Source organism: Orcinus orca, chromosome 8, assembly GCF_937001465.1.
Source record: "Orcinus orca chromosome 8, mOrcOrc1.1, whole genome shotgun sequence".
NCBI classification, from domain to species: Eukaryota; Metazoa; Chordata; class Mammalia; order Artiodactyla; family Delphinidae; genus Orcinus; species Orcinus orca.
The window spans coordinates 71232407-71354302 of NC_064566.1; the positions used below are offsets into that span (position 1 = coordinate 71232407).

Below are 121896 nucleotides of genomic sequence, written 5' to 3' on the forward strand. Positions count from 1 at the left end.
ATTCCTCATCCTGTCCCTTACCAGTCATGTCAATTCCTTGAGCTACAGTTTCTTCACCAACAAAGTTTAGATAATAATATCTACCTTTCAGAGTTGGTATGAAGATTAAATGTGATTGTAAATGCAGCCAGGCACACTTAATGTCTACTTTCGGGGGCTCAGCTAAAACCTCACACCAGTCTGCTCCCTTAGTCCAGACCATGTTCTGTCCCAACTTGCTGTCTTCCCTTCTCTCACATAGATCACAAACCACAGGCTTGCTAGGATTGGTTTCCCCTTTCTCCCCAAATATGCCTCTTTCTCCTTGAGAACGCTTGTTCCTCCACACCTGACTGCCTTATCTATAAAAGCCTGCTGTGCAATGACACTATAACTCAACAGAGCTGCCCAAAATGGAAAAAATTATTTTTCTAGTTGCTTTGCTTTCACACAAGGAAACAATTTATCTTGCAGAGGGTGAAAGGAAGCTTCATCCAATTTATTTCTAGAAGTAGGGAATATGTTACAGCGAAAGAGAAAAAACTAGAAATACAATTGCACTTAAAATATAGGAGAAGTTATATCATTAATTTATATGCCACTAATTCAGAATTTTTGATAATTAAAAGAATCCATGTGTTTCTTTGAATAAAAATAAAGGCTAGCAGCTACAGTACAATATGTTTAGTAGTATATTCTATTTAAATTAATTGACTTGATAGAAACAAACCCATATTAAATTATATTAATGGTATAGGAGCACATATTTTTAGTAATTTTTTTTATGTATTAGATAATTTAGTCACAATCATTACGGATATGTGATGTTGTATTGTGTTAGTAATTCCAAGGATGCTGAAACTGAACCTCAAGAAACATACAATAGCTGTGTGTAAAATAATGCTGAAAAGGGTGTTGTTAGGGAGTGAAAGGAGAAAGCAATAGTTAGAACTTCAAATAAGAAGATAGTCTTGGGTGAACAATCATCAGAAGTCCAAATCCATTGCCTGGCTAATATTAATTTTTAATCTAACTCAGGGGATGATGTCCAGCACCTACTGAAGAAGTGGGTACATTTATATCTTCATCAGCCCTGAAGCAAACACAGGATTAAACTTTATCCCTGCCTCCCTTTTCCCCATCGTAAAATCTGACTGAGTTAGCAACTGTTTAGGTAGGTTCATTATAATACATCTAGAGAAAAGATACCACTTGTATCAAACACTAAAAAGACTACAAAAAGATTCTGAGAGAAATACATATTTTTATCTCATTCTAATGAATTCATAAATATATATTGTGTACTGCCAAAAATATTTATTCTTTCAAATACATCATCATTATTTCTCTACTAATTTTAGCTTGAATTCTATTTGAAATATTTTTCTTTTAGTACTTCCAAAAGTATTATGAAAAACATTCAAATAGGAAAAGTTTTACACATCTACAGAAAAACTGAGAAACCACTCTCAATGTCTTTTGTTTACTATTTCTATTATTAATACACTACACTTTTCCTTTTCACAACAATGTCCTTTTCATAACATCTGTCATCTGTCTGTTTTAAAGATGATGAAATAATTTCAGGGATACTAAATGCCTGAATTAAAGTCATATAGCAAATAAATGATGGACCCAAGACCAAATTACAGGTCTCCCAGCTTATAGCCAAGACTTTACAATACCTTCATAAGTTTATACAATTTTCAATACTGCTGCACTGAGAGTTTTTTATCAAAAGAACATTTTCCAATTTAACTGTTTGCAAAACATAAATATATTAATGAGGTTGAGAATGTTAAACTTTGTAATATCAGAGGAAAATGAAATTACCCAACAATCTGTTATGTTCATGGATACTGACAACAAATCACAACAGAAAAATGAGTGAAGCCCTCAACATGAATTAATCTGAGAGAGCCTCACCTTGTAGGATATAACTAGTAATGGAGAGTTTGGGGATAATTTTGGGAATTCTGAAGAACTGGAAGGATTCAGAACAGAAAAAGTAACCATGTTCAGAGACAAACAGACCACCTTCCTTCCACACTTGTTTCAGTTGAGATTCTTTTTGTTGAAAGTAAGAGACACTAACTTAATCCTGCTTAAGCAAAACATGGACATTTTTATTACAAGGACATGGTGCTGCATCAGAATCCAAGATCATATGTCTGGGGCTCATGATTCCCAAGGCTCCATTTTTAAGCGTTCTTTGCATGGAGGGAAGAGACTGGAGTATAGAAAATCAAGTCTAGAGAGGATTCAGTGGGTAGAAACATCTGAGCAGACTTGTTTCTGTGTGTACAGAGATGTTCTCAGATTCCCACACTTAAGAGACTCAGGCACAGGTGGGGACTAGTAAGTTACTGCAGTTTAATAAATGAGGGCAAAGGAGCGAACACATTCTGGACATTATGCTAATGTAGCTTTATTTCTACCCACAGAGGAGAAGCCTGAGGACATGAGTTACACACATACTAGGAATGTGACACAGAAGAGGGAGAGAGGGATTCTCCGCAGACCAGTGGAGAAAACAGCATGAGATTTCTGCACCAAAGCTCTCCCCATCAGTGGCTTTGGCACAATGAAATAGCTTCAGTACTGAAAAAAAGCGGGGGGCAGGAGGTAGGAGGGAGCCAAGGCAAGAACCCTTGGCAGTGACATCTGCTCTTTGGCCCTGGGATATTGGCAGCAGACCCTACCCTAGGCAGCAAAACTGTGGATGGATAAAAGTAAAATGATTGGGCTTGAGCCTGTCTGCTATGGAGAAACACTCTCTAAGGATGACTCAAAAGTAATCAGTAACAGTTTCAAAGGAGTCGAGTGAATGAGGCAGAGCCAAAGAAATAATATACTTGTACTGTTATTCTGATCCTCTTATTTTTACCTCTTAGTGTGGCTTGGGAAACATGGTGTATAATACATCACTAGAAATATGTGACTCTATCACTCTATATCTATAGAAATCTCTCATTATTACCTTGGAACCATACTACTTCAAGGGACTTGATGGTAGAAAAGTTGTTTTGTACATTTGTCTGCCCTTGCCTGAACACTATCTGACACACTGTAGGGACTTAATAAACCATTGCCACTTATGACAATCCTGATGCCTCACCTATATGGGCTTATTTCAGTGTCACTTCTATTCTCTGAAAAGGATTCTACCCATGATATTAGTCAAGATGTCAGGAAATAAAACATGGAATATGGCAACAAAGTTTTTTTTAAAACCCAGAACATATCTACTACATTCATTTTAAAGGGCATGTCTCATAATATGTAATACTTACATTCCTGAAAACCCTTTGCAGTGAATTGCATGTAAAAGCAAATGGTGTAGATAGCCTCATGCACCAGGGGGCAGACAGCAGAATAAATAAGAACTACAATCCTGAAGCCTGTGGAGCAAAAACCACATTCACAGAAAAATAGACAAGATGAAAAGGCAGAGTGCTAGGTACCAGATGAAGTAACAAGATAAAACCCTAGAAAAACACCTAAATGAAGTGGAGATAGGAAACCTTCCAGAAAAATAATTCAGAATAATGATAGTGAAGATGATCCAGGGCCTTGGAAAAAGAATGGAAGCAAAGATCGAGAAGGTGTAAGAAATTTTTAAGAGAGACCAAGAAGAATAAAAGAACAAACACCTAGAAGAATTAAAGAACAAACAGAGATGAACAATACAATAACTGAAATGAAAAATACACTAGAAGGATTCAAGCAGAATAACTGCGGCAGAAGAACGGATAAGTGACCTGGAAGACAGAATGGCAGAATTCACAGCCACGGAACAGAATAAAGAAAAAAGAATGAAAAGAAATGAAGACAGCCTAAGAGACTTCTGGGACAACATTAAATGCAAAAACATTCGCATACAGGGGTCCCAGAAGGAGAAGAGAGAGAGAAGGACCCGAGAAAATATTTGATGAGATTATAGTCAAAAACTTCCCTAACATGGGAAAGGAAATAGCTAATCAACCCCAAGAAGTGCAGAGAGTCTAATACAGGATAAACCCAAGGAGGAACACTCCAAGACACGTAGTAATCAAACTGGCAAAAATTAAAGACAAAGAAAAATTTTTGAAAGCAGCAAGGGAAAAATGACAAATAACATACAAGGGAACTCCCATAAGGTCAACAGCTGATTTCTCAGCAGAAACTCTACAAGCCAGAAGGGAGTGGCATGATATATTTAAAGTGATGAAAGGGAAGAACCTACAACCAATATTACTCTACCCAGCAAGGATCTCATTCAGATTCAACTGAGAAATCAAAAACTTTACAGACAAGCAAAAGCTAAGAGAATTCAGCACCACCAAACCAGCTCTACAACAAATGCTAAAGGAACTTCTCTAAGTGGGAAACACAAGAGAAGAAAAGCACCTACAAAAACAAACCCATAACAATTAAGTAAATGGTAATAGGAACATACATATCGATAATTACCTTAAACGTGAATGGATTAAATGTTCCAACCAAAACACACAGGCTTGCTGAATGGATACAAAAACAAGACCCATATATATGCTGTCTACAAGATACCCACTTCAGATCTAGGGACACATACAGACTAAAAGTAAGCGGATAGAAAAAGATATTCCATGCAAATGGAAATCAAAAGAAAGCTAGAGTAGCAATTCTCATATCAGAGAAAATAGACTTTAAAATAAAGACTATTATAAGAGACAAGGAAGGATGCTACATAATGATCAAGGGATCAACCCAAGAAGAAGATATAACAATTATAAATATATATGCATTCAACATAGGAGCACCACAATACGTAAGTCAACTGCTAACAGCTATAAAAGAGGAAATCAACAGTAACACAGTAATAGTGGGGGATTTTAACACCTCACTTACACCAATGGACAGATCATCCAAGCAGAAAATTCGTAAGGAAACTCAAGCTTTAATGACACAATAGACCAGATAGAATTAATTGATATTTATAGGACATTCCATCCAGAAACAGCAGATTACACTTTCTTCTCAAGTGCACATGGAACATTCTCCAGGATAGATCACATCTTGGGTCACAAATCAAGCCTCAGTAAATTGAAGAAAATTGAAATCATATCAAACATCTTTTTTGACCACAATGCTATGAGATTAGAAATCAATTACGGGGGAAAAAACACAAACACATGAGGCTAAACAATACATTACTAAATAACAAAGACATCACTGAAGAAATCAAAGAGGAAATGAAAAAATACCTAGAGACAAATTAAAACAAAAACACGACGATCCAAAACCTATGGGATGCAGCAAAAGAAGTTATAAGAGGGAAGTTTATAGCAATACAAGCCCACCACAAGAAACAAAAAAAACTTCAAATAAACAAACTAACCTTACACCTAAAGGAACTAGAGAAAGAAAAACAAACAAAACCCAAGGTTAGTAGAAGTAAAGAAGTCAAAAAGATCAGAGCAGAAATAAATGAAATAGAAACAAAGAAAACAATAGCAAAGATCAATAAAACTAAAATCTGGTTCTTTGAAAAGATAAACAAAATTGATAAACCATTAGCCACACTCATCAAGAAAAAGAGGGAGAAGACTCAAGTCAATAAACTTAAATATGAAAAAGGAGAAGTTACAAGAGACACCACAGAAATACAAGGCATCCTAAGAGACTACTACAAGCAACTCTGTGCCAGTAAAATGGACAACCAGGAAGAAATGGAAAAATTCTTAGAAAGGTATAGCCTTCAAAGACTGAACCAGGAAGAAATAGAAAATATGAACAGACTAATCACAAGTAATGAAATTGAAACTGTGGTTAAAAATCTTCCAACAAACAAAACTCCAGGACCAGATGGATACACAGGTGAATTCTATCAAATATTTAGAGAAGAGCAGACACCCATCCTTCTCAAAATCTTCCAAAAAACTACAGAGGAAGGAACATTCCCAAACTCATTCTATGAGACCACCATCAACCTGATACCAAAACCAGACAAAGATACTACAAAAAAAAAAAATTACAGACCAATACCACTAATGAATATAGATGCAAAAATCCTCAACAAAATACTAGCAAACAGAATTCAACAACACATTAAAACGATCACACAACATGATCAAGTGGGATTTATCCCAGGGATGCAAGAATTCTTCAATATATGCAAATCAATGAACAAGATACACCATATTAACAAACTGAAGAATAAAAAACATATGATCAACTCAATAGATGCAGAAAAAGCTTGTAACAAAATTCAACACACATTTATGACAAAAACTCTAAAGAAGGTGGGAATAGAGGGGAACCTACCTCAACATAATAAAGGTCATTTATGACAATCCCACAGCCAACATCATTCTCAATGGTAAAAACTGAAAGCATTTCCTCTAAGATCAGGAGCAAGACAAGGATGTCCACTCTCACCACTGTTAGTCAACATAGATTTGGAAGTCCTAACAACAGCAATCAGAGAAGAAAAATAAATAAAAGAAATACAAATTGGAAAGGAAGAAGTAAAACTGTCACTGTTTGCAGATGACATGATACTATACTTAGAGAATCCTAAGGATGCCACCAGAAAACTACTAGAACTAATGAATGAATTTAGTAAAGTTGCAGGATACAAAATTAATGCACAGAAATCTCTTGCATTCCTATACACTAAGGATGAAAAATCTGAAAGAGAAATTAAGGAAGCACTCCCATTTACCACTGCAACAAAAAGAATAAAATACCTAGGAATAAACATACCTAGGGAGACAAAAGACCTGTATGCAGAAAACTATAAGACACTGATAAAAGAAATTAAAGATTATATAAACAGATGGAGAGACATACCATGTTCTTGGATTGGAAGAATCAATATTGTGAAAATGACTGTACTACTCAAAGCAATCTACAGATTCACCTGCAATCCCTATCAAATTACCAACAGCATTTTCTGCAGAACTAGAACAAAAAATCTTAAAATTTGTATGGAGACACAAAAGACCCCAAATAGCCAAAGCAAACTTGAGGGGAAAAAACAGAGCTGGAGGAATCAGACTTCCTGACTTCAGACTATATTACAAAGCTACAGTAGTCAAGACAATATGGTGCTGGCACAAAAACAGAAATATAGATCAGTGGAACAGAATAGAAAGGCCAGAGATAAACCCACATACCTATGGTCAACTAATCTATGACAAAGGAGGCAAGGATATAAATGGAGAAAAGACAGTCTCTTCAATAAGTGGTGCTGGGAAAAGTGGACAGCTACATGTAAAAGAATGAAATAAGAACACTCCCTAATACCATACACAAAAATAAACTCAAAATGGATTAGAGACCTAAATGTAAGACTGGACACTATAAAACTCTTAGAGGAAAACATAGGAAGAACACTCTTTGACATAAATCACAGAAAGATCCTTTTTGATCCACCTCCTAGAGTAATGGAAATAAAAACAAAAATAAACAAATGGGACCTAATGAAACTTAAAAGCTTTTGCAAAGCAAAGGAAACCATAAACAAGATGAAAAGACAACCCTTGGAATGCGAGAAAATATTTAAAAATGAATCAACAGACAAAGGATTCATCTCCAAAATATATAAACAGTTCATGCAGCTCAATATTAAAAAAAAAAACTACTCAATCAAAAAAAAGGAACAGAAGACCTAAATAGACATTTCTCCAAAGGAGACATAAAGATGGCCAAGAAGGACATGAAAAGCTGCCCAACATTACTAATTATTAGAGAAATGCAAATCAAAACTACAATGAGGTATCACCTCACACCAGTTAGAATGGGCATCATCAGAAAATCTACAAACAACAAATGCTGGAGAGGGTATGGAGAAAAGGGAACCCTCTTGCACTGTTGGTGGGAATGTAAATTGATACAGCCACTATGGAGAAGGTATGGAGGTTCCTTAAAAAACTAAAAATAGGGCTTTCCTGGTGGCGCAGTGGCCTGCCGATGCAGGAGACACAGGTTCGTGCCCTGGTCCAGGAGGAATCCACATGCTGCAGAGCGGCTGGGCCTGTGAGCCATGGCTGCTGAGCCTGTGCATCTGGAGCCTGTGCTCCGCAACAGGAGAGGTCACAACAGTGAGAGGCCCGCATACCGCAAAAGAAAAAGAAAAAAAAACTAGAATTACCATATGACCCAGTAATCCCACTACTGGGCATATACCCCAGAAAACCATAATTCAAAAAGACACATGCACCCCGATGTTCATTGAAGCACTATTTACAATAGCCAGGTCATGGAAGTAACCTAAATGCCCATCAACAGATGAATGGATAAAGAAGATGTGGTATATATATATACAATGGAATATTACTCAGCCATAAAAAGGAACAAAACTGTGTCATTTATAGAGACGTGGATGGATCTAGAGACTATCATACAGAGTGAAGTAAGTAGGAAAGAGAAAAACAGATATCGTATATTAACGGATATATGTGGAACCTAGAAAAATGGTAGAGATGAACCAGTTTGCAGGGCAGAAATAGAGACACAGATGTAGAGAACAAACATATGGACACCAAGGGGGGAATGTGGTGGGGGGATGTTATGAATTGGGAGATTGGGATTGACATGTATACACTAATATGTATAAAATGGATAACTAATATGAACCTGCTGTATAAAAAAATAAATTAAATTAATTTTTTAAAAAAATGCAGTGGTTTGTTATCAATCATGTAAATTTTTCTGGTGATTAGGAATCAATGTTTTAAACAGTTTATATCATAATATGATAGTTTTACTGTGTAGTAGTTTTATTTAGGAAATTGCTTGAGGGTTTTTAGTAAAGTATATTGCACTATAAATTTTTCCCATTTAAAGAACTGGAAATATTGCAGTTATTTCCAATATTGCAGTTAAATATCCTTGGTTAGGTCTTTTGCACTGAATATCTGATTTTCAGATATGGATTAATGATCTTAAATAGAAGATGACTGTATCTCTTCAATGTCATACTCCTATACACATCCAAATATAACAATTTTGGGAAATTCAGTTCTTTAGTATTTATTGTCTGAATAACGTGTCAATGTAACATATTCTGATAATTGTTTCTTTTAAAATATACTTAGGATCTGGTACCCTGTGTTTCCAACCTTTTTTTTCTTTTAGTTTTGTAATTTATCCTTATAAATGAATTGCTTCTCGAAATTAAGAAAAAAATCTAGTTATAAAAAAAAAGCAAATGGTATTTTAAACACTGATCATTGAAAAAAAATCTAGAGTGAATTCATTTGTAAAGGAAATAATCACCTCACATTCATTTCTTTTGTAGATTTGTCTTGCCTCCATAGTAGGATTGCAGAAAAGGAATGGCACAGCAGAGTGAAAGGAGCATGGGATTAAAATCAAATAGGCCAAAAATCAATCTTTATCTGCCATTAACTAGCTGCATGACTGTAAACAAGTTTCTAAGATTTGTTGAGCTTCAGTTTTCTCATCTGTAAGTAAAGCTATTACTAATCTCACAACTTACTGTGAGGAACCATGTAAGGAACTTGTTCATAGTAAATGCTCATATAGTTATATGTGGCATGTTTTATATTTCTCTCTCTCTCTCTCTCTCTCTCTCTCTCTCCATATATATATATATATATATATATATATACACACACACACACATATATACATACACACATATATACATATATAAAAATCTATACATATATAATACATATCTATACATATATAATATATATAATACCCCCATTTTTGTTTCCAAAGAAAATAGCATTTCTAGAATTTTTAAAGTATATTTGCAGCAATAAAAGTTTAAAAACTATGCAAGACAGGCAAACCATCACAACTCCTCAATATTCTGCATACTTAAATTTATAATTTTTAACCATTTCTAATTTTACTGAAATTAGCATCTTAGCCTACTTTTTATTACTATTTAAATAAAGTTGAAATTTTCACCTCAGTTCCTACCAAATGAAAAAATTAATGATTGAGATGCACTTTTCCTTCATTGGATCCCTCCACCTCTATAAGAATCTCAATCAAATGATCAGTCCATACCGGCCAAGGACACAAGACTGTACTGAGCCTATCAGATCAGATATTAATTAAGCACCTTTTTTTCCACTGAAATGATACACCCTGCTTCCCCAAAATCTTATTTTTGGTAATTTTATCTATCCTCTAAATTTTAGGAAATTTTGCTCAAAATAGCAATGAATCCAAGAGTAAATTTCAGATGGCTTTTCTTCTTTTATAACATAGTCACCCAGATGCCATGTTTTATATGTTTTATAATACAGTCACTCAGATACCATGACCATTAGTTGCTGCTCAACTTTCAATATTTGTATATTTGCAGGTGCAAAATGGGCCTCAAATATGCTCAAAAACCAATGTGTTTCAGTTGCAAGGTTCTTCCCAAGAGGAAAATTAGAATAAATTTTATATGGTAAAATCGCTGATTTGCATTCTATGACCTTAGCTGATTTCTACACTAATGTGGTAGAATTACAGGAATCGTTTCTGGAACACATCCGTCATTAACTTTGCTAGAAGATAGCTGTTTGTGGGCTTAAAGAGGCCAAAACATGAGTTGGAAGAATATGTTCCTCAATGTTGGGAACACTTTGTGTCAAACAAATCTGTCAGTGTGTTTACCTCCACATGGGACATTAGTTCTTATTTTTAGATTCTCATTAAACCCAGTAAAGCAAGTGTCTGCGTAAACTGAAATTTCATTGATACGCTTGCTATGCATATGGATAGAAATTACATTGTTCCTTATTATTGGTAATGCTGGCCTTAAAAGCAGAATCTTAAGAGTATTTTAGGAACTGGATTGAAAAACTCTTTAGTTTCATTCTTACTTGAGCGGTCAAATCCTGTTATCACAAACGTAGTTTCAAAGAAAAAAAATCACTGTTAGCAAAATATTGGTTTCACACTAGTCAGTGTGCGACCACTGACCTCAGGTGCTTCAAATCAAAGGATAGAATTTGAGATTTGGAAATGACCTTGGAGATTATCATATTTTCCAACCTACTTCTGTTATAGATGAGTGAATTAAAGCCCATCACAGTCTCTCTTGTAGATCTCATAGCATCAGACACTGACATGCCCCAGTTTTGTGAGTATTCTCTCACAGGTTGTGAACATTAAAAGGTTTTTTCCCTAATAAGTGGCACTAGCTGTGTTCTCACCCTGTAACTGAGTAGGACCCTATGGGAACTTCCCATAACAGACCCCCCCACAATGTTCTCCACCTGCCTCTTGGCTGTAGAAAAACTTTACCCTCCTAGGCCTTCCCCGAGTTCCAAAGAGTAAATTTAATCAGAGAAGAGAGAAAATGTAAAAAGAAAGGAAAACAGTCAAGCAAGACAAAATAATAATAGTTTAGCCATTAAAAAAAGTCAAGGACATTTAGTTCCTCCTTGAAGGCTATAGATAATATTATGAGCCATGTCCTTCAAGCTGTTTTGCACACACTGAAAACCCCACCAGGTGAAAGAAGTTAACTGCATGCTGCCCACAAGTACGTGGACCCCAGAAGGTTGATGATGTTGATTCCCAGCTAGCTCACCACCAACCAATCAGAAGACTATCCACGAGATGATCACACACCCCACAACACCCCTCCCTCACCCTGTCTTTAAAAACCTTACCCTGAAAGCCTTCAGGGAGTTCAGGCCTTTTAAGCACTAGCTACCTGGACTACCTGCTTTGCACCCTGAAATAAACGCTGCACTTTCCTTCCCCACAAGCTGGTGTCAGCAGATTAGCTTTACTGTGTGAAGGCAAGTGGACCCAAATTTGATTTGGTCATAGCCCCACACCGTTTTCCAGCCTGGGGAGCAGGCTCCCTTCAAGTATCGCATTCTGGTTACATAACTTTGTAGCCACTTTCAGTTATTAAAACCGTCACATTTTGGATCTTTAAAATCAAGTGCTGCTCACTTGACTTTAATCTCAAATTTGATCCTAGGTCCTCTGTCTCTCTGCCCTGCACAGACTAAACTCATGACTCTAGAAACTTGGAGGAGAATGAGGAGCACATTGGTTGACTTCCCCCCTTTTCACCCCTCATCTTCCTGCTTCCTGTAGTCCTCCAATATTGAAGTAGGGAGGAGGGAAAGGGACAAGGGACCAAGCCTCCTATTCTGATCCTGCTCATCACGAGGTTTCCATCTTCTTCCTGTTGGTGGATTCTCCTTTCTTGCCTTATATGGGCAGGCCAGAAATCCATTCAGTATGGCTGACATTCAAATACCCTTGGACCTCCCCTTTTATTTATTCACACTTGCTTCACTGGTGATCTCACCCAGTCTGGTAGCTCTAATAACTTCTATAAACTAAAAACTCCCAACATCCAACTGCCTGATCCTCATCTCTACTTGGATGCTCAGTAGGCATCTCGAACTGAACATGGCCACAAAGCCTGCTCCACCTGCCATCTCCCCATCTCAGCTCACAGCAACTCCATCTTTCTAGTTGCACAAGCCAAAATTTGGAGTCAGTTTTATTCCTTTCTTCTTCTCTTACTCCACATTCAATCTTTCCACAAATTCCATCATCTCTCCTTCAAAATTATATCCAGAATCCAAACCCCTCTTACCACCTTCCATGCTGCCATCCTCATCCCAGTCATCACTGGCTCTCACCCAGATTATTGCAATTGACTTTTAATGTATCTGCCTTGCTTTCCACAGTCTTTCTCAACAGCAACCAGAGCAATCTGGTTAAAACATATATCAGATCATATCACATATGTGGAATATTAAATATGACACAGATGAACATATCTATGAAACAGAAACAGACTCACAGACATAGAGAACAGACTTGTGGTTGCCAAGGGGGGCTGGTGGAAGGATTGGGAGTTTGGGATTAGCAGATGCAAACTAGTATATATAGGATGGATAAACAACAAGGTCCTACTGTATAGCACAGGGAACTATATTCAATATCCTGTGATAAACCATAATGGAAAAGAATATGAAAAAGAATATATATATGTGTATATAAATATATATTTATATATACAGATGTATAAATCTGTGACTCAAAGTGATCTGAGTCACTTTGCAGTACAGCAGAAATTAACACAGCATTGTAAATCAACTACACTTAAATAAAAAAATTTTTTTTAAGTATATCAAATCATTTCACACCTCTGTTCAAAATCCTGCAAAGAGTCCCTATTTCATCCAGAATAAAAGCCAGAGGCCTTACGACAGCCTACCAGGCCTTCCATGAGTCACCTCTTCCCCTATTATGCCTTTGGACTCATATTCAGCCACATTCCTCCTTGCTCACTGCACACCTGCTTGTCTTCAACAAACACTCCAGGCACATATTTTTTCTTAATTGGATGGATGAATGAATAGAGAAGATGTGGTATCTGGAAAAGATGAAAACTCTAATTTGAAAAGATATGTGCACCCCAATGTTCATTGCTGCACTATTTACAATAGCCAAGACATAGAAACAACCCAAGTGCCCATCAGCCGATGAATGGATAAAGATGTGGTGTACATATACAATGGAATATTACTCAGCCATAAAAAAATAAGATATTGCCATTTGCAGCAGCATGGATGGGCTTAGAGAATAGCATACTAACTGAAGTAAGTCAGACAAAGACAAATATTATATTGTATCACTTATATGTGGAATCTAAAAAATTGTATAAATGAATCTATATACAAAACAGAAACAGACTCACAGACATAGGAAACAAACTTGTGGTTGCAAAAGGGAAAGGAAGGAAAGGAGGGATAAATTAGGAGTATGGGATTAATAGATATAAACTTCTATACATAAAATAGATAAGCAACAAGCATTTACTGTATAGCACAGGGAACTATATTCAAATATCTTGTAATAACTATAATGGAAAATAATCTGAAATATATATATACATATATATATTTATACATATATATATATATATATCACTGAATCACTTTGCTGTACCCCTTAAACTAACAGAATATTGTAAATCAACTATACTTCAGTTAAAAGAAAAAAAGATGAAGTATATATATATATATATATATATATGCAATGGAATACTACTCAACCCTATATAAGAATGCAATCTTGACATTTGTGATAACATGGATGGACCCTGAGGGTATTATGCTTACTGAAATAAGTCATACAGAGAAAGACAAATACCATATGATTTTACTCATGTGGAATCTTAAAAATGTAATAATAAAAAGTTAAAACGAATGAATAAAATAAAACAAAAACAAACTCATAGATACCAAGAACAGATACATCGTTACCAGAGGGGAAGGGGGAAGGGGGTGAGCCAGATAAGTAAAAAGGATCGATCTTATGGTGATGGATGGTAACTAGATTTTGGTGGTAGTGTACACAGATGCCAAATTATATTGTTGTACACCTGAGACTTATATAATGTTCTCTATCAATTTTACCTCCATAAAAAATAATAACATAGAAGCATGCTTCTGAATTGCAAATTGTAAATGTTGAATTTTTTAAATAACTTTTTTGTTATATTTATTGACTGTTTTCTTTTGAAGGCGGGATGGGGCAGTGCTGTCTGTTTTATTTATTAATGTATCACCACTGCCTAGAATAGTGCCTAACACTTAAGTAGACACTTATAAATAATTGTTAAATGGAAGCAAGGAAAGAAGGAAGATGTCAGAAGCAAGAGGACAATGTCTAAGGTGTCTCTCAAAATACCAAGCCACCTCTATTCTATGTGACTCCCCAGGTACCCCAAGCTGCTGACGCAGCACCCCATTGTCCCCATGGAATTTCGGTCATGGGACTCTGTCCCATCTGCCCTATTCATGGACTTCCCAATCTTTCTCTTCAGCACATACCAGGTGTTCACTTATGCAAAAAGCCTCTATATCTTGATGGAGTTGCTAAAATGTTTTACTCATCAGGCGTTAACCTGCTTGGCTTCCCCCTTGCTGTGTCTTGATGTATCTATGCATTCTCCGTCCTCGCCCCCCCACCCCCCAGCATACGCCACCTAATTGTGAGGCGAGTCTCCGAATTCCTTCCCCTCTTCCATAAGCAGCACCCAATCTCAGCCCCACCCCCTCGTCCATTTCCTCAAACCCAGAAGGCACTCATATACTCCATGCCCAGAATTCCTTCAGCTGAAGAGACTCCTGGCTTGTATTTCTCTTCAGAGCACTCATACATACAATGTAGCTATTATTTGCTACATTACCTGGTGGGAAATTCTAGAAAGCTACATTTGTTTTGCCCTCTCAGTATCAGCCCTCACAAATAGAACAACAGGACTAGGATTGCTATTCATTTATTACATCTTCTTCATTTGAGAATATAAAAAATGAAATGATGGGCATGTATGGGGGTAGGTGTTATGAGAACTCACTGTACTTTCTGCTCAATTTCACTGTGAACCTAAAACTTCTCAAAAAATTAAGCTTATTAATTAAAAATAAAAGTATAGCTCTGCCTTACAAATAACAATGGATTTATCTAAAAATCACTGCCCATTCATCTTCCTGTTAGTCCAGTAAAGTGAATGTGAACTCATTCAGACTTTAAGCAAATTCCCTCAATGTTTATTAATATTATTATTTATTAATTATTTTTATTTTCTGTTTATTATTTATTGATATTAAATAATATTAATAATATTTTATTTATTAATAAAATATTATTAATATTAATAAATACTAAAAAGTTGTTTGTCTCAGTAATCTTAAAGTGATTATCAATGCCTATTTTGGTCAGGGTGTAACCAGAAAAACACAATTCACTTAAAGTATTTACAACAGAAGATACATAATGTTGAAAGTTGGTTCCACAGATAATGAAAAAACCGAGAAGCCAAATGAAATGGTGAGAGGGAATCTAGATATTAGCAACATCAGGGAACCACTACTATCCCTAGGCTGGAAAGACAAAGGGAGGAAGCAAAGTTATCAGAACCCGGGTGCCAGGGTCACTCAGCAGAGGCTGGCTTCGTGGCAAGCCTGGAAGACAGAATCTAGTGCCACGGAAAATATATAGCCCTGCCTGAGACACCCACCAGAAAGAGATGAACAAAGAGAAATACCTTTGTTACCGAATGCAAGTTCGTGTGCCTGATGCACAATGCGGCCAAACAAACTGAAACATGAGTTTGGAGCAGAGAAAAGTTAATTGCAAGTCCATGCAAGGAGATGGCTAGCTCATGCCTGAAAGACCCCAAACTCCTTGAAGGGTTTCAGCAAAGCACTTTTAAAGGCAAGATGAGGGAGGGGCAAAGTTGGTTGCTGCAAACTTCTTGGTGTCGGAATCCTTTGTTCTTGCAGCTGTCCACGTATGTCAGGTCATGATGTTCCTGTAAACCTCCAACAAGACAAATGTTATTCCCTGTTCCGCAAATTTTATCTCTATATAAATGGACTCTTAAAGGGCAGAGCCTTGAGAATAGGTTATCTTGAATATTTCAGGCTATAGGCAACATTCTTTTACAAACGGGTACAGAGCCAGCATGACTAAGCACAGGCAACAGAGCACAAAGGTAAAAGTAAAATGAACAGATCTAATGTGGAGTTAGATTTGTTCTTCCCTATTACATCCCGACATCTCCATTTCTCTCACCCTCCCATTTCCTGCAGGGCTTCCCATCTATCACACTGAGCCAGAAACCAGGTGACACATGAACCTGGGAAACAGCCTGGAGGGATCAGCCCACTCAAGCAGGGGCAGGGCAAGGATTAGATCTGAGGGCAGCAATCAGCACTGCACCAAAGCTAGAATAAATACATATAGTAGGGCTTCCCTGGTGGCGCAGTGGTTGAGAGTCTGCCTGCCGATGCAGGGGACACGGGTTCGTGCCCCGGTCCGGGAGGATCCCACATGCCGCGGAGCGGCTGGGCCCGTGAGCCATGGCCGCTGAGCCTGCGCTTCCGGTGCCTGTGCTCCACAACGGGAGAGGCCACAACAGTGAGAGGCTCGCGTACCACACACACACAAAAAAAACACATATAGCAGAATTTGAAAAATGTTCAATAATTTCTATCGGAGTAGATGCTATTTCAGAACATTTCAAAATGCATGTTTTAACATAAGCAAGAGTAAATGGGTTATGCTCCCTTAGTTTCAAAAAAAAAAAAAAGAAAGAAAGAAAGGAAGGAAGGAAGGAAAGAAAGAAAAACTACCTAATGGTAACACATTATTAGAATAGGGACTTCCCTGGTGGTGCAGTGGTTAAGACTCCACCTGCCAATGCAGGAGACACTGGTTGGGGACACGGGTTCGAGCTCTGGTCTGGGCTCCACATGCCGTGGAGAAACTAAGCCCATGTGCCACAACTACTGTACCTGCGCTGTAGACCCTGCTCACCACAACTAGAGAAAGCCCGTGTGCAGCAACAGAGACCCAACGCAGCCAAAAATAAATAAATAAATGTTTTAAAAAGGCATTATTAGAATAGATAAATACTCAAGCAAAGCTTGAAAATGGGTTCCTGTTGGATTCCAGCACACAATAATCCTATTCTCTTGGTCTTTATGGCGTAAGAGAAGGTTAGAAGTTTCCATGTTATTTCTGGCTACTCCAGTTTCAGCATAGGAAAAAAAAAAAAAAAACAGTAATGGTTCAGATCTTATCTTGATATTAACCTCAAAGGTTTGTATTTTTAGAGAAGTGAAACTAGTAAATAATATTTGAAGATTAAGTTCCTTTTTCTTCTTCTTGACCTTGTAAATTATTTCAATGATTAAAAAAATATTTGTCTGAAGAAAGATTGTGCCATAAAGTTCAAGGGTCCATAATCTATAATTTGCCAGGCAGAATGTTATGAGAAGACTAACTATCAGGCCATTATTGCATGAAGACTAAGATAACTTAGGAACAGTAGGGACTGCCCAGGGATTTGAGTTCCAACACATGGGTCTGAGTGTCACCTGGAGTACCTTCCTAGCTGTGTATTTTTAGACAAAGAACTTGACAACTCTGAGCCTCGGGTCATTGCAAATAATAATACACTCATGGTACCATTTAGGGTCATGGTGATGATTTAAAGAAATAAAGTTGCTGACCATTATTGCACAAATGTTGGCTACTGTTGTTGTCCTTTTTATTTCAGGGACCCAAGAATGAGCCTTCCTTGTACCGCATGAAAAAACACGGAACACAAACATTATGTAGTCAGAAGCAACCTAAAATAGCCACTATATAATTAACCTAGTCTCCAGAAGAGAAAACAATTACAGGATTAGAGAAGGAAAAACACAGACAATTTTCTATGCCTTCTCCACTGCAGCAGCTAAATGAAGACCTTCAAGCTCACTGATGGCCCCCATCTATTTTACTGAATCTTTACAGCCCTAAATAGTCCAGATGTGCAGGGCTCGCCTGGGTCTGGTAAGCCATGAAACAAGTTAACCAATGGTTTCCCACAAAACGGTGGACTAAGTAATCAGAAGAAATGAAGATCACCTGGACATCTTTGCCTTAAAATAACTGACACCTAGTAGGAAACATTTTCTTTTGTAAGTCCAAGTATCTTGCAACAATTTTCTTATTTAAATACCTCCTGGGAAGCAGTTTGTCTAACCAAATCACCAAATTGGTTTCCACTTCATTGCTTTCTTTTCCTCTCTAGTTCAGACTCTGAGAATGATCTATTACAACCCACTCACTCTTCTTTTCAAACGATCTTTTTTTTTTCATAAAAGTACTTTTCCTTTTTTTTCATAAAATTACCTCCAGTTTAGTCCCTTGGAGAAATTTGGCAAAGAATTCATCATACAACAAATAGTTAAAGGCCTACAGTTGCCATGCACTCATCTAGGCTCTTGGGATACATTAAGGAATAAACAAAGGTCCATGCCCTTGTGGAGCTTATATTCTAGTGGGGTAGACAGACAATAAGAAATATAATAAGGAAGTAAGCTGTATAATGTGTTAGGTGATAACCCATTAGGTGATAAGTGTTATGAACGGTAGAGCAAAGTCAGCAGGATCAAAACTGCTGAGTTGGGTTTGGGGAGAGGGGCAGAAAGTTATCCCCTGTCCTCTCAACCGTTAGCATTTAAAGAGCGAGGATTCCGTAAAGACACACAGCCTTTCTTCTGGAACAGCATTTCATACTGGCAAGTAATAGCTTTGTTCCCTTTCAGTTCAAGCAAGCAATGGAAATTTTACATAGTTGTTTTCACTCTTTTAATTTCCACATCTGATTTTATGGGATGACATATTAGGATACCCTAGTTTCTACATCCATTGTATTTCATTAGGGCTAATTTAGCTTCTCCATCTCCAAGTCCTCAACTTTCCATCTTCCCTTCACAAACAGATTATCAGTTCACATCCTTTGAGGTCAGAATAGTCCAATCAGTCAGTGTTTTACCAATTCAATTCTAAGACTTTCCTGGGACCTCATTTGAACTTCCATGGGTACAAGCCCATCTTAATAAAAGACATACTTTTATTATGTGACAAAATTGTGGAGCAAGTGAAAACTTAAAAGGAGACCCTCCACAACTCATTTCTGAGGCTCTTCACCCATTTATTACTGTACTTTCCTTCTCCCCCTCCCTTCCAAAATATAGTGCTCTGATGGCAGTCCCACCCTGCACTACAAATCTCACCCACCACGCACCCAAGTTTACCCCCTGTGTGCCTCTTCCCTGAGGACTTTCCACTTAACCTGTACACCAGTGGTTGGTAATAAGTTAATTCAGACTTACTTAATCCAAGTAAAGTAAAAACTTTTTGAAGTGGGGAGGGGTGTTTGGCCTCATCTTATTCAGCCTTGTATTGTCAGGGCTCAATGTATATTAGTACTCAATGTATGTTTGATGAATGAATGAATGAATGATTAACACCAATACATGAAAATGTAATCCTGTCAGAGGAAAGGAACAATGTGAATTTTGTTTAAGTGGTTGAAATCAGGACCACATCTCTCCTCCAATCTTCTGCTTTATCCCCTACTCATACGTACTTTTATTTCATAATGTTTTACTTGTTTGTTTGTCTGCCTGTCTCTTCCACTTTACTCTGAGCTCCTTGAGAGATTCTACGTGTTTAGCTGTTTTATCTCCTGTCAGCAACATCCAGGATGGAAGAACACTTCTCTCCCCACTACGTTTCCAGCCAGAGAGGAGCAGGAATGTCTGTCTTCCTTCTCAGAAGAGAAAAATACAAGGGGATCTTCTAATGTCTCTCCCAGCCCTCCCTCACTCCTGTCCAGGCTGCTCACTTCATCAGGAAATGCAGGGGAAGAAACCACACGTGCTCCACTCAGCCCCATTTACCTCCCCTTTTGGGTTGACCTGCCCTCAGAACATCCATATTCTCTGTCACGGCCATGGAGCAAGCATATGGGGTAGGCTGGAGAGTGAGGGGGTGGTACTGTTCTTCCAGGCCTGGGTGAGTAAGCTGGCCTAATCCAGGAGTAAATTCTTAGGTGGCCGACTGGGGACGCCATTTCTAAACCATGGTCTCTAGTCAGCCTTACCAACAAAGCGAGTTTTGTATCTCTGTTAAATTCCCGCAGCTATGCCTGAATCCTCTGAATACCACAGCTGGCACTGGGCCTGGCTCATCATATGCACTCAAAAATCAGAGAGTTTAATGAAATAATGTTGTCAGGGTCTTTGTGCTGCTTGTCTAGAAATGTGAAGGATGAGCTAGATAAGCACAAGGCAACTCCAATGCTCAGGAAAATGGGGAGTCAGCTCTGATTCCAAAGTCCAGGACTCATTCATTTATTTGGTACTTAGAGGAATAGGAGCAGGCTAGGGTGAGGTAAAAAACGTCTAACCTTGGCTCTGTGTTTCCTTATTATTATATCATTATATCATTAATGTCTTGAGCCTGAGCTGGGGCAGGTCCCAGCAATACCTGATGTCTTTATCCTGGGAATGCCCTTCTAAAAGTGTGTTCTGTAGGATTCTGCTTGAGCAAGATACTCTCGGAAAAATAAAAAAGGAAGAAAATAGAGCATCGTGGTCAAGATTGTGGGTTCTGCTGCCAAACGCTTGGGTTCAAATCGCAACAAAGCCACTCGCTCATAATGTCCTAGGCAGTTATTGAAGCATTCCAGGCCTCAGGACCATCATTCCCAAAACTAAGGACATGTCATACAATAGTTATATGGATTAAATGAGGTAACCTATGTAAAGCATTTAATGTGGTAAACAGTACAGAGGTGCTCAGCAAATGCTGGCTTCCTTGCATACATTTGATAAATTTATTACCTCCCTCTGTTAGAGATTCACAATTGGCAGAAGTACACTCAGGGCTCTGAAATACCCTGCAATATGCCTTGACTTCCTAAGTGTATTTCACCATGAACTCTTTTTTTGTGGCTTTAAATTTTTTTCTTAACATCCATGCAAAAACTTTATGCAACACTGCCATAGGATGTGAATATAGCTAAGGGCCACAAACACCCCTAGTGGCTGTCAAGCTCTAAAAAAATTCAGACATATACCCCTATTTGGCTGGTGAGGCATCTCTGAGGTCGAACAGTGTGCAGCTTCCCTCACCATCTGCCTTTTCATGACCAGTGCTATGCACAGGCCTTAGTTAATTGAACATGCAAAGTGCCGCCCACAGGCAACAATCTCGGTGTCTATTTTGACTCATCATCCCACGAAATCAGAGATGAAAGCAACATCTAATGGCTGCGAATACATAAATAGCCATTTCCATTCACTTTCAATTACCCTGCAGAGGAATCTGGTCACAGATGAGCTCAGTAAATTCACAATATGTTAGCCTCAATAGCCATGCTGAGCAAAATCACCCAATTTGTTAGAACATTAATCCTCTAAAAGCGTGCCAACCCTAATCATTTTATGGCTTCAGATTGCTTAATGGTAAAGCTGAGACGACCCCCCAGGGATACCCAGGTGTGACCTTCAGTTAGTCAAGTGCAGACAGTCTCCTGATAATGTGGATGCAAGTCTTGCTGCCCTGATACCTGCTTTACGCTAGGGTGGCAGGTGTTCCAAACTCTCATTTCACTGTATGTCTTTCACCAACTCATCTTGGAGGAACGTCCAGTCCTTTGAAAGCAAGGATTACATATTATTTATTTCTGAATCGCCAGTGGTGGGTATAGTATCAGGCACATAGAGGTCACACAAAATACATTTGTTAAATGAAAACTCAAATAAATGACAGTCATTTACCCTTAGAAAAGAGGAGGGGAAAGAAAGAAGAAAGGGAAGGGAAGGGAAGGGAAGGAAGCGAAAGGAAAGGAAAGGAAAGGAAAGGAGAGGAGAGGAGAAGGGAGGGGAGGGGAGGGGAGGGGAGGGAAGGAGAGGAGAGGAGAGGGGAGGGGAGGGGTGGGGAGGGGAGGGGGGAGAGGGGACAAGAGGGGAGGGGAGGGGAGGGGAGGGAAGGAGAGGAGAGGAGAGGAGAGGAAAGGAAAGGAAAGGAAAGGAAAGGAAAGGAAAGGAAAGGAAAGGAAAGGAAAGGAAGGGAAAGGGAAGGGAAGGAAGGGAAAGGGAAGGGAAGGGAAGGAAGGAAGGAGTGAGGGAAGAGAGAATGGCTTTTTCTTTTTTACACTTCTCTGTCTGAAGGCAGAGGAAGGCTCTCTTTGCTTGATTCTACCTGTGAATCTGAAATTCTGTACTGATAACTTCAGAGTAAAACTGGTAGAATAATGTAACAACTCAAAGTGGGCTGCACCATACTATGTGGGTTAAAATTTTTGGATGTCTCTTAGTAGCTGTGTGACTTTGGGGGAGTTATTTAGCCTCTCTTTGTCTTAGTTTCTAAACTCTCAGATAGGGATGATAACATGAGGAGTAAATATAGTTTATATAATATCTATATCTACCTATCTGCCTATCTATATATGTAGAATGTCTGGTACGTGGTAAACACTATGTAAGCCTGAAGGACTAGGAGTAGAGCAGTAATGAGTTTATGGACCCTTGTTCCCATGTCAATTGCTCTCTCTTAACACGCTGTTCCCTTTTTCTGCATCTCTTAGAATTCACTTCTCACAAGGCAGAGGCAGCATCAGGGGCCAAGAACCTAGCAAGGAACAGCACGTATATATTTGTCTGGCCTTGTCCTTTAGTCAGATCTCTCTAGTAAAAGTGGCATCTAGTCAAGGACACTATCTACCACATGGTAGACTTGTGCCCTCTGGCCTTCCCTTTTCTCTATCCTGGGGGTCTCTCATTCACACCTTCTACCCCCAGAGACCATAATAAATTCTAGCCATGCAAAACTCGCACAGTCTCACCAGAAAAACTGCATTCACATCCTAGCTTGGATATTGAGTCAGTGTTACATAAATTCATACAACCAGTAGGATGACTGTTGCTGGCTGACCAGTGGTCATCTCAGGGACCCATGCTTCATAGTCGCCTTCCTTTTTCTCACTGAAAAGTGCTTTTTTAAAAATCAACTTAATTGAGGTATAAATTATATGTAATAAAATGTGCCCATTTTAAGTGTTCAGTTTAATGAGATTTGATAAATGTATACACCTGTGTAACTACTACCATCATCGATACATTTCCCTCCCCCTCCCCAAATTTCCCTGTACCACTTGGTAGTCAATTATCCCCACACCAATCCCCAAGCAACCACTCATTTACCACTACTGATGAGTTTTGCCTTTGCTAGAATTTCATATAAATTCACTTTCTTGTATTCTCTTTTATTCAACATGTTTTCGAGAGTTATTCACGTTGTTACATATTTCAGTAGTTTGCTTCTTTTTATTGCTAAGTAGTATTCCAGTGTATGGATATATTATAATTTGTTTTATTCACCTGTTGATGGACGTTTGAATTACGTGCAGTTTTTGGCTGTTACAAATAAAGCTTTTATGAACATTCATGTACAATTTTTGGTGTGGCATACACTTTTATTTCTCTTGTGTAGATTTCTAGGCATGATTGCATGATTGCTAGTCCTATGGTAGTTGTGTGTTTAACTTTATAAGAATCTGCCAGATTGTTTTCCAAAGTGCTTCACCATTTTATGTTCCCATAAGTAATTTACAAGTGTTACAGTTACTCCACATTCTTGTCAATTCTTGATATTATCAACCTTTAAAATTTTTAGTAATTCTAGTAGATATGCGATTATATCTTACTGTGTTTTAATTTTCATTCCCTAATGATTAGTGATGTTTGGCATCGTCCTTACTGGCCATTTGTATATCTTCTTTGGTAGAGTATCTGTTCAACTCTTTTACCCATTTTCTACTTGGGTTTCTTTTGTCTTCTTATTATTGAAATCCAAGAGTTCTTTATATGTTCAGAATATAAGTGTTTTGCCAGATATGTATTTTGAAAATACTTTATCCTATGTTTACTTTTTCATTTTCTTAATGGTGTCTTATGAAGATCAGAAAATTTTGATTATGGTAAAGTTAAATTTTTCAATTTTTTTCTTCACATTTCATGCTTTTTGTGTTCCTAAGAAATCTTTATGCCAACACAAGTTCGCAAAGATTTTCTTATATTTCTCCTTTAACAATTTAATAGTTTTGGCATTTACATTTAGGTCTATGAATCATTTCAGGGTACTACATGAGAATGATGGGAAGTAAAATACAATGTTCATTTTTTTCTAAGTGGACACCCAGTTGTTCCAGCATCATTTGTGAAAAAGATTTGCTGCAAAGTGAATTCAGTACACACACACACTCACACACACACACACACACACACACACACTATCTTCTGTTCTGTTGATCAATGTGTCTATCCTTACATCAGTACCATGTTATCTTGATTATCATCATTTTTGTTAATCTTGAAAGCAGGTAGTGTAAGTTCTCCACTCTTGTTCTTCTTCAAAATTGTTTTGACCTTCTAAGTCCTTTGTATTTCCATATAAATTGTAGAATCAACTTGATAATTTCTCCCCCCCCCCGCAAAAAATGTCATGCTATGATTGAGGTAAAATTCTATGCAAGGAGAATTGATATCTTACCGATAAGGAGTCTTCCAATTCATAAACATGCTATATCTTACCATTTATTTAGGTGTTCCTTCATTTCTCTCAACAAGGTTTTATAGTTTTCAACTCTCATAGTGTACAGTCTTAATATCTCTTGTTAAATTTATCCTTTATTATTTTATGTACTTTATTCTGTTCTAAATGGAATCACTTTTTTTTGAACGCTCCAGTGGTTCATTGCTAGTATATAAAAATGCAATTGTTTTTTGCATGCTACCTTTTATCTTATGACCTTGCTAAATCCACTTGTTAATTCTAGTAGCTTTCTTGTAGATTCTTTAGGGCTTTTATACATGTATGATCATGTCATATGTGAATAAAGGCAGCTTTACTTCTTCCATTCTAATTTGTATGCTTTTTTTTTTTTGGTCTGGCTTTATTGCACAGAGTAGGACCATGTACAAGGACAAATGCAGTGTTGAATAGAATGGATAAAAACAGACCTCCTTGTTATGCTCCCAATTTTACATTGAGTCTTTCACCATTAAGTATGATGTTAGCTGTGATTTTTTTGTTGTTGTTTTTTGTAGATGTTCTTTATCAGATTGGAAAGTTTCCTTCTATTCCTAATTTGCTGAGATATTTTACCATGAATATGTGTTGAATTTTGTCCAATGCTTTTCCTGCATCTAATGATGCTTATATTGTTTTTCTTCTTTATTCTGTTGACATGGTGATTGATATTGATTCTTTTAATATAAACCAACTTTGCATTCCTCGGATAAATCTTATTTGTTAATTTTGTATTATTTCTTTCATGTATTGCTGGATTCCATTTGCTGATAATTTGTAGAGTAACTTTTCTTCAATATTCATGAGGGACGTGGGTCAACAGTTTTCTTGTAATGTCTTGGTCTGGTTTTTTTCAGGGTAAGGCTGGCCTCATAAAACATGTTAGGATGTATTTCCTCTTCCTCTGTTTTTCAAAAAAGTTTGTGTAGGATTTGTTATTTCTTCCATAAATGTCTGACAGAATTCACCAATGAAGTCATCTAGCAAATCTGTAGGTTTTTTTTTTTTTGTAGGAAATCTTTTCATTTTGAATGCAATATCTTCTATAGATATAGGACTATATGGATATTCTATTTTTACCTATGTCGATTTTGATAATTTGTGCTTTTCAAGAAATGTTTATTTCGTCTTAGTTGTCAATTTTTTGACATAAAGTTGTTCATAATATTTCCTTATTTTCCTTTTAATGCTGCAGGATCTACAGTGATAAATCTTTTTATTCTTGATATTTGTAAGTTGTAGCTTTTTTTTTCCTGATCAGTCTGGCTAAAAGCTTATTTATTTTATTGATTATTTTTCAAAGCATCAGCTTTTGGTTTTATTTATTTTCTCAGTTAGCCCACTTTCTATTTAATTACTTTTGTTTTTGTCTTTATTATTCCCTTCCTTCTGCTTACTTTGGGTTTCATTTCCTCTATAGTGTACAATATGCATCTTCTTAAAGTGGAAGCCTAGATCATAATGCCCTTCTTTATCCTGATAATATTCCTTGCTCTGAGTCTACTTTATCTACTATTAATACAGCCATTCTTTCTTTTGATTAGTTTCTCCTTGGTATTTTTTTCCTTCTTTTACTTTTAACCTAGGTTTTGATATTTAAAAATAGGTTTCTTACAGGTATCATAGAGTTGAGTATTGCTTTTTTTAATCCAATTTGACAATCTTGGTCTTTTATTTAGGGTCTTTAGTCCATTTACAGTCCATGAATTATTGATATAGTTGAGTTTAAATCCATAATCTTGCCATTATGAGATAAATGAGAATAAATCTTTTTCTCATTTATTTCTGAAGCATATTTTTGCTTAATATAGAATTTTAGGTTAACAGGGTGTTTTTTGGGTTTTTTTTTACTTTTTTCAGTACTTTAAAACTGTTTTTCCATTATGTATTGGCTTGTACTCTTTCTGACAGGAAGTCTGACATCATTGTTATCTTTGTTCTCTTTTATATAATACGATATTCTCATATCCTCTGGGTTTTTTTTAATATTTATTTATTTGGCTGCATCAGGTCAGTTGCAGCATGTGGGATCTTTGTTGCGGCATGCGGAATTTTTCATTGTGGCACGTAGGTTCTAGAGCTCGCGGGCTCAGTAGTTGCAGCACATGGGCTTAGTTGCCTGGCAGCATGTGGGATCTTAGTTCCCCAACCAGGGATTGAACCCATGTGCCCTGCATTGGAATGTGGATTCTTAACCACTGGGCCACCAGGGAAGCCTCCCTCTGGCTGTTTTAAGATCTTCTCTTTATCAATGGTATTCAGCAATTTGATTAAGATATGCCTTGATGGGTTTTTGTTTGTTTGTTTATGTGATTGTTTGTTCATTTTGGTTGGGGTTTGTTGAATTTCTTGAGTGTAAAATTTTATGGTTTATATCAAATTTGGAATTTTTCTACTTTTTCTACCCCTTCCTTTCTTGTTGGATTCCAATTATATGTATATAGAGTACTTGAAATTCTTGCGAAGATCACTGAGGCACCATTCATTTATTTTTGTCTTTTTTCTTTCTCTGCTTCCATTTGGATAGTTTCTATTCCTACATCTTCAACTTAACTGATCTGTTCTTCTACACAGTCTAATCTGCTGTTATGTTCATCCTGTAACATGTTTATGTTAGATATTGATTTTTTTATTCCTAGAAGTTCCATTTGCTTTTTTTGAAATATAGTTCTCTCCTCACTAACTTCATGTTTCTCTTTAAATCCTTGAGCATATTTGTCATAGCAATTTTAAAGCTGTTATATGTTAATTCCATCTTCTTTGTCATTTCTAGGTTTACTGATTTACTTTTTCCTGGTTATGGGTCACATTTTCTGGCTTCTTTATACACAGCTAGTAATTTTTATTGGATCCTGGGAATTGTGATTGTTATACTTTGAATGCCAAGATTTTGTTGTTTTCCATTAAAGTGTGTTTAAGTTTGTTTTGACAGGCAATTAAATTATTTGTGATCACCTTGATCTTTTTGAGGTTTGTTTTCAAATTTTTAGGAATGTCTAGAGTAGCCTTTACTCTAGGCTTAGTCTAGATCTAGTACTAAAGTGTGAACCTTCTGGGGTCCCCATTTATCATTCATTGAGGTCTCACTACTTTGGTTAGTTGGAACTCAAATATCTTCCAGTCAAGTAAGAGCTCTGGAAATTGTTTATTTTACACCTCCCTTATTGTTCCTTGGTTGGCTTTGAGGAGTTTTCATCCTCTGCTTGCATAGCTTACAATTCATCAACAGACTCAGGTGGACCTCTGTGCAGGTTTCTGGTGCTCTTTCTCTGCATGGTTCCCTACTGTCCAATTCCCTGACCTACAAACTGCATCTTCCTCAGCCTTCTCAACCACTGGTTTCTGTGTCTTCAGTGCAATAGGACCACTGCATTCTGCTTAGGCTCTCACTCTACAAGCTGGGGTCATTGAAAGAATGACCCCACACTGCTTTTTTGTCATCTCTTAAGGGTCACAGTCCTGCACTGCCAGTTGTCCAAAGTCTGAAGACAGTTATTTAATGTATTTTTGTCTAATTTTCTAGTGTTTTTGGTGGGAGAGCAAGCTCAATCTGTTACATCATCATATCTGGAAGTGGAAGTCAAATGCTGTGTTTTGATTGCTGTTATACTTTAGGCAAAAATGGTTTTCTGATTTAAGTAAAGTTCACGTTAATCTACAAAAGACTTAACCTTCCCCTTCAAAGATCACAGTAATCCCTTTTCATCATCGACAAAATTTGAGGAAGAGAAAAGAACAAATGATCAAAGAAATCCTAAAATGGTTATGTTGTCAGGATTTCCATTTAAAAAGGGTATGTACGTACTCACTTCACTTAGCAACAAACCTCTGCCTCACCACTTTTCTTCATTTACATTCTGGGTTCTGGATTCCCCATGTAGCACACCGTGCTCCTCACTTTTTTCAAAATGTCTCTCAACAGAATTTTCTGCCTAATTATCCATCTGCTCAGAGTCCAGCTCCCCATACAGGGACCATACACGTGGGACACACTTCAGGGGTGGTGGGAGACTAACTCAGGGTTTGTTGCCTTTGACCAAGGTAATATCTGTTATTATCAAAAGACCGCTTCTGGAGAAACAGTTCTGCCTTTGTTGTTTAACCCAAAAGAGTACATTTAATCAATCCAGGAAGAACAAAGACCTCTTGGCCAGTCATTGGAAGTGAACATTTTAATTAGATCAGGTATTTAAATGTCTCCAGGTGGGCAGTTAATAAAACAAGAGAACTTTCAATGACGTTTAACCAAAATATATTTCTCTCCTTCCAGTATGCAGAAGAGCAATCGAAGGAAGCATTCAAAATGATTCCTACTTAATTGATCTCCAATGGATGATACAGTTATACCTGGCAAGTATTTACAGGCCAGGTGTTTGTTGTTGTTTTGGTTTTGCTCTTTTAAGTAATTTGTTAAATGGTATTTTTATTTATTTATTAATTCAGAAACATTTACTTCACTCTTACTATGTGTCATGCTTTGTCCTAGCCATTCCCTAGTGGTGGCTGGAGATGGTGGCTCTTCCCAAGATTCTCAGAGTCCCCTAAAGGAACAAGATGTGTAACTGGATCATTATAATATAGTGAACTCATTTTATGGAGATATGTTCAGAGAGCTGCAGGAGCACAGAAAAAGGAGTAATTCTCCATGCCTGGGAAGAGCAACCCAGAGGGAGTATCATTTCAGTAGTAGATTATGGTCAATATATCTGAACCTTTCAGAATTGGGGCAGTTTTGAACTGGGTACATTGTAAGAAATACAAGGGAAAGTAACACAAAAGGAGACAAAATTGTATAGTAACCGCCCATGTACTAGTTTCCATAATTATCAATAGATAGCCAATCTTGTTTCACCTATACCCCCTTTTCTCACTGGACTATTAAAAACAAAATGACATTACCATTTTTAACATACCAGCAATATCATTATTACACCCCCAAAATGACAGTAAATACTCAGTACCATCAGTGTACAAATTTCCCTGAGTAAGGGTCCAAAGTCCACCCTGAGCCTTTGGGTTGAGAGGGCTCCAGAAGTTTACTCCTTACTGACCTGTCCAAACCCTCCTATTTAGAGTCCTCAGTTCCCTTCCCCTGCAGCTCCTGAGCCCGAGCTGATCAGGCCAGGATTGCAGCAGCAGTGTTAACCACCAGCAGGTGGATCGGGAAATTATCTTTCTTACCATAGCATCTATCAACTATAGTTGACCCTGATTTTCCTTTGTGCTTCTGTTTTATTTCCCTGATAAGTTTCTGACCATTTGACTACTGCACTCATAACTATCTGTGGTGGTTTTAAAATCTGGCTACAAATTCTTTGACACCCTTTCTATTGAGAAATGATGTCTATGCCCCAGTTGAATTGGGATGAGTTTTAACTGTTTTGATCAACAAAGTATAGCAAAAGTGATACAATGTGACTTACAAGGCTGGGTCATAAATGGCCAGGGAGCTCCGGTCTTTTTTGCTGCACCAGTTCACCATACTGTGAGGAAGCACAACCCACATGGAGACATCACATGTGGGCCTTCCGGTTGAGAATCCCGACTGAAGCCAGTCTTTTCACCACCCCACCAGACACCATATCTGTGGTTGAAGAAGTTTCTAGCTGATTTCAGTCCATTATTATTTGAGTCATTCTAGATGTCTGAATCTTCCCAACTGAGACTTGAGGTATTATAAAGCAGAGACATGCCATCACCACTTAATTTTTATTAGAGAGTGACCCATCTGAAATCCTTACCCATAGAATAATGGATTCAGCAGAATAAAATGGCGAATGTTTTTGCCACTCAATTTCATGGTAATTTGTTACATACAACATTAATAAGCACCCTAGTTCCTGCATGCCTGTTTCCTTGGAGCACTAAATCCCCCCAGACTTCTGCCTCAGTTCAATCCACTGAATTGCCATGATTTGGGAGACCAGCTAAAGAAATGGACTAAGAGATCTTACCATTCACCCTGCAGAATTTAATGTAATCCTCATTTCTAGTAAAGTGACTCACTCTGACCTCAGGCTGTATCTGTCATCATTAAGTCCAGAGTGTCTTGGTTCCATTTTTCCGGAGAATAAATATCCAGATGCCTGGCTTTATGGTTGTGGGAGAAGGGTTTAAATAGTCTGAATTTCAATCAGTCTTCCTACATTAATCCCATTCTCACCCTGCCTCCAATCCTTCCGTCTTTCCTGGGTCTTGCAGAGTCAAGCTTCACTGTTGGCATCTTCTTTGGAGGTACTTGCATTTCCACTGTTTTCACTTGGCTAAGTTGGACTCCACCAGCATTCTCTCTTCTACAGTATTTGTTGGCATAACACGTCTGCTGTGGTTTCCCACCCTCTTTTCTCTGTCCTTGTGTATTTGTATCTTGTTTTATTCATCCTCAGGCTTCTGATCTCCTAGAAGCAGATCAGGGAAAGTTGCTGGAGGGCTGGCCATGTTTTCTGGATGTGGACTCTCACTCAGTCCCTGCTTTCTGGCCTGCCTCTCACCCTAGCCAAACACGATGCCCAATACTGCTGAGTTCTAAGCTCAAGCTTTCTTCTGTGTGTTGCAGACTCTCAAACAATCTTCTTATTCACAGTCCTGTGCCTTGTTCCCAACTTCCACAGTACCTGACACCTCCAAGTTCTGAGCCTCGTATGGTCTCTGTGGAGTGGACAAGCTCACCACTTGTAAGTTTCCCCCTTTTCAGATGCTACTATGTCAGTCATCACTTCTCTGTCCACTTTCTGTCTCTCAAAAATGTATCATTCCCCCCTAAAGTACCATTTTCTTCCTGGGTCTATAGCTTTTAAATTTCTTTAGGTCTTAGAAGGAAGAGGATATAAACCTATGTGGTCAATATACTAAGTTTAATAAATTGAAAATTGTCAATATTTACTTAGAAAGTCACCAATGAATAATGAAGGTTTGCTAAGACAAAAATCAGAAATCATATAGTAGTTGCTATTTTATATCATACTCATGGTCTAATGTACTTCTTTCTTTTTATTGGGTTGCAGAATATTGAGAGGCTCCTATTTCATAGAGAAAAATAGTTGCAAACAATAATGTTTTTACCAGATTACCCAGAAGTCTTCTGATACTCAATATAACTGACCCAAAAGCTTGAAAGAGGAGCTGCAAGATATGTTTTATCTACAAACAATAAATGCTGGAGAAGGTGTGGAGAAAAGGGAACCCTCCTACACTTATATTGGTGGGAATATAAATTGGTATAACCACTATGGAGAACAGTATGGAGGTTCCTTAAAAAACTAAAAGTAGAACTACCATATGACCCAGCAATCCCACTCCTGGGCATATATCTGGAGAAAACCATAACTTGAAAAGATACATGCACCCCAGTGTTCATTACAGCACTATTTACAATAGCCAGAACATTGAAACAACCTAAATGTCCATCGACAGAGGAATGGATAAAGAAGATGTGGTACATATATACAATGGAATATTACTCAGCCATAAAAAAGAACAAATTAATGCCATTTGCAGCAACATGGATGGACCTAGAGATTATCACACTGAATGAAGTAAGTCAGACACAGAAAGACATATATCATATGATATTGCTTATATGTGGAATCTTAAAAAAATAAAGGGAGTACAAATGAACTTATTTACAAAACAGAAGTAGAGTCACGGATGTAGAAAACAAGCTTACATTTACCAGGAGATAAGAGAAGGAGGGATAAAGTAGGAGATAGGAATTGACATATACACACTACTATATATAAAATAGATAACTAAGAAGAACCTGCTATATAGCACAGGGAACTCTACTCAATACTCTGTAATGACCTATATGGGAAAAGAATCTAAAACAAAAAAGTGTATATATGTATAGTATAACTGATTCACTTTGCTATACACCTGAAACTAACACAACATTGTAAATTAACTACACTCCAATAAATTTTGTTTAAAAGATATCTTTTTTTTAAGTTGATGCACTAACAATACCTCACATCTTGTCATCGGTAAGTATTCAGTTTGGAGTGAGTTGGTGCGACAATTTTTTGAACAGCACATAATTGGGAACATAATGAGATATCCAATAATGTCTTTAAAAATCTCAGAAAGATTTCTGTTCAAGGTTGTAAATGAAGCACACACTTCCCTCCCCTTGTTCTTGAAAACCAATTGGAGTGACAATAAGCAAAGAAGAGGAGAAATTCCTATAAGAGCTGGAATTGGGAAGGGGGGTATCAATGTAATTTACCAAAAGGCATTGGTAAATTTCCATAAGACAGAATCTAGGTGATGTGATTCCCATGGAGGAGCAAGAGTAGATGGCACTCCAGCTCTGAGCATGTCCCAATGTGGCTGAGGCAGAGGGCTGGTCAGCTTTAGTAGTGATACACACCAGGGTCAGGAGTTGATAATTATCATAGCTGAGTTTTGTCGAGCGCTTACTACAAGCCAAACAATGTTTGTTTTCTTTGTTTGTTTGGTTGGTTTTTTTGCAGTACGCGGACCTCTCACTGTTGTGGCCTCTCGCGTTGCGGAGCACAGGCTCCGGACGCGCAGGCTCAGCGGCCATGGCTCACGGGCCCAGCCGCTCCGCGGCACGTGGTATCTTCCCGGACCGGGGCACGAACCTGTGTCCCCTGCATCGGCAGGCGGACTCCCAACCACTGTGCCACCAGGGAAGCCCCAAACAATGTATTTTTAAGCACCTTACTAGGTATTGTCCCATTTAATCCTGACAACAACCTTATTAAATCTGTACTATATCCAGATGAAGAAACTGCGGCACAGAAAAGTTAATATTATGCCCAAGGTTCCTCAGCTAATAAGTGGTAAAGCTACATGTGGGACTCGGGCAGTTAACTCCAGAATCTTATAACTGCTTTACCAGACTGAGGCTGTTTCCAAACGGCTATATTCATTTTGTTTTGCATGTAGAATTCAAACTTTAAGGTTCACTTTTATTGATATTTCATCTGTATTTGCTTAAGCTAGAAAATACTGAGAGACTGCACTGTAAAATTGAGCTTATTCAATTTATTAAAAGTCAGACAGAAAGCACCAAAAACTCACAAATGCTAAAGCTGTCATATAATTGGATCACAAGTTACCCATTCACATATCTTTTAAAACCGGCTGTTTCTCCATGAAAATGCCATGCATCCAGCGGAAGCATTTGAGTGTTGCCTAAGATTTAATTGAGCACAGCATACAGTAGCTCGTTATATGTACTTGTCTATACAACTTTGTGAGGAGGCACATACAGCAAGCTGAATTCATCCTACCCCTACACTGGGGTAGGATGACAAATCTCCTATAGAATGCATTTTTTAAAGTACAAGTACAAAAGCTGTCAGAAAAATTTTATTCCAAAGTTTGCACAAAAGCTAGTTAAACTAGGTATCACAAGTCAACACCTAATTTGTGGCCCATATAGTAGACTTTGCAGAGGTGTCCTAGGGCCAGCACACACAGGAAGAGGCTCCTGGCAACCGTATTTATACTGCATGATTCTGTGCCCTTGGCCATGGTTGATTGGCTCTACAGTTGATACCTGGGTCAAGTTAGCCAGCTGGATCCTCTCTCCTAAGCATTTGGAATTGGTACTGCACATTGAGTCAGTGTCTGCAGATACACAGATGCAGAGGGTGTGTAGTGGCGATATTTTTGGCTACAAGGCTTGAGGAGCACAGGAAGCATGTCTTGAGAGAAAAGAATGAAGAAACACACAGAGATGAGAAACAGCCCTGTTGACCTCTGGTACCTGGCTTAGGTTCCTTTGTGAGACCTGGCTGCCTTCTAAACCTTGGTCTAGGACAAAGTCCTGAGTCCTTCAAATAAAATACTCCATTTTGGCTTGAGCTAGTTAGGGTTGGTTTATATTACTTTAAATCATAATCCTAACTTATAGGATTAAAATTTAGTATCATGGGGCTTCCCTGGTGGCTCAGTGGTTGAGAGTCCGCCTGCCGATGCAGGGGACACGGGTTCGTGCCCCGGTCCGGGAAGATCCCACATGCCGCGGAGTGGCTGGGCCCGTGAGCCATGGCCTCCGAGCCTGCGCGTCCGGAGCCTGTGCTCCGCAACGGGAGAGGCCACAAGAGTGAGAGGCCCGCGTACCGCAAAAAAAAAAAAAAAAAAAAAATTAGTATCATGGGTTAAAATTTAGTATCAGCCCATGGGTGTGCTTTTTACTTTTTACGAATTTTTGAAGTATTCAAAACGTCTTAAATGAATTTTTCCTATGTTTGCAACTCCTGCTACTCCTGTGGCACGCACAGCATGGAAACCTCCCATCTAAAGCTGCTGAACAATCTGCAACCAGAATGAAGAGTATGGCCAGCTGGAAGTGCAAACATCACACCATTGGCAAGATGTAAAACCTAAGCTGCCTCTCGATCAGATTAGTAAGAAGTCTAGTCTTGCTGAAGATGCGTTCTTGTTGGGTTATCTCTTGCTGCTTTGGGCCCAGTGGAAAACAAACAGGAGCCCTGGAGATTCAAAGGCCCCCCCTGCTGCCTGAGGCTGTAGCCTCTGCACTTATTGTTGCTGCTCTTCCTGCCTCTGCCGTGGGAAAGCAGTTATTTGTTTGCTCTGGTCTCTCCTTACTTGTTGTTCTTGTTGCCGGTGCAGCTCATTCTGCTCCAGGCCTCCCACTCCTCAGAGACCAGGCCCAGCTTGAAACAGAGCAGGTCTCTATGGGGCCTTCCCAGGACAGACCCCACTCCATATCCTCCACCTGCCTTTTTTCTGCAGAAAAACTTTAGCCAAAGAATAAGTTTAATCAAAGAAGCAAAGGAAAGCAATCAAACAAGACCAAATAATAACAGTTTAGCCATTAAACAAAGCCAAGGACCTTTAGTTCCTTCTCAAGGGCTATAGATAATATTCTGAGCCATATCCTGTGAGCTGTTTTGCAGATACTGAAACCCCACCAGGTGGAAGAAGTTAACCACATGACGACCAGACTGTAGCTATGACATAGGCTGCCACGATTCAGAGAACTGGCCTCAAAGAAATGGGAACAAACCGACCCTGGAACCGAAGATTAACTGTACTTAAAACAATCAAGATGATGATGATCAAACAACCGCATGACCAATTTCAAGAAAACTGTCAGAGCTGACTGTGCTGTTTCTGCATGTAGCCCGCTCCCTCTCCCTAGACACCCCTGAGACTCCCCTTTAAAAGCTCTTGCCCACTGATTGTCAGGGGGGAATCAGCCTTTGGTTGCCGGCCTCCAAAATAAAGCAAACTTTCCTTTCCACCAACCTTGCCTCTCGAGTACTGGCTTTTAAGGGACTAGCAGCTGGACCCTACTTTCGGTAACAAACTGACACAGAGCACCAGAGAGGAGTCAAAGCTCCCCCAACCCCAGACCATGGTCCTCGCTTAACTCAGGTCATGACAATGAGAATATCCATTCCCTTCAGGGGAAATCCTTTCCTCACTACAAGGTGTCATGCGGTTTGCGGCCTCAACAAAATTATATGGTACATAGTAGATCTTCCTAAATCTGAGATTTTCCAGTCATATTCACAATAAACTTTTCTCGATGCTCCATTTATTGAGTTGGATCTGTTGGCTGGCTGGTTGGGATATTAAAAGTGCAAAAAGCACTGTCTTTGGTCTTTGATGGCCAGGAAAGTCAGGCAACTCACTAGCATAGTAAAATTAAAACAAAACAAAGCAAGCAAAAATAACAAAACAGAAAATACTAGGGAGAAAGAAAAGAGGGAGAAAATCGAAAGACCGAAGAAGAGTCAGAGAGTAGCAAATGCTGGCAACCAAAGAAAACAGATATCGGGCTTCCCTGGTGGCGCAGCGGTTACGAATCTGCCTGCCAATGCAGGGGACATGGGTTCAAGCCCTGGTCTGGGAAGATTCCACATGCTTAGGAGCAACTAAGCCCGTGCACCACAACTACTGAGCCTGCACTCTAGAGCACGCGAGCCACAATTACTGAGCCCACATGCCACAACTACTGGAGCCCATGCACCTAGAGCCCATGCTCCACAACAAGAGAAACCACCGCAATGAGAAGCCCGTGCACCACAACGAAGAGTTGCCCCTCCTCCCTGCAACTAGAGAAAGCCTGCACGCAGCAGCAAAGACCAAACACAGCCAAAAATAAATAAGTAAATAAACAAAATAAATTTATTAAAGAAAGAAAGAAAACAGATATCTTTGGACCTTACTTGTGGTTTAGAGGGATGTTCAGTGAAAGGGCAGCTAACTTACTAACCTTGGCAGCTCCATAAGTAGAGCACAGCAGAACTCAGGCAGTGCCAAATGTAAGGTACCCCAGTGGGCTCAGCTCAGTTCAGCTGCCAGGGGAGCATTTGCTACTTGATCATTAATAACAACAACATTTATGGAAGTTTATGGAATTTATAGGAATTTTCATAATCATGATCTTATTTGATCCTCATGGCCCTGGGAATTGACAAGTACAGCAGTATTACTGCAACACTTTAGAAGTGAGGAAACTAAAATGAAAAATAGAAAAGGTTATTTTCTCAAGGTCTCCTGACTCCCCACCTCATGTTTCTTTCTATACATCACAACAGACTTTGATTCAATAATTAATTGAATAGAAACTCAGCTCTGGAAGTTATGCCATGGCAGAGATATCACTCCCCTTTATTTGGAAGAGACAAATAATTGAAAAGCAAGAGCCTATCAAGGACTTTTTCAAGTGAGCAAGTTCTAGTGTCTTAACCTATTCAGTCCTACATTTGCCTTTATAAGAAACAATAAGAGCCCATTTACTGAGCACTTAATGGGATCAGCATCTTAGATGCTTTATTTAAACTTGACAACAGCTATGTGATTGACCTTCATTTTAATGACAAAACTGAGTCTCAGAGAGGTTAAGTAACTCACCCAGTGTTGCACAGCCAGATAATGACAGAGTCTGAGTTTGAGCCGGTATCTAACTCTAAAGCCTTGCTTGGTTCTTAACCACCACACCTTGTGGCCTGGGTAAGCAACACTGTGCTAAGTCTCAGGTGAGGTGTCTTGTCTTTGAGTTAAGGAAAAGGTAAATCAACACCTAAGAATGCCAGAAGTGTTATATATATATATTAGCCACGGGGCAGGGGAGGAGGGTGCAGGGGAGGATCAAAATCTATTTTAGGGCTTCCCTGGTGGCGCAGTGGTTGAGAGTCCGCCTGCTGATGCAGGGGACACGGGTTCGTGCCCCGGTCCGGGAAGATCCCACATGCCGCAAAGCAGCAGGGCCCGTGAGCCATGGCCGCTGAGCCTGCGCATCCGGAGCCTGTGCTCCGCAACGCGAGAGGCCACAACAGTGAGAGGCCCGCGTACCGCAAAAGAAAAAAAAAAAATCTATTTTAAATTTTTTGACTTAAGTAAACTTTAGTGGTCAGGAGAAATTACTTTCCTGAATTACATTTTTCCTTTCAGTTCAGGACACATGAGTCGTTATTCCACTTTTACTTTGTATATCGTTGCCCAAGTTTATCTTTATTATTATTGTTTTGATTGCACTGTTATCTTTATTTACATAAAGCAGAAGGATTTTTTCTAAAAATAAAAAATCTCTTGAGCAGTAGTTCATTTTTAAAAATACGTACGCACCTAATTTTTTGTATATGAATAAATGAATAAATGTGATTCTCTTCATGCTACACTCTTACAGCACAGTCCTATTTTGTGGGGCTTCCTCTTCTTTTGAACAATTCCACATTTCTTGTCACTTCTCCCTGTAGTTATGTTTTTGATGATATTTCCTTTTTGCCTTTTCATTATTTTTACTGGTGTGACCAAGGTGCCTTCAGTCCAGTTTTTCTCCTGATATTTTGCAAGTTCTACCTCCCTTTCATTTCATTAATGGCTGCCTTCCCTTTCCTGTGCTCACAATCACGCTCTCATGTTTTCATACTTTATTTGAAGAAAAGCTGCCATCAGTTTCTCCCCTACCCCAGGAGTTCTATTATTTCATTTTCTCCCGATTCTAATAAGATTAAACTTTTAAAATATGCTCATTCCCCCTTCTCTTGCTGTTCTCTATTCCCTGCCTTGCTCACCATGAAACTTTGGGAATGGAATTATTTAGTCCTTTTTCCTATCTCCGATTGTTAGAATTTGCTGAGATAGTTAAAATCATTGGTTTCTCTTTTTGAGAGTCCTAATATTAAAACATCCCAGGCTAATATTATCTATTTAGATTTAAAGTAAATATATCTTGCAAGCTTCATTGCTCACCACTGTTTCCTCTCCTTGACATCTCCATACTGACTTTTTTTTTTTTGTCCTTTTGTTTGGTGTCTTTTCTAGAATAGTTTCCTCATATGGAGAACACAGATGATAGAGTCTCTGATTACTAGCACAACCACAATTAAATTTCTTTCATCTTGACAGGAGAATGATCCTTGGTTAACGTAGGATTGCTAGGTTGCAGGCTTTTTTTTTTTTTGTAAATAGTTTGTGGGATGTTTGTTAGTTCTCTGTTGCTTCTAGTGTTACAACAGATGAGAAGTCTGATTCCTTGTCCTTTGCAGAAAACCTGTTTTTTTTCTGTCTGGAAGTCTGTAAGATTTTCTCTTTAGCCTTAGAATTCAGAAATTTTACCAAGACATGTCTTTAAAAAAAGAATCAATACTACTAGAAACTCATTGATTCTTTCCAACATGCAGACTCAAGTCTTTCATAGTTCTGGCAAGTTTTCTACTATAACTTAATAAATGTTCTACTCTTGTCTCTTGTAAGTTTTTTCTTCTAGAAGTCCTGTAAAATTATTACTATTTAGTATGTCAGAACTCCTAAATCTATCTAACCAAAAAGTGATCTTTTCTCATCATTTCTACTGTGCATTTTGGGTATATTTCTTGTCATTATTCTTCTAGGCCACTAATCCAATCTTAGCAAATGTTTGGTTGGTAAATCATCTTTTTAGGTGGAGGAAGTCTCCTTCCCCCCACATGCTGGCTGTTCTTCAAGTGTATTTTTATTTTTTTTCTGTTCAAATATTTGTCTCTCCCCATCTGCAGCTCTAGTTCATTGTGCTGTTATTTGTTCTGGCTGATCTTCCCCATCTAAATGCTGGGCCCTGTTCACTGGGAGCAAGTCCTTTGTTAGCTCCCAGGAGCTCAGTTGGGTTACTGGGGGTTCCTAAGCAGTGGCTGGCTCACTGAATCCTCTCATAATCCACTGCTTTAAGATTCTCATCCTGGAAGGAAGGGTCTGGGAAGGAATAGTTAGGGAGTTTGGGATCAACATGTACACACTGCTACATTTAAAATGGATAACCAACAAGGACCTACTGTATAGCACAGGGAACTCTGCTCAATATTATGTAACCACCTAATTGGGAAAAAAAAGTTTGAAAAAGAATAGATACATGTATATGTATAACTGAGTCACTTTGCCAAAGCAACCTTGAGAAAGAAAAACAGAGCTGGAGGAATCAGGCTCTCTGACTTCAGACTATACTACAAAGCTACAGTAATCAAGACAGTATGGTACTGGCACAAAAACAGAAATATAGATCAATGGTACAGGGTAGAAAGCCCAGAGATAAACCCATGCATATATGGTCATCTAATTTATGACAAAGAAGGCAAGAACATACAATGGAGAAAAGACAGCCTCTTCAATAAGTGGTGCTGGGAAAACTGGACAACTACATGTAAAAGAATGAAATTAGAGTACTCCCTAACACCATATACAAAAATAAACTCAAAATGGATTAAAGACCTAAATGTAAGACTGGACACTATAAAATTCTTAGAGGAAAACACTCTTTGACATAAATCACAGCAAGATCTTTTTTGACCCACCTCCTAGAGTAATGAAAATAAAAACAAAAATAAACAAATGGGACCTAATTAAACTTAAAAGCTTTTGCACAGCAAAGGAAACCATAAACAAGACAAAAAGACAACCCTCAGAATTGGGAAAAATATTTGCAAATGAAGCAACAGACAAAGGATTAATCCTCAAAATATACAAATAGCCCATGGAGCTCAATATCAAGAAAACAAACAACCCAATTAAAAAATGGGGGGAATACAGAGGTTGGAAGGGAGGGAGATGCAAGAGGGAAGAGATATGGGAACATATGTGTATGTGTAACTGATTCACTTTGTTATAAAGCAGAAACTAACACACAATTGTAAAACAATTACACTCCAAAAAAGATGTTAAAAAAAAAATGGGGGGAAGACCTAAATAGACATTTCATCAAAGAAGACATACAGATGGCCAAGAGGCGCATGAAAAGAGGCTCAGCATCACTAATTATTAGAGAAATGCAAATCAAAACTACAATGAGGTATCACCTCACACCAGTCAGAGTGGCCATCATCAAAAAATCTACAAACAATAAATGCTGGAGAGGGTATGGAGAAAAGGGAACCCTCTTGCACTGATGGTGGGAATGTAAATTGATACAGCCACTGTGAAGAACAGTATGGAGTTTCCTTAAAAAACTAAAAATATAACTACCATATGACCCAGCAATCCCACTACTGGGCATATATCCTGAGTAAAACCATAATTCAGAAGGACACATGTACCCCAGTGTTCACTACAGCACTATTTACAATAGCCAGGACATGGAAACAACCTAAATGTCCAATGACAGATGAATGGATAAAGAAGATGTGGTACATATATACAATGGAATATTACTTAGCCATAAAAAGGAGCAAAGTTGGGTCATTTGTAGAGATGTGGATGGACCTAGAGTCTGTCATACAGAGTGAAGTAAGCCAGAAAGAGAAAAACAAATATCGTATATTAACGCACATATGTGGAATCTAGAAAAATGGTATAGATGAACCTATTTGCCAGGCAGGAATAGAGACATAGACATAGAGAACGGACATGTGGACACAGGGTGGGAAGGGGAGGGTGGGAAGAATTGGGAGATTAGGGTTGACATATATACACTACCATGCGTCAAATAGATAGCTAGCGGGGATATGCTGTGAAGCACAGGAAGCTCAGATCAACGCTCTGCGATGACCTAGATGGGTGGGATTGGGGGTGAGGGAGGTCCCAGAGGGAGGGGATATAGGTATACATATAGCTGATTCACTTCATTGTACAGCAGAAACTAACACAACATTGTAAAGCAATTATACTCCAATAAAAAAAAATTTGAAAAAGAATAGATACATATATATGTATAACTGAGTCACTTTGCTGTACACCTGAAACGAACACAACATTGTTAAATAACTATACTCCAGTATAAAAAGTTAAAAAAAAAAGATTCTCATCCCCGAGGTGTGGGGTGTGGGAGGGGAAATAAAAGGAGACGTTTGAGATGAAGAAAGATATAAGAGACATAATCAGTGCAACATATGGACCTTATATAGATCTTAATTTTAACCCTATGCAGATCCTATTTTGATCTATGAGGAAAATTTGAACACTGATCATTATCTCATTATCAAATGAGATAAGAGAATTAAATGTTAGGTTTTTAGAAAGAATCTTTTTCATGTAAAGATACATATTAAAATATTTATGGGTGCAATTATATGACGATTAGGATTTGCTTGAAGAGAATCAGGGGAGAGTGGGACAGCTCCTTTTCCTTTCTATCTAGTCTCGGACTTTTCCTCTCCATGTGGCCTTTCCATGTGGTCTCTTTAGCAGCAGATCTGGCCTTCTTGGATGAATGACCCCGAAAGCACAAAATTAGAAGTTGCCAGACCTTCTTAAAGGCTGAGGCCCAGAACTGGCACAACATCACTTCCTTTACATTATGTTGGTTAAAGGGAGACAAAGGGTCATCCCAGAATCATTGGAGGAGGGGGCTACACCAGGGTGTGAATACTGGAAGGTGTGATTCATGGGGCTAAATTAATTCATCTACCACACCTACGTATTAATTAAACCTTTAAAATTATAACGTTGAGACGTCTTCTCTCCAGCTGAGGACTGCTGTGGACCAGCCATTTCAGTGGGGAGAGAGGTCCTGAGCCTTTTCTGTCCCATTTAGCATTTGTCCTCTTCTGCCAGCCTGCCAACATCTCTGACCCAGCCAACATCAAAGCAGGGAGATGCAAGAACAGTAAACAGAGTGGGAGTTTTTACTTTAATGTTTTTCTAAGTTGGCTTCGCTCTTGGAATTTGGCAAATGTTTACAACTGATTTCTTCTCTTGCGACGGGCCGGTGGCTGGGGCAGAGTTGCTGTTTCATGAGTTCCTTTGAGATCTCCCTCCAGGCCACAGGGAACTTTGTATTGTACTTTCCGCAGCAAAGATACTTTCCTGTGACTCACTGGGCCCTTAAAGCTCAGGTTTGTCTTCTGACTCTTCAATGAAGACCCTTTGCTGGCATCCCCTCTTTACCCATCTCCTACTCACACAAAGCAGTCCTCTTGGACAAAATTCGGACCAACTCCAAGTTGAGTAGATCACATTTCCCACAGCTGGAAGCACTACTCACATACCCTTGACTCAGTAATCTCTGAGAATGGAAACCAGTCTGGATGCAGGAACATGTCCTTAGTTGGCACCATCAGAGAAGCTAGCTAAGCCAGCCATCTTTCCCAGATTTTAGATTTTTCCAGGGAGAAGCCCATTTTATCGCCCCAGTGTCAGGGAACATATCAAGCTCTTCAAGTAAATTCACTGAAGATCCCTTTCATGAGGTTCACACTCCAAACCTACCTCCTTGGGTGGAGAGAAGGGCTTTACAGATCTGCTCTCTCCAAACGAATCTTCTCCTAGGTACTACTCTCAACCATTTAGACCCTCAGTGTTGGAGGGGCTTAAGAATTGTGTCCTGCATAGAAAACAGACTTGTGGTTGCCAAGGGAGCAGGGAGTGGGGGAGGGATGGATTGGGAGTTTGGGATTAGCAGATGCAGACTATTATATATAGAATGGATAAACAACAAGGTCCTGCTGTATAATACAGGGAACTATATTCAATATCCTATTGTTATTATATTCAATAACCATAATGGAAAAGAATATGAAAAAGAATGTATATATATATATAACTATATATATATAACTATATATATAACTATATTCAACTATATATATATAGTTGAATATATATTCAACTATATATATATAACTATATTCAATATCCTATGGTTATTATATTCAATAACCATAATGGAAAAGAATATGAAAAAGAATGTGTATATATATATATATATATATATATATATATATATATATATATATATATAACTGGATCACTTTGCTGTACAGCAGAAATTACAGAAATTTACAACATTGTAAATCAACTATACTTCAATTAAAAAAAAATAAAAAGAATTGTGTCCTGGGTTTTCAGTTACCTCCTTTTCCCAAGTTCCTGAAGATGGCTCATCTCACTTTGGTTATCTACTATCTATTGTATCTTGGCATCTCCATCATGACTTTTAATCTCATATCCTAATACAAATGATTTGTATGTGCAAGCTGAATTCATAGCCCGATTCCTAATTCAAATGTTTGTTTTGCACTTCCATTCAAATGTTCCCAAAAGGTTTTCTTCCTTCAGTAGTAACTTGAGACGAGTGGATTGAGAACAGTTATTTAGAGAACATGGAGAATGCCTAGTGCTTTATATTTCAAAAATAATTTATATCACAACAACCTCAAATTTCTTTACCCAAAGGAGAGACTAAATACTGACAAGTTCCCTTTTCCTCTTCTACTCTGTACAGCTACCCAGATATTCATAGTCTAGGAACCAGGCCACTTCACTGACATAGAGGATCAGGAATCCAGGGCCCATCTTGGTAACCATAGGAGCAGGCAGCCAATGACATCAGAAGCCTACGTCGTGGCTTCTGTTTGCTTAGTGCTGCTATGTTGAAGGAAATCACAAGGTGAGGCAAGGAAAACATTATATAAAAAGCCTTTCATTCCTTTTGAGAGGTACTTGGGAATGATTTCTAAAAGAAGTATCTGAATCCCTGCAGCCATTTTTAAACCTTCGGCTTACATTAATAAAATTTACAGTAGGAAAGAACTTGACAATTTGAAAATGATGTAAAGTAATAAGAATGCAGATTCAAATATATCTATTTTTTATCTTATATAAAATATATAAATACATTCTTTTTAAACCAATTGTTAGTTTTGGCTTTTAGTTTGACTATAAAGGCACCCAGCTGTAGGATGGTTATGCCATAACCCCAGACTTGTATAAAGTCATTTTAACATAAACAAAAGTTGGATGCAGCAATTATGCTGGCCTATGGTGTTTGATTTCTACCTGAACTCCACTTTTCCTAATGCTCCACTTTCCTTCCAGCTACACTCTAGGCTTCTCAGATTACCTCCTCATGCCTGTTCTATTCCATCATTATTGCCAGGTCCACTCATTCATTTTCAGGGAATCTCTAAAACTGTACTTGAAAATAACTTGCCACATGCCAGGTTTATTATTCAGAATGGTAATGCATGTATTATATTTGGCCTAGAGCCTCAAAAAAAAAATTAGTGATTTTATCCCACTAAGAAAATTCACAAGCCCTATCCTGGTTAGAAGTAGCTAGCAGTTTGGTTGGTTGTTATATGGACAAGGGAGAAACGATTTTTCTAGCTGCATTGACAATTAAGACTATTAAAAAGAGGGGTTTTCAACAGAAGCTGAATGACCCAGTCCATATGAGCTCCTGAAACCCTGGCAGACCTGTCCCATTACTAAGGAATAAGGGAGGCCTAATAACCCTCTCAAACAAAAATCCATGTCACATGAAATGTGCAAAAATGAGCAAAACGCTACAAAGAAATGTCATTTAGGAGTCGTTCAATACATTCATAGCTTGACTCAAACCATATCATTCCAGCCCCGCAGGTATGCCCAGTCTCAGGTCACTGTTGATGGCTACACAAGCTGTGTGTCATACAACCCAGGACTCCGGTGTTACTTTTGACATAGACCAGCTCAACAATGCAGTGGCCATGTCAACCCTCTCTGGGAGACATAACTTAGTTGGGGATGGAGGGCCTCTGACTTAGGACTGCTGATTCCCTGACCCATTATGTCACCCCTAAGTGTCTTGGGTGCAGGAGCTCCCTCACAGGTAGGAGGAGGAAGGCCTAAACAAATGTCCCTAGTGCATCAGCAGGACTGGCTTAAGAGAAAGACATGTGCACAAAACGTCAAGACAGAAATCTTTAAAGCAACTCTTTTTAAAATAGCACTTCTGAATTCAAAAACAATTTGTCCCAAGACAAACATTTTAAAACTCATCTTTTGTGAGCTAATCGGTTGAGTGAATTGAAAAGGTGTATTTTGGAATTGTGCAAAACCAGTTCTTCTGCAATTTGCTTCTGCAAATGGGTTATCCCACTTGCAACAATATGTATCCTATATATGACAAAACTTTGTCACAAAGAGGAGCTGTGAGAATGCTTGCTCCTACCAGGGTGACTCCACCACAGCTGCACAGCCAATGAAGCTTGTGTAGTATTATTTAGCAGTAAAGCCCACCCCCTGGTGGACATGAGTAGAAATTTAAAATCAGTAAAACCTTTCAAATATATTTCATTCCTCTTTAACGTTTAAATCATAGAATTGAAAATGAAAAGGGGATAGCTGCTTCACTGGTGGGCCATAAAAGCTGTAATATGGTAGAAATATTTGTGTGTGTGTGTGTGTGTGTGTGTTTTAATATACATTTATTTATTTAATTTCTTTATTTTTGGCTGTGTTGAGTCTTCGTTGCTGCACGCGGGCTTTCTCTAGCTGCGGCGAGCGGGGGCTACTCCTCATTGCGGTGCACGGGCTTCTCATCGCGGTGGCTTCTCTTGTTGCGGAGCACGAGCTCTAGGTGCGTGGGCTCAGTAGTGGTGGCACACGGGCTTAGTTGCTCCGCGGCATGTGGGATCTTCCCAGACCAGGGCTTGAACCTGTGTTCCCTGCGTTGGCAGGCGGATTCTTAACAACTGCGTCACCAGGGAAGCCCTGGTAGAAAGATTTATGTTAAAGTCAGGGCTTTTGAGGCCATAGTGAGGGTTGAGGTGTAAAGCCATTTTAGGGTTTGGAGTGGGGCAGGGTCTCTCAGTCTTGGCACTATTGACATTTTGGGCTTGACAGTGTTTTGTTGTGTAGGGCTGTACTGTGCATTGTAAGATGGTTAGCAGCATCCCTCACCTCCAACAGGCTGATGTTTGTAGCACTATACCACACATGCACACACATTGCCAAATATCCCTGGAGGCGCTATAAATAACTCCCAGTTGAGAACCGCTGGAGTAGAGGGATGACATGATATGATATCATTTAATAAAATCACTCTCTGCTTCTCTGTTGAGAATAGCCAGCAGGCAACAGAGAGACCAGTTAAGATTGGAGATGGTGAAAAGTGGTCAAATCCTGGATATATTTTGAAGTTAGAGCTGACAGAAATTTTGGAAGGACAGATATGGAGTGAGAGGGAAAAAGAGTCAATGCTGCCATCAAAGATTTTGGCCTGAACAACTAGAATTGAGTTGCCGTTAACTGAGATGGGAAAACAGCATGAGGAGCTGGCTCTGGAGTTGTTTGGACTTGAGGGTCTAGATCAGGAGCACACAATCGTGGATGTTAGGTTTGAGAGTCATTTTAGACACTCAAATGGAGACGATAGACTGGAAATTAGGAGAGAGGTTCAGACTGCTGCCATAAGCTTGGGAGTCATTAGCTTACAGATAATATTATAGATAATATTTAATGAGCTTAAGAAATGAAAAAAATGTACATATATTATATATTTATAAAAAAGTAGATATATAGACAGATACAATGACTGGGCCCTGAGCAACTCTAACCATTCGATGTAAGGGTATACGAAAGAACCAGCAAAAGCAGCAGCAAGAAAAGTTAAACAGGCAAGTGTAATGTTCTGGAAGTCATGTGTCTTTGTATGTTTTTTTTTTTTTGGCTGCGTTGGGTCTTCGTTGCTGCATGTGGGCTTTCTCTAGCTGTGGCGAGTAGGGGCTACCGTTCGTTGCGGTGCGCGGGCTTCTCATTGTGGTGGCTTCTCTTGTTGCAGAGCACGGGCTCTAGGCGCACGGGCTTCAGTAGTTGAGGCTCATGGGCTCTAGAGTGCAGGCTCAGTAGTTGTGGCGCACGGACTTCGTTGCTTCGCAGCATGTGGGATCTTCCCGGAGCAGGGATCAAACCCATGTTCCTTGCATTGGCAGGCAGATTCTTAACCACTGCACCACCAGGGAATTCCTAGGTTTTTTTTTTTCTTTAAAAAAATGGTTTTATCTTAGTAACTCCCTTCTTAATGTTATCATTCATGAATATCTGTAATTTATCATACTTTCTGAAATAACTTAATTACCTGGCTGTTTCTTCTAGATTGTGAGCTTCTGAAAATGAAGATCTATCTTTGCATCTTTGTAGCAACTGGCACAGTGACTGGCACGTAGTACATAATAGATGCTTCTAGTTTAATAGGAAATTCACTCCTCTGAAATGAAATCACCTGTACAATAAGGTGACAGTCATTGAGATTCCCAATTAATTCGAAATCAGCAATAACTCAGACATAATTAAAATAACTAAGATATTTAGATTATGTGGCACCATCAAGGACTCAGCCACCAACATCTGCTGTACTGAATCCTACAGTGAAAGGGACCCTATCCTTGCCTTGACTTCCACCAAAGTGTCTCAGCTTTTATTTGTTTTACATATCGGTAGGTACTCCTGATAAGATTTTATTTGATAAAAGAAAATTAGTTCCATAGTTAAAAACTATGAAGACATTAATCAAACCTAATAGTCTGTTGTCATCAGACTCATCAAAAGACATGCTTGAAAACTGAAAAGGCACCGTTAGCCTTCATGTTATCTTTAAAAATATTTAGTTGATTAAGTAAACAATTGCTTAGTCATATTGTATGTCTACAATGTGTCAGAGATTATGTAAAGTGCTTTGTATATTAATACTTTATCTTATTAACTGTCAATAACAACCCTATAAATTGTGACACAGATGAGGAAACTGAGACTCGGGATATTAATAAATATACCCCCAAAACTTCCAGTTAATAAATGGCAGAGCCGGCTTTGAAACTAGATTTGACTCCAAAAATAGTGCTCTTAAATACTAGGCTCTACTGCCTCATGTGTATGGCTATGAAAGAAAGGCTATGAAATTACTACAAATGGTTTTTTATAATGTAGGAGTTGCTTTTGTTATGGAGGTGAGGGGAGAAGGGAAGGATGAAAACAGGAATAAAAATTACATTGTAACATGATTATAGCCCTTACTCACAGATAATGTTAGAAGAAAATGGACGAAACAGAAACACGAATGATCCCAAGTGGTAGAATTGTGGGTGGGTTTTTTTCCCTTATTTCTACTCTTTATTGGTATTATCCTTAATTTTTTCAAAGAAGGTATATTGTTTAAGGTGAGTCATAATTCAGCGGGGTTGGTGGTGGTATTTTTTATTATGAAAAAAAACCCTTAACTTACACTAAAGTTGAACTGAAGAGTATAATGAACAGCCATATACCAATTCTGGAACTCAATTCCGATAATTAACAACTACAGTCAATCCTGTTTTGTTTATATTCCCATCCACATCCCTCCCTATATTATTCTGAGTCAAATACCAAACATCATGTCATTTCACTGTATCTGAGTAGGTGTCTTAAACATAGCTGCAGTAAAGCCATTATCACACCTAAAAGTTTAATAGTAATTCCTTGCTATTATTAAATAACCAGTCAATATTCAAATTTCCAGTTGTCATAAATGCTAAAATATTTTTTTTCAATTTTTAAGTTTTTTTGATTCAAGATCCAAATCAGATCCACATATTGTGATTGATTGATATCTTCTAAGTACCTCTCACCTTGTATGTTTCCCTCCAACTCCCCTCGGTCACTTTTTTCTCCTTGCAAATTATTGAAGAAACTATTGTGCCAACTGCATCCCTTCAGTGTCATTCAACATAATATGCTGTTCTCTTTCCTGTAAATTGGTAGATACTTGATCAGATTTAGGTATGATTCTTTTTGGCAAAACTACTCTATGTGTCATAGTGTGCTCCTCCCTCAGAAAGCACGTGATGCTAAGAGTGAGTCTCTTTGTTTACTTTTAGCAGCTGAACAATAGCATGGCCAATGCTTATTATCTCCATTAATTCATTGGAAGTTGCAAAGTGATGATACTGTAATTCCATCATTCCTTTTTCACTCATTAAATGGAACTTCTTTTTTTTTTAAGAAAAAGTGTCCTTCATCTACTACTTGCCTATCCAGAGGTACAGTGTGTATGGGAACTGTAGGAAATATTGAATTCTTTTCTGTTTATTTACCAGTTTTCAAAATATTGTCAGCTTGCTAGTATCCTCCAATGGTGATCAATTAGTGCTTTGGTTTTTGTATGGTGTCTCTTTATTTAGTATCATTTTGAACTCATGTATTTAAACATATTCAGCGTTTCCACCCACTACAGATATTATTTTCTATATTGGTGTTCAAATTGTGCTATCTGCCAACTGGCTCGTGAGTCTTTTGAGTGTACTAAATCATCCTTTATAGCTTTCTTGCTATCTGACCTGACAAGATATGCAGGCTCATTTTATACTTTTCCTACTGAATATATCTATTTCTTCTTAAAGTAACTTGAGTTTATACTGATAATTCTAATTAAAAACAGGGCTCTACAGATTTTCCTAAACTTATATCTCCTTCCTCTTCAGCCAAGAATCCTAGTCCTAAACAATGAATGGAATGATAGAATTAGAAAATCACATAATTATTCACTTGCCTTATTCACAATGTTTTATTCCACACAACAATCTCAGAATGCTGACACTGTCACTAATACGATTGTCAACAGCGTAAGATGATTTTGCAGTTCTTTTTTACTTTAGGACATATCCCACTAGGGAGGTACAAATTATCGCATTTTATAGCAATTAGCATAGTTATCTGTGTGGCTGTGGCACCAACTGTTTATATATTTAGGTACATTTGGTGTTTTTTTTTTTTTTTGATTATAACATTGTAAAGATATTTAAGTGACTCCAAAGTCAAACCAACAAAACATGGTATATTCCAAGAATTCTAGCTTCCAACATTGTCCCTTCCAACGTATTCCTCCCCCCACCCCCTTATTGGTAACCATTTTTTAAAAATTATGGTTAAACCTTCAATTTTTAAAAAAATATAATCATATACTTGTGTGTATGTGTGCGGGTATAGAGCCCTACCCTTCTTAAATAGTAACATGCTACAACACACTTTCCTCTAGTTTGCTTCTCTCAATTAACAATGTATCCTAGAGAAGTAGCTGAGTTAGTTTTACAGCTACATAGTATCCATTACATGGACATACCATAGTTTTTTAACCAATCCCTTGAAACTATTTTTTTTAATTTTTTTTTCTAAGTGTGTATTTGGGATAGAATTTTAGAAATTGGATTGCTAGGTCAAAGCACAACTGCATATGTAATTTTGCTCGTTACTAAAATTTACCTCCATAGGGACTGTTTTGCAATGACAAATAGGAATATAGGAAAGCGTTTCCCCATAACTTTGTCAACAAAGTATGTTGTCAGATTTGGAATATTGCAAACCTACAGGTGAGAAATTGTAACTCCATATACTTTTGATTTTCATTTTTCTTATTATGGGTGAAGTTGAGCATCTTTTCACATGGTTAAGAACCATGTGCATTTTTCCTATGAACTGTCTACTCATTTCTCTTGCCTAGTTTGCTATAGGGTTGTTGGTCTCTTTCTTCTCTATTTAGGAAACAAGTCAATCATTTTAGTCAAGATACAGTTTCCAACCCTCTAATCATATAACTTTTCAGACTATGCATTTCTTGAAAAGTGGTGACTAGCACTACATATTCCAAATGCAATCATATCACATTAAACATGAGAGAAAGAACACTGGGCTTGAATCATCTACCATCTCGTCAATTAAAAAAACAAATTCTGTGCCTTGTATGTCAAGGCATAAGCTTGTTGCATCCAATTGACTTTTCTCACTATCCTCAACTTCTTAGCTATGTCTGATATGACTATACACATCCCTCCTTAAAACTTCATTTGTGTGGCAAACTGGCTAAGTACAAATCACTTAAACCAAGTTACCTTAAATTCTTTTTAGAAAATGTCAGGACATTAATAAAAGTCAATACTTAAGTCATTTGCCCTTTCTGGCTCCATTTCTTTGGCTATGAAATAAAGCAGTTGGTCTTCTTAAAGTGTCAAATTATCTGGTCTTACATCACTTCCTTTTCAAAAATCTACTGAGGACTACCCCAACTGCTTTTAAAATACATCTCCAAAAACTTTTCCAAGTTTATTCTTCCCCAAATGTCTTCCACTCACTGTCTCTTAAACCTCTTTTTTTTTTTTCTAATTTGTACACTTCTTGGGCCAGAAGCATCAGCATTACCTGGGAGTTTTAAATGCAAATTTGGGGGCCCCATCCCAGAGCTATGGACTCAAGAAACTGGGGCTGAGGCCCAGCAACACATGCTTAACAAGCCCCACACCCTGACTCCTGACTGACGCACGCTCAAGTTTGAGAAAACAATGATATAGCCTAACCTTTCCCACAATTCTGCGAATGCCCTTGCTAAAAGCTATTAGCTTCTATTGCATTTTAACTAAGTTCCAGGTATTTTTTCATGTATATTGTCTCCCCAGCTAGGCTAGAAATTAAAGTCAGGTCTTCATCTCTTATCCTATCAAACAATCTAGCATGGTTCTAGTCACGTTCCAACGTTTGCAAAAACCTCAACTACATATAGCTTGATTCACCTATTGTTACTTTGAAATAGCACAACAAAAATTTATATAATTTCTTTCCAGGAAAATAACTATTTCATGAGAGCAGTCTTAAAAGATAGGAAAATTAAATTTGTTTGGCCTGAGTCAACTCCTTCAAATCTATCGTTTTAGAAAAATGTAGGTGAAACTTACTGTAGGCTCAATAATGTTCTCCCGAGATGTCCAAGTCCTAATCCCTGGAACATTATATAAATACTATGTTACCTTACATGACAAAAGGGAGTATACAGATGTAATTAAGGACCTGAGACAGGGAGACTATCCTGATCATCCAGGTGCGCCCGACAATGTCCTTATAAGGGGGAACAGAGAGAGACACTATGACCAAAGAGAGATCATATGACGACAGACGCAGAGACAGTTGAAAATGCTGTACTTTCGGCTTTGAAGATGGAGGAGGGGGCAAAGAGCCACAGAATGCAAGGAATGCAGCTCCAGAAGCTAGAAAAGGCAAGAAAACACTTACTTCCCTAGAGCCTCCAAAAGGAACCAGACCTGCCAACACCCTGACTTTAGCCCTGTGAAACTGATTTTGGACTTCTGGCCTCCAGAACTGTAAGAGAATTGATCCGTGCTATTTTAAGCCACTAAATTTGTGGTAAGTTGTTAACAGCAGCAATAGGAAATCAATACAAAGCTTTTGACAAGTTTTTATTGTGAAATATTGGATTTAGAAAAAAAGTACAAAATGTCAACAGTCAAATGTGTACAGGTACAGTATTTCAATAGTCTATACATGTGAACAGCTTAACAGGTTCACTGCAGAATGCATATTTAGACCAATACAATCTAAAAAGGACTGCAATATTCACAGGCTATTAATACATAAATAACTGGAGCCAAAATGACCCTCACTGGTAAATGCTAATCGATAGCTGAAAACAGGCTAGAAAGCACAATACGGCACACCATAGTATCTCCTTACAGGTCCACATTGAGAGGATATCAGGTCATTATGTCAATACACTACAGATTCAGGACTGGGACTCAATTACTAGTTTATACAACTGCAAAATAATAGGTTATAAAACCAGGTCACAGAATAAAGAGAGGGCATTTAATTAGGACTAAATACTGTGAAGCCCCTAAAAGGTTTTAGCCTTGGAATTTACAAAGCTTAAGTATTTAGACTCATTTCAATTTTTAATCTCTTACCTAAAAACCGGGGAAGGGGCATCTTTCTTTTGTAGCAGCTCCAACAAGGTATAGAACTATTACACAGTTTAAAACCATAATGACCACTGTGGATTGACAAATGGCTATGAAACCAGAATACAAACATTATAAATTTTAAAGAAAGGTAATGACGGTATTATGAATTTAGCAAATCCTGAAAACGTTAAAATCTGTGTTAAGGAGGCATTACCTATCATTGTTGAGAATACTAAGTTTAGGAAGATTACTGCATGAAGATTTCATACAAATAAACTGGTTTAATTCTTTCAAGTCTGACTGATTCAATATTTTACTATAACTTGAAAATTACCCTAGGTATATGTTTTCAAATTGGACAAAGAATTATTTGAAATCTGATTATAATGAATCACTATAGGAATAATCTACTGAAACATGAATCATGTTAAAAACAATTATTACAATCATCCTGTGTTCTGCGGAAAGAGGATCTTTGATAGGACATTCATAATCAATGCTTCAAGACTGATAAATTTAATAACAGTTTACTTGAAACAAATTTACTTTGCCCATAAATTCCTAAGAGAAGGAGCCTTCTACTCTATACAGTATATCTAGCAATGCTTGACGCTTTAAAATTGAACTGAAACTCTGAACAGGCATTTACTAAGTAGGAGATCAATTCTATTACAGGCTGAAAACCACTGGATTAGAACACAATTAGTCAATAACTTCTCCTAACCTATCCCACCCTACCTTAACCTTTTATAGACAATTTTAAAGACTCTGATATAATTTTCTTATAAATAGTGCCTGAATCTTGCAGTAGATTCTAATTTATTTAAAGATAATCACAGATTGATTTAAAAGATATTTTTTTCCAGATTTGCTTTAACTTACAAATTAAGTATGGTGTACATAAATATTAACTTAGATAACCACATATTATAGGGAAAGCAGATATATGGACCACTGCAGAAAAATTATTAATTTTTAAAAATTTTAATAAAAGAAAAATAAAACGTGTAACACAAAATATGAACATGAAGCCATATGACATAAAAAATAAAATTATTCTATCAGAAGTGATTTAAAATTAAATCTTTTGGGAAGTATTTTGACATAATTCAATGAATTCAATGACCAACAGCTTCCCATATCACACAGAAACAAAGCACAAAATTATCTAAAGTCTAGATGCATTATCAGTTCTTAATGCAACCTCAAACATTTTACTAGCAACGTTGATTTCCTTTTGAAATAGGCTTCTGTACATATGCATTTATATACAAACATTTATTAAACATGATTTTAAAACAAACTGTATGTACAAAAGATCAGCATTCCTATAAATAAAAACATTAGGTGGCAAAAAGGCACTTGTAAGTAAAAATCTACAGTTTTTACAAAACAAACACATTTACCTTGGATACTGTACAATAAACATTAATTCCTATACCAATAATGAAAATACTAGTTTACTAACTAATGGTAACGATGTAACTTTAAAAAACATATTTACATATACTCTGAAGTCCATTTAATAAAAGCACCATGATTCTCTCCTAAAGTCATGTTCATGAAAAGTAAAAACACAATTACCAAAAAACCAGTGTTCACAATTTTTCTTGTTTAAAAGTTTTTGTATTTCTAAATTGAAAACTGTTTATATGAAATTAGCATAGTGTAAGACAAAAAACAAAACAAAAAGCCCTGCTGCTCTGACTTCTGAAAACCATACCTACTCTATTATTGCATGTTGTATTTTATAAAGAGCACTACTCATGCACTCCCTTAAAACTGTTTAATACTATTGCTGGCAAAAAAGTTCCTGGATATCAAATAATTAAAAAGTTGCTTCAAACCAGTTGAAGTTTTATTTGAATGTTATACAACTTAAAAAATGCTGTATATCAGTTACAAAAGTGAATAGGAAACATGCCAATTTATTTGGTGTGCAAAAATATTTTTCCACTACACAGAATTTAAGGGCTTCACAGAATTTTTTTCCAATTTTACATTTTCAGCAGAAACACTAATGAATAACCAACCATTTCTCAAGGGGATGTTAATATGCTTCCACTTTTGTCAAACTTTTTACCCTTTGACAATGCTGCAACCTGTTTGAGTAGTTCTCTGTTTTTGGCCTGTGGAAGACAAAAACATTTATGATTAAAATGTTTCAAACATTAAGTTATGCTGAAGAATACTATTTCAAATATTTTACTGAAACACTAACAGAATAAATGAAAGAGCTGATATATTTAGGTTCATCTCTTTAATGTTGGATATGTAGAAGGAAAATGCTAGATTCGTTTATCAGCCCCCTTTGTAATGGCAATATTAAAGTAATTGTTGTCCAAAGATATAATTGGTTACACAAAAGGCAACTTAAAGTGAATCCCTTTAAAAGAGGGTCAAAATTTTAAATAGGGGAAAAATATTTTTGTTTTATCTGAAAAACATGAAACAAAAACTATGAATGTAAGTACTGTTATATGATTAATAAGATCAAATAAGTGATAATTTGAGAGGGCTATTTTCAGACAAACTCTACAAAGTCTTTCATTTTGATGTTTACCTATTTATAGAGCAAGCATAAGAGGTCCTTTTTGCAAAAATATTCAGACTTTATCACTTTCCCAAAGGGACTACTCTCTTAATGATATTCAAAAGAAAACTTTTTGAAGCACCCATCACAACCACCCTTTCTGGTCTTTTTGTTGTTGTTGTTGTTCCTTTAATTGGCATACAGTTATTTGGTATTGGCTTTGATATAATTTGAGCAGTGACACATCATCACTATTTTCATTTTCACGGAAGGCTGAAATTTCTTTTCAAAGATTCAAGATTTCATTTTGCCATCAATCTGAACTGAATTTACAAGTCATTCAAATGTTCCATCCACCACTGACAACACACTGTCCTCAAGCCAATGTGCTATGACAGTCACTAGTGCTTAGTGAGGAGGAAGGTACAAATGGGGGCCTTCAGTGAATATTTTCAAATTTTGACTACATCCATCTCCCTGTGTAATCTCTTAACTGTGGCAATGTAGATAATAAAGGACCCTCCATATATACAAATATGTTAATGCACAAATGCTTTTGGAGTTTTTGAGCCAAAACAGGGAGAATGTTGACAACAGTCTGGAATCTGAGAACTGACAAAATTTCAGAAGATATCCTCTGGTTTACGTTTGAAAACCATTTTCCTGCACAGGTCTCAAGATTTTTTATTATCTACACTTTTTTAACCTCAGTGCTTTATCTTCTACTCTAATTTTAGCCTTTGTATGGCACTCTGCCTTTTCAGTATACCATCTTAAAGCAGTTTCATAGAATATAAACCTTTCCCAGGCTTTGTACGTCCCAACCCTCCCCAACCCTTCACCAATCAAATTCTCCCTAATTAATACCCATGACCTCCAAAATGCAAATATCCTAGCTATCTTACATTTGCAAGTCAAATCATTTTTTAATGTTCGACTGTATGATTAATATCATTTCTCTATTCCACGATTATTAAATAATTAAGGTGGTAATTAAGGGCTTCAATTTCAAATTCAATTTCAAATTTGGAAAATCATCAAGAATTTAAAAGGATTTTTATTTTCCCTTTAAAAAGAAATAGTTTGAGAAACTCAGACGACAAATCAGTGAGAATGCCTGGCAGTTAGTGGAAGTCAAGTGCACGCAACCATTATCAATTGGTGTATTACTCAGCTGACCAGTCCTAGTAAACATGGTAGTTATAAGTTGTTTTCTTTTCATTGTTTGCTACATATTATTCAATATATAACTATAACAGACTCACTGGTTAAAAAAAGGAATCTTAAGAAACAGAAATTTTAAAATACAAATTAATGAAGGGCATAAAAAAAGGAAAATGTCTGCAAACTTGCCTCAAAGAGATCTCTGTCAGATTTGTTATACAAAAGTGTTTACACTGACATAGCAAATCATTAAAGAGTTAATTTTCAAACTATCTTTTCTCATTCATCAAGAAAAAAACAAAAAAATCAATGAGTTTATAATTTTCATATTCTAAGTATGAAATACAAGAACTCAAACCTTAGGTATTGAAAGAAGTTTTTCCTTTTAATTCTTTAGCAGCTAATTTTCAATCTGCATGTATATATTCAGTCTCCTAATCACGTCACTAGTAAATTTATTTGCTGATAAATTATGTAAGAAAAAAGCCTTTAAGAAAAATAAACAGTAAGTCAGTTGTTAAATGGGGACAAGTCCAAATCTGTCTTATTCTTATTTTGGTATATTTAAAATATATTTTATAGAAATATTTAACATATATGCATTAAAATTTTTTATCCTAATATTACTTCTTTATTATGCACCATGCAAAAATCAATTATTTAAGAACTCTTAAGCAAGTTAAGTTAAAAATGTTTAGAAATGCTGGCCTCAAGAAAAGAATGTGTCGATTACGAATCACACAGATCCTGCTTTGAATCCTGGCTCTGCCACTTATCTGCTATGTAACTTGGGAGTCTACTTTCTCATAGGTAAAACAGAAACTTCACCATCTACCTCAACAGGAGTTGAAAGAACTAATCAAATATACAAAACACTTAGCCTAACACAGTGGCTGGTATATGGTAGGCACTCAAATGTTAATTCCCTTTCCCCTTTTATCAACTTACCTCCTAAATGAAGGTATACTTTTTATTTGGCTTTCTTGATACTTTAGACAATTTGGTTTTTGTTTGGTTGGTTGGGATTTGTTGTGGGGTTTTTGTCTTTTTGTTTTCGGTATTTTGGACAATTTTTTTCTTGTGATGCTCAGTGCTTATTTTTCAAGTTTGGTAGTTTCAAATGTTTTGAGAGTTATTAGAACAAGATAAATTTTCTGCTTCAGCATTCAGTTTCTTATGACAAAAAGAAAAACAGTTCACTATGTTTACTCACTTAGGTGGAGAACCTTACTAGTACATGGTTGCTAAAGGGAGTGGGGTTAAAAGAGGATACGTAACTGTGACAGAATGTCACCAGTAATAATACACATGATAAAGGGAAGTGGCCTCACAATAAGGATGAAGTAGAAAACCTGAGTAAGCTGAGGTGGGAGTCAGTGCAGAACAGGAGAAAAGTATAGTTAAATCTGAGTCAGAAGATATAGGTTTCTATGTCACTTCTGACTCTGTGACCAGAGCTTCATCTGGATACCACATAACTTAAAGTTACTGTAGGGAGCAAATAAGAGAGCCTATGTAAAATTATGTTGAAAATGTATACTTCTATATAATTATTAGTTATTATTAAATTATATGAAACTTCAGCTACCAACCAGGAAGAGGTAGCCTTAAGATACCAATCAGGCTAAGATGTCAAAGAGAGGTTCCCTTGTGATTACAACTACAAAAGGAAACAACAAATTGCTCTTTTGAACAGTGAGAAGTACTAAGTTTTATCATAGTTAAGTACTGCTCACAGGTTTTCTGTCATGTCATTCTGGATTTATTCATGTCTTGGCTAAATCACATTAAACCAGAGATCACCATGCAGAAGATTTTGTTTCCAGTAATCATTCAGCACTAATAACTGAATGAGTAAAATAACATAAAACTACTGCTTGCTGGTGGATGAGAAACAATAATGTACAAGAAGCCTAATATATAAAATGGGCAATCTCTCAGAACAGAGGGCAGATGGGCATTTCCATAAATCGTCACTCATTCAACAAACCATTTGAATTCCTACTATGTGTCAGGTTCTACGAAAGTTTCTTTTCAGAATTCTCTGTAATAGTAAGATCAGCATTACGACTAGGCAATCTCTACCTTGAATTTCAACAGGTTCCTAAATCCACTTTACAATCTTACTCAATTTAAGCTATTTTCAAAGTATGAAGAACACAAAACCAAAAGATAGGAAATAGCAAATATCCCTTGATATTACAGTTAAAAAAACAAAAAAAAAACAAAAAAAACAAAAGCAGGGCAATATTAATTCCTTCCTTCCCAAGCTACACTCTCCCATCAAGAGCCTAAAGTCTGTGTGCTGCCATCTTCTATGCTTTTAAGACTTAATTCTACAAATGTCAGAATGTATAAATCGATAAAACATATGATTAACTTAGTGTAGTCTGATTTCTAAATTTATGAAACCTAGGTGAAAAAAGGCTTAAATAAGGGAATAACCTAAATCTCTGTTTGATGCTCTCCATCTCTGCATTCCAGACCTCAGAAACCACCCTCGTCACTGTGGTGACTCTCGGCATCACCATTCAGTTGTTTTGTATATGGACACCTTACTGAGTATCCTCTGCAGTACTCCGAGGAGGTTGGCCTACATCCTTAGAGGCTCCCTGCTGTGGATACAGCAGAACCCTATTTGGCACTTTAAAAATCACAGTACGGAGGTTAAAGTGCACTCTTTGGCCTTGCATCTCTGCATGCAGCATGAATTTCCTCCACTCGAGGTCCCATAAATTGGTTTTGTAGCCCCACCTCTCCTCCCGTTATCTGGGAGGAAACAGGAAGAATGACTACATAATGTACTGAAGACCTTACTTTCACCTTAGTTTCATGAATCTGATTTTTAATTTTTTGCTTTTCACCTGAGGATCAACTGAACATACTTCAGTGATATCCTCCTCTGAGAACCCCATTTGAACTTTAGGCAAAAGGTTTCAGAATTAATCTACTGAATCCCCTTATCAAGTGATTTCAGGCAATAACTTCTAATGGGAGCAGGATTACAAGGTATTTTAAGTCAAAATCAAAGCTGAAAATGCTCTAGATATGCATAAAGTAGGGATACCAATACCAGTCTAAGAGAAAGAATACTATTAACCAAGTTTAACCCTCCTTGCCTAACAGTTTACAAAAAGAATCTCATTTACCTGGAGTTGTTCCACAGTTTCTTTGTGAGCTTTTTCCATACTGTTCATCTTTGTTCTCAAGTTTGACTCTTGGTACTGAAAGTCTGCCTTAAGTTCAGTTAACTGAAAGATTAAAGAAAAAAAAATACATATATATATATATATATATATGTATATACATGTATATATATATATATATATACGCATATGCACAAACACATCGTTAAATATTTTTCACAATAAACTCACAATTCATTATAAAAGTGGAGAAGGTTAACAGCAGTTTACTGAGTTTTGTAACTTATCTCGAATTTGTTTTGAGAAATGATGAATTCTATCTAATTTACTACTTTAACATTAATACAATTTTAATGTTAAGATAATATTGAAACATCAGTATAACTTTTGAGAAGTTGTCTTTTTTTTTTCTTTTTAAAGGTGGTTTCACTGGACACAGTTTGGCAACTGGTATGCCAACAGAAAAGCTTAATGGTTAATACCTTGGAAAATGCTTCAGTTAAAACATACTTCACATTATATATAAACAAAGTAAACAGTAAAACTGGTTTCAGATTACAACAGTCTTTCAATGAAAAAAGAAAAAAGTTTCACACTGGGCAAGTACATAAAGGAACAGTCTTATCAACCAAAAGCTATGTTGCTTTTATTTTAAAATTTATGTGCAGAATTCCATATCCAATACCACTTAAGATTTGAGGTAAAAATGGAGAACAAAGAACAGAAATACAACTAACACAGAATAAGAAAGGAAAGGGGGTTACTTTAAAATTTGGGCTAAATTAGGCAACGTAAGAAAAAAGATGGTGATTTGAGGAAGGAAAGACAGCTATATGACAATTTTTTTCATAAATATAAATGACATACATAAAGATACAAAATCTCATGACTTCATACTAAAAAATAAGTTGGTATTATATAACTTCAACATAAGAACCAGGCAGAAGAAAGCTTCTGGTTATTTTTAATTGGTTTTCATTATGTAAGCTTTAAAGGTTTGCACGTTCTTTTCTGTAATTACTCAGTAGCCAGTAAACAAAGAAGTACACCAAAAAGAGAGAAAGGAAGTCACAGTGCCCTATATTCTGATTTTCTGAATAAAAGCTCTCGCTTTTTGTCCAGTTCAAAGAATAACTGAATCCTACTTTCTACATTACAAAGGAATTCCTTTTCTGAAATGTCAGTTCACATCAGATAAGCTATGATATTTTCATCACTACACTGTGAGTTGCCTCCAGATTATGAATTTCTGGAAGATAAGAATCATGTCTTATTTCGCCTTTTTATCCTCATGATCTAGTACATCGCTGGCTCTAGAAGTCACTGAATAAAGTGAAATAAATTCTAGAAAATAACGTGGTTGTCTTACATTTACATTATTTTAAAAAGCTGTAAGTATGTAGCTATTTTAGGCTTACAATTATTTTCCTCATAGTACTGCTAATTTCCATCCCCATTAGTGTTTAAGAAAAAAGGAACACTAGCAAAACCAGAAAACTTTTCACTAACTGCACTAACATAGAATAGTGATACTTGAAGGAAAAAAAACATCTAAAAAAGCCAAAATTCCACAATTCATTACTACGTAGTTTTGGAATCATTGCTATTTTATAGTAAACTTCCCATTTTATTCAACTTTTATCTAGGTTAGTACAGATAGACCTGTCTTTGTATAGCAGAAATGTTTCTAATATTTTGTGTGTAAAACAAATTTCCATTAAAGCTAATTTAAAATATTCTGTTGTTAAGCAAAAAGAACCATAAAAAATAAAATACTCCTAACTATCCTATTGTTGTCTATGTCAATCCTAAATTTCATTTATCGAATTTGCTTAAGGTAAGGTACAAATGTATTAAAATAAATTTAAATCCATTAATCATCAAGGTGTGGGAAAATGTAACATAAAAGTTACATTTTTACATGAAAGCCAGAAGTAAAAGCCAACTCAGACTCAAGCACTACTATGGAATCTCAGAGATAGCTACATGCTACATATTCATAATCACAACTTGTTGATAATTTTAAAAGAACGTTTTTAATGTTTTCCTATTGCAATGATATGTTTGAAATAGGTCAAGCCAGACAGTCTAGGATCATAAAGCAAGTACAGAAGTAGGTTCTACCCTCAAAGAAGACCAAACCCCAGTAATAGCAGCTATGAGCACTTATACATGCCAAAAGCTGTAAGTAAACACTTTACATTCTCATTTAATCACAACCATCTTCCCATGAGATGGTGTTAATATTCTCATTTTTAAAATGAGAAAACTGAGGCCCAAACAGGTAAAATTCTGCTCAAGTGCACACAGAAAGTATTAGAACTTTTCACTAAACAGACAACATATTCGATATTCCTGTTTATCTAACTGATAAAGTCCCAATAAGTACACTTACTTCCTATCTTAGATACCTATTGTTAATCATTACCACATAGGAAATTCCCACAGCATTAATTTTCTCCACTTATTTGATCTTGCTTGAAATAAATATATAATTGGTATATTAGACTATATTCAATTACTTTCTTATACCAAAAGAATTGACATAATATTCCATTTACATCTTTTTTTCAAATTAAGACATTAGATCTAATTTTAGATTACAGGCTTACTGAAAACTAATGTTTAGAAATTATTAGAATTCTAATCAGCTCTCAATTGATTCTTAGAACTAAAATTCTGAAGTACCACTTTTACATATCATAATTAGATGGCCTACGTTCCACTTTGGGCTTCTGTGTCTTATAAGAATCATGTACCACAAACATGATCAAGTTATTGAAGAAAGTCTAACAAAATTTGCAATTATCAAGCAAGAGTCAAGATGTAAACCTTACCAGGCTTCAGTGAACCATGTACTTACCTTTTTATCTTTTTCTAAAATGGTCTGGTCTCTCTGTTGTAAGAGACGTTTAAGTGACATCACTTCTTCTTTCAGTTGACTTATAAGGACAAAATTGTCTGTTCCCCCACTATCTGCTGACTGATTTATAGAGCTACTAAAAAGAAAAGAGTAAAACACAGTTAAATGAAGTAGAAGGAAAATTAGCAGGTGTTCAAATTGCATAAATTAGACAATTCCACAAACATCCTTAAGGCTAATGCAAAAAAATATGTACCTGACAGAAATGGATGCAACTGGCAAATTACCTTACTAATGGCACACATTACATACACCTGCAGAAATATAATTCAGTATTAGCTTTTAGGGGGTCAATACTTCTAGTGTAAAGCAATAGGCAGCCAATTTGTACAGTAACATCAGCAAACTTTTGGCTAATGAACTAAAACAAAGTCACTCTCAAAATACTTTAAATCTAAAAACATTTTCCAAGCAGGTCAATTTCAAATATCACAATTAGTTTTGTGTTTCACTGAAGAATAATTAAGATAATGTTCTCTATTCAGATTTTTTTTCAAAACCCAAATTTATGCCCCAAACAGAACATCATTCAGTGCCACTTTCTTATTGCTAAAATTAAGTTAAAAATTTTAACTGATTATGTTTACTCTTCTAGGTGACTCAAAGAAGTCAATGTAGAAGATACATGTTCTATTCTTTTACCTAGTAATAATTGGCAATCAGCCATAACTGTTCAACTAAGTTGAATTTTCACAGCACTAAAGGAATTCATTTTTACCTATCTCCATTAGATGGCTTAGATTCCAATTTGGGCTTTTTCTTTGGAGTTTCATTCTGAATTGCTGCAGAGGATTTATGGCTGAAACCAAACATTAATAAAAATAATTAGAGTAAAAAGGGCATAGGCATCAAATGAAAAGTTATTCTTCTTCCCCTAAAGTTTTACTGAACATCAGTTTTTTTAAAGCCTAAGTAACAAAGTTAAAGGAATATCACATCTTAAAAAATACATGTCAAAATACTTCATAAAATACGTTAACATATTTACCTCTGTTTCCACAGTCCCTGCTCTTGTTCTGGACTCAGATTGCTGATTCTGAAAAATACACAGATGATATCTAATAACATTTATTTAACCCATCAACATTTTAACAGCATTCTTCCCAATGGAATCAAATGATATATGTTTATATTCTTTTGTTCTGAGAAAGGCATATTCAACTAAGTTTTCAGCCTAAGCTAATATATATTGAATAAATCACATTCCAATAAGATAAATTCTAATCAAATGACTACTAGCCATCTTAAGTTGTTTAAGAAAGGTAAGATGATAGGGACTGGATTTTCTTTTTAATCAGGACTTTCAATAATTCAATTTAATATCATATTAAGGGTTAGGGTATATGAGCATGAAAACCACCACAACAGGGTTCTATAATGACAAAGTCTGAAAATCATCATTCTTAGGCTACCCTTACTATTTCAGACAGATGTTTTATCTTAAAGTTAAGGCCTTCCTAATAAGCCTACGTAGAGATTCCTTTGGAATAACTTAAGTTGCTCACAATAGTGTGTCAAGTTGAACCAGGAAATATCTGAGTTTTTCTTTCCTTCCTAGTTTTCCTAAGAATCTTTTCCAAAGTCTCATCTTTCATTAGGCTGTACTCTGGAGCAGTCATGCTGAAAATACTGGCAAATCTCATAGTAACTACTGATTTTACTTTTACTTATAATTACTACTACAGTACTACTTCTTTTCCACTATGCCGCAATACTAGCAACCACTTTATAACTCACTATGAATTGTCCATACTTTTTCCCTGTACTTTCACATTGGCCAATCCTTCATTAACCTCTAGCTTATTCATTCAACAGGTGCAGAGCATCTCCTATGTACTGCACACCACGTAAACTGCTGACCCTTGAACAACATGGGGGTTTGGGGGTGCTGATCCTCTGTGCAGTTGAAAATCTGCACTTAACTTTACAGTCAGCCCTCCATATAGGAGGTTCTGCATCCACAGACTCAATCAACCACAGATCATGTAGAACTGTAGTAAATATTTAGTAAAAAAAAATTAAAAATCTGAGTATATAAGTGGATCTATGCAGTTCTAACATGTTGTTGTTCAAGGGTCCACTGTATATACAATATAAGAGATGTTAAAAAGACCTGGGCTGTGTGACCTTTTGCAAGTTCTTAAAATCCCTGAGTCTCTGTTACCTCATCTGTCAAATGGATATAAAACATACCTTATAGGGAAAATGAGGATTAAATGAGTTACCTATGTAAAGACACTTAGTACAGTGCTAGCATACACAAAATAAAAATATGTACATATGTTTGTGTGTGTATATAAAATTTACTATTCTTTTAGCTGTAGAAGTTTTTTAACCATGTTCTTAAGAATCAGCTATAAATAACAAGCTGGGGAAACAGCAGCTGTAATTCTCTCAACCTGAGTTATTCTCTACTTGTGGCAATGAACGGCAATCTTACTGAGGAATTCAGTTGCCATTTTGTTTCTTTTACAAATTTCATTAAAAGCATTAGCAAGGTATATAATCACACATGAATTAACAGAACTATCCAGACCTCAAAATGAGAAAAATCACATTAATAATGACTTAACAGAAACAGAATCTCAGCTTTCTGAGGTGGGCTATTTCTTGCATCCATGTTAACCTGAGTTTCTTCCTTCCCCCATCACTATATATCACAATATGTAAGCTCTTCATAATCATCCTTATCCAATGAACTTAAGATAGGGCTCCACAAACTGGTTGCCTACTCATCAAATACAATAGTATTTGCATATCTTAAATAATCAAAAGGAAAATAAAAAGTCAATCCATTCTCTTTCCCTTTACTTCTGAAACCTTAATTTCAAAAGATTAAGTTCCTGTCACAAAATTTGATCTTTATAAACATAATCTGAGTGTGTCCTTTCACATCATGCTAAAACAAATTTATCTGTAAAAGGCAAGGGAAAGGGACATTTCAGCTGAGTCTTAGGTCTGACAGTTATCATCATGGTAGTTATTTCCTCATATTTTTTCCTAAAGCAAGAAGCAAAATCAAGGAAGGTTTACATTCCTTTGTTCCTTGGGATACACTGATACAGAGACCACAAGATTTCTTCAAAGTAGCCAGATTAGAAGTCATTACGCAGTCTACCACTGTTACATCCAGAAAGCACTACAACACAGTGAGACAAATGGAAAAATTGCTAGAGAAGCAAACAATCTCAGTGCCTCAATAAACCCCCATAATCTAATATGTGCTTGCCTATAATTCAGAATCAAATGTTGTTAATTAGACAGAACTACATTACATTCCACAAATATCTTCATGTGTTCCTAACTAGGGCAGGCATCAGTTTTCTGTAAATGAAACTGTTTTAACTGTCTAGAACTTTAAAAAGGCTCAGAGAAATTTGTGAAAAAAAAATAAATTCTCCTGAAAATCAGTGGGTATCATGTCCCCTTCTTCTCCATTTTAATTTTTGTGTTTATTTTGCATTTTAATATTCTTGATTTGTCCATGAAGACTAAAACTACACCTTAAAAAAACTTTACACACATAAAAGGTTAAGATACTACTACTATGTAACTTTTCTCCCTAAGGCAATTTAAAAATCAAGTAGTTGTTAATATTTGAAGAGTTCCTGTCTGTTTTTTAAAAAAAGCAAAGTACCATGTCAAAAAGATTACTTCTCACACTTTGTGAACCTTCAAGGTTTAGAATGCTTCCATCACGGTCACAAATGACAGTGTTGCAATCTGTTCTCCAAAAATACATTTCCTAGTCACTAGTTTAAATTTGTTTTAACTAAAAAAAGTTAATAGTAACTGAGGTAAATAAAATTTTTACAAGTAAAATCCTAACAATTCTTTGAACAAAAAAAGAATATTGAGGCTTTTGATAACATGAATCAATGAAGCATCAATTAACTCTGATGTACTTATATTCTGACTTCATTATATGATCATAACTTTATATTGTAAATCTCTAAAAGTCCTATCTTTATATTTATGGTAAACAACTACACTCATTATGTGTAATTCTGTACACTGAATAAAGTGGGGAACAGCCCTAGAAGCTGTCATGGTAACACACAAGAAGCTTACCATGTACAATGGAAACTAGACAAGCACATAGCTAGCGTTTACAAAAAGTTAAACACTAAAATCTGGCACTAAAATGCCAGTGAGGACTTTGGAAAACACAATTTCAAAGTACTTACTTGTGATGGCTACTGCTGTGACGATGGTGATGGTGATGATGGTGGTGATGATGTTTTGAATGATGCTGGTCTTTCTCAGTAAGAGATGAAGAAGATGAATTTGAATGTGACGATCCCAGGCTCTTCCTTTGTTCTTTTGTCTTCTGCAAAACTCTCTTGTACGATAAAGTACAGAGCCAGCATAATAACTTCCCATCAACCTTTTAAAAGAAAATGCTTATATTAGATTAAATATACGTGTAACTGGCTATAAGTGAAACCAGGTTAAGATAAACTGCTCAACTGCTGGTGTGCATGTGCGCACTCTCTCTCTCTCTCTCTCACACACACACACACAGACTGTTGCAAAATGGAAGTAAAAGTAGACTTTTCCAAAACTTGGGGAAATGCTTATTTAGAGGATCGTAAAATTAGAAAGGATGATATATGGACTTCCATTAGTTTTGAGGCATTTTTAAATTTGGAGAGGAAAACTTATTTTCTTATTACTAGAAAATAAGCATAACTTGATGATATACTTCAAAGAAACCTTATCTAAGCACTATCATAAATTCTTAAATTACTGTGTAACTACTAAAATGACAAAGTATTTCCCATGAAAGCAAAACTGTTAAAGAAAAAATGAGATTGAATGACATATAGAATCGACTCTCATTTGCAGATTTTGTATTGGCAAATTCACCACCTATTAGCTAAAATTTATGTCACCCCTAAATCAATTTGTAGCACTTTTGTGATCATACACCCACATAAACAGAAGAGCAAAAAAATGTGTGTAGCTAGACCGCAAATGTTCCCAGATGAGGTTAACACGGTGATGCTTTGCTGTCTTTCTTCAGCTCTCATACTGTAAACAAGTGTCCTTTTCAGTCTACCTACTATCACGTTTTTCACACTTGTGCTTTTTATTAGTGATTTCACTGTTAAAATGGTCCCCAAAGGTAGTGCTAAAGTGATGTACAGTGTTCCTAAGCATAAGGCGACTATGATGTACTTTATGTGGAAAATACCTGTTAGATAAGATTCATTCAGGCATAGTTATAGTGCTGTTTGCTATGAGTTCAATTTAATCAATCAACAATATATATTAAGGTGTCTTTAAACAGAAACATACACAAAACAAAACAAGATTAGGTACCGATCCACTGATTACCACGTTGTGACCAGAGGCAGGGACCTATCCTGTATTGTCCGTAGGAGCAACAGTTCTATTCACTAACTCAGTGTTTGCAGCAACTTTATAGAACACAACTCTCACAGACAATGGGAGGCCAGTGTCTGCGTGTCAACGGGGAGGAAAAGAGACTTCTTTCCAAAATTAAGACTAAAATTAAGTTCCTATCCTCTATTTGATCAAATGAGAAGTGCTGGAGGAACATGTCTTACAACTAGGGTACATATATTGCTGTGGAGAAACACGGCAGAGCCCCTCAAAGAGACAGTCATCCTCCAAATCAACTGAAACTGACAGTCATCAGGAGGCCTGTGTGAATGCTCAGCAGAGAAATGTCACACACATATAGATACCTTTTAAGTCACTGTAGGTAGAGAAAAACAAACAATGGTATAAAATATGAGCCCCAAATCAAAAGGTACATGACTAACTTTGAATCATATGTGTTAAAGTGCCATCAGGTATATTTTCACACCAGCAACTTCAAGTAACCAGCAAAAAGGTAAGTAGCTGAAAAGATTTAAAAGCAGTTAGTAATTCTCCCACACCAAATACTGGATAACCAAATAGTACAGAATAGCTATCACAGAATGTTTTTTAAAGTATAGTAATCTCAACTGATCAACATGAATCTACATATCATGCCAGCAAGGAGAAAATGCACTGTTCCTGCACTTTCTTCTAACCACCTGCTTTCAGGGACCCAAAGAATACATCAAGCTTCAGTAATACATTAAGTATAATAACTTCCAACTTGTTTGTGTTTTATTTAATTTCCAGATGTCATAAAATAAATAAAACATACCTTTCTTCTTCCTTCCTCCTTCCGATCAAAAGCACATTGCTGTTTGCACTGTTCACAAGTCTGAGGTGGTCCATATTTTTTTTCTGAATTTGTGCAACGCTGACACTTGGTACCAATAAATGCTGCAATTATGTTACAGTATTGACAAGGCTTAGGCTGAAAAACAGATATATATTTTCTTTGAGACATTTTAAAATACTAAAATTTTGCTGCATAAAATATACCCAGTGAACAGGACATATTTTAGGAATTAATTAAGGAAACTAATAGGCAAAAAGTTTTCTGTGAAGTATGTTGCCCTATCATAGTCAAAGACATTTATTATGTTTCTATTCATTTGCTAACATTTATTTCTAGACTCATTAAACTTTTCGTTAGTTAAATAAGATCGTGAAAAATGTACTTATGACCTGCATAGTATGTTATATAATACAAAAGCTACATGTAAAGACGTTTCAATAAATGAAAACAAAGGTACACACTGACAAAAGTTTCATGTATCCGGTATTTGGGGGAGTGAATTTCTACTAACTTAATATCCTGTTAGCTTAATTACTATATCATTTATTCAAAATACATTTAACAACTTTTCATCATATATAGGTACAGCTGATGCAAGAAATAGGTGAGTTTTCAACTAAAAAAAACTGGCACAAGCATATTCAACATAACTATAACAAACATACCTTGATTTTCTTTGATATTCAAAAGACAACTGAAGATTTTAGAATCCCTTAAGGCCAGAAATTTGACTATTCATGACTGTAATATACCAATAATAACTATAATATACATATAAGAAAAGAACTTATACTAGGATAACTTCTTGACTTTTGTGACTAAATGCCTGAACTGTGCCACTATATAAAAATTGTCAGAGGTTCTGAGGAAGAGGTAAAGTACAGTTATGCAAACTTTATAAGTAGGTTCTCTACAACCAGGAGTTTGTTTGCTATATTTGACTCCTTAAAGAATAAAATCATAACTTCCCCACTGAAATTCAATATATATAAACATGCACATAATATGACTGTTTTAAAATTTTATCTTCTCATCAGACTCTCTATATAAAGTTTCTTTCCTGAAATATTTTGGTACTTGAAATATTTAAGAACATAGCATACATATTTTTTAAAAGGTCCATCTTTGTGAAAACATTAATTGACCAGCAGCAATAAAATGAGATGAAAATATAAGATATACTTACGGTGCCAAATTGCTTCACATTTTGAGCACACTTCTTACAAATCGTGTTAGTTTTGCTGAAAAGGAAATTGTATATCGATGATGAAACTTATGCAGCACGATGCTGAACTAAAGCAAGCAAAGTGTACTGTTAGTAGAAGTGTACCATGTGCTTTAGTAGTACTTAAAACTTACTCTAACACAGAGTAAGAATTTTTTAAAAATGCAAACGTAAGGATCTTTTTAGGAACTTCTTAGGATCTTTTTAGGATCTTCTTAGGATCTTTTTTGCTCCCCTTAATTAAGATAAATGTTTTCATACATTTTTATTGTGTATTTTAAATGGAAACAAATCAAAAAACCCTATTGTTTTCTATCTAGTTCCAAAATCCTCACACTTGCCACTATTTATGCACAGCACCAGTGCCTATCTAACCTTCCACTGGGTGCTCTCCACTATTATGATGCTCACACCTACTTGTGAAAAAATTATTTGTTCTTCTCTTAAGCTCTTGTGCATGCACTGAGGCTCTAACAGGAATCACTCCATTAAGAAATATGTGCTGTTCTTCCACTGGTAACAAGTTACTGGATTTCACCCTTGGAAGGTAGCTGGTAACACTATAGACCTTTCCTCAGGTCCATGTCAGCATTAACGTTCTGCCATTTTTTAATAGTTTAACAGTAACAGTTTATATTTGCACTTTTCGTTAGCAAGGCTGTACATTTTCCATGCAATAATTTATTTTTTATCTCCTCAGGTATAAAGTCTAGCTGTAAAATACCCATTAATTTTTGGTCAGCATTCTCTCTCCTACCATGCAAAAAGGGCTTACAACTTAAAGCTTAGAAACTAAACCATTTAATTTAAAAAAAAACTGTAACATAAATATGGGATTACAACCCTCAAGTATTCCTTACAGACAATACTTTGTCTTTAACAATCAAAAACTGTTCAATATACAAACCTCTCTTGTTGAAATTCTGATCTGCAGTAAGTACATTTTACAATGGGATGCGCAATCCGACATTCCTGTAATAAGACAATATGTTAGTCACTATCTATCTCAAGGTCCCCAAAATTACACGTTTCTGGTGGAAAATTATTACCCAACCTAGTCAAATGCCTAAAACATCAATAAAATCTGTCCCCCAACGTAGAAAATTGAATGATTTATCAAATAAGTAGCCAATTACAGCATAATTTCTTAGAGAAGGCTTATGTGTCTTTGTCTTTATTAGATGGGGGGGGTACGCAACAGATAAATTAAAAAAAGCTGTCAGGGCCGATTCCAAGGACTGGTTAAATGTGAAACTACTTATTATTTTGCACCGTTGCTCACAGACAGCATCCCGGCTTTAATGGGATGGGAGGAGCTCCAAATCATAGAGCATTCTGTTCCCAAGCCAGACGCTTCGCTTTCCTGGACAGGGAAGAAGGATGCCATCAGCTTTGCGGCTTCAGGTTCCTAGCAAGAAAGTGCAAACACCGTCCTCTGCCTCCCGGTGGAAGGAGAGGACAGACTAGACAGAAAACCGAGATGAAAACATCTCCATCCCGGGGTCTCTGCGGCATAGACAGGTGGCTGCCTCACGCAGCCCCACCCCTGAGACCCCTCAACGTTGCTGGGGCCCGGCCCCCTCCTGGGTCGCTTGGAAGAGGGCAGGGTTCCGTCCTCCTCTCAGGGGCTTTCCCAGCTGATGCCCAGGTCCTCGGATAACGGGGTCTCTGAGTGAGGAGGCGAGGGCTCCAAACCCCCAAGGCGCCGGCGAAGAGAGAGGGGCTGCAGTGCAGCGGGCACCCAGCTCCCTCGGGCTATGGCCGAGGAAACCCCACCCGCCCACCACCCAGCGCCCACGGACCTTGCAAAGCTGCTGGCCCTGGGAGAGCTCCTCGAAGGGATAGCGCTGGGTACACTTGGTGCAGGCGTACAGGGCCGAGGCCGCCATCCTGCTCCTCAGTCTCCTCCTCCACCGCCGCCCGCTCCGAGGCGGGGCCCTACGGGGAACTCGGGCGCCGCCGCCGCCGCCGCCGCCGCCCGGGCCGCGGGCTCCTCCTCCTCCTCCTCCCCCTCCCCCGCGCCCACCAGAGCCTTGACGCGAGAGACCAAGGTACTGGAGACGCAGCCGTCTCCCTCCGCCTCCACTTCCGCCCCAGCCCACCCAGTGACGCCGTCCCAGCAGCTCCCGCTTAGGCCCCGAGAGCGGCGGAGGGAGACGAAGCGGATAGTTCGCTGCGGTTTAGCTGCGCGGCGACGGATCCGCTTCCTCCTCGGCCTCCCTTCCCCACCTCTGATTGGCTGGGGCGGCTACTGCGTCACTCGGTCGCTCCGCCCAACTCCTAACCCCGGCTACGCAGGGAGCTCCCACAAAGGGAGGAAGTCGCTGGCCAATAAAAGCCCGATGCTCTCAGCGCGCGAAAGCCGCTTTAAACTCACCCCGCCCAAAGGTCCCGGTCGCGGCTTTTCCTAGCAGCCAGTCCCAGGTTTGGGTGGAAACTTCCGAATCCAATTGGGCAGTTGTTTGCGGAGGTTTACTCTCTGCTCCTACTGTTTTTTTTTCCCTTGACTTCTATTGGACCAAATCTTTAAGCTCCCTCTCCTTCTATTTGTTATTGGTCGAAAGGTAAGTACCTCACGTGGAGAGGCGTCCCTGAGTCAAACTCACACTCTCTCCGGCGATTAACGCAAGGGAAGTGATGGAGTGTTTTGAGCTTCGCATTCGCTTTTATTACAGTCATCCCATTCAATCGCCACTGGAGACAACACAACGCCTCGCCCACGCTTCCCCTTCGAGAATGCCCGCCCCTGTGCAGAACCCCTTCAAGAGCCGCCCGGTAGCCAGCCACCCCAGTCCCCGCGGCGCGCTACCTTGTGACGTCACCGAGGGAAGAGGCGGATTCTCCTACCACCGGAAGACGTCTGATTTTTTGATTGGCTAGCCAGGACGTCTGTTAGGACGTGTTGCGCTTTTGGTGTGCACTCCGAGTGTGGGCGGCCCTGTGGGGGTGTGTGGCAGGGGTTTCCAGACCCGGGGCCAACATACCAGCCCCTTCCATCAGGGGTTCGGTTTAGGGTCGCACCTGGCGGGCGGCTCTCGAATCTTGAAGAACAGCACGCGGACCCGGACCCTCCCAGGGCTGCGGAGGTCGGCAGGAAGATGGCGGCAGCGTCGGTCTCTGAGACTTCGGCTTCTCAGTTCTCGGTAAGAAGCGGTTGACGTTCGAATAGGCCCCGGGTCGGTCCTGGCGCCCCTTTGCTTTCTCTCACTCTTCAGAGCGCTCTCGGCCCAGAGTCTCACTCCATCTTGGGGAGCGGCGGGGGGCGCCTAGATCGCCCCTTGCTACCTTGGCGCCCACCGCTCCTATGTCAAGGTTGCACCCTTCCATTTAGACAGGCCGGGCCCGTCACTCCCGCCCCCCTCGCCGCCTCTTTTATCTTTCGGCCTAGCCGCCCAGGTGCCGAAAGTGGCCTGGACTCGCAGGGATGACTACCTACACCTTGGCCTGCGAGAACAGGGCTCCTGGGTCTCGTGGGTGTAACGGCCCCTCTTGGAAACTCTCCGAGACCAGGTGGGCGCTCTAGTCGGCTTAATGGGCAGCTGTTGAATTGTACGCAGTCTTGAGTGCTTCTGCTGATTCCTTTGCTTGCAGTGCCTCCCCCTCCCATCCTCCCAGTAACTTCGATCTGTGCTCATCCTACCTCGAGCGCGCGCGCTTCCCACCTCCCTCTATATTACGGTGACCTCAGTGTGTAGTAAATGCCCTTTTAGAGAGGCGACAAGGGGAGCCAATCTTAAATATTGTATTGGCCTCTACAAGAGCCACCAGCCTATCCAGTCACTGGTATTTTGTGGAATTGGAGCGGGACCTGCCGCATTGGGAATAGATAGGCAGTAAATGTGAATGTGAAGCAGCTCAAGCTGGAGCCATTAGCTCTTCACCTAGCAAATGCTGAGTGTCTGGCGTACTTTTAGGCTCTAGGATTACACGGATGAATAGGGGAGAACCCCTGCTCTGAAGGAGCAAAGCACTGAAGAGAAACTACACGTAATTAGATTATTACACAGTACAGTTTGATAAATGCCACCCTGCTAGAATAACCTAGGCGAGAGTGATTAGCAGTGCTTGGGTAGAGAAGGTGGAGCTAGCTGGGTGGTGAAGGAATCGGAAATGCTTGTCCCAGGAACAGAAAAGGAAGGAGAAAAACTCACCGCAGGCATTTTGGAATATGTGCCAAGACAAGAAGTGTTTTCAGAAAACTTGTAAAAATTTGAATTGAGCAGAGGTAGTGTGGAGGTAGAGTTCGGTTACATGAATTGTAAAAATAGGTTAAAATATGAAAAAAGAGAGATAGTGAGAGTAGAATATCAGGGTAAGGTTGTCAAAGAAGTTAACGGGGAAAAGCTTAGGGGGACAGTAAAAGCAGAGTCACCTTGGTGAAAACACACTTTTCCTCAGTTTCAGCTTTTGGTGACTGTTGTTAAAATTTGTGTTAATGAGGCCAGAAGTGATCTTCAGAGTTTCAGCACAGTGGGGGTAGTAGCAAGTTTGTAGAGTGGTCAGGGACGATTAAGAGGAAGGAAGGAAGGAAACAATTGGAGTTATCCAGGAATTAGATCAGTGAAAGGGAAGATAAAAGACGAGCTATTAGACTATTAAGAAATGTCATTAAGTAGATGGATGAGATGATATAGGAGTTGTGATTAATCAGATTTAATCAGGAGAAAAAATAATTAAACATAATTGGGAAAGGAGGGCTTTTCACCGCTCTCAAAACAGTACTTGGAGACTGAGCAAGGAAAACTCCTATAAGTGTTGTTTTGAGCTGAACTCTGCCAAGGCCACCTAGCTGAGAGTGGTTACTGGGGTGTGGTCAACCCTTAGTCTTTAAGATACCCTGGACAGAAATCCTATAGAGTGTTTAATAGGAAAGCATATATATTTTTATATGCTAAGCTCAGCTTTAGTGGATTCGAAATACTCAGAGTACACTAAGAATACCTAGGACCCTTTACAAATCAAAGTATAACTTTCTTAACTTTACCTGCTAAATCAAAATGTCTAATTTGGAAGTCACTATGTCTCAAAACAAAAATGACTAAATTTAACTTATCAGTGTATAAGAAATGGCCCTGCTTAGATACTTTAACTGTCCTGTCAGAAATAAGGCTGGCATTTCCAACAGAATTTAAAAAGCACTCCAGCTTAACAGATAGCCGATCATAAAATAAGGCAACGAAAGACGACCTTTTAAAACTACAACATGAACTCAGAAGGCTACTCATAATGAGATTTCAGGGTTGTGAACATTAATTATTTCTATTGTATTTAACATTGATAAACCCAGCATAGGTATAGTAAATGGAAATGCTTTTAGGAGGCAAGGATTTTCATCAGGTAGATTCACAAATAACAGTCTTTGGGAAGCAGGTGCAATGTAAATCTCAAATGTGAACAACATGGAAGTAGGTGATACTTTTGAATTGTTCTTGTAAGCATTCTTTCTCTGCAACAACAGCAAGCAGAGTAACAACTAGCAGCTAACATTTATTGAAAGATTGCTATGTATTAACCCACTAGTGGAGAGCCTCAGGAAAATAAGTATGATCAGGCATAATGATAATGAAAGTACAGGCAGCCTAGTGTTGAAACAGAATATCTTTCCTGTTTTTGTTTTAAATTTTCCCTGGTAACCATGGTCAACACTCTTAGGTCACTTTGGACTTAATTAATAAGCTAATCTCCTAATTGGTCTCCCTGGCTTTTTTGCCAGGCCCATTGACAAACCTGCTGTGTATTTCTCTTAAAAGTGATTTATGAATGTATCATAGATTTCATAACGTTAAATATATAAAGGATTTATTTTTGAGTATAATAAAATGAATACCTTCATGCCCCTTAGTGCATCTTCCTGCTTCTCTTTTACTCTCTTACACACACACACACACACACACACACACACACACACACACACATTTTGAGATTCTAATAATATATAATACTAGTATAGTACTATCCAGCAGGCATTTTAAATACTTTTTATATATTAACTCATTTAATCCTCATAATAATCTTATGAGGTTGGCCTTAGTATTTCCATTTTTAAATGAGCAAAATGAGGGACAAAGAGGTTAAGTCAAGGTGACACAACTAGTAAATGACAGAGCCTCTTTTATATTTCTGTATAGTGTAGTATCTTGATGGGCTTTGGGGTTTTTAGGGTTTGTTCATTTGTTTGCCAACTATTGTAAACAGTCCTGTTGTGATCATCTCTATATGTTTCACATGTGCAAAATTTTCTCTAGCGTGGCATTTCTCAGAGAGTGGTCTGAAGACCTTTGGGGGTCTACAGTGTCCTTCCTTATCCAGCCACTTTGTGGGAGACCAGATTCTTCATGTACATTAACCAAAACAGAGAGAATGCAGAAGCAAATAAAATCTAGCAGCCTTCTTTAAGCCAAGAGTTAAAGAGATTTGCAAAAAATGTAAAACAGTGCCACTCTTTTCATTAAATTTTTTGGATGACATAGTTATTTTTCATTCAAAAATTATATTTATGATAACATCATGGGTTTAATATTTTTAAATTAGTAAATATCTTTAAATTTTCTCTGTTTTAATTTTTCATGTGATAAATATCAATTGATATAACCCACATAAGCAAAAGCTTTTTGGGGTCTTCAGTAATTTTTAAGAGTGTAAGGGCGTCCTGAGACCAAAAAGTTTGAGGAGCAGCGATTTTTGAAACACAGGTTTGTACTGCGGGTTACAACTTAGTAATGGCTTGTAGTGTATGTTTAGAAACTTAGGACTGACTTTTTTTGTTTTTTTTTTGAGGAGAGAGGAAATAGTTCAGTGAAATGCTGGGTCATAGAGTGTGTGCATCTTTGGCTTTATTTGGTAATGCTGAATTGTTTCCCAAAGTGATTGTACCAGTTTACATTCCCATCAACAGTTATATCCTCTTTAACCCGTGGTATTGTGTCATTTTTTTTTTTTTTTTTTTTGCTGAGAGATGAGTGTGAAGTGGTGTCCTGTTCTTATTCTTATTTGTGTTCTCTGATCATTGATGAAGATACACTTTTTTTTTCATAATTTTACTAGTCTTTTGTGTGTTTTGTTCTTGTTCTGTGAAATGCCTCTTAGTATCTTTTGCCTTTTTTCAATTGGTTTGTCTTTTTTTTTTTTAACTGATTTATAGTCATTCTTTACGTATTCTGAGTCAACTATTAGGAGTCTTCTAATGCTCTTTGGCTTGTTTTTTTATGATATGTTTTGATTAGCAAGAGTTCTTTATTTTAATGTAATTCTTTAATGATTATTGCTTTTTGGCTAAATTCTTCCTTATAGCCAAGGCCTTAATGATATTCTATATTTTTCTCTACAGATTTTAAAGTTGGGGCCTATTGTCTTTTATTTGCTTGAAATTAATTTGTGTGCTTATGAGGTAGGGATGTTTTATTTATGATACGCATTTCAGCATTGTTTAAACTCATCCTTTCCTCAGTGGTTTACAGTTCCAGCTGTAAGTATATTAATTTCCATATGTGTATGAACTTGTTACTGGGCTCTTTGTTCCACTGTTGTATTTTTCTATACTCGTTGTCTTAATGCTTTCCTTTTTTTTTTTTGGTCTGAGAGGCCAACTGTCTTCCTTGTTCCTCAGAAGAAATGGTAGCTATTCTTGGTCCTCTGCTGTTCTTCAGTAGAAATTCTAGAATCTCGTATTGGAATTTTGATTGAAATTGATTTGAATTTCTAGTTCATTTTGGGAATAACTGATATCTTTAGGATATTGAGCTATCTGAACATGTTATTCCAGTTTTTTGGAGTAACATTTATTTGAACATTTTTCAGTAAAGTTTTATAGTTTCAGGTCTTGTATATTTATTAAATTTATTTCTAGTTACTTTATTTTTTATATGTTTTCATAAGTTGCATTTTCTAACTAGTATATAGAATTATTATTGATTATTGCATATTAATTTTACTCAGCAACTTTCCTAAACTCCAGTTCTAATAATTGAGGGTTCTTGGTATTCTCTGTTGAGACAGTCATAATAAGTGAAGTTTGGATTCTTCCTTTACAGTTTTAACATCTGTTATTTCTTTTCATTATCTTAATGTGCAGGCTAGGAAATAACAGCACAACATTGACAAGAAGTTGTCTTGTAGATAATCTTTGCCTTGTTCCTGAATTTTAAAGGGATGTTTTAAATTTTGCACCATTAAATATGTTGCCATTTTTTTGGTAAATTTTCTAATTACCATAAGAAAAAAGTTATTTAATAATGGCTAGATATTAAATTTTATTGACTACTCTTTTGCATTTGTTGCTCATATGGATTTTCACTTTAATGGGATGGATTGCATCAAAAGATGTTCCTAATGTTCACACAGTTTTAGATTCCTGGAATAACCCCGCGTTGGTCATACTGCTTTATCTTTTCTATGTATTTGTGTATGGTCTGCTAAATGGTATTTAAATTTTTATGTACCTGATTTTTATTTCTTCCAGCTGTGTTGCACATTACATTTGAAAAGAAGGCAAGTAATAGTACATTTTTTATCATCCTTCACACTTAACACAGTGTCACACAGAGACGTTTAATAAATATTTGAGGGGACTTCCTTGGTAGTCCAGTGGTAAAGAATCTGCCTTCCAATGCAGGGGACATGGGTTTGATCCCTGGTCGGGGAACTAAGATCCCACATGCTGTGGGGCAGCTGAGGCCACGCGCCACAACTGCTGAGCTCACGTGCCTCAAGGAGAGAGCCTGGGTGCCGCAGACTACGGAGCCCACACACCCTGGAGCCCATGCGCCAAACTAGAGAGAGAAAAAGAGAAAACCCGCACTCCACAGGTAGAGAGAAGCCCAGGCACCACAACGAAGAGCTTGCATGCCTCAATCAATCAATCAATAGTCTTTTTAAAATATAAATAAATAAATAAAAAATAAATATTTGAGTTATAAGTGTTCCTAAGTAGGATGTTTGCCCTAACAACTAAAGCTACCAGGAAAGAAAGTGGTCAGGTTAAACATTTTGCCTTTAATCCTGAAAGTTTTTCCTAGAATCATATCATTTTAGTCGGAAAAATATTTGGAAAGAGGACTGGATTAGGAGCTGGACTTGGGCTCCTTAGTAGCTGTGAAACCTGAAGCAAATGGTTTATGTTTTCTTAGCCTCTTTTTTCACCTACAAAATGGGGACAGTAATATTTACTATGCTTGCTTCATAGGGTTCTTGTGATAATTAAAGGAGAATATGAGTGTGCTTAGAGAAAACAATGTGCTAACAAATCTAAGATACCATGTTCATTGTTCTGAAAATAAATCCAAGTATATTTTCCTGAACTATAAAGTGGAGATACTTTCTTACTTGCTTACTTGTCAGGAATGTTGTGAAGATCAACCCAGATAATGAAAGTGTAGGTTGTAAAGTGCAAGGTGAGTTTGAGGTTTATGGATTGTTTTTAGTATTAATATGAGAGAAGATAGCATAAACAGTATGCTTAAAGGATCCTTTGCCCTTCCATAGTTCTCAGGTACCATGATTGGATGCATATGGCATTGAAGACAGAAAATAATTCTCTCTTGAAATCTTCCATAATTCCAGATGACTTGTTATTTTTAGAAAGGGCTGTTTGCAAGGTTAGCTCTTCATTGGCATCTGTGAACTTGAGTGGTAAACAGTTTCCTACACAGATCTAGAACTTTAACATAAATCAGGAAAGAGTGGCTTATTGTGCTTAAACTGTTTATGCAAACAATGTTGAACACCTGTTTTCCTTCTGGGAGTCAGGAATATAACCAGCCTCAAATAAAAACCTTGGCCACTGAGTCTAAAGAGCTTCCTTAGTAGACACTTGACACAGCTGTCTCTATTAGTTGCTCGAGGAATTAAGCACATCCTGTATGACTCTACCTGGAGAGGAATTTTCAAAGCTTGTGCCTGATCTCTTGTAGCTTCTCCCTTTTCTGATTTTGCTTTGTATCCTTTTGTTGTAAGAAATCATAGCTGTAAGTATAACTCTGTGCTGAGTTTTGTCAGTTCTTCAAGCAAATCATTGAACCCGAGGATGGTCTTGGGGACCCCTAACTCTAATGGTGACAATATTTGGAACCTTCCCAAAATTCAAGTTCCGAAATACCAGCCAAGAACTAACCTTGCAGGCAGACCTTGAGTCTGCGATGTTAACTCTTTCTACACAGCCTCCCTATGACATTTGTGCTATTATTTGGTACAAAAGAAACCAAAAGCTTTTGTCTTCTAAGAGATTATAGTAACTTTATTGAATAGGATTATTCAGTTTTATAAGCATTATGCAGTTTTCCTGTTTTGTAACATATTTATATAATTAATTCGTTTAACAGATTTATTAAACATATTTATTGTCTTTTTGGAACTTAAACCCTTAATGGGGTGACTGTATTCTTCCAACATGCAATTTTTCCATGCCAACTGGGTGTCCTACAATTCAATTCTGACACTACCTAGAGATAGTGCAAACACCACAGGTTAAGACACTAGGTCCCACAAGACTGCCCCCATTTCAGTTGCCACCTGCAAGTCCCAGATGTCCCCAAGGAAGCTGTACTTCTGCCCAGCCAACGGTAGATTAAGGAGTTCTGACTCTTCCCCCGCCACGTTCAGTAATTTGCTACAGTGACTCACAGAACTCAGGAAAACACTACACTTACAATTAAAACTTTTATTAAACTTTTTCTTATAAAGAATACAACTCCAGAACCACCAAATGGAAGAGACACACAGGGTAAGATGTAAAGGGACTTCCATGACCAATCTGGACACTCCTGGGACCTCACTGAACAAAGAGTTTTTTAGGGAGGTTTCATTATGTGGGTAGGATTGACTAAATCATTAGCCATTGGTGAGTGAGCTCAATCTCTAGCCCCTCTTCCTTCCCTTGAGGGCACGGGGTGGGACTGAAGTTTCTAACCCTCTAATCGCCTGGTAGGTTTTTCTGGCTATCTGCGCTCATCCTAAAGCTATCCAGGGCCCCCACTATTACCATAACAAAGACACTCCTATCACTAAAAATTCTGAGAGTTTTTAAACCTCTTTCAGGGACAAAAACTAAATATATTTTTAATTTTTCCACAGGGCATAGAGATGATAAATATATCAGGTAGAAATAGTGTTTCTTAAAAGGGTAAGGAGATAGAGTGACAAAAGGTGCTACTTTAGATAGGGTAGTCAGGGAAAACCTCACTGACAAACTTTTGAGTAGATAACTGAGTAGTGGGAGGAAGGGAGCTTTCCAGGCAGAGTAAATATAGCAAATGAGAACAGTGTACTGTGCATTTTAGAAATCCAAAAGTTGGTCAGTATGGCTGGAAAATATGGGGGTGGGGTGGAGAGAGACTGGTAAGGGATGAGGTCAGGGTTAGCCTGGGGTCAGTTAATGTGGGATCATGGTAAGAATTTTGGTTTTTATTCTGGGATGGAAAGCCATTGGAAGGTTCTGATTAGGGGCATTACTTGAATTATTAAAGAATCATAACACCTACTGTTTGGAGAACAGACTGGGGGACCTCGACAGAAGTGGTTAGGAGGCTATTATGGTAGTCCAGACAAAAAGATCACAGTGGTGTCAAGCAGGGAATTAGTGGAATTGATGAGAAGTTGAAGACTTTCTGTATATATGGTAAAGACAGAGACCCAGCCAGGTATACTGAAAGATTGGATGTGAGATGTGTATGAGAAATGACTCGTGCAAGGGTTTTGGCCTGAGCATCTGGGTAGGTGGTGGTGCCAATTATTGTGGTATGCTTTGAGGAGTTGGTTTGGGAAATAGATTCAAGAATTTGGTTATAGACATGTTAAGTTTGGGGTCCTCATATTGACATCCAAGTGGAGACAGTGAGTAGGAAGGTTGATTTGAATATAGAATTTCAAGAGGGAGAGCTATATATAATATATTTAAACTTGAAAGTTATCAGCAGATAGAGGCTTTTTGAAAGCCCTGAGAGTTGATGAGATCGTCAAAGGTATCCATGTAGATGAAGACAAGAGGAGGAAGGACTAAGCTTTAGGGAACCTCCAGCATTTAGAAAGAGGAAGGAGAGAGAGCCCAGGAGATTCTGAGGGAGACGCCTGGGTGTTAGAAGGAAAATCCGATTGTGGTGTTCCATCCACTGAAGGAAGTATTGGGATGAAGTGATCTGCTGTATCACATGCTTCTGGGAGGTCACTGAGTTCAGCCCTGTAAAAGTCACTGGTGAACTTGAAGAGCTGTTTCTCTGAATTGGTGAGGATTGAAGTCTGGAGGGGATTAAAAGGGAAGGTGATTAAGAAGTGGCAGCAATTACAAACAAGTATTTTGAGGGACTTTGTTATAAAAGCTGAGAAATGAGACAGGAGCTGGAGAGGAGTCCCTAAAGTTCAGAAAAGTCTGTCTTTCCTTCCTTCCTCACCTCCCTCCGCTTTCTCTGTTCCCTGTTGTCTCTTCCCTCCCTTCCTTTCCTCCTTCCTTTCTCTCCTTTCTCCCTTGCTCCCTCCCTCTTTCTCTCCCTTTCTTTCCTTCCCTCCCTTCCTTTCTTTCCAAATGGCAGTGTGCAAGGTCTAGTAGGGAGGGAGAAATAGATGGCATCTGGAGGGATACCATGTCCTTTAGAAAGGACAACCAAGACTGAGTAGGTAAGTGGAGATAGGTCTGTTATACAAAGCTCATTCCCTGTGTTATGTGTGTGAGAATAGATGCAAGTAGGTTTGTGGGTTCTCTTTTGAAAGCTAGTTAATTTTTCAGTTAATCACATAGAATATGATTGCCCTGATTCTACTGGAGGTCAGGTTGGTGTGACAACTCACTATTTTCTTATTATCTTTAGTTGTTTACCTAGTACTTTATCATCTTAACCATTTTTAAATGTACAGTTCAGTAGTATTAAACATATTCACATTGTTGTGAAACAGATCTCCAGAACTTTTTCATCTTGCAAAACGGAAACTCTATTAAACAACTCCCCTTTGCAACCTCCCCCCAGCCCCTGGTAACCACCATATTTCTACTTTGTTTCTATGAATTTAACTACTTTACCTCGTGTAAGTGGAATCATAAAATATTTGTCTTTTTGTGACAGGCTTATTTCACTAAGCATAATATCCTCAAGGTTCATCCATTATGTAGCACATGGTGGGATTTCCCTCCTTTTTAAGGCTGAATAATATCGTATGTAGGTACCACATTTTATCCTCTACAATTTTTAATAGACACTATGTGTACTTAATTGAGTTATCAGTTTCTTATTTCTTGGTTTAATTTTATTTCAAAATAGTTCTTGTAAATAATTTTTATAAAGCCATTTTGTTTTCTTTCTTCCTTTTGCTTTGGGTTGATTTATGTATTGTTCCTGTTCTTTGCTTCAGATTTCTGGCAGCAAATGAGGACATTGATCCAAAACATTTATAGTTAACAATGGCTTTCATTGCTTAAACCCTGACATTCAAAATGAGGTGACTGACTTAGAAAATGGAATATATTTAGAATTACTGTTCAAAAAAAAGTCTCATTATAACTTGCATTTTTATATTAAGACTTTTCTTAATTTGTCAACTGACCCAAGCAGTATTTTGATGATGTATACGTAACAAATTTTGTTGAAAGACAAATATTGAACTGTTCATTTTACGAGAGCTAGCAGGCAATGAATTTAGCAAAGATGGTTTGTTCTTATTTCTTGATTGGGTGTTTTGTTTTTTTTTCTTTTGGGTTTTGGTAAATTATTTATGCATAATCCTTCTGTTAATATCTGTGCAGTGTTTGCTAATACTAATACAATTCCTTTTGAAAATCATAAGTGAATTTGCTCATGGTTTATGTTCATAGATATGTTAAATGCTCCCTAACCATTGTTCTTTGAATGGTAGTTGTTAAATGATAGGATTCTAGTAGGTTGTATGGAGACATGAGGTACTCTGTGAAGAACAATATTTAAAGTTAAGCTATATGGTTGATTATGCATGGTGTTTTGCAAGAGCTTTGTCAGTATTATATATTTTAAGAATTGAAAAACACCCTATTTTCTAGCCACCTCCAAAACTTGATGTCAGTTTGCCCAAAAGTTGAAAAAATGCCAACTATTAGTCCTTGTTGCATGTGAACACACGTTTCACAGTAGAGTAGCATGGATTTAAGTACTGCATTTGAGACTTACCTCCTACCCTTTCCAAGCTCTTTTAGTTTTCACAGCCATAGTGTATGTTTTGTATTTGCTTTCTTAAATCAACTGGAAAATTGCATGGTTTTTAACATGGAAATATAGTCTTCAATTTTTAATAAGATTTAGATACAATATGGTTTTTGATGGCGTTTTATTCCAGGAGGCAGTTTACTGTATTGTAAATATTCATTGTTCCTTTTTAGTTTTCTGGACACAGGTTATTCTGGTACTTTATAGTCAGATATATTCTGGTACTATTCTGGTATATATTCTGGTACTATATAGTTCCCCAAAGGTAAGAGTTGAGAACCTAGTTTACTGTGGCTATTTGAATAAGAAAAATGGATGTCTGAGAGTTTTGAGCAGCTAGCAGTCATATCTTCCACCTGAGCTTTTCCCACTCTAGGTCTTTCTACCAAAAGGAAGTCACCTACAAAAAGCAAAACAGTTAGCATCCCCTGCACTGAAAATTATCATGTGGAATGTAATCCCAAATTGAATAGTATGACAAATGCAGAATGGTGTATGTGTGGAAATAAAGTTTTATATTTATGTGTTCGATAAGCTTTAATGTTTTCTAATGGCTTCTTCCTTTTTTCCCCCTAACTAAATGTAAAATTTTTGAGACAAGGAATATGCCTTATTTTCTTTCTGTATACCCCAGAGTTTTGGACATTTGATAGATACTCAGGAATTGTGTAGTTGATTGGGGAAAGATTAATTTAGTCATTTTCTAGCAGTTTCTGATACTGTAAAAAGATATTTACTTTTCTGAATATATATCTTACGGTACATATTTTTAAAATAAACTATATTAATAAATTAGACTAATTAATTTATTTTATAATAAACTAATTAATTAAACTATACTCACAATATTCATTGTGAGTACCATATTTAAGTATCTCTGCAGCATTTGTATTCAAGTTGTGTGAACATTATTTCCTTTTTATAGTATTTGGCATATGGCTACATTTAGACATATGAAATGCTTTAAAAGTTTTATTATTTTCAAGTAATGATTGAATTCTGTTGTGTTTGGTCAATGGACTTTAGTTTTTGCCTCCATCAGTGGAACATATGTATATATACACATGCTATTTGTGGTTTAAAATTTTGAAAGGTAATTTCTGTATTTTTATTTTTCAGAACATCTTAGCAGAACCATCAAAGTCTAATGGAAATATGGGTCACGATTGCTCATCTTCATATGTAATATATCCACCTGATAAGCCTTTCCTTAATAGTGATCTGCGACGTTCCCCAAATAAGCCTACATTTGCCTATCCAGAAAGCAACAGCAGAGGTAATAGAGCCTAACAAAATGGAGGTGTCTTTTGTGTGTTTATTCACTGCTCAAAAACTCTTAATTGTGTCTTCCGTTTATTGTAAAATTAGAGGAGGAGAGTATACTTCCCCCTTCCTGTTTTTAATTTTTTTTTTTTTGGCAGTACACGGGCCTCCCACTGCTGTGGCCTCTCCCATTGTGGAGCACAGGCTCCGGACGCGCAGGCTCAGCGGCCATGGCTCACGGGCCCAGCTGCTCCGCGGCATGTGGGATCTTCCCAGACCGGGGCACGAACCCGTGTCCCCTGCATCGGCAGGCGGACTCTCAACCACTGTGCCGCCAGGGAAGCCCCCCCCTTCCTGTTTTTAACCTCCTCAAAATATAATGCCTTTCTTTTGTTCCTTGATTATTAGACATCATCATCCACCTGATCATCAAGACTATGTAACTGTGAGTCATCTAGGACTGTTCTGTCATTTCCAGCATCACTCAGGAACCAAGACTTGTGTTTTGCTTCTGAAATATCCCCAAAACTTACAGGTTTTCTCTGTCTCTTCATTCTCATTGTTTTGGTTCAGGCTCTCATCATGTATTGCAGAGATAATTGTAATACACTTTTAACCAATTTCTCTGCCTTGGTCTCCCTCTCATCCCCAGTTAACAACATTGCTGCCATTTGCTGTTACTCATCTCTCCCACTGTAAAGAAAAGTTTCAGCACCTCTCCATGGCTTAAACAATGAAGTCTTAGATTTTCTATAACTTAGGCTCTACCTGCTTTACCAGCTTCATCCCTAGCCACTCTTCCATTCTTCCTTACCCACACATCCTTTGCTTTGGCTGCTTTGAAATATAGTTGTTCCTGAAACTTGCCATCTGTATTAGTTTTCTTGCTGCCTTAACAAATTACTACAAACTTCGCAGTCTTAAATAACCAAAATGTATTATCTGTAGGACTAGCAGGGTACTCTATTTAGGCTCCTGAAATCACAGTGTTGACTGGACTGCATTCCTTACTGGAGAGTCTAGGAAAGAACCTGTTGCTAACTCATTCAGATTCTTGGCCAAATTCAGTTCCCTGTGGTTGTAGAACTGAGGTTCCATTGTCTTGCCGACCTTCAGTCAGCACCAGTCTTTGCTCCTAGAATCTGTCTGCATTCTCGTGCTTTTCTTATGGTCCCCTACAGGAATGGTGGGTCATGTCTCTCTCATGCTTCAAATTTCTCTGACTTCTCCCACTGCTTCTTTCTAATTACAGCCAGAGAAAATTGTCAGCTTTTAAGGGTTCATGTATTTTAGTTAGATTGAGCCCAGTCAAATAATCAGATATAATTTCCCTATCTGTAAGGTCCATAGCTTTAATTACATCTCCCAAAATGCTTTTTACCATATAACAGGTTTTCAGGGATTCTAGGATTAGGACATAGGCATCTTTGAGTGTCTGTTTTGCCTACCACACCAGCCACGGTGAAAATTATACTCTTTTCTCTAAAGCCTGGATTGTATATTATTTCTTCATAGCAGTCTTCTTTTCTACCAGCTTCCTCAACACATACCTCTCTTTGCTGTCTTCAGATGTCTCTTCTGAACTCTCTTGGTCCTTTGGTCATACCTCATAGCCTTTACTTTTTTGTCTGGGGCGAGGGGTGGTGGTTTCTGTGTCTATCCATCCTATACTGAAAGTAGGTATCATTGGATTGATACCAGAAACGCTGTAAAAGTATAATGGATCATAATGATTATCTTGGGGCATTGCTACACAGTTCATAACACCATGTTCTGAAGGAATAAAAGAAGCTTATTTACTGTCTTCCACATTATTTTTTCTCGTTTACTTTCTTCTTCCTCTCCTTTTTTCTGCCCTTTCTCATTTTCCTGAAAACCACAAATTACTCACAGGCAGAATTTAGCTTTATTGCTAACACACTAGGTTAAACACTTGCTAACCTTTGCTTTGTGAATAAATCTGCCCCATTTAATTTTTCTTATTCATGGATTCTTTAGTAATTTGCTTTTCTCTGAACTTTAAAAAAAGTCTTTAGATCGACGTAAAGATCAACGTAAAGATCAAAACTAGATGAAAAATCATGATAGGATTAGTATCTAATTCTTAGACCTTATGTTCCTGCTAGAACTCTTGCATGTTTTTGTGTGTGCTTATTTTTTTAAAAGAAATCATTACTAAAATTTAACTGATTTTTGCTCCACTGTGGGCTTCAGTTATTTGTGTTTTGCTTTTTTAACCTATGTTGTTTGAAAGTTACACAACTTTTGTTATTTTTCTGAATTGCCAGTCTTTAGCTGCTGTATTCTGATGAGTAGCACTTTATCAATTGTTTTATTAACCGTTAAATTAATTAGTATTTTCTTTATCATCATCTTTGAGATACAGTATCTTATGAATAAGATATTTCTAGTTAGTAAATTGAGTATCACCTATTGAAATTCTTAAAAGACACTTAAAAGAAATTTTTAAAGGCCTCGTGTTAAATTTATTTCAGCAAACACTTTTAATGTCCCATTACAGGCTAGGATTTACATTGGTAACTATACTTAGATATCGTTACCTACCTAGTATTTTATTATACAGCCAGTACACAGTTTACAAACCAGTGTTATTCTGAGATTGATTTTTAAGATATTTGCAATGCATTTCCCAATTGAAACAAAAGGTTCCTAAACTAATTTACAAACAGCTGTTTAACCCATATGTGGCTAAAATATAACACTTCTTTTATCTAGAAAATCATTAGTAAATATAATTGCCACACTACTGATTAAACACAACTTTAAAAAAAGAATGAAAGGAATGAAATGCAGTAACATTTCAGACATAGCAAATATATTTCATTTCATCCTCTCAGGAAAACTGTATAAGGTAGGTATATTCAAAATTAACTGATGAAGAAAATCTCAAAGATGATTACTTTAACATATGCAGTATCAAAACCATTTTCTCTTCCCACTTTTTCCCTGATTTGTTCAGTGAACCCTCAAATATTTACTGAATGAATGAAGGCTTATTTTGAATAGATACTTGCCATGATAAACTTTTTCTTTTATACTTAGTAAATGTTTTTTTCTCACTAATACTTTAGGGGGAAAAACTTGTTTTTTTTAGTTTAGTTATGGTTTAACATTTTCATTGATAAATTACCATTTCACTTCACTATCGGAAAATGACTTTGAAAATATAATTTGACTAATGCCATGGAATGAGATAAACTGTGCTTCTTGTAATTCTCATATTAATTTTGAACTTCAGTTAGAAAAGAAATGAACAAGAAATTCGAAATTATTACTGACATCAAAAAATGTACTAATGTTTCTAGAGAGTCCTTTAAAATAATGGTAACATCATTCCAAAGATTTTCAGTATAACCTATAGGTCATGTCACTTGTTCAGTACATTTCACATGATAGTAATGTGAAGAATGGCTTGGATGTTTGAAACAAGGTAAGTAGCTACAAGGTGGTTCTACTAGGCCAGTGCTTTCCAACCTTTCACATACCATAGTACATATGGACAATAAAATAGTAATACATATATAGCACACTGAGATAAACTGGTGGGGTTGGTGGCAACTAATCTGGGGTCTTTTACTGTCCCAAGCTACTCTTGATCCCCCTAAGAGCTGAGAGAAAAAACATCTTGGCGTATCTATTACAAATTTGTGTTGGAACACTCAGTGTTATTGGGACCAGTGTTATAGTCAAGTTATAGCTATTGTGTTAGGTATTGATAACAATTTACTGCCCATCTGTTCTTCTAAAGCATTGGTTCTCAATTTTTTTGGGGCCAGGAAACCCATTACATGTGTACATAAGTATTTCAATAAAGAATATTTTTCCAAATTTAAAAAACATACTATAAAGAGTGGCATTGTTTTATTTTACACTGTGTAAATCTCTTATTTCTGGCTTAATAGAAGACAGCTTAACTCTCATATCTACTTTTGCATTCCACTTGTGATGATAAATTGTTCTGATTGAAGTATGTGGGAAAGAAAATCTGGCCTTACACAGATATGCAGTTGGAAAATGAGTAAATTTTAATAGCCTTTCCAACAATTTGTGGCTATTCTTTGACACTACATCACAGCTTGGCAAATACAGTTTCTTAAAATTTAGCTGCAGTGTGGATTATGGAAACATTACTGAGTTTTTCATAATCTGGGACCTCAGAACCACCTACGTGGTTGCATATTAACTAGAAGGATTTAAGATTCAGAAGCAGTTGTAATTACACCTGTGGTTTATTGCAGTGGAATCTGGAGAAATCCAGATTCAGGCTTCCAAAGTTTTTTCTTGTGATCACATAAAACACACTTCTTCCTCCAGCAATAAACTGCATAACTAGGCTCAGAGACAAGGGCTTTTATTTGGAATTGGTCACACAGACACTTTGTGCCTGCTCAGCCAGTCAAGATATTCACCATAAAACATATTGTTTACACAATCTAGGCAGACTTCTGCAGCAGGATTCAGTGCCCTAGTCATACAAAACGACCTTATCGGTTAGTAACATAGAGAACATTCCCAAAGCCAATTCCCAGAAGTTAGTCAAGGTTCAAGCCTGTAAACCTTTTTTTTTTTTTTTTTTTTTTGAGTGCTATTCCACTGAAATGCATTGGTTTGTTTTGAACTTTGAATGGCTCTTTTACCCATGCATGACTTGTTAATTGTATTGACTTATACACACTTGTAAAATTTGACATTTCTTTATACAATATCAAAAAGATTACGTTTGTTAATATCACTTGATCTCAATAGAAGAAAACCTTTATATTGGGAGACTATAAAGCTCACAAAACAGATAACTTTTTTTTTTTTTAGAATTTTAACTTTCACTTGAATTTTATCATTGGCAGCAATTACTGTCAGCTCTTTGAAGGCCCATGTCATTTGAGAATCAGGACAAGCTCATTAGGAAAATGACTAAATACCTTAAGTCTGAATAGTCGTAGTCTTAACAAAAGTTCTTTCAAATAAAAAGGGTGTTCTTTTGAAGGAATTGTTTTTTGTTCAGTTCACAAGTCAAACATTTGTGCATCAAGACCATTGTCCTTTGTTACGTACTTTACAGATGTGTCCTTCCCATTTTGTCACACAGTATTAAGTAGATGTGTACTCAAGTCTTGAGATTTAATGATTTTTACTGCTTCATCGAGGCCAACAAACAAGCGGCTTTGTTTTTTCTTACTGAGTGTGGCTGTGGCAAATACAATGCCAAAATTATTGTTTAGTGCCAGTTCTTTGATTTGTGCTAAAATTAGTAGTTCTACCCAACATTGCTCTTGCATCATCTTTGCAAATGTCAACACAGTGAAAAGAGTAAATAAGATCTTAGTAGTGTAATGAAAATAGTGTTGATCTCACAGACCCTGGTGATGAGCCACACCTCCCCATGGGGCCATGCCCCATGCTTTGAGAACCAACATAGTAAAGACTCTGAGTACATACAGAGTCATGTTTTGTTGATGTAAATATTTTTCACCAGGTGTGGGAAGAGTAGATAGTAGCATCTCTCTCCAGAAACTAGACAATAGCTCCTTGAAAGCAAGGACTATCCTAATTATTTTTATGTTCTCTTCTTCATCTTGCAGAGTGCCTTACCCATCAGATGTGCTCTATAAATGTTGAACTGAAATTTAGGTCAGAAATTAGTCTAAACTGAAGCAATGCCAGTTGGGATAGAGAACAGGAGACTGATTAAGGAGAGATTTATGGATAGTTTGGTGGGCAGTGAAGAAGAAGTCCAAAATTTCTATTGTGGAGAATGGTAGTGTGATTAGGACAAATTACAGGAAAGCTAGAACATTTCAAGGAAAGATAAGATAATTTTGGCTGTATCAAATTTGAGATGCCTATGAGTTAGGTGGAGATGAAATAGTAAGCAAATGAAAATAAAAGTGAAGTGTAAAAGAACTCTGCACTAATGAACTCAGGCATGAACAGGGATACAGTCAGTAAATGAAGCTATATGTGTGTGGAGGGGTTTCTCTGGAAAGAAAGTAGAGGGGGAAAGGGTTTTGGAAAATAGCACTGTTTAAATTGTGAGCTAAAATTAGTGGGAATAGTCAGAAGGGTAGAGAACTACAAAGACAGAAAAATACTAGGGAAATTAAAGATGTGTACTAGTGATTTGGGTCCCCCAATGTCCCCCCCCCCTTAATCTGCAGCAAACTTGTGCTGATAAATTAGTGATAGAAGTATTCCAGATAACAGATAGACCCCACTTTGTTGTTAATGAGATGATACTGAGGTCTGCTAGGCTTAATGTACCCCAAATTCTGAATGAATGACAAGCTAGATTGAGAAGAGGAGAAAGTCTTTCATTCTTTTCGTGCTCTAGATGTTACTAGAAAGTTTTCAAACTTTGCACATTAGAATCATCTGAGGATCTTGGACTCCTGCCTTTCATTCCAGATATTCTGTGGTGGTTTTTGCTTGTTTGGGGGTTTTGGGGTTTTTTGTTTTTGTTTGTATGGGATATATTCTGGGCATTAGGATTTTTTAAAGCTCACCAAGTAGTACAGAAAATGCAGTGAAGGTGGGGAATCACTGATTGTCTTAGGGAAAGAAGGAATTATAAATTACTAAGATGAGGTTTAATTTTATTAGGTTAAGAGTTAGAAAGAGATTGCTGCCGTGTCTTCTAATTTATATTTTAGATGAATAATCATGGAGACTTTCCTAGATACGTTTATTGAAACATCTACATACCAACTATGTGCCACACATGATATGTAGCATTGGCGTTTGAATTATGAATAATAGGTTGTCTCTTCCCTCTACGGAGTTCACATTTCAGAGATGATTAAAGTTTAAGGAAAACTCGGTATCTATCTTTGACGCTAAGTTTTCCAGAGGCAATTTGCACTCTCCTACTCAACTAACCAAAATGTATTTGATTTTGAAATGTATGTTCAGGGATACTGTGGGTAAGGAGGATAAAATTTTTAAATCCAGTGTTTGCTGTGGAAGGTCTATTTGTGAAAATAAATATGTACAGTATTTTAGTATGTCACTTTTTTCCATCTTTCAGTGTTTGAATTTGCTTCTTGTTCTAGAAATGTATTTCCCACTGTATACCTTCCCAATATATGAAGTTAAAAATCTCTCATTTTTCATTTCTACATAGAATATTTTTCACTCAAGGGAATTTCTAGGTAATGTGGTTATTTGAACATAAATGCAGCAGTGCATGACCTCTTAGATGTGAGGGCAGTAGAAGGGAGAAAAAAGGAAGAGCTCACTCACATACTTTTCTAAGGAAAAACAAAAAACGTAAGATCCATCATTTCATCACCTAGAATGTTTTTAACTCAATAAAGCAGGCATGTTTGTATGAAAACTAAATATAAAGGTGAAAAACTATGCCAAATGTAACTCTTAAAGTGAAGATATAATGTACATGAACTTCCTTTCATACAGAATCTCATTTTTGACATAGAAAATGTATTCAGGGATGTGTGTGCATATGTACTTATGTGTTCATATATTTTTAAATATATATTAGCCATTTGGTAGAATAAAGTCATTTTGCATCTTTATGGTACTGGATTTATTTAATAAAAACTTAGAAAACAAAGAGCAGTTAATAAAAACTTAGCTATAAGTGATAGACATTCCCAGTCTGAACTAGCTTTGGCAAAGAATCTTTTTGGTTTACAAACATGCAAGGGAGGATTGAACAACCAAGAACAGAAAGGCAGATATACGGGTGGACTTAAAGAACATTAGAAACCAGGGACTCAAACATGACCAACACTTTCTCCCCATCTATTTTTTAAATTCTTCTTCTAGCTAGCTTCATTTTCTCTAGCCACAGAACAGCTTTTCCACATATCAAGAAACATGGCTACTAAAAGCTTGAGTTTTAAGTTGAACTAATTCTGGCTTCAGCTTTTGGGGCCAGAGTCCAAAAGTCCCAAGAAGAAAGCCATTGTCTGGGCTTCAGTTGGGTATCCCTGTGGGTCAGTCAGCTGTGGCCATATTTGTGAGAGGGTACTAAAGGAATACATCAGTTGTATTTATAGCCATGTTGAGGTAAGAGGAAATTACCAGGAAAAGACATGTATAAGCCAGACAAACAGTTCCCAAGATGTTATGCTATACTTCATACAGTAAAATATAATAATAAAGAAAAATCAAGGAAATAAAATTAGAAATAATAAAGTACAGTGAAAAAAATAGGGTGACATTTATCAGATGTGATGACATTGATTATGTTAAAAAGAAAAAGAAAAACTCGAGTCAGTATATGCTTTTTAAGCCAAACAGAATGACACAGATTAAAAGTAAAAAGCTGGCAAAGACATGTTAAGAACATAACAAATAAAAAGGATGATGGCAGTATTACTGTCAGAATAATTGTCATAGACAAATATCAGCAGTTTCATATGATAATAAATAACAAATAAAACCCAGCTTTAAATTAAGAAAGGGAAATACCTAGGTGCCAGAAATAAAATGAATTTAAGGCCAAAAGCCTCAGGGACACTCTGAGGAGTCTTGGTATTAGATATAAGCCTTATTTAGGTATTGGGGTACAGAAGGGGAGAAGTTGGGATTTTAAATCTAGGTAGCAACTGGAGACAGAGCTTTAGGCCCAGGTGAAGTGGCTTCTGGAATAATGCTTCCTTTGCAAATCTAATTGGAGAAAAGGAACTGGAATCGCTCAGCCACCTGGCCTGGGAAGGAGGCCATGGTAGAAAAGTCACCTGAGGTAAATCAGCCTAGGCCTGTTCTGTGTGCTCTGTGAGGAGAATACTTGAAGACTTGAATAAATGGAGCTGTGCAATGTTCCTCAGTGGAAACTCTTAATATTGTGAATATCACTTAAAGAATGATGTGTGAGAGCTGCATTTTTTCTTTTAATAGAAGGCTTCACTCATATAAAGGATGGCCTCACCATGTCAACTAATAACAGATTATAGAGCTATAAAAATAGGAAGTGTGGTTTGAGCCAGTTCAGAACTAGAAATTAGTGGAACAGAAAGTTCCTAGACAAGTATGTATAAGGATGGAATTCTAGAAATGTATCTATAGATTGACATGGAGAAATACTCATATTTCAATAAGTGTGATATCAGCTAGCAAAGGGATAATTTCACTAACTTATAAAAGGATAGAAAAATCCAGAAGGATTTCAACAAAATGTTTATAATTATTATACTGAGATGATAGGATTGTGGGTCTCTTGGTTTTCCTTTTCATTTCTGTTTTTTCCTAAATCCTGCTTAATGTGCATTCAGATTTTTTGCAAAAGAAAACAGTTAAGCATTACATACTTAAACTTATGGATTGCAGTACTTGGAAGGAAATTCATATAATCTTAAATACTTTCATTATCGATCAAGAAAAGAATGAAAATAATTGTAGTTAACACTGCTGTATGATATATAGGAAAGTTGTCAAGACAGTAGATCCTAAGAGTTCTCATCACAAGGAGAAATTTCTTTTTATTTTTACTGTATGAATATGAGATATAGAAGTTAACTAAACCTACTGTGTTAATTTCACAATACATATAAATCAACCCATCATGCTGGACACCTTAAACTTATACATTGATGTATGTCAAGTATTTGTCAGTGAAACTGGAAAAAGAAAACCGAAGCATTAATTTAAGTTTGTTAAAGAACCAATAGAGCTAAGACAAGTGGGAGAAAGAAGTAATGTTTGGCTTTTGTTTTGTTTTGAAATAAAAATGCTGAAGATTCCGAGGAACTTCTGAGAAAGATTCTAAAGAAATGCTAAGATTTTAAGGAAAGAACATAAATCAATTATTCACATAGTTAGAAATAAGGAGAATATGATAGATGACTGTAGGACTATTAAGTTCAGTTCTCTGTTAATAAATTTGGGTGTCTTAATAAAATATTTTTAAACAGAAATGAGGGGGAGGGGGTTGACTAGAAAAAAATGCTTAGAACTGTCAAAGTCTCGGTAAGGTTCTAGCCCCGAGTAGTTTTAGGGAATAAGTTTTGAGAAATGTTTAAATAAACAATCTCCATGATATATTAGCCATTTCAGAATGCAGTGAAGGAAAGCATATACTTTTTGGGTCTTTTCGTTAATCTAGCATATCCCTGCAATATCATAGTGGGTGATGTATCAAAAACAACAGAGTGTTCCAGCCAATTGCAATAATAACTGTAAATGCAAAAATAAAATACTAGCAAAATCATTTACTGTTAGGTAGAGTTTAATGAAGGAATGCAAGAAATGTTTGCTATTACAAAGTTTAGTAAATACTCAGTGGTTCAAAACAGGCAAAACAACTCAAATGGCATGTATTAATTTTCTCTTTTTCTATTACATTTTTTTTTTACATCTTTATTGGAGTATAAGTGCTTTACAATGGTGTGCTGGATTCTGCTTTATAACAAAGTGAATCATGTATACATATACATATGTATAAATATGCGTCTCCCACCCTCCCACCCTCCCTATCCCACCCCTCCAGGAGGACACAAAGCACCAAGCTGATCTCCCTGTGCTGTGCGGCTGCTTCCCACTAGCTATCTACCTTACGTTTGGTAGTGTATATATGTCCATGCCTCTCTCTCGCTTTGTCACAGCTTACCCTTCCCCCTCCCCATATCCTCAAGTCCATTCTCTAGTAGGTCTGTGTCTTTATTCCTGTCTTACCCCTAGGCTCTTCATGACATTTTTTTTCCTTAAATTCCATATATATGTGTTAGCATACGGTATTTGTCTTTCTCTTTCTGACTTACTTCACTCTCTATGACAGACTGTAGGTCTATCCACCTCATTACAAATAGCTCAATTTCGTTTCTTTTTATGGCTGAGTAATATTCCATTGTATATATGTGCCACATCTTCTTTATCCATTCATCCGATGATGGACACTTACGTTGTTTCCATCTCCGGGCTATTGTAAATAGAGCTGCAATGAACATTTTGGTACATGACTCTTTCTGAATTATGGTTTTCTCAGGGTATATGCCCAGTAGTGGATTTGCTGGGTCATATGGTAGTTCTATTTTTAGTCTTTTAAGGAACCTCCATACTGTTCTCCATAGTGACTGTATCAATTTACATTCCCACCAACAGTGCAAGAGGGTTCCCTTTTCTCCACACCCTCTCCAGCATTTATTGTTTCTAGATTTTTTGATGATGGCCATTCTGACTGGTGTGAGATGATATCTCATTGGTTTTGATTTGCATTTCTCTAATGATTAATGATGTTGAGCATTCTTTCATGTGTTTGTTGGCAGTCTGTATATCTTCTTTGGATAAATGTCTGTTTAGGTTTTCTGCCCATTTTTGGATTGGGTTGTTTGTTTTTTTGTTATTGAGCTGCATGAGCTGCTTGTAAATTTTGGAGATTAATCCTTTGTCAGTTGCTTCATTTGCAAGTATTTTCTCCCATTCTGAGGGTTGTCTTTTGGTCTTATGGTTTCCTTTGCTGTGCAAAAACTTTGAAGTTTCATTAGGTCCCATTTGTTTATTTTTGTTTTTATTTCCATTTCTCTAGGAGGTGGGTCAAAAAGGATCTTGCTGTGATTTATGTGATAGAGTGTTCTGCCTGTGTTTTCCTCTAAGAGTTTGGTAGTTTCTGGCCTTACATTTAGGTCTTTAATCCATTTTGAGTTATTTTTGTGTATGGTGTTAGGGAGTGATCTAATCTCATACTTTTACATGTACCTGTCCAGTTTTCCCAGCACCTTTCTCCACTGTACATTCCTGCCTCCTTTATCAAAGATAAGGTGACCATATGTGCCTGGGTTTATCTCTGGGCTTTCTATCCTATTCCATTGATCTATATTTCTGTTTTTGTGCCAGTACCATACTGTCTTGATTACTGTAGCTTTGTAGTATAGTCTGAAGTCAGGGAGCCTGATTCCTCCAGCTCCGTTTTTCGTTCTCAAGATTGCTTTGGCTATTTGGGGTCTTTTGTGTTTCCATACAAATTGTGAAATTTTTTGTTCTAGTTCTGTGAAAAATACCAGTGGTAGTTTGATAGGGATTGCATTGAATCTGTAGATTGCTTTGGGTAGTAGAGTCATTTTCACAATGTTGATTCTTCCCATCCAGGAACATGGTATATCTCTCCATCTATTTGTATCATCTTTAATTTCTTTCATCAGTGTCTTATAATTTTCTGCATACAGGTCTTTTGTCTCCTTAGGTAGATTTATTCCTAGATATTTTATTCTTTTTGTTCCAGTGGTAAATGGAAGTGTTTTCTTGATTTCACTTTCAGATTTTTCATCAGTAGTGTATAGGAATGCCAGAGATTTCTGTGCATTAATTTTGTATCCTGCTACTTTACCAGATTCATTGATTAGCTCTAATAGTTTTCTGGTAGCATCTTTAGGATTCTCTATGTATAGTATCATGTCATCTGCAAACAGTGACAGCTTTACTTCTTCTTTCAGATTTGGATTCCTTTTATTCCCTTTCTTCTCTGATTGCTGTGGCTAAAACTTCCAAAACTATGCTGAATAAGTGTGGTAGAGTGGGCAACCTTGTCTTTTTCCTGATCTTAGTGGAAATGATTTCAATTTTTCACCATTGAGGATGATGTTGGCTGTTGGTTTGTTATATATGGCCTTTATTATGTTGAGGAAAGTTCCCTCTATGCCTACTTTCTGCAGGGTTTTTTTTTTTTTTTTTTTTTTTTTGTCGTATGCGGGCCTCTCACTGTTGTGGCCTCTCCTGTTGCGGAGCACAGGCTCTGGACGCGCAGGCTCAGCGGCCATGGCTCACGGGCCCAGCCGCTCCGCGGCATGTGGGATCCTCCCAGACCGGGGCACGAACCTGTGTCCCCTGCATCGGCAGGCAGAATCTCAACCACTGCACCACCAGGGAAGCCCCTCTGCAGGGTTTTTATCATAAATAGGTGTTGAATTTTGTCGAAAGCTTTCTCTGCATCTATTGAAATGATCATGTGGTTTTTCTCCTTCAATATGTTAATATGGTTTATCACATTGATTGATTTGCATATATTGAAGAATCCTTGCATTCCTGGAATAAACCCCACTTGATCATGGTGTATGATCCTTTTAATGTGCTGTTGGATTCTGTTTGCTAGTATTTTGTTGAGGATTTTTGCATCTGTGTTCATCAGTGATATTGGCCTGTAGTTTTCTTTCTTTGTGACATCCTTGTCTGGTTTTGGTATCAAGGTGATGGTGGCCTCGTAGAATGAGTTTGGGAGTGTTCCCCCCTCTGCTATATTTTGGAAGAGTTTGAGAAGGATAGGTGTTAGCTCTTCTCTAAATGTTTGATAGAATTTGCCTGTGAAGCCATCTGATCCTGGGCTTTTGTTTGTTGGAAGATTTTTAATCACAGTTTCAATTTCAGTGCTTGTGATTGGTCTGTTTATATTTTCTATTTCTTCCTGATTCAGTCTTGGCAAGTTGTACCTTTCCAAGAATTTGTCCATTTCTTCCAGGTTGTCCATTTTATTGGCATACAGTTGCTTGTAGTAATCTCTCATGATCTTTTGTATTTCTGCAGTGTTAGTTGTTACTTCTCCTTTTTCATTTCTAATTCTATTGATTTGAGTCTTCTCCCTTTTTTTCTTGGTGAGTCTGGCTAATGGTTTATCAATTTTGTTTATCTTCTCAAAGAACCAGCTTTTAGTTTTATTGATCTCTGCTATCGTTTCCTTCATTTCTTTTTCATTTATTTTTAATCTGATTTTTATGATTTATTTCCTTCTGCTAACTTTGGGGTTTTTTTGTTCTTTTTTCTCTAATTGCTTTAGGTGCAACATTAGGTTGTTTATTCGAGATGTTTCCTGTTTCTTAAGGTAGGATTGTATTGCTATAAACTTCCCTCTTAGAACTGCTTTTGCTGCATCCCATAGATTTTGGGTCGTCGTGTCTCCATTGTTATTTGTTTCTAGGTATTTTTTTAATTTCCTCTTTGATTTCTTCAGTGATCACTTCATTATTAAGTAGTGTATTGTTTAGCCTCCATGTGTTTGTATTTTTTACAGATCTTTTTCTGTAATTGATATCTAGTCTCATAGTGTTGTGGTCGGAAAAGATACTTGATACGATTTCAGTTTTCTTAAATTTACCAAGGCTTGATTTGTGACCCAAGATGTGATCTATCCTGGAGAATGTTCCATGAGCACTTGAGAAAAATGTGTATTTTGTTGTTTTTGGATGGAATGTCCTATAAATATCAATTAAGCCCATCTTGTTTAATGTATCATTTAAAGCTTGTGTTTCCTTATTTATTTTCATTTTGGAGGATCTGTCCATTGGTGAAAGTAGGGTGTTAAAGTCCCCTACTATGAATGTGTTAACTGTCGATTTCCCCTTTTATGGCTGTTAGTATTTGCCTTATGTATTGAGGTGCTCCTATGTTGGGTGGGGCTTCCCTGGTGGCGCAGTGGTTGAGAGTCCGCCTGCTGATGCAGGGGACACAGGTTCGTGCCCTGGTCCGGGAAGATCTCACATGCCGCGGAGTGGCTGGGCCCGTGAGCCATGGCTACTGAGCCTACGCGTCCGGAGCCTGTGCTCCGCAGCGGGAGAGGCCACAGCAGTGAGAGGCCCGTGTACCACACACACAAAAAATCTATTACATTTTTTATCTGATTATTCCAGGTATATCAAAGAATTATTGTTCCTTTAAATACTAGTCTTATGTCTGGGCTGTTTTCCTATTCTCTTAGTCTTCTCACTTGGTTTTTCAGATTTCTGAGTGTGTGTATTCGTGTTTCATATCTGTGTTCTTTCTAATTAGATTGTAGTCTCATTGCATACCAGCAAGAATAAGCTGGCTATATTATAAAATGTATCATTCCCCTATTTGGGGCCTGCCACATCCTAGGCACTGAAAAACTTGTTGAATTAATGAATTAGGTTAATACATGGGAATGGGTGCCTTGTTTTTAGTGAGAAAGCTCGATTTTTAAAAGATGGTAGTTCTTCCTACTTATTGTATAATTTACATGAAGTTTTATTTAAATCATTGTTTAGGTGAAATGATTCTGAATATTTAATTGGTAAGAATAATTTTGAAATGTTTTAAAGATTTATATACTGTGGGAGACTGGCAGAATTGATGTTTATATTATAAAGTTTTAGTAATGAAAATACTGGCATAATATTAATGAAACCAGAGTAAAAGAAAGTCCTGAAACTGTCTTGGGTATGTGTAAGTAATAATTATATCTGTATGTATAGATATATGTGTGAACTTGGTATATGATAAAGTTGCCATTTAAAGTTCTTCCTTCAATACAAAAATGTTTGTATTGACTTTTATTTGACTTAAAGAATTAAATGTAAAAGTGTATGAAACTATAATAAAGGAAAATACAAAGTTTATCTAATCGAGGTTACAGAACTTCTTAACAAAGAACTTGATGGGAAAGATTGTTAGATATAGCTATGAAAAATCAAAACATCTTTGTATCAAAACTAGAATTAAAGACAATAAAATGGAATGGGGAGACTAATGAAAATGGGCACAGAAATTCATAAAAGACGGCCAACGATATATAACAAAATATTTAAACTTTTAATAGAAATGCAAAATAAACTAACCAGAGTAGTATGGGTTTCTTAATCAGAATGGTAGAGATATTGTAATTAGTGATGGTCTATACTGGCAAAGACATGTACTTCTGATGAAAGTACAAATTGATAAAACACTTTTTGAAGGTACTTTGCTCAAGGGTCTTTAAAATATGAATATTCTGGGACTTCCCTGGTGGTCCAATGGTTAAGACTCTGCTCTGTCAATGCAGGGGGCCCGGGTTCAATCCCTGGCCAGGGAACTAGATCCCGCATGCCGCAACTAAGAGCCCGCATGCCACAAGTAAAGATCCTGCATGCCACAGTGAGGATCCCGTGTGCCACAGCTAAGACCGTCTGTGGCCAAATAAATAAATGTTTAAAATAAAAATAAGTAAATAAAATATGAATATTCTTTGATCCAGTAACTTAGTTTTTCAATTACTAATTGGTCACAAGGAAATAATCTTTTAAGTCTATCTGATTGCGTGAGGGAATGCTCGCAGTTCCATAATGCTAAGTGAAAACACTTAGATCAATTTTGATCTCAATTTATGTTATACACATAGGAAAAGACTGAAAGAAATGACCAAAATTGATAGTCATTATCTCAGGATTATCAGTTCTTTTCTTTGTTGTATTTTCCTGTGCTTTCTACAGTGAATATGTGTTATTTTATAATCAAAAGCTTTTTGAGGGGCAGAGTGCTTAGGGTTTTTTTTGAGATCAAAAAGAAATAGTCCTTTATGTGCTTGACTATTTTTAGCTCTATAATTGGATTCTGCATGTGATCCTATTAGTAAAACAAAATATTTATAGTTAATAATGTGCCTTGGGACAGTTTATGAATTTTGTATGATTAGCTAAATATTTTTACCATTTTATAAAATCTTTGAAATGTTTTTACCATGGCATTTTTTACTTGAGTACCTAGCACATTTCAGAGACTCAAAAGATGTCTTTAAATGGAGTTTTTTAAACAATTACCATGTGATGATAATTCCCAGAGTGATCCTCCATCAATTTTATTTTTTATTTAGATGAGTTTATTCTTTTTCAGTGAACTTTTTCCGTATGTATTATAGTATCCATGTTTGTATTTGGCAGCTATATTTTCTGCTCTGAAGAATCTTCAAGATAAAATTCGACGTTTAGAACTTGAAAGGATTCAGGCAGAAGAAAGTGTGAAAACCTTGTCTAAAGAAACAATTGAATATAAGAAAGTACTGGATGAACAGATACAAGAAAGGGAGAATTCAAAGAATGAGGAATCAAAGCACAATCAAGGTTTGTTTAATTATGAAAGAAATGAAACACTATCAAAATAAGTATGGTAAAATCACTCTAAAAGAAATTCCACATTAGTGTTTTCTAGTGCTTAGTGTCTTCGAGCACTACAAAATTACATTTATATTTGGGAGCATTTTGTGGAACAAGTGCTGATGTCCTGTATTATATTTACTGTCAGAATTCAAGGCAGATTAGACTAACATACAGAAAGAGAATGACTTAGGTCATCTGAAAAGGCTTCTAGAGCTACTGGAAAATGTTTATTATATATACTGTAGATTCATGTTAAGCAGATTCTTAAAACTAAAACTTCTGCGAGTGAGCTGATTTCTGCTTTTCTTATGAATTCTTTTTAGAGCTGACATCTCAGCTGTTAGCTGCAGAAAATAAATGTAATCTTTTAGAAAAACAATTGGAATACATGCGTAACATGATAAAGCATGCAGAAATGGAGAGGACATCTGTATTAGAGAAACAGGTATGTTACTTCATAGAGTCACTCTCAAGAAAAGTTAGTTACAGAGAAAATTAAGTTGATATAAAGACCTTTTTTCTCAGTGAGGACTAATGGTGCTGTTACAAGTAATCAATTCTCCGTCCATCTTAAAAGATAATAGTACCAGTAGTTCATTTTGAAAAACTGCTAGTGGAAGCTTTGAGAAAAATGTGGTTTGTTTTTTCAGCGAAGCTAAATAGAGGAGTTTCCTTTTTCGATGACCCTCACACACACTGCCATATCCTCTACACACAGCTTTAACAGCTTCTGCTTTGGAACAGTACAACAGCACAGGACTGAAATTACTTGGGATCAGTTATGGTGTCTGAAGATTTGATTGGTCTTCATTGTTATTGCTGTATTTGGTAGAGTTTTACTTAAATTGGAAAAATACTACACATTTAATTGTGTTTTCTTTTCAGGTCCTGTTAACTTCTTTGTACATTATCAAAAGTATAAATAAGCATATTATGTACCTCTCTGCCTCTTGAATTTTGTTTAAAGACTCAACTCAGGTAGCACATTTCAAGGTTCTTTATACTTTGAAAGACTTTTTTACAGTTGTTATTTTAACAAAAATATTTTGCTCTGTCAAACCAGAGGTATTTTAATTTAAGTAACCTATGCATTTACGAGAGGACATCTGCAATATCAGTCTCGAATATATTTTTTTAAAACATACCTCCTTTTCCTATTATGAATATAGAATTTGATTTCATCATGAATACCATAGTTTCTGGGCATCTTAACTTTATTATGCAAAAGTTGAATGTTTATATGCTTAATATTTTGCTAGGTACTCTGCAGTGTGAAAGAAATTAAATGCTTTCCTCCTCAGTCAGCTTTCAGTCATAGTTGGAGATATCAAAGAAATATTTGATTGCACAACAATATTTAAGAGGATGTTTCAGCAATTTTCATTTGTATTTTAGGTCTCTTTACTATGCCATTGAGTTTATATGTGACCATATTTTTTTGTTTCCAGTTGGGTCCTCTTCAGTCCACCTATTTTTGTTGTTATTTTAATTTACCATTACTTTGCTTTTTATTCCTTCATTTTATCTCTTTGAACACTATAAAAATTCCCAGTCTTAAAATCATTTTTTTTCTTATGAGAACTGTATACGTATATATATATTTTTATGATGAACTCTTATTCTTTGGAGTTGTTTATCTTGGGAATTCCATACTTCTAAGTTGTGTAGGCAGCCTTATGAAATGGTTGTGGGTTTGCCTTTGCTGGGGCTTGATGGGTTTCCCTGGTTCTGGTCTGCATTTATGATAATTTGTTGGCTTTGGGCTCCTGCATCGTGCAGATGGTACGTTGCCTGAAATTTATGTCACGTTCCTTGTGTATCTTATACACCAAGGCTATAGTCTTGCCTCGTGTAATATTTGGCTTCAGTATTACTTGCTTTTGATTTATCTTTTTTGCATCTGAAGAGTTCCCTTTCTTCAAACTTGCTATGCAATTATTATTATTTCTGTGTTTTCTCTGACACTTTTATGTGATGGATGGGGTTGGGAAAGGGATGGTGAGTTAAATCTGATTGGAAATGGCAAAACGTTACGTACAGTAATACGCAGTTCTCTTCATTGGTATATTTCTGTTCTCGGGTTAGAAAGCATCTGTAAGACAACCGTGAGATGTCTTGACTAATATTGATATAGTTATTAGACAAATATATATATATATATATGTATGTCTTTGAATTAAGCCCTGTTTTCATCAGTAAAGTTTGATTAGCCCATTTTATGAGTGGTTCCAATATTGGAAGTGAAGTGTGATTTGTGCCAACATTTAACTCAATGTATTATTTCAAGGGCAGTAACTATCCGCTAAGGTAGGTAGGAGGAAATTAGTAGTTCACACAAATTCCTGAGAAATTTATTGGTTTGTATTACTTTGTCATATTCAAATTTCTGTTAGTATGATACCTATTGCTATAGACTTGTATATGAAGATACACTGTTTACAAGTTCACGTGCTTAATGTTTTGCTTTTTACCAGTAGACCTCAGTTTAGCATACTTCCACTTCTTATCCTAGTTTAATGGTTTATCCTGTGGCTGTCAGTCCTTAAATCTGATAGGTGGCAGTCTTTTCAAATCCTTGACCCTAAGCCTGAAAAAAAAAAAAAAAATGATGGATGTTTTGTGTAGAATTCAGAGGAAGTGTAAATGTTACGTACCAAAACTGTGATTATTGCCTTAATTAAGAGATTAACTATGTTAGAGAACCAGACTAATTACAACTATTTGTGTGTAGCCTATATGTCTAGTAAATACCTTCATTCAGAGCGTATTAACAAGTCTTAGTATAGAGAACCAAATGTTATAATAGTATATAATAAGAACAAGATTTCACTTGTATTTGTTAATTTTCCTCTGGTTTCATCTTAATATTGTTTTCCTGGAATTCCTCTGTAGTACCTAAGTAGTTGTATGAAAAGCCAGACAACATCCCTAGTACTTATTTTACTTGTAACTGGAAGTTTGTACTTTTTAATTTTTATTTTATATTGGAATGGGGTTGATTGACAATGTTGTGTTAGTTTCAGGTGTACAGCAGAGTGATTCAGTTATACATATACATGTATCCATTCTTTTTCAAATTATTTTCCCATTTAGGTTATTATAGAATATTTAGCAGAGTTTCATATGCTATATAGTAGGTCCTTGTTGGTGATCAATTTTAAATATAGAAGTGTGTACATGTCAATCCCAAACTCCCAATTAATCTGTCCCCCTCACCTTTCCCCTTTGGTGACCATAAGTTTGTTTTCTAAGTCTGTGAGTCTGAAGAAACTTAGTATTTTTTTGATTTTTCAAAGGACTGACTTGTAAAAGTCAGTTTTACAATTGTCATGGTCATAGCCTACCTTTTCTCAAGTAAAGCTGGTTAGTCTCATTTTAGGTTATTGGGTTTTTTGCCTGGTTACGTTTCAAGGTTTTATATGGTGAAGGAATCTCAGATTCCTTTTAATTTTTTCAGGGAATTTAGATTACTTTTGATTAAGACCTGTAGATCAGATACTTAGGATAGAAACGTCATGAATGAAAAACTATTCATAGGAACACCTTTCTAAAAGTATTATTTTCACTTGTCCAACAAGTATTTATAGCCACTCCACTAGGCAAGTGGAGACCACAAAAATCAGAGACTACTGTGATTGTGTTTTATAGTCTTGTAGTATAATAACATATATGTAAGTATAAAATAGTACACTAAAAATATAAGAACTTTGAATAATCAAAAATAAATAAAAGCCAGACAAGTAGCATAGTACTCTCAGTGTTAGTTTTTCAGTTTTTTGTCAAATTATTATGCTGTATTTAATATTGTTTCCCAGGTTTCCCTAGAAAGAGAACGACAACATGATCAAACGCATGTTCAAAACCAACTTGAAAAATTGGATCTTCTTGAACAGGAGTATAACAAGCTTACCACAATGCAGGCCCTTGCAGAAGTCAGTGAGAATCTTTTATACTCATCAATGCATAATATTGGTTCTTATGTAAAATTGGATATGACCTTGTAGCAAAGAAACATATGGGAATTTTTTTTAAAGGAAGAAATGTAAATTTGGAGAGAAAGTTCACATTTTATCATCTTAGTGTACATAAGGAAGGAGTTCGTTTTGAAAATGTTGAAAGATGAAGTGTTTTTGAGTATCCTTAAGGCTTGTATCACTTCGTTTGTGTTCTCTGAACTAATTTTAGTTTTTTGTTTTTTGTTTTTTTAATTTTTATTTATTTTTGGCTGCATTGGGTCTTTGTTGCTGTGCGCGGGCTTTCTCTAGTTGTGGTGAGCGGGGGCTACTCTTCCTTGTGGTGCACGGGCTTCTCATTGCAGTGTCTTTTCTTGTGGCAGAGCATGTGCGCTAGGCACGCGGGCTTCAGTAGCTACAGCACGCAGACTCAGTAGTTGCAGCACGTGGGCCCTAGAGCACACGGGCTTCAGTAGTTGTGGCATGTGGGCTCAGTAGTTGTGGCTCGCAGGCTCTAGAGCTCAGGCTCAGCAGTTGTGACGCATGGGCCTAGTTCCTCCGCAGCATGTGGGATCTTCCCAGACCAGGGATCAAACCCGTGTCCCCTGCCTTGGCAGGTGTATTCCCAACCACTGCGCCACCAGGGAAGTCCTAATTTTAGTCTTAATTGATTCATCTGGGAAGTATTTAATACCACTGAGACTATAAAGTTTCAGATTCAGCTTCCGTGTAGCCCAGGGGTCCCCAACTGATGAGGAACCGGGCCACACAGCAGATGAGTGGTGGGTGAGCGAGCAAAGCGTCATCTGCTGCTCCCCATGGCTCACATTACAGCCTGAACCATCCCCCCCCAGCCTCATCCGTAGCAAAATTTTCTTCCATGAGAAACCGGTCCCCAGTGCCAAAAAGGTTGGGGACCGCTGTTGTAGCCTATATGGCTTCATACGGAGGCTGTGTTCTTTGCCCGTGAATTTTACCCATAATTCTGTGGAATTGCAAAGGAGAATCATGGATAAAAATTTTACAAATAGACACTGAAACTCTTTTCACTATTATCACTTTTAATATTTTTATCACTAGAAAAAAATGCAAGAGTTAGAAGCAAAACTCCATCAAGAAGAACAGGAAAGGAAACGTATGCAAGCTAAGGCAGCCCAGGTAAGTTGAAATGTGAGCAGGTAGGCTCCTCACATTTCATGCTACTCTTTATATATAAATAGATGTAGATGTGCGCTGCTTTGATTATTTATAATTTGGAATGATCCAATATATAAATTTGCAGGCTTAGCTTAATATGGAAAACTATAAACATATTTTTACAGACAGAAAGTAAAAGCTGAGCAATTCTTTAGGGTTTTTTAAATTGTGGGCTTTCTATCAGCTTCATTTTTTTTTAAATCAATAGACTAAAAAATATCAGCGACTGTGTACATAATATAATATGTAATCATCTAAAACTTTTCACATTAGTCACTATTGGAAATGTTTGAAAGCCTCATTCAGTATCCTGCTTGTAAGTGCTTCCCTTTTTTGGTGGCCTCGAGACACCAGGACAGTAGCTGAGGTAGTGGGCTACACAACAGGTGGTGACCCATACTAATTTACAAAAGCCACCATATAAGGAAAATGAGCTCTCCTCATTTCTAGCCTTGAATTTTTATCCCATGCAGTGGCCACCAGGTAGAATAGGTGAGGCAGTGTGAATTCACAGAATCATTGAGTTTATATATACCAACTAGAACTGCATTTCTAGAAGATATAGCAACATTTCTATATCCAACAAATCTTACAGGCTAAATAAAATACTTCTGTTTATAACTGAAGACTCTCCCCATGTGAGCTTATTAATTCAAATACCTCTTGTTTATTGCCCCTCCCCTTCCAAAGTCTTTAAGTTTTATAACATTTACATGTATCTTTTCTCATAATATTAACACAAAAAGCAGGTCCTGATTCCAAAACAATTAGGAGAGGAGGCTCTGCAGTTCAGGTTGTGGCCAGATGCCAACGGTGTCCTGGGCTTACTTCATAAATGTGCTCGCAGGACTGTAAACATCTATTATCTCATCTTTGTTATCTTGTCTATTTTTTCCAGTGCTTCCCAGAATTCATTGACTTAACATATTCTCTTTCTATTAAACGCGATATATTTTCTTTCTCAAATATTTACCTTCTGATCAATTCGTATGTACTTTTTACCTCTCTGTGCTTTCTGAGTTATATAGTCATGTGGCTTTATTTTTGACCACCAACAAATTTTGAAATTACTTGATTTCTCTCCCCATTCCACGTTTTGGGGTAGGTAGGCCACTTTACTGTGCCTTTGTTTCCTCACTCATAACATGCAAACTTTAAAGTTATGCTTTATATACACTGTGGTGGTGAGTTCTACTATACATGGAATACAGAATTAACAAGTTCATTATTTTATGAATTTAAAAAATTATTTTGTGGTAGTTTTATTTTGTATTTAGCAGGCAAAATGTTGGGACAAATCAGTTATTACTGGTAATATATCAGTAAAGGTTTTGAGTTCTGAGTTCTGATAGTGAACACTGTTGTGGTAGAACAGGGGCCGGGGTTGATACATGGTTCCAAGTCTAACCATAATTTGTGTAGTCCTGGGCGAGATATGTAACCATTCGGAGCTTGGGATTTTACCACTGATACTGGTCTTTATTTTACATCTTCTTAATGTTGGAGAGTTCCAACAAGAGGAAATATAATGAAAGCACTTACAAATGTTAAAACTCTGCCACACAAATATATGACAGCTACTGGGAAGAACTTAGGAACTTAAAATAGTTCACATTTTTTTTGTTTTGTATACTCTTCAAACTCATTGGCTTCATAGGTCTTCCAGAGTAGTGATTTCATGTTCATGGAATTATGTCCATTCAATTTACTACGTATAAAGCATCGTTAGATGTGTGGGAATGTAGACACTCCTGAGAGTAGGAATCCCTGTGTTCCTTTGTCACTGAATAAATTCTATCCCTAAAGAATGCAGTCATTGTGGGAAGCATTAGTAATGATCTCAGGATTTCTTTTAACTAATCCATTGGTTCTGAGTGTTTGAGCTCCATCATAATTTCCTGAAGAACTTTAAAATACTTTTAAAATAAAAATTTCCTCAGCCTGGAATGTTTAAAATCATGACGTCTGGAGAGGCACCTAACAATCTGAATTTTCTCATAAACTCCAGACAATTTTGATACATAGGCAGGTTTGAAAACCACTATTCTAGACAAATACACATGAACACAGACACACACGAACACACACATACCTGTGTATATGTATGTAATTATATTTTTTAAGGAAAGTTGAAAACAGCAGTCCTTGTTTGAAATCCTTAGTAATTGTTTATGGAATTTCTACCATATTAAATTAATGTAGTTACTAAGCTTCTAGAGAAAAGGGCTTGATAACATTCTCTGATATACCTCCCAGTTGTTTTGGACATAGATTTCCAGTTCCTTTTTCTTACATTGTTAAGTGTATGAGTTTTTAAAAGAGGAAGAAATTGTACTTTGTTCTCCAGCTGCTTTGTGTCTAACGTTGTTGTATATGCTGTGCGTGACAAGAAGAAAATGTTGAAACATTGGTTTGGAGTTAGAAATACTGCCTTTAACTCATTAGATATAATTTAAGGACCAACCTCAAATAAGGAGCTAAACGTTTCCAGGCTAAGTGAAAGGACAAATTATAGGACAGCACTTTAAGTACATTGAGAGAGTGGTATTGATTTAAAATATTGGATAAATGTTGACGGATTGATTCCAGATATAGCTACACAGCTATGATGGGTTTTTCATTCTATACTATACGATACTACTGTAGGTTTTTTTAACAGGCCTTTACATGGCAGATCTCAAATTTGAATCATAGCTTTTATTTCTACAGTATTAACTTTAGGCTCTCATATTTTTCCTAGTTGCAGATTGGTCTAGAAAGAAATAGACTTATCTTTGAAGATAAGGCAACTTCATGTGTTCCCAATGCAAAAAGAATTAAAAAAAAGAAGTCAAAACCACCAGAAAAGGTATGAAAAAATAACCATTAAGTCAAAGTGCTGGTTATTACTTGGCATAGTTTATGTGAAAACACTTATAAACCATGTGGTACTTCAACCTTGGATGAGTAAATCTCTTTCATTCTCAGTTTCTTCATTGGGAAAATGGGGATAAGTAATACCTACTTCTAAATTTTCACCCTGACAGTGAGATAATATATATGAAAGTGTTAGAACTACACAGCACCGCACAAATGTTAGTTATTGTTCAGTATCGCATTATCTTTTGCACTTAAAAGTTTGTGTATATACACATGCACGCGTGCGCGTGCACACACACACACAGTTTCTCTACTGAGACTGTAACTGATGTTTTGTCAGGAACTGTTTTTTCTTTCCTAGCCTTTCCTAGGCTAGGATATGTGGTGACGAGCATTATTAGGAACTCCAGACCATAATGCCTATAGAGATAAAACAAGCAGTAGCCCAGCAGTAAGCTGAAGTTTCAGGTTAGTCCTATATGGCCAGCTTTTATCATCATGTGAGTAAAATTGCTCTTCTTTTTTCTTTTCCATGCAGAAAGATTCTAGGAACTATTTTGCCGCACAACCACATTATAGATTATGCTTGGGTGATATGCCATTTGTAGCTGGAAAGGTGAGTTGGTCGAACTCTGGCTTTTTTTGTACAACTTAGATCTTTGAATTAAATCCACTCATCTGCCTGTATACCTATAAACGGCGGAAATATTTTTCTGCTTTTTTACCAGTTGGATCATAGTGATGTGAGAATGAGATGAAGGAAAGTTTTATGGGACTGGGGGAGCAGGGAGGAGACTGGGGGGACACTTTAAAGCAGGTAGAGTCTATGCAGAAGGGAACTTAGGAGCAAAAGCAGAGACTCTGGTTTGCAGAAGGTGTGGTTGCAGATAGGAAATAGTATATTTGTAGCACTGGATTTTTAGGATCAGCCCTGTTGATTTATATTTAGATATAGATAGATATTTAAATGAAAAGAAGTCACATCCTCTTTGTCCTCACATGCTTATTACGTATAGGATTCATTCTCCAAGAAGCAGTCATACATAGACTTGAATCTTAAGTTCCTTTAGTGCTTAAAAATGTGGAGATGATAATTTTATCAAATATCAGCAAGTACTGGGTGATTTCTAAGAAGTGCTTAACATTGTGTTAGTTTATACCACTTTTTCATTAATGTTTGTGTTGCTGGTTATAGATGCCTTGAGTATCCAACTAGATTGTGAATTTGAGAAGCTTGAGGAGTAAATTTTTAATTTTAGGTATTTATTTGTTTTTGTTTTTGTTTTTGTTTTTTGCGGTACGTGGGCCTCTCACTGTTGTGGCCTCTCCCGTTGCGGAGCATAGGCTCCGGACGCGCAGGCTCAGCGGCCATGGCTCACGGGCCCAGCCGCTCTGCGGCATGTGGGATCTTCCCAGACCGGGGCACGAACCCATGTCCCCTGCATCGGCAGGCGGACTCTCAACCACTGCGCCACCAGGGAAGCCCTATTTGTTTATTTTAACCCCACAGTAAATCCTCAGTGAAAGCTTAGGGAATGAACTATTTCCTAGCTTTTCCACTTGCCCTTTGTAGATGCGTGCGGCCAAATCACTTTTAAAAAGTTTTGTCATTGGCTTTCCTTTACCCTAAATTTAACCTCTCCTTAGATTGCAGACCATCTTTTGACCTACCAAGGTCAAAAGGTTCATCTTTGAACCTTTGTTCCTAACCAAGGTTCTTCTACTTTGCCACAGAATCTTTGATTTGGGCTGGAAAGTTTCTCAAAGGATGACCAGCTGCATCAGAATCATTGACTATGCATCTGAAAAAGCAGATTACGAGGCCCCACCACAGTTCTGATAAATCAGAATTTTCTGGGTGTGGGACCTAGAAAGTATAGTCAGTTGTTCCCGAGTCTCAATCTAATGTTCATTTGGATTTGGGACCCACTTAGTACAGTTCCCTGTCCAATGTTTTCGTTATGTAAGCATCCAGAATAATGGTCATGTACTCTGTCCAAATACATCTACTGATGAGACCTCATTATACCGTCAAACAGCCCTTCACAGTTCTAGACAGCTTTATTTGAAAGTTCTTAAGTGAGATGAAATCTGTCACTATAAATTCTACTCATTGGTATTTTTTTCTGTTCTCAGGGATCCACATAGACCAAATGAACCCTTAACTATAGGAAAATTTTAAAACTTTAGAAAATAGCTGTATCTTTTTTTAAACCTTATATTGATAATAGATTAAGGGTTTTTTTTTTGTTTTTGTTTTAATTAACTAGTTTTTGGCTGTGTTGTATCTTAGTTGCAGCATGTGGGATCTTTGTTGAGGCATGCAGGATCTTGTTGCGGTGCAAAGGCTCTTCATTGCAGTGTGCGGGCTTCACTCTAATTGTGGTGTGCTGGTTTTCTCTTCTCTAGTTGCAACACGCAGGCTCCAGAGCATGTGGGCTCTGTAGTTTGCGGCCCGTGGACTCTCTAGTTGAGGCGCCTGGGCTCAGTAGTTGTGGCACACAGGCTTAGTTGCCCCACAGCATGTGGAATCTTTGTTCCCAGACCAGGGATCAAACCTGCGTCCCCTGCATTGGAAGGCGGATTCTTTACCACTGGACCACCAGGGAAGTCCCAGATAACTGTATCTTTATTCTCATCTCCTTATTCTAGGTTATAAATAATTCTTTTTCTTCAGCTATTCATCATAAGATATGCTTTATGAGTTTTTTTTTTTTTTTTTGCGGTACGCGGGCCTCTCACTGTTGTGGCCTCTCCCGTTGCAGAGCATAGGCTCTGGACGCGCAGGCTCAGCAGCCATGGCTCATGGGCTCAGCTGCTCCGCAGCATGTGGGATCTTCCCGGACCGGGGCACGAACCCGTGTCCCCCACATCGGCAGGCAGACTCTCAACCACTGTGCCACCAGGGAAGCCCTTTATGAGTTTCTTAACCATCTCCTCACTCCCTTCCTGAATCGAATATAGTCCTCTAAATGTGGTGTGTCTAGCACAGGATAGAGTGTCTTGGTCATGTTCTGGATAGTCTGTTAACTCAGCCTAGTATCACATTAATGTTATGGGGAAGCCACAGCATCCCTTTCACTCATTAATTCTAGAGTCATCTGAAGTAACAGGTCTTCTACTTAGTCTTAGCATCAGCCTATCTAGGTCCTATACTTGTGGAGTTGATTTTTTTATACAGAATTTTTAATCAAATGGAGCACTACAGGAATTGATTCACCCTATCCCACATTAGATTAGAATCTAGTTCAGTTTTCCGTTATGTATGTGTTATCCCCAAACTTAGTTTGCCTATCTTTGGTAATTCTCACTGAAGTCATTAATACTTGAACAGGACAGGTTCAAACATAGGGCTTTTCAGCCTGAGGTCTTTTGAAGTTGTAATTTGTACTTTTGTGAAATATTCAAACAGCTAAGAATGTGCTGTCATGTGAGCGTTTCCCAAACTTATCTGTTGTGGAGGACCAGTTTTTATTTTTATTTATAGAGTCATAAACCAGTACATTTGTAAAGTGAAATAAAGGTGAATTACTAGAAAAAATGAAATTTAAAAGACAAAATACACGTTCCAATTTTTTTAATTACTAGATTCAAGACATAAAATTTCCTTAATAAATAGAGTCGGAAAAATAACAGGAAAAATAACTTCAAGATTCTTTTAGCTCTTCTAGTTCCTTTGCCTTTCCATGTGAATTTTAGAAAAAACTTCTCTACCAAAGAAAAGGTCTTGCTGGAATTTTGATAGGAACTGTATTAATTTGGGAGGATTGACATCCTTGTTGAGTCTTTCACCCCATGAGAATGGTACATCTCATACTTATTTAGATCTTTGATTTCTTTCATTAGGATTTTCATCATACTAGTCCCATTCCTGTTTTATCAGATTTATATACAAATTTTTTTGAGCAATTGTAAATTGTGTTGTTTTAATTTCAGCTTCTACATGATCATTTTATTATATTTGAGTTTTTATGTTAATCTTATATTCTGTGACCTTGCTGAATTCACTTATTAGTCCTAGGAATTATTTTTTGGATTTACGTAAGCTTTTCTATGTGAAGAATCATGTCATTTGTAAATAAGGATAGTTTATTTCTTCCTTTTTAATTTGTGTGCCTTTTATTTCCTTTCTTGCCTTACTGCACTGGCTAGGATTTCCTGTATCATGTTGTAAGTAAGAGTGATGAGAGTGGATATCCTTGCCGTTTTGCTGATCTTCAGGGGAAAGCATTCAGTCTTTCACCGATAAGTATGATATTAGCTGTAGGTTCTTTGTGCTCTTTGTCAACTTGAGGAAATTCCTCTGTTCCTGCTTTGCTGAAAGTTTATACCCTTAATGGGTGTTGGATTTTTTCAAATGCTTTTCTTCATCAAATGATATGGTTATGTGATTTTTCTTGTTTACCTTGTTGATATGCTGGATTACATAGATTCATTTTCAAACATTGAACTAGCCTTGCATTCCTGGAATAAACCCCACTTGGATGTGGTATATACATCTTTGTATATATATTACTAAATTCAGTTTGCTACCTAACAACAAAAACTAGGATAAAAAGAGCATCTGTTTAGTTTAGTTGAGTGGTTTGTAAACCTGGCTGATTAGAATCAACTGGCAGACTTTTAAATGTACATTTCTAAGCCTTGACCACACACTGATTGAGTTTGGCATGCTACCTAGGAATCTGCATTTTAAACTAGCTTATGGAGCCAAGTTGGCCCAACCGTCTGTTTATAAATTGAAGTTGCACATTGAGACTTGTTCAGTGTTCAAAACAAAAACAAAAATTTTGAGAGGGCTACCAGGTTTTTCCCGTTGCTTATGTGACAAACATGAACTTAATGCTTCCTACTAGAGGACAGAGAAATGAATACGGTAATAGTCTGTACCACCTGGAAGTGCTTACACTACTTAATAGGTGAAAAAGACATGCAAACACAATTACAATATATTGTGATAAATCCTGTGATCGAGATAAATGCCATAGGTGATCTGAGAATGGACCAATTAATTACCTGGATGTTTTAAGAAAGTCTTTACAAATCATGTATTTGAACTGGGTTTTTAAAAATGGTATAGGGGCTTCCTGGTGGCGCAGTGGTTGAGAGTCCGCCTGCCGACGCAGGGGACATGGGTTTGTACCCCAGTCCAGGAAGATCCCACATGCCACGGGGCGGCTGGGCCCGTGAGCCATGGCCACTGAACCTGCGCGTCTGGAGCCTGTGCTCCTCAATGGGAGAGGCCACAACAGTGAGAGGCCCGCGTACTGCCAAAAAAAAAAAAAAAATGGTATAAAAATTGGCACACAAAAGAAATGGCATGTGCAAATACAGTTCATTCAAATAGTGGAGAGCAGGTAGGAGATAGTGGGACATGAGGCCAAGGTGTAGAAGTTGCAGCTTAGTGTTATAGGGCCTTGATTTCTGTGCTGAGGAGTTTGGACATTAGAGTCAACGAGCTTAACATTAAAGGGTGTCAAATGGAAGAACGTGATCAGAATAATATTTTTGGAGGATAACTGATAGAACTATGGAGTTAGAGACTGAAGAGACTGGGAGCAGGGGACAGTTGGGATGTTCATGCATAGCTAATAGAGATGGGTGTGTAGTAGATAACACTAGGGTGGAGAGTAAGGGGAGACTGGAGATGCACTGTACACCAGGAGGTTTGTGTCACAGGCTTTTCTGCAGAGGCGGAGAGGGTGTTTTTACCCAGGCTTAGGGGGGAAAGAGAAAACATTTTTCCAGAGGATGTGGCTTCAATTACTTCTCTTCATTTTCCTTCAGTCCACCAGCCCTAGCCATGCTGTGGTAGCCAATGTTCAGCATGTCTTACATCTAATGAAGCAACACAGTAAAGTCTTGTGCAATGATCGAGTAGTCAGCAGTGTTCCTTTGGCAAAGCAAGTGTCTTCACGAAGTGGGAAAAGCAAGAAGTCAGCAACGCCTTCCCCCTCTAGCAGCATTAATGAAGAGCTGGCAGAGGTCTTAGAGACTTTACAAGATGAATTTGGGCAAATGAGCTTGTGAGTTTCAGTTTTTTTGTTTTTTTAGTTATATTTAGTTCTAAAACCTCATTTAACTTCTTGGTGACTTTATTAATTCTGTCATATTTCAATATTTTAAGAAATATTTGTTGAACACAGTCCTTGCACCAACCACTGAACAAGTTACTAGGACTTTAACCAATACAACTGTTCTGGGTGAAATCTCTCCTTTTTCTATAACTGTTAAATGTTTTGGAGACCAAGGTTTACATTTGGAAGCTTGATCTACATTGACTTTGGCTATACGTAACTGATAAGTTAGGAATTGAGTGTTTGAAGAACAAGATCCTTCTCTAGACTTTCCTTTTCTACATATGTAATGCTCTTGTGGGGGAGGTAGAGATATAAATAATAAGTGCTTTGAAATTAAGAACTCTTCTTGCATTTGCATCCAGTACCTTTTTTAAACTTTTACACTATCACTAATAATATGGAAAATTTTGCTCTATTTTTAAAAGTTGAGTCTTTTTTTTTTTTAGGTTTGTTTTTATGTGGACCATTGTCTTTATTGAATTTGGTACAGAATTGCTTCTTTTTTTTATGTTTTGGTTTTTTGGCCGCAAGGCATTTGGGATCTTAGCTCCCTGACCAGAGATCGAACCTGCACCCCCTGCACTGGAAGGCGAAGTCTTAACCACTGGACCACCAGGGAAGTCCCAAAATTGAGTCGTTTTTTAATGCGCAGAGCAGTGGTCCCATGGTGAGTGAGATGTAGTGGACTTAACCAGCTGACACAGGAAACTTAACCAGGCTCTCCTGTTTTTTATACAGTGACCACCAGCAGCTTGCGAAACTTATCCAAGAATCACCAACCACTGAACTGAAAGACAACCTAGAGTGCGAACTGGAGGCATTAGTGGGCAGGATGGAGGCAAAGGCCAATCAAATAACTAAAGTTCGAAAATATCAAGCCCAGGTAACTGTTTTCCTTAACTCGTTTCTAATAATTAAAAAAACAAGAGTAAAACAGAACAAAATAACCCCTTTTCTTCAAATATGTTAATTGATGCCCTTGTAAGTGTATCATAGAAAGAAAGCTACAGGAAGTATTTTTCACTGTAGACACTTATTAATTCATTGCATTAGTTATTAAGAAATGGTGTTAAGCAGGCTAAGAAAGAGGACACTGTCTTGAAGTCTCAGAGTAGATTTTATAATCTAAAATACATCTTCCAAGTACTGAATATATTTCATATTCTTATATGAACAAGCTTTACCTCTGTGATGAGTTTAAATGGTTCCGAGTTTACCCAAGTCTTTTTAAAAACACCTAGAAATTCTTAATTTCTAAAGGAATAAATCGGATGTAAATATGTGAAAAAGATCTTTAGTTACATTTATGTTACTAATCATATTAATAAAACAACCATGTATTTAGTATCTACTAAGTGCAATGGGAAGTCACACTCCAGGGTTTCCATCCAGAGAGAAGTGTAATGACTGGTGTATTTAAGAGAAGACTGTGACTGCCGGGAGGGGGTAGAGACAGGAGAGGGGCTGCGAGACCAACTACGCCATTTAAGCTTATCTTGATCAGAGGTCACCGGTGACTGCAGTTGGGGAGAAGTAGACAGATTTGAGGTGAGTCTTGGAAATAGAATTATCAGGGCTGCTTGCCGCTGGATATCATGTGGAGGGAGAGGACGGTGGTACAGCTGACTGAAATGGAGAAGACTGGTAGCAGAACAGGTTGGCAGACATTTATTAATTGGTTGCTGTGTAATAGGCACAATGCTGAGTGCTCTATGTCATCTTATTTAATTTTCATGGAAGGCTTATGAGGTGAGTATATATTTCATTTTACAAATGAGGAAACTGGAGCCAAGGTCCTGGGAAGTGGGCATACCCTAAAATGAAACTATGTAACTGGACATAGTGGACATACTGGCTCACTGGTAAATGGCAGAGGTATGATGCAGACTGGGGTCCAAAACCTAGCTTTATAAGTATTTTTTTCCAAAGTTCACATACTAAAAATAAAACAATAAATACAAGCAAATGATTCCTATAGGAGTAATGATCTAATTTGTTTCCTGTACATTAGATTTAACTTTATTCTAATGGAACACCAGTGTGCCAGCAGCTAAAGTAAAAATAAAGCTCCCTATTTGAAATTAAATTATTCTAAAAGGTGAAATAATAAAATTAAAAATCCTTTTCATAGTATTAATACATTACCATTACATCCCTTCATCCATCTGCAACGTGCTTCTTTGTCTGTGCAGACTAGTTTCTAGGATGCCTTTCTCCTTCGTGTATTAAAATCTTGTCTTCCATTTCCCATGTCAGATTTTTTTGCCGCCTCCCTGAGACCTTCCCCCGAACTCCCTTGCTTCTCACTCACCCTGTGCTGCACTTTGGCAAGTCTTAACTTCTGATACAGCACCAGAATTGATGTGTTGACTCTTGCTTACAGGTGTTTATGTCACTATATATTTTAAACACTGTTAAATGACTAGTACAATAGATTTTTGAAGCCTTTAAAAATATAAACCCAGAATATATTATATGTGTTTTAGTATGAGAGTTAGAAATAACAGTTTTCAGAAAAATATGTTTTCATTAATTTCTCCTTTTTTCCCTGCCTTGGTTTTTTGGTATAGCTGGAGAAACAGAAGTTGGAGAAGCAGAAGAGGGGATTAAGAACCACCAAAAAGACTCTTGAAGAAGGAAACAGCAGCAGCCGTTCTTCTGCAACCACAGGGACCACAAATAAGAAGGACTTTGCCAAACCGAGACCTGGAGAAAAAAGCAGGAAAAATCTTCAGTTATTGAAGGACATGCAAACCATACAGAATTCATTACAGAGCAATAGTTTGTGTTGGGATTACTGACTGGTACCAGGTCATAAATGTTATTCACATAATCCGTACCTCATCAATCAGATGTTGACAGTTTACTTTCCAGGTCTCATACTCTTACGTTGGAATTAATTAATAGCAGGTATTGAGGGGCCCAAGCTTCATTACATAGGCTTCTTGTGTTACATATCACAACTAAATGTTAACCCATCTAAGTGGAAACCAGGGGAGTTTTAAAGGCCAAGAAGCCACACGTACTCTGTTTCCTTGTTTGAGATGAATTTGCTGTACTGAGATATTGCACTTTGTAAACAAATTACCAATGTTTTACTTGTGGGTGTGATTTTTTTAATAGCTCTATATATCTAAGTAAAATGAGGTTTAAATTATCAAAGTATGAGGCTGTCCCATAGGCAGTGTTTGAAAAGTCTCATTTTTAAATCTTCCCCTGGCGTGAATTGCCCACTTCTCCTTTTCAATGCAACCATTAAATGTACTTTGTTTCAACTATTGATGGAGGTTTTCTGTATTTAAATATTTATACATATTTAAGAGGATTGTTTTCTTTTGACACTTCAAACATTGATCAGTGTTAAATACATCTTTATCGATGTTAATCCACCATTAAAAATTTTTGAAGACCGAAGCATTCATTTTAAATCAGTTAACTGTGAAGATTACAAAAGCATGTTTAAAACTATAAACAAATTGTAAATGAGGTTTTAGAATGAAGAGAGAACGGGAGGTGTTGTAAAGCATATATGTTTGTATTTTTAGATAATACCTGTTTGTAATCATGCTATTTATTTCAAGGCATTATGGTTTTTAATCTTAAAACTTAGAAGAACCCCTTGGCTATTTACTTTTATTGGTGTACAGTGTGAGTGCAATATTAACTGTACACATGCAATTGTCATTGTGTTAATAATGTAAATCGCAATTTTGAATAGATCAAGACATGTTAACTTTTTATAAATTTGCCACTGAAATCAATAAAGCAGCTTTCTTAAGGACACTGAAATTTTCCTTAACAGCCTGTTAATAAAGGCTTTATTTGTTGCATTCTATCAAAAAAATACACTTTTAAATAGGACATTAACGTATTATGAGGAACAGTAAGAATATATGGTATTTACTACATAATTTACTTGCCTTTTTCATGCTTACATAGATACTAGGCCCAACAAAACTGGATTATCTCATGGTATAATGTTAAGATACTCTTAAGAGTACTAATGAACATGTTAACTAGATATTAAAGCAATTCCTTTTTTGCCTCCCCTGGGATTGAAATGGAGTTCTAGGATTTTATCTAGACAACAGCATGAATTGTAGTGGCTGTCTGGGCACTAAGCTTGTTAGGCCTTTTACTGAATTCATTGTCTACAAAGTTTTTAATTAAGTGTCCTTAGATTTGGGGGTATTTGTGAATCTCCTAAAATTGTGTGTACACCTCTGCTTACATGTACAGTTTTCTTCCTTAGCAAGCAAGGTATGCTTACAAGCGGGCTGTAGACACCTGAATTACACGTTTCGGTACAGTGTGGTGGTGGCATGTGTACCACAGAGGCGGTGGCACAGAGGTGAGGCATGGCAGAGAAGGGAGTGATGAACAGGGATCATATCCTGGAGGAGGAAATGATGCCTAAACTCTACAAAACAGGAGTAACTCCAAGGGAGAACAGTTCCAGGTCAACAAGGTAAAATGAACAAAAGCAAGGAGGCAGGAGTCTGCCCTTTATATGGGAGAATTGGGACTAGCTGAGCAGTACTAGTACATAAAAGTTGAGGTATGCCGATGACAATGGAAGGGTAAGCAGA

The 121896-nt window shown here is 37.1% G+C and overlaps 2 protein-coding genes and 1 non-coding gene across 10 annotated transcripts; 2 read left to right on the forward strand and 1 right to left on the reverse strand.

The window, feature by feature from the left end:
* Positions 1-53274: 53274 nt before the first annotated feature.
* FAM76B (family with sequence similarity 76 member B) lies at positions 53275-73293 on the reverse strand. Of its 4 annotated transcripts, none has more exons than XM_033420338.2 (11): positions 72773-73293; positions 71878-71942; positions 70932-70986; positions 69725-69880; positions 67746-67945; positions 64547-64594; positions 64277-64357; positions 63499-63634; positions 60639-60740; positions 57848-57976; positions 53275-55921 (listed from the first exon to the last, which is right to left on the reverse strand). In XM_033420338.2, exons 1-10 carry the CDS (start codon positions 72857-72859, stop codon positions 57890-57892), a joined length of 1017 nt encoding a protein of 338 aa, XP_033276229.1. In that variant the 5' UTR covers positions 72860-73293; the 3' UTR covers positions 53275-55921; positions 57848-57889. The 4 variants fall into 4 exon arrangements, 3 of the variants coding, with proteins under 3 accessions (XP_033276229.1, XP_033276230.1, XP_004265505.1); XR_004481083.2 differs by lacking the exon at positions 53275-55921 and adding an exon at positions 58438-58977 and having other exon boundaries at positions 57850-57976; positions 72773-73291; XM_033420339.2 differs by lacking the exon at positions 57848-57976 and having other exon boundaries at positions 63499-63631; positions 72773-73290.
* A 487-nt stretch (positions 73294-73780) lies between these two features.
* Positions 73781-121090, forward strand: CEP57 (centrosomal protein 57). 5 transcript variants are annotated; one of them, XR_004481080.2, is made up of 12 exons: positions 73781-74113; positions 86246-86402; positions 103003-103182; positions 103542-103663; positions 107034-107150; positions 108252-108329; positions 111109-111216; positions 111766-111843; positions 117015-117253; positions 118046-118190; positions 119564-119690; positions 119878-120085. XR_004481080.2 is itself a non-coding variant. In XM_004265456.3 (11 exons), exons 1-11 carry the CDS (start codon positions 74069-74071, stop codon positions 120106-120108), a joined length of 1500 nt encoding a protein of 499 aa, XP_004265504.1. In that variant the 5' UTR covers positions 73815-74068; the 3' UTR covers positions 120109-121090. The 5 variants fall into 5 exon arrangements, 2 of the variants coding, with proteins under 2 accessions (XP_033276227.1, XP_004265504.1); XR_007478974.1 differs by lacking the exon at positions 119564-119690 and adding an exon at positions 118700-118855 and having other exon boundaries at positions 73782-74113; XR_007478973.1 differs by having other exon boundaries at positions 73782-74113; positions 118700-119690; positions 119878-119930.
* Positions 102086-102158, forward strand: TRNAD-GUC (transfer RNA aspartic acid (anticodon GUC)). Its single transcript has one exon. It is a non-coding gene; the product is annotated as a tRNA-Asp (tRNA).
* Positions 121091-121896: the final 806 nt, after the last annotated feature.

Bases quoted from the DNA above. Each gene is read 5' to 3' on its own strand.
- CEP57 (XM_004265456.3), top strand. From the start codon at position 74,069: ATGGCGGCAGCGTCGGTCTCTGAGACTTCGGCTTCTCAGTTCTCG. The intron at 74,114-86,245 runs GTAAGAAGCGGT...TTTATTTTTCAG, and splicing joins CTTCGGCTTCTCAGTTCTCG to AACATCTTAGCAGAACCATC. The intron at 117,254-118,045 runs GTGAGTTTCAGT...TTTTTTATACAG, and splicing joins GAATTTGGGCAAATGAGCTT to TGACCACCAGCAGCTTGCGA.
- FAM76B (XM_004265457.3), bottom strand. From the start codon at position 72,859: ATGGCGGCCTCGGCCCTGTACGCCTGCACCAAGTGTACCCAGCGCTAT. The intron at 64,595-67,745 runs GTAAGTACTTTG...TGTATTTTTCAG, and splicing joins CACAGCAGTAGCCATCACAA to AATCAGCAATCTGAGTCCAG. The intron at 64,358-64,546 runs GTAAATATGTTA...GTTTGGTTTCAG, and splicing joins CAGGGACTGTGGAAACAGAG to CCATAAATCCTCTGCAGCAA.